The sequence below is a fragment of the Ambystoma mexicanum genome, chromosome 9, assembly GCF_040938575.1.
Source record: "Ambystoma mexicanum isolate Mex_15411 chromosome 9, UKY_AmexF1_1, whole genome shotgun sequence".
NCBI lineage: Eukaryota > Metazoa > Chordata > Amphibia > Caudata > Ambystomatidae > Ambystoma > Ambystoma mexicanum.
Window position 1 is genome coordinate 1126073707 of NC_090931.1, and position 144179 is coordinate 1126217885.

Genomic DNA, 144179 nt, shown 5'->3' on the forward strand with positions numbered 1-144179 from the left:
GAGTGGAGAATCGGGGGACCCAGCGGTCTCAGGAGAGAGGACCGTTAGAGGGAGAGCAGCAAGATAGGAGTCCACCTCCGAGGCCTCGTCCGAATTGGAGTATAGGGCTTTGTAAAAAGCGAAGAACTCTGAATTGATGGCCTGTGATGTGATGGCTAAGGAGCCATCCGGTCTAACAATCCCAGGAATATGTGGAGCACCTAGCTCATGACGGACGAGTCTAGCAAGGAAGCGGCCGGGGTGCTCGCCCTCTCCGTATCTCCTTGCCAGGCCGGGACTATCTAGGAATTTTTGTTCTCGTTCCGCCAAAGAACGAAAAACGTCCAGCTCCACTCTTATAGCTGCAAGGGTCGCAGGGGTTGAAGACAGCGAACACTGGGCCTCCAGAATCGATAGCTTGGTTTCGCTAACAGCGATATCCCTTCAAATTCTTCTAAGTATGCCACTCTCTTTGGACATTGCTATGCCCCTAATATATGCCTTGAAGGCCTCTCACAGGGTAGCCTGCGAGGACACTGAGTCCTTATTTATTTCAAAAAACTCCTCAATGGCTACCTCAAGCTCCGATCTGAACAGAGGGCCAAGGAGAGAATGAGGTTTCATCCTCCAGCGTCTGGTTTGGTCACAGTCCAGCCCCCAGCCCATGGTGATGGTCACCGGGGAATGGTCGGATAGGGTCCTAGGGAGGATCGTTAATTGTACCACATTTTTAAGCAGTACATCAGAGATTACCCACCTATCAATTCGAGAATAGGAATCATGGACTGAAGAGTAAAAGGAATAGATGCAGGACTCAGGGTAGAGTAGTCTCCATGCGTCCACAACCGCAAGTCGAGGAAGGGATGACAGTGTAGCATAGGCTGCCCTGGTGAGTTGGCGGGGCCTGGACCCAGATTTGTCAAGGTCTATATCAAAAATGGTGTTGAAGTCCCCACCCCAGAGGATAGGAACCAAAGGGAAACCATCCAGAAGGGATGCAAGGTGTGTGAAAAACTCCGGGTCATCTATGTTGGGGCCATAGATGTTCAGTAAAATCACCTCCCTATTCTGGAGTGTAGCATGGAGTAGAACATATCTACCCTGGGGGTCTATTTGTGAAGAAATAAGTGTAAATTTAAGACTCTTATGAATAATAGTCATAACCCCACGACTTTGAGTAGAGAAGTTGGTGAAGTATCTCTGGGGGCCCCAGGTTCTGGCAAATCTCATGCAATGTTCAGAACGCTCCTGTAAAAAAAGAATCTTGGACCCATGCCGTTCCGCTTGCAGCTATATCTGTCTCATTTTTTTTAAAATTGCCCAGCCCCCTCACATTCCAGCTCATGAAAGTTAGATTGTTCTCCGTCAAAGGAGCGGTAGCGTTCATATCACCAGGATGATAATGTCAAGTTGGCCGATGTAGCAGCCCTGTAGCCCCATTAATACTGCATTACCCTGCGGTCCACAGGAAGGTCAGCCTGGGAAATGTTCGTCGATAAACCTGGAGGCCTCACCCGGAATCGTGAAGAATGACACCTGATTGTTGTGCTCGACTCGCATCTTAGTGGGGTATAACATGGAGTATTTGACTCTGTGATCTCTAAGCCTTCTTTTTACAGCTAAGAAAGTCTTGCGCTCCTGCTGAACAGCCACCGAAAAGCCAGGGTATAGGTGTATCCTTGCTCGGTCCAGCAGAAGTTCACCATTGAGTCTTGCGGCTCTGAGGAGGGAATCCCAGTCTCGAAAGTTCAGGACACGAGCTATAATGGGTTGTGGAGGTGCACCCGACTTGGGTTTAGGCGTCAGGGCCCGGTGTGCCCGCTCTATAGGAAACTGCGGAGAGAGCTTCGGTGAATCTAGAAGCGACAGTAATGTGTGTTCCACAAAATCTTCCATCGGCTCTCTGATGCCACTCTCGGGGACCCCGATGATACAGAGGTTGTTACGCCTCGAGCGAGATTCCAAGTCCTCATTTTTCTTCTCCACCTCCAGGACGCGATTGGACAGAGCAGTGACCTCCGAGCGAAGGGGCCCCAGACCATCCTCTGCGGAGTTCACCCTGGTTTCAACCTCCAACACTCGACTGTCAGTCCTCTCAATGTGAGCCTTGATAGAGGAGATAGTGCCATTCATGTCGTCTAACTTCGAGTGGAGCGTGGTAAAACCCTCACGGATAAAGTCCATCATGTTCTGAGATTCCGAGGTAGCAAGGGATGAAGTAGTGGCAGGGGTCTGCTCGGAGACCTCCTCAGCAGAACTGACCGGAGTCTTCGTGAACATGTTCATGGAGCTCTGTTTTTTCCCAGTCCCTTTAGTCATTGTGACGGTGATGCAACGCAGGAGAGATGAGGGAGAGCTGATGGTACCCCCCGCCGCCACGGACGGGACCCACGAGGCACAGTCCCCAGGGGATCCAGGCAGGCGGCCTCGATGGCAAAGGTTGGCAGGATACAAGCCAAGCAGCACTGGGGAACCCGAAGTCAGGCGCCCTGTAAGGAGGAAGAGCGGGGCCAGGGCAATGCCTCGAGTGACGTAGAGTAACCGGCACGGGGCAGTGGGCCCGGATGATGTGGGCTATAGGGGATCACAGCCAGCGTAAGGGGCACCAGCCAGGGTAACCAGCAGGCCGTGGCCCGGCCACCAGGGGCCCGGGCCCCTCCAGGTGCAGACAAGAATCCAGTGCGGTCTGCACCGCGCTGAGAGGGCGCAGGAGGATGTCAGTGCGATCACTCCGTAGGGGGTTGCAGGGAGCACCCTGCGTGGTGAATGAGCTGAGCCAGGGCAGGAGCCGGGCCACAGCAAGTCCCTAGTCCCAGGGTGTCCTCTATTGGGTGCGGGCAGTTGGTGACCCCCACGGAGCAGCGCAGCAAATTGTCCTTATCTCTGCTTCGTGACGGCCAGGGGTTAGCAGCCCTCAGTGTGGGTGTTAGAGGATCCCCATCCCCCATGTACCTTGTGGCCGCCAAGGGTCTGGCAACCCAGTCCATGCCGCCAGGGGAGCGCGGCACCCGGCATCCGTTGGTGTGCCACAGCTCTACCCTGGGTGCTGAAGTTTCGTTGGCGGGGGGCCCAGCGAGGAGGACAGCCAGATGAAGGCCGATGTAGGAGTCGATGAGGGCCTGAGTAGGAGCCGTCCAGCGCGGGTGCCGGTTCAGCTTAGAGGGTCACAGCGGTTACAGTTCTGATATCTGCGGTGCTCTGCGCTGGGGTTGTACAGCCTAAACAACTGCGTGGTTCGCTCCCGGTCATCGCCGCAGAGGTGTTCCACCGCTCCCCGGGCCTCCACAGGGGTGGCGAAGTGTATCGGTTCCGGGGGCCTGGTCTGTCTGAATCTTCTCGAGTGCCGGATTTCGGCACGCAGATGCGCGGACGATGGGGGATGGTCGCGGCCGATCCCGATCACAGGGTTCCCGGTGCCGTTTTCATTCGGGATTTGGACCAGATGATCCCTGCTCCAGCAGCTTGCGAATCGCAGCAGCCTGGTACAAGTTGTAGATCATAGAGGCACAAGATTAGGATCGAGCGATCTGCCTGCCACGGAACTCACGTTTCAGGTGGCCATCTTGTTCGGTGCACAACAGTGCCCCCCACAAGGCTGGCTTTATTTGGCCTCCAAAGAAGAAAGTGAACTGGAAAGCCAACCAGGGGTTTTGACTAAAATGCAGCTATTGCCACCTGTGAGCCACAGCAGTCTGTACATCACTAGAATTACACAGGATAGTGTGCCGGCAAACAGTCAAGCCCACATCAGAGGCACCTAGATTATTTGGTCCTTTATGTGTTTTTGGATGAGGACTCATTAGTTAAATCTTGACTTAACCAGTTAGGAAGACAAGCAGCCATTTAGCAGCCTCTCATCAGGGGTACCATTTAGAACTTTCAGCCTCACAAGAACGTAGTCACCATTGGCCCATCCATGTACGTATCGTGGTGGTGTTCCTTTGTCCTGCCAGGGTCATATATTCTATATTCAAAAGGATACAAGAACCACCCCAATGATTATAGTATGCATAACCTAAACATATATACATCTCTTACAGAATATACATGGTACATGCGGCATGGAAAAGTGTTTGCAGCCGTTATTGATTTTTCAACGGTGTTTGACATGATAGTTAGAGAAATCCTCTGGAAAAAACATAGGGACTTGGGAATCCCACTGGGTTTTCTATCAATGGTCATTAAGCTCCTTGTTGACACTAGGATAAGAGTTAGACTTGATGGTACTGGTTGCCCAATGAATTGGATAGAAACCTGTCGAGGGGTTAAGCAAGGGTGCATCCTTGCTTCCACATTGTTTAATGTGTATATTGTTGATTTGGAAAAAGCACTGCATGTTAATGGCGTGTATTCTGTAAGGTATGGTACAATCGTCGTATGCTGGTTAGGCTACGCTTACAACATAGTGCTCGTGATTTATACACAGAAAAGCTTACACGATAAACTAAATGCCCGGGGTAGCTATACCTCCATTATTCACATGCAGGTTAATGTGGGCAAGATAAATAATTATTACATTTGCACAGAGTGCACGAACAAAGAACATAGATGCGCATTTGTCATGGAAGGCCTGTTGGGAACATTTGAGAGATTGGGAACAAACACAGATGGGGTGCTTAGTACGTACATTGATAACCATGGGGACTGTACTATTGCAACTATATTTAGTATTTATCTGGCCTAAATTAGACCCTTATTGTTGTTTGGGGTAAAAGTCTGGGGTGCCAAATTAGTCAAACACCTCTCGACTTTGGAAGGGAGTTTGGTAAAAATCATGTTGCGTTTGCCAAAATGTCTACCCATCGAATGTGCGCATCTAAAGTGTAACCTGTTGAGCATTGATATGCAGATTTCTATCAAATTGTCATTATTAGCCAAGAGAATATTTGACCTGAACACTGAAGCTCTTCTATACATGGTGTATGTGTCTTTTACAAATGCAAACAGGTCACTGTGTGATAGCGGTATCAAATGGATACATAAGAACTCTACACAAAGGATGATTGTTGCTGAGATTGAGATGACTATGTTGTATGTGAAGGTCATTGAAAGCAAATAATAGAGAGCAGCTATTAGAGAAACTCACGATTTAGAAAAATAGTAAAGAATATATTGCCCAATGGGTGGTAGGCACTGAGTTGCCAGGGTATATAAGCACATATTGGGAGGCGGGTATTTTGCAGCAGTATATGACGATTACATGTAATGCCATGCCCACATATTGTTTGTTTGTTTGTTTTTATTATTTATAATGCGCGAGTGTACCCGGAGGTATCAGGGCGCAGCCTTTACAAGAATATTCGAAGCTTGGTTACAGTACAAAGAATATACATAATACAGGAATAACTACACCAGTGTTATATACAAATCAGTGGTAGGCCTACAGGCCATTATATACAGGTAAGCAAGGCACACAAGCAGGTAAGCAGGAAGGCACATGTATGTATGAAATCACTGGGGCCCGCGAGGGAATACCGCAACACAAATGGCTCTGCAGGCAATGTGGAAGCAATGCAATAGGAACTACTAAATATCTGCTCACAGAATGCAAGAGCCTGGAGCTTTTTCCGGGAACTTATTTTATTAAATATAGGAATGATGTACATGCAATTAATATCACGTATGTATGTAGTGGTTTTATGAATGGGGATGATTTTAATCTTATGTATGGTGTAATATTTTATTGCAAATTATTTGAGTATTCAGAGGAATTGAAAGAATCAAATGAGAAGTATGTGATGTAATAATATGTGTCATAAACATTTGATGTGGATTTTATGAATTGACATTTGTTGTGATGATGTTGATCGGATACTGTGGTCTTCAGTCTAGTTAAGTAGCCACATACCGATGACCTGCACTTCGCTCAGCCATTAGAAAAATTCACATGCCTCCACTTCACTCTTTCATAAGAAGGAGTAAACAACGTTTTGAATCATGAGCTGATCTAAAGCTGTCCTCAACAGCACAGAGTACAGACACTGTGATTAGCCAAGAAACCTTCGTATTTAGGTTTCCAATGTATTGTCCCATTTATCATGGAAACCTCAAACTTAGACATTTCCTGGAATATTGGCATTTAACTCAATGCGTAATGCTCTTGCCATTTCAAACAATGCACATTCCATAATCCTGTGATTTTAGGCAGAGTTATATTAATGTAATCCATTCGCGAGTATGAACAGATGTATTGCCACCAACAGTTAATTCTGTGTATGCAATGCCTACAATGTAAGAACTGTATCATTGATGCATCCATGTTTCTCACCAGAAGGAATACAGACACAGCCGTTCTTAGATGTTGTCATTGCATACCACCATACTTCTCATCCGGATGGTATCTTCCTTACTCCAATAGAGAGATACGTGTATGTGAAATTGACCAAATAAAACGACCCAAAAGTGAGCAAGGTGAAAAAGTCTGTTTGTAAACCCTGATGACAACATTACACACAACCAATGATATTTCTGATTGAATGAGCAGTAACGTTACAACATCTGATCTTTTCAGCAAAGTCCCATGTTGCTTTTTGTTTTTTCAAATGAAGGCCATTTTGCTTTATTAGGCTCTCAAAAGTCTAGAAGTTGATAGTCCTGCAGCTTTGAGAAAGCCTGTGATGTTGACGGGTACCCCAGACTACCAACATACACCCCTATGGTTGTTTTCCTTAGAGATCTAGGCTGCGTGAAGCCTCATTTGAAAAGAGGGTATTACTTTGTATATGAATAAATCTGAATTCAATTCAGAGAAATTATAATTATTGGGCCTCATTACAAGGTCAGGCGGTGCGGCTAAAATTGTCAGTAATGCGGTGGTAACAGAGTTACCGTCACATTACCACCAGATTACTGCACTGCCCAACTATGGTTTTGTCAGTGGAGTTGAGGAAAAAACTCAAGCAACATGCTGTAGGTAATTCCACCACCTTACTGCCTAAATGCTGCCCTTTTGGAGTAATTACAACCAGTGGAATTACTGCCTGTGGTAATTACACTGAAATCTCTATGGAGTCCTGCAGACTCCATGAATGGGGATTATCACCACCATACCACCACTTGTAATCCGTTGGTAATTCTTCCAGACTAAGTTGCATTAACGAAATAACCATTTGGAGTTATTTCGGTGGATTTACAGCTGAGGTACCACCAAACTTATAATGAGGCCCATCGTTTCTTAAAAGTATGTCTGAAATGATTGTCAAAAACGTTATGACTTCCAGTGCTTATTTTGACATCCTATCTACATATTATCTCTTGTAGGGGTGATAGAAAATTACTTATACATACTTAAAAAACATTAGTACAGAGGTCCTAGTGTTGATGATGATCATTACATCCATGTCTGGGTCCCTGAATAAATTGAATGATGTGGAGAGCTAGTCTCAACTATTAGCCAATATAGCATGTGTCCCTGAGATAACGAAATGTCAATACGAACACTTCCCTCTAAATCGTATTGGGGAGAATGGTTAGATGGTTTGAAAAAATATTAAATTTTGAACATTTGCTTTCACCCATAGAACATACTTTCTACCCAGCCTTGATTAAACACGCTTAGGGCCTCATTACACGGATGGCGGTAGGGATTTACCGGTACCGGTAAAATACCGGTACCGGTAAATCCCTACCGCCTTACTACGAGGTCCCTTTGCGGGTTGGGGGATTTAACGCCTGCTTTTTGCAGGCGTTAAAATCCAACCCGCTAAGGGACCTCGGAGCTAATTACGGCACCGCAAAATTGCGGTGCCGTAATTAGCGCCTTCCCCATTCCCATAGAGCCCTCTGGGGCAGAAATGGGAATGGGGAAGGGCAATGGCGGAAGGGGGATTTACCGCCCCTCCAACCTTGGAATGGGGCGGTAAATCCCCTTTCCGCCAAGGCGGTGCCGGTATTTTACCGGCATGAGCCATGGCGCTAATAGCGCCATGGCTCACCGCCTACCATGTAATGAGGCCCTTACAGTCAATCGATAATACCGCTACTGATATAGTGAGCCTGTGTTACTTTGAAAAACATTGCAATACATGTAAAGAAAACATGTTTAGTACTTCCCTTTTTTAAGCACATGTTTAATGAATTTTGATAAAATATTATTTGATATCATATTTTTGCATGGTGTATGATGTGTGAGGAATTTTGTGTGCAACGTTGCATGCTTTTTTATATCATGTTGGAGCGAGAGAAAGAGGGTGAAGAAAAATTGATTCCGTGTCACCCTCATTCTGAGCCACCTCACCACGCACCAAAGATAGATAATTAAGTCACAACATGCATGCACTGAGGCTTGCGTGATCTGCACACGGCAGTCAAGCGCCTGGTAGAAATCTGTAATGGTGACCACCACCACATAAGCACAGTTGGTTTCAGCTGACCGCCTGCTCTTTACTTGCCCAGGAAAGTTGGCTACAGATTGCTGGAATCAAGGTAGTGTACAGGGAACTGAACACTGACGCTGATGTTCCAGTATGGGCAGGAGAAGTTCTCGCAGCACATTGGAACTCCTCTGAAACCTCATCAGGAGGGGCAGATGGCAAACAAAACAACACATAGGGCTTTTCCACCAAGTCACAATGAAAGTTGAATCATATATGCGCCAAAAACCCTTTCAGGACAGAACATTCCCAATCCAGGACATATGCGTATGCACTTTCAAGGTTGTGAGTTTTAAGTGATAAGTTCTGCGAAAGAACAATACATATCTGCAAACAGTTATATATTTTCAAAGAGGCTCGACATGCCACATACATTTGCCACACAATCAAAGAGTTTCTGTGGTGCACCGTGCGATAGTGACTGAAAGAAACAATAATATCTGGAATCCACTAATGATAAGCAGCCTGCATTATCTAATCTGGGCACCTGTGCTACAAAGAATCACAGTCAAGACACTGAAAGAGAAAATGGACCCTAAAACAAAGCGGAAACAGCTATAATCCTATCAACTACACCCTGTGGCAGTGTTCTGGCACCGTGTGTGTGGTTTCTGACCCTATCACAGAGCCAAGACAATGCAGTGTCAGGGGTCAACAAGCTGCTCTGATTCCCGAGTTTGCCTAGTTATATTTGAGGGAAATGGAAAGTCAGTTTTCAAGGGTAAATCAATTCCCTGATAATGATGATGCTGGAAAAAGAAAAAAGTGATGTAAAAAGATGATGGCTAATTAAAGCATATTTCATGTTAAGTTAACTTGAATTGGTTCACTTAAAAAAAATCAATACACACAATCAAATGCTAATTTTGAAGTGGAATTTCAGACAAGAACCCTTCACTGTCCAGTACAAAATTCTAAACTCCATTATAAACTCTCCATGATGTCAATTAGCACCATGGGTGGGGGAGCAGCTAATCAGGTTCTGCGAATCACAGGCTGAAACTGCCAATCTCAGCCCACATTCCATGGAACCTGGAGGCTGCTTCCCCCGTCTGAAGCACCGTCTTCCCGGCCACCTTCCCTTATGTATTTTTTTAAAGGCTCCCTATCCCCCGCTCCAATTACTTATTTTCATCGGCAGCGGCGGCCCCTCTGCCGCCTCCGCCCTTCTTCTGCCACTCCATGGCCACCATGGAAATGGAAGAGGGGTTCTATATGGAGACCCGCCTTAAAGATTCATGGTGGCCATTTTGCCACATTATTTTAATTCATAGAACAGGGCACTGCCCGGGTCCTGTTGAATTAAGGAAAATACTTTTTTTTAACTCCCCGGTTTTCCGGATTGGAATCCCGGGGTGCTAATAGTCTTAAAACCTTCTCCGGCGGGCTGGATTGTATCTTATCGACCCAGCAACCCTTGTTAACAGCCCTCCCTTTGCTCGGATCTTTAACTCAGGCCCAGGTCGAACCAGCTCCAAATTTGCAAAAAATCGTATTTGAAATTACGTATACCATACCATCATTGTGGGGAATTAAACATGTGTAACAATCTGAGAGCTTACTTCATTATTCTGATATGGAATTGAATGCATTTACAGGGAAAAGGCCAAATATTAGTTCACAGTACTCTTTGTACATTCTATAATGCTATGTCTATATAAAGGTATCTGTCACCATCCTAGGATTGTATTGCAATTGCACTTCCTACAAGTTGTTGTCTTGAGGCAATTAATTCGGGAATGAAACCCTTTTAAAATACTCCACATGTGTCAGAAAGGATAACTGGAGCACATAAAGTGGAACTATAACCAAAAAAGTGATGGATTGAAGGTTTTGAATTTATCTGAACAACTGGCACTGCTCTGGGCAACCTTCCACACCACCGTTTTTTAGCCGTATGCGCCATTGCAAAAGAGATCCAGCCATAGGCAAATCATTCAGGTACTGCCAACAATGTGAGCAGCTCATCCTGAAATGCTAGGTCAGGTACTCTCTGCACAGAAACACAAGCAACCCCTAACATGTTTTGGCCTTGTTGGGCCTCATCAGTGAGGTGTAGCTTGGTTCCCTATGGCGCTGCGAGCAAGTGACCCATGTCTGGGCATACCCACTCTCACATAGGGAGACAAACTATAACCAAAAATCTGTACAGCCATCACCTCTTTATTTTTCCTATAGTCACCCCGAGTGGGAAGGTTATGCCCAGGTGTGGGTCCCGTGCCTGCTGTGCTTAGTGACCCAAGCTACTCCTCACTGATGAGGCTCAGTGAGCTTGAAACATGTTTCGGGATTCTTATGATCTCATGCAGAAGGGATTTGACCAAGCAGTTCGGCTAGACTGCCCTTTTGGAGTGGGACCAAGCATGATTTCCATACAATCTTTTCCCTTGTGTAATGGCTTGCCAGTTGAAGAACAATGGTCTAGAGGGTTGCCCAGAGCAATGCCAGAGAGTAAGATTAATTCTAAACCTTACAGCCATCACTTTGTAGAGGAGCAGCTGAATGCCTCTACAGGAAGTCCTGCCCCCATCTTGCCTATATGTTGGAAGCCGGAAATTGCGACATGCGCAACACCAGCGATGGTGCCTATTCCACGTAGAGCCTTTGAGACTAGGTATCCGTTGAGAAGACATTATATGATGTACCCTCGCAGAGATGACAATCTCTTGGAGGAGCTTCCTGAAGGAATATGAAGAATAAGAAAAGAGGCTGGTGACGTCACAAGAAACGAGCATGATGCACTGGGAAGAATGGTCGAAGAAGAGAATGCAGAGACCTTATAGAATCTGATAATGAAGTAAAGAATAGAGTAAACTTTCATATGCGGAATGAAGATTGCACGTATGAAGAGCACTGCAGAAAATGCAAGTGTTTTATAACTGTACAGATGCAGCAACGCAAGTAGACTAAGTAATCATAAAGGCTGGCTATACGTAGTAAGTAGACTGCAGGCGGTGGTACCATTATATAGAATTCTGGACATCGGTGTCACATATTTAGTAAAGCTCAGACCTGTGAAGAAAGAAGGATCGGAGGGCTGTGTTGTAGTAAGAAAATAGCTGAAGATTGAGGAAAGGCCTGGAATAGTTGTCTGGCCTGGTGTCAAAGGATGAAGCGGCCAAGAACCGGTTATATATCCTTGAAGTGAACGTGAGAAGCTGAATCAGCCCTTGTTAAGGTGCAAGAAAGAACATCATAAGTGCCAAGTTTATTAATTCAAGACAATTAAATGCTGAAAACCAGGCCGAAATACGGTCTCCTGTCACATGAGGCAAGGATGAAAATACGAGTTGAGCGTACAGACGTGGACTGCGATTAAGAGTGTGCCAATACTCCTTTTATTCACAGGAGCAGTGATACTTTGCAACGACAAGTTCAAAAACAATCTGAATGGCAGAACGCATGAGCAATGAGAGATATAGGGCTAATTGTGTGGGGAGACACGGCCAAGTCCACCAACTGGCACCTAGGATACCAGCCTACGTGCTGCTAGTGAGCCGAATGTTCCAGGAGGGTACAAGCGTGCCAACTAATTGTAGAAGGCCATATAACAAAGGGTCTTACAGTTTGAGAGCCAATGGTGTACCGTGTATCTAATAACTAATGAAGATCACCTGCACTAGGGTTGGGCATAAGTTTTCCGCCTGACTGAAGAGACCCAATCACAACCCAATCCCTTAAATAAAGTATACTAAGATGTTCCCCTTAAACAAATCCCAACTCCCTGTAGGTTTTTCTTAGTTTGCCACATAGTATGACATCACTTAGGATGCAATTTTAGTACTTAAGTGGGTTTTTTATGCAAAATGTTTGAGAGCACGATTGAACGTCCATTGGTGTCTGTTGTAACTCCCTGTTTTAGACAATTGAAAATAAACAGTTGGAGGAGACATTTTGCCAAACCTGGAGACATTTTGCCAAACTTCCTGAGTCGGTCTTATTATTTGGTGTAATAGTTATTCTGCATCCCCATCCTTATATGATGTGTTACTGATTTAAAAGGGCCCATTTGTGGGCTCAACCTCTTTTGTTTTGCTGTAGTCACCCAGAGTGGGACGGGTATGCCTAGATATGGGTCCAATGCCTGCTGGGGCTAGAGACCCACGCTACTCCCCACTGATGAAGCCCAATGAGTCCAAAACATGTTTAGGGATGCTTGTGGTCTTGTAAAGAAGGGATGTGACCAAGCAGTTCAGGTTAGACTGACCCTTTTGGGGTGAGACCAAGTTTGATCTGTATTTGTTCTTTCCACTTTTGTAATGGCTTGGCAGGCAAAGAACAATGGTCTGGAGGGTTGCTCAGGGCAATGCCAGAGGTTAAGATTAATTCTAAACCTTCCAGCCATCACCTCTTTTGTTTTGCTATAGTCATCCTTAGTGTGACGGGTATGCCCACACGTGGGTCCCGTGCCATCTGGGCCTAGAGACCCAAGCTACAACACACTGATGAGGCTCAATGAGGCTGAAACATGTGTGGGGAAGCTTGTGGTCTCGTGCAAAATGGATGTGACCAAGCAGTTTGGGCTCGAATGCCCTTTTTGTGGGGGCGACCAAGCCTGATTTGCACATGGTCTTTCCCCTTTTGTAATGGCTTTGCAGGTGAAGAACACTGGTCTGGAGGGTTGCCCAGAGAAATTCCAGAGGTTAAGATGAAATCTAAACCTTCCAGCTATTACCTCTTTTGTTTTGTACATAAAGACGATGTGAATAAAACAAGATCACACACTGTGTTCAGCGGGGAGCAGGCATTCAAATTCAGAATTGCTTTAAAGTCACCATTTTGCCCACTGACACATCTCTCTACTCTCTAGGAGGGCTAGAGAGGTAGGAGGACTCTGGTAGGCTGGGGAAATGCAGTAGCAGATGAAACAGCTTAGGCAACAGCATTACAGGAACAGATTCAGGAAGTACTATTGATGATTGGGCAGATAGAAAGGAAGAGAGAAGGAGATTGAGAAGAATCTAAAGGAGCATGCAAATGTGCCTAGTGTGGCAGGCTACACCTATGTGTTGCTGGTGGTGGATGTGTTTAGCAGGTGGTTGGAAGCATACCCCCCGTACAAGGGATGACACCAATACAGATGCTAAAATATTGCTGAGAGAATGCATTCCAAGATGGGGAATCCTGGCTTTTACTGATAATGACAAAGGACCCCATGTTGCTAATGAATTGATTATTATATGTATATTGACCACAATTTGCACGCACCATATAAACTGCGATCGAGTGGCCGGGTGGAAAACAAAAATTGTTAATTAGAATTGAAACTCTGCAAGATATGGGCATATACACAGCTTTCCTGGGTGGATGCTTTATGTCTGGCCATGTTGTACATGAGAGCCAGCCGTAACTCCAACACTGGCCTATACCCACATAAGATTGTTGTTAGGGAGAATTCTCAGAAATGTGCTAATTCCTCTCTACCTTAGAGACCCCTAGCACCTTTGCTGGATTTTGAGGACTTTAATTTTTTACCTGGAGATAGTGAGACCCGTTTCCGCACTCTCTCATGTATTTTTCCTATGATGTGAACACTGTGTTTCTTTTTGTTGTGGAGTCTGACAAACTCCATAGGCATCATCTTTTACTTTGTGACACACAGCACCTTCAGTGCAGTGGCACAGGGAAGTCTTTCAGATTTGCCAAAGGTGTAACTACCTTTCTCTTGGATAACTAGTGTTTTCAAGAGCAGTAAAGTAAAATTGACTTTACCTACCTTTGTAATATTCTAGACCCATCTTACAATAGGGTGCTGGAGGGGTTATTTAGTATCCCATCTGTCTAGTTTCTCATGTAACATTTTAATGTTACCCTTTCCTTGATAAATGGCTGGTGGCAGTGGTTTACTTTTAACTACTGTGGTGTGCTTTTACCGTGCTCTGCGTTCGCAGCGCCAAACCAGGTCTGGTCCCTTGTTCATTTTGTCTTTGGCAGGATTCACGAGTGAAGCCTGCCTCTGGCTCCAGTATTTCTGGCAGGGGCAGGAAGTGAGGGAGGTGCACAAAACTTCATGTGCCTAATCCCCTTGGTTACAGGAATGCACCCAAAGGTGATTGGCCGGAAGGCTGTCAGGCAGGGACAGCCACCCTGCTGATTGACTGGCAGCTAGGCTGGAATAAATGAGAGAAACCTGCATAAAAGGTGAGGCTTTTTGGCTTGGAAGGCAGAGTCGACCACTGGATGAAGGAATCCAAAGAAGAAGGTGGAAGAGACGCCTGCTGCAACTCCTGGACCGTTGGTTTGCCCGGTGAAGCCCTGCTGCTGTGCTGAAGCTCCAAATTTGCTTCGACTAGAGAAGCCCTGCAAGGACAACTTCTCCCCTTGAGTTGGTGGGACCAATCAACTACAAAGTAAGCCCGTCTGGACATCCTCGCGAAGCTGTTTTTATTTCCACTGCTGCTGGAACCGAAGAGCCAGGGAGCGGAACACCAGATTGTGTGCATTGCTTTTAAGTTGGCCAAGAACTCCAGGAAGATCCTCTGGACTCCCAGGAAGCAGGACTGACCGAGCCTGAGCCACCTCAACAGAGTGCTGGACCCAGATGCAAGGAAAGCCCATCTCGACAGCCAAGAGTCTGCGGTGGTGCTATTTGCTGAGACGCGAGGAGCTGAAACCGCAAAGTGCCACTGAATAGAAGTTGGTACTTTTCTGTCACAGACCATGCTGTTGTGTTGAGTCCCCAGAAGTCCTCCCTCTTGTCCCCATGACTAAGGGCCTGGAACAACAGGATCTGCAGAGCCACACACAAACAGAAGCCAGTTGGAACCATTTCCTCTAACCACAGGTACTGTACAGTCTAAGAGAACTTACCTCTTGTTGTGGTAGCCTTACTTGACCTCAGTTTAGACTTGTCTTGGTTGCTTCTGTAGAGTTTCTAACAGCTTCTTTACCTCACAAGCCTAATCAGCTTGTGTGCCTTACGTTGATTTCTTCTGTTGTACAAAGATTTCTAAAACATTGTGGAAGACTTTTACCTACCTGTAAGAAGTGCCTCAGCTGACCTAGACTTTTGTCCAATTGACTTTGGCCTGGCCTGGCTCCCTGAATGACTCTTCTTCCCTCTGACTTGGTGTTTGGTCTTCCTTCCAGGAAGGGGTTAACTTACTTTGCATTGGGGGTTGCCAAAAGTACTTACCTGCTTCAGAATATTTGTGTGATCTCTTGTTGTGTTGTAATAACCTTTTTCTTTGACATACTCCTAAGTATTGCTCTAAATGCAACAGTGATATATTAGTGTTCACACTGTCCTAGCTATTTAAGTCACCTGAGGGTGTAGGAAGTGTCTGCGTGCCATCCCAAATGGGTATTTACTGATTTAGATAAACTAAGAGTGTGTATTTTGGAGTGTATTTGGGTGTTACTATTATATTGCCCCTTCAGAAGAAGGCTTACTCAAACTGACTGTTAAATAAATTAATAATGGTTTAATCAAGAAACCTTGTGTATAAGAGTTTATTTGAATACTTGTCACTGTGAATCTCTGTGTAACTCCCCTACTGCTCACTTTGACCCCTCTTGAGAAAAGCCTGTCTGCTCATCACACTACCAACCTGTGTAGTACATACTTATACCAAAGGTTGGGTTCCTATTGCCAGGAGGTCAAGGTTGTTATAGTGCACCCAAAGGGTACTGCTCCAAATCTTGCCTAACAATTGTAAAGGCTACGCCTTTACCTTTAACTCTTGATGTTAACATTTGATATTTTTCTGGTTGACTACTGTGTTGAGGTCTTGTCATTCAAAGGTACACAGGGCCCTGCCAGAACCCCTAGACAAGAAAATACATGACCTAATTTAAGGTGACCTGGCCTAAGTTAAAGAACACGCACAAAGGAAGTGCCTTAATCCATGCTTGAAGGGACCTGTCCCAGTGCATCTTATGTCCTGTACATCAGTCAAGTTCTTTATCATTCCCATCTGGAGCCATGCTTCAGATGTAAATAAATACCATTGACCTGATCCTCCTTTGAATCCCGAAGCTGACCCTTTGATACCACATGCAACATTAAAGGAACATTCATAGGGATCTGTATCCACTTTTAACTTGCAACGTCATACCAGATCATAATGTTTACCAACTAAGTTGACAATTCATCTGTGGGTAAAAGAATATTTGAAAAGCGAGAACTTAGATTGTCTTGTGTCTGTGGAATGTAATGGCTAAAGCTAACAAGGAGCCAGGCTGAGCAGTACTGGTGATGGTCTTCTTGTACTTTCCCCATTTTCAAGCCACTCTGGAAAATACCAGAGGATGAGCATTTTATTTCTCGTATCCCTTTGACCCCTTGTTTCATTAGTATACATGCCTTTATGTTCATTGCAAGGTATACCATGTACCCTGGGATATTCTCCTGATATTCTCCTGATAGTACATGTGACAAGTGGCCCCTGCAGTTAGGCTTACACTCAGACACCAACACCGGCTCTGACCATCCATTATCAGGCACCAGAGTACAGAGTGGGCAGATATCCGCTATCCGCCCCAACCCATGGGAGGAATGCATCTGCCCCAAGCACTTGCGTCTTTAGCAATCGGGAAATTGGATACATACACACTTAGTTCAAACACTTACTAAAAACCCTGGGAGATAGCGGAGTGTGCCAATAAGAAATGCCCCTTCAACCTTTTCTGTCAAAGCCTAGGTAGCCTAGGTAGGAGATCCATGGGGCATGACGTCTGCCAAGCCTTGAAATGTGCTGATCCTTCCAGGTCCTACATATGCCTTTGGTAGTCATTTAATTTCACCCAGAGTATTGAACAGGTGGGAGAACAGCACATCTTCTGTTAGTCTAACTTACACCCCCTCCCCTGCCTGCACCCCACCTACTCTGGAGCTTCTGTTTCCTGGTGCATAATCTAACATACCATTAGCTAGAGGCCTGTCCAGAAGCAAAAGGGGAGGTATGAACAGAAATTAGGTTGGACAAATCTTACTATCAAGGGTCATTTGTGTCAATGTTTGCCATATTAATGATCATTAAGACATGGTTTATGTGGCCAGAAGGAATTTGTACAGTCATGGATGTATTCACTGTTAGGCCTGCAGTCTGGATACGAGAGGAACATGAATGGATGGCAATGTGGTCTACAACCTGTCAGCCTCTTGGGAATGCACATACAACCTAAGTAATTGTTGGGTGTGGTCAAATGTACCCCAACACCACCAAAAAGTCCCTTCCCTTCTCGGTCGCCTTGCAATACCTGAAGCCTGGGGACCGCCTTCAACTGCTTATTTTATGGGACGACGTGAGAACCCTGTGTGGGGAACAACTCCGCTGAGCGGGAACTTTGCAGGGAGAATTCACCTTTGTGTATGCAATAAGACCACCAATACAGAGTACCTCAGGTGGGACATTATCCACTTTGCAATTACACTCTGATATATATAAATGAGACCCCATCTTCTACCAGAATATTACCCAATGTGTTGATTTGAAATGACTCGGGAGAAAAAAAAGCAGACCATGAAGGACTCAAAATGGCTTATATGCATCATCGTATGGAACTATTAACAAAACGAATGACCTGTTTGACCAGAGCTTGATGGACTTCCCAGTTTCAGTGGCAGCTGTCAAGCTAAAGGCAAGCATCTTTCTCCCTGGAAGTTTACCATTCCCATATCACCTGTTTTTCTTTTTTGTTTGTTGCTGTGCGGATAGAATGCATGTAAAACACTGACCCTGAACTGGATGTGCACTTGCAAAGCTGGAATATTGATCCCCTCTTTATACGTGCTTAACTGCTCATGATGCCACAAGTAGATCCAGATGGGAAGTGGATGGATATCCTCTGGTGATCAGCCCCAGTAGGTATGATATCCTCTTTTGTATATACATTCTCACCTAGGGACTGCTGGAACCCGAAAAGACACTTGTCAATATGTCCACTTTCCATGAGATATTCACCAATACCACTGCAGACGCAATGCAGGCCTTGCAGCGAGAGGTTAAGAGTTGATCAGCCGACTTGGTCCCGAACTGTAAGGCCTTGGTTTACATTCCAGCCTTCCAAGGAGGTGTGTGTTACTTGTTTACACGTTACTTTTTCAAGTAGATGGAATGTATAAAATAGAGACTGATGCTGTCCTTATTAAGGCCTAAAGTAACGTGGTTAGAGCAGTAGCTAAAGTAGGGGGTCAATGACCTGCTGCCTGACATCTGGGGCTGGATAAAACAACTACTGATGCTCCTCTTCTTCCGGTGGTATTAAGCATGGTGATAATAATACCATGCTGTGGTCTCACGGTAAAACAATTAGCATGATGTACAAAGACCAAAGCACCCTCCACTTCTTCTGATCTCCCAGAAATACCCCTTTCGAATACATCTCTTGGCTGTGAAATGGTACAGTAGCAATTGCTGCGGATGAGTAGCTTGTATAGCGAATCCCAGCCACCTAAGGAAAAGTGCAAATAGATCCTTGATGGCATCTAAGGGGGATTGTAGAAGGGTGAAGTGTTGAGCGGTAATATTACATCTTGTTTTCTATACAGCTTCCGTTTTGTCTATTTCTCTGTACCTGCTTATATCTCTTGCTCTTCATCTCTCTCTCTCTCTCTCTCTCTCTCTCTCTCTCCTTGACTCGCTGTTGTTCAAAGAGACAGATATTATTCTCTTGTTAGCCATCTGGGAAGATACAACCCCTTATCGGTTTAAGAACACATCCTTGTACTTTGTATGCCAACAAAATGTTGTACTGACTACCTTATATGTTAATGTCTGCATCTGTGTTTTATAACTGTCTTCTAATGATCTGCTGTGAGATGTCTCCCTGTAACTGGTTTCGAATCTGCAGGAAGAACCACGCTTGTCTACGCATGCCATTTGAAGTCTGCTTCCCTTATCAAACGTATCCCCATATTTGAGTGTCAGCTGATCCTGCATGCTTATTTCCAAAGGCTGGACATGCATCATGATCTAAGGAATGCTAGGGCAGAGGGGGTTTATCTCCCCTTTCCTGTCTTCTTGTGTATGAGTTTCCTACTAATCGTCTATATATGTATATATGTGAAAATGTGTGGGTTTGTGGCTTTGCGTATATGTTCTCTATACAATTCTGCACTGTTTCACCAATCTGCACCAGATTTTGCACAGTCACCTGTTAGGACCCTCCGTACATTACTGGCAACATAACATCCGGAAACCCCACCCCGTTCCCCCTCTTTCAGTAACAGTGCAAATTTGGGTGTGGATTTGTGGGTTTCTAGCTGTGCGTATGTTCCCTATACAATTCCACACCATTTCAACAATTTGTACCACATTTTGCACATTCATGTGTTGGATCCTCCAGACATTTCTGGATACATGTCAGTTGGACACCCTACCCCTTTCCCTGGTGTTCAGAAAACATCAACATTTGCTTGTGGGTTTGTGGCTTGGGGAAGCATTGTTCCTTATACAATTACACATTGTTTCACAAATCTGCACCAAATTTTGCACAGCTGCCTGTACCTATGAGGAAATGAAAGCCCAGGCAACGCTTGGTATATCAGCTAGTCTTGTATGAATAAATGTGACTGACAAACATTGTAGAACACTCTGGTATTTTAACTTGTGTCCTGTGTCTGATTAAATCTAGTGTGTGGACTCCTAACCGTTCAACTTTGCAGAGTCCAGGTCTGAAAAAGACAGAGTCCTGCAATCCTGACCTTGTCAGTGCATCATTGCCTGCAAAGTATTTCCATCTGGGAATTTGTCAGAAGGAATCAGCTCTAGTGCTAGTCACCCTAGCACCTCTGTTCTCAAAAAGGTTGCAGGGCATAGGGTCTACTGCAATCATTGTCACCAATTTGGCTTCATCTGCCATATCCGTGGATGCTTCTGACAATATTTCTTGCTGTGCTCAAATGGCTGGTGTATAATCATTGTTCACCTTCCACTATTATAGCTTTGCTTGCTGGAGGAACTACTTTTTTGTGGACTTAGCAACACTCCTGCTTCGAGGGGTGATAGTGCAGGGCAATGTCAGCATGTTGCTAAGTCTTGGCTGGGTGCTGGGGGCTGTTGTATGTATGTTGATCCCGTTTCGAAGCATGATGTTGATTCATATGGCAAGCAAGCATCGATAAAGGTCCCAGATATGTCCCTAGCTTCCCGTTTGACACTGTGTATTGGCATAGTGTACAGGTGGCTAGATGCAGCTGTTGACCCTAAACAAAATAATTTCACACAGCATATATGTGCTTTTGGTCCACAGTAGCATCAGCAGGTGTATTTGGCTTTTGGGCAGAGGCAGGAGTACCGGAAAGTTCATGCTCTGCAAGGTGAACAGGTCTCATATGTTTCACTGATTACTGTGATGGCCTGGTTGGTGTTATCATTTCCTGATGAAGATCTGCCCTACCCACCTGTCAATCATTGCTAATTGGTTGGTGGCGTCTTGTTTTTCTGCCATTTCTGCCTACTTAAGGATCCTTACAGCCTCTTTTATTTTGCAGTTGGTCAGCTGGCGCGTCGATGTACGTCACATGAAGTATGCCTCATCCATCTTCCTTTCCTTTCATAACTGTAGATCGCAGGGCCTCGCTCACCTGACTGCCCGAAGTGAAGGACAGATGAAGAAAAGAAAGTTCCTGTTTGTTCCCACTCAGACAAGGAGGACCTTGGACAAGAACGTATGCTTCTAAAACATCAGGTAAGCTCAGTTGAATATATGTTGTACCCCTCTCTCCCAACTGCCATCTCCACCCACACCACCCTTTGACACCTATGCCACCCACCAGTAACATCATGTACATTGTAGCTCAGCAACCTTACCCACGGCACCAGAGACCTCATCAGCATTCCATCATCCACCACCACTCGAAAACAAAGGCTCACCAACATTCAATCAGCAATCAACCACACATCACACATCGACAACCTCAGCATCAAACATGACTTGGATGCCATTTTGATCACAGGGACCTGAACTGCATCCATATGTCCCCCGCACCCTAGACATCTTCATCTACAATGGCTGCAGCATTTTACATAGAGGCCATACAAACAAGATGAGGAGGCCTTACCAAAATTCACAAGGACTCATGCCCATTCAGCCAACTGGACGTTGCCACCATCAGCTCTTTCGAATAAACCTCTCCTACCACTTCCAGCTCAACCCAACAGACACAGTCACTTTTCATCTCATCTACAGACAACCCAAGCCCAACACCTCCTTCATTGGAGACTTCACAGTCCCTAATGGATGCAAACAACATCTTCTTCAGTGACTTCAGCATCCCTGGCAACCAAGCAATCAACTCCATAAAGGATAATCTCCATTGCCTTCCCAACACTCCGAACCTTACACAGCACACTAAAGATCTAATGCACAGGAAAGGTAATAGCCTAAACCTCATCATCATAGCCTTGACCAGCCTCTGTCACAGCTCCCCATTTCTGCTTGATGGGTCATACCATCTGAAAATCCTGTTTGACTTTAGTCACACCACCCCAGTTGAGCACACACATCAGAAACCTAGCTAACAAGACTTTGGAACATTCAAAAACTTCCCAGTGGAAGCCTTCAGGAAAGACCTTGCCAACCTCCACCTCACATGGACTGCTATATATCAGACACACCAGAACTGTGTCTCACTTCTCCCTTCTCCAAGAACTCAACTACACCCTTGCAAACAACATTGACTGGAATATCCAGTGAAAGAATGCACCCACAAGTCTAGGCTTTTTGCTTCTGGTACACTCAAACACACAACATCAACAAAAGAACCATCATATATCAAAAAATGACTTGGTGACACTCCTGCAGCACATCAGACCTCGCCGTGTTCCTGGAACTCTGTGCTACATGAAGCTGACTGATCTTCACTACCGAGGTCAACTCAGGCTAACCAAAGGCAGCAGCACCCAAAATGCACCCACAACCTCATCCAAACTTCCTTCATGGCTCAGTGCTGCATGCCCCACAAACTCTCCCCTACCTCTATTGTGGCCTGATGTCTCTATTATGACTCCTGCAATGATCAACTCACCATTTACAATGTGCCTGAGCTTGGTTGCAAAGAGATTTCCCGGCATGCCAGCATCAGCATGTTCACTGTCCTTTCACTTCTGCTGCGCAACCACAATGGCCACCCTCTGCCGCACCACGTTGCTACCTTTTGTAACGGTCCTGCACAGCCCCTAGCCTCGTCCCATATCATTCTTGCCTGCACTATGGCAGATCACAGCTGCTCCAGTGATTGCCTCCCACCCTGCCATTATGCTAACCTGCGTGACTGCCCTGAAGCCTCACTGCCATCCACCTACTTGATTTTTGCCAGCATTGGACATATTTACATTTTCACCCTACCCTGCCATTGTGCCGCCCTGCCCCACTGCAATTAAGCCTCCCTACCCTCCTCCTTCTGTATTTTTGCCAGCATTGGACGTACCTCCATTTGCCCCTATCTTGCAATTGTGCCGCCCTGTGCCACCGTCCCAAAGCCGCTCTGCCCTCCGCCTTCACTGCTTTTGCATCCTCAAGCTCATAGTGCTGCGCCATTTAGTGCTCCTTGCCCATCTTGTGCGATACCCTCCACATCCACTCTAAATCACCCCTGCCCTCCTCTTACTCATTTCTTACCAGCACTTTACCCCGGGTAGTGTTGCCTCACCAGCAGAAACCTTCTGTTCCACCAATGACTCACAGGAACATACCTCTGAATGACTTAGTATCCTACTACGTATGCCACATCTCTCTTCTCATGCTAGCTATGACCCTGAAACCCATGATTCCAAAAATCCCCTCTTACATTAAGGATACCGCTGACTTTCTGAACAGAGTACACAACATTTCAATTGAAGCAAATGGCATTTTGGCTACCATTGACGTGTGCACTGTGTACACATCAATATCTCATGATCTGGGCCAGCAAGCGGTTGAATGGATACTTCTACGAGAGGAGAATGTAGGTGCCTCCAAAGAATTCATAATGATTATGTTGGAAACAATTGCACAAAACTCGTAATTTAAATTTGGTAAAACCTTTTACTTGCAAACCAGTGGAACAGCAATGAGGGCAATGATTGCCCCGGCATACGCCAACGTGCCTATGTTAAAATTCGAGGAGGATCACATCTTACACCACCCAGTATGGCAGAAGTATATTAAACATTGGGGCAGGTATATCGACGATATGTTCCTAATCTGGAATGACACACACACAATTTTGTCCTTATTTTCTACCTATCTGAACCGTATAGACACAAGAATTCAATTTACTTCAGAAGTTGGCAACCCAGCACTACATTTTTGCGATGTACATGTTATACCGAAGGTTCCCAACTTTGATACAAACATCTACCACAAACCAACTGATCGCTATAATCTTTTACACAGAATGAGTTTTCATCCACCATCCACTCTGAAAAGCCTACCTTACAGTCAATTGTTACGTGTGAAAAGAATCATTAACGCTTCGGACAATTTTGAACCGGAATTAGAGACAATGCTCAAACAATGTGAAGCAAGAGAATATCAAAAGGTTAGCTCTCAGAAGCAAGAACCAAGTTTAAGTTGAAAGAACGGAGCAGTCTTTTGTCACAGGTAGAACACAAGCAGGACAGCGAAGCACCACTAGTGTTTGTAAGTAAATGCAGTATCCAATCTGCAAAGATCAAAAGCACCATCTTAAAACATTGGCCATTGCTTTCATGTGATTCCAAGCTACAAAACCAGTTTGCCACAAGATCAATCTTTGCGTTTAAACAGAGTTACAATCTTAAAGATCTATTAGTGAAAACCCAACCAGACTCAGCAAAAAAAAACAAATAAGCAAACACCACGGGACATATCCTTGTCTCACATGCAACAACTGCAACAATGTAACTAAAGGCAACGTCATAACACATTCCAAAACGGGTGAAAAGATAAAATTGAAGGATTACGCAACATGCGATACTCAAAACTGTGTTTACGCAGTCAAATGTCCGTGTGGTCTGAGATATGTAGGACAAACATGTCGCAAAGCCAAAATCCGCTGGAACGAGCATAAATCAAACATAAGGACAGAAAACCAACATTCACCAGTGGCTAGGTATTTTCAAGCATGCAATCATCAGCTCACCCAAACAGGCTTTCAGATTTTGGAAGTAATTGTTGCCAAAAATGTAAGAATGAACCTGACAAAAAGATTTGAACAACGTGAAGACTTCTGGATCAACAAATTGGGCACTGTCGCCCCATCCGGTTTTAACGAGGAACTCGACCTGCACTGTTTTCTATAATCAATATAGTTTTGGTACCATCGTTGGACTATTCATGCACAGTCCTTGTTGAATTAAGAGTTACAACGACACTGGCAAGACATGGATAACAAATTGAATGTTCAAGTTTCTCTAGCATATATGGTGGAAATATATGTTACAGACTATGGGCCTCATTATAACAATTCCAAAATGCTTTTAACAGCGCCGCTAATGGTGGCGAAGCCGTTAAACGCTTCATGCAATATTACGAGGTTCCCTCGCGGGACCCGATGTGGACGTCTGGTTTTACCAGACGTCAAGAGCGGGTCCCGCGAGGGGACCATGGAGCTAACAACGGGCTGGTCATAATCGTCCCATTGTTAGCTCCCGCACCCATTCCCATTGAGCCCTATGGGGGCTCGAATGGGAATGGGGAAGGTCCGGGCCCGGGTTCCCTGAAGGAGGAATTACCGGGCCCTCCATCTCGGAATGGTCCAGTAATTCCCCATTCAGGGAACCCGGATCCAGGCCCGATTTTGTTAAGGGCATGGCTACCTCCAAAGTCGTAATGAGGCCCTATGTGTTTGGATTTTCTGTTGGAATGCATGCAATATCCACTGAAGAAGAATCATAATTCTGTTCATGAGTCAAATTACATAATGTATATGCAGAATGCAATCTTTTTTATATAACATGTTTCCTGCTCTTTGCTTTATTCTGAAGATTGCAACAATAGCAGGTACTAATAACAGGTGTGACTGAAGCGGCTTTTGATAAACAGCATTATTCAACAGGACCAGATAAATCACTACTCTATAGACAGATGTAACACCAAATTTCTAGGAAGATCAGGTAGTTTCAAGATTTAAATATGTAGTTGAATGGATTGGTGATATATTCACGAATATTTGTGTATAACGATTATACAGACAGATGCAAACCGGTATAAAACCAAACTTCTAGGAAAATTAGGTAGCACCAAGATTTAAACATGCATTTGAATAGATTGATTATATATCTAAGAATATGTGCGTATAACGATTATTCAGTTAGTTACATACATATTGAGTATCCACCTAGCAAACAACCAATACATGCGTCTTATCTTTGAATAACATGTATGACATCAGCTTTCATTAATACACATTAATGGTTCACAGCATTAATGCTTACATAATAAACATTATACATAAAGACACCACAACTCCCAAGATTCATTAGGATAACAGTGAGGAACCACACACGCAAGTGAGTTATGCGCGATCAATATATGTAACAACCGCGGGACCCAGCATCACGTTGTTAAGGCAACGAATGTGGCTGGGACGCAGGAGTTTGGTGAAAGCTGCACTGTTACAGATAGCGATAGAAAAAGTAAGTCCGACTGCATTTAAGCAGACATGAAAGCAAAAGCATAACTAGAATATTGTATACGCAAGATATATTTTTACCAAACCCGTTCTCTGACAGGGTATATTGCATCGAAATCGGCAAGCGACGCCGCATCGAGTCTTAAAAAAAAGGGAAAACGAGTCATGAATTGACATTTTGAAGTATCACCAGTCCCCGCTTCCGAGAGGTAAGCGTGCGCCGTTACTTTCAACACAGCTGCCATTTGTCGTTGATAGAAAATAATATGACAAATAATATTGAATTTGAGATAAAAGTGATTTCGGTACAAACAGGCCTTTTTAGTTTCAGTTGCTGAACGAACATCTAGTACTGTGGCAGCTATGCTCATACCTTATCAGATCTTGTACACTGACAAGCTTGCTTTCCAAAATAACGTGCGTCTGGCAGCAGATATATAGAAAAAAGAGCACACGGTGCACGCAAATGACAATGAATAAATAATACTCAAAGCACAGATATTGCATATATAGGTATGTGAACAGTTACGTAATATATAATAAGAATGGTTTAATTGTGATTTGACTTGTACATGGATTAGGAGTGTTTAAGAGGATTTACCAACCTTTGTCTTGTTAATATGTTTTTAGAGCCCGCCCTGAACATGGACATACCGTCTGAAATGCATCGGCTTGGGCCTCAGCTAAATGAACATTTAAAATTAAAATAAAAAAGTTGATTGAACACTCGGAACTCAGGCAATGACTATTATTTGATGAATCCTTTATAGGTTATAGAAAGAAGGGATAATTTATTTTTTATGATTTAAGATTGAATTTTGAAGTAGTGTTTACTACAATATAGGCGTCTCCAAGCTCGGCGGGTGTCTCGCTGAGCACACCTTACCTGCAACCTTTTTCAGTACCACTTTTGAGCCTCCTTCAAAACATGCTCTGAGAACCACCAACCTTCCTCCCTTAGACAGCCTCACACCTAAAATGGGCCTTTTTTCCCACCTGTGTGCTACATAGTCACACCTACAAGCACTCACCTAGCCTGCCACCCATGCCCTCTACCATATTAGCTATTGAATACACGATGCCCTCTCTACATGAACACTGTACCCAAGACACCAGCCATATGTCCTCACAGCCCTGTCTATGCACCTCTAGACTAACTAAGTTGCACTCTAAAACATCTCCACCCAATGCCCCTCTAGTCCACAACTCTCTCCCCATTTTGGTCACGGCAAGAACCAGTTGTATCTCGTCCCACATCTCACCGCCCCCTCCTCCTTCCCACTCACCTACACCGACACTAACCTTAAAACCACACCAATAATGGAGAAATGTCTGCACCTCAATTGGGCTCTCATCAATGCCAGATATCTATGTGCTTACGGCACTAACATCCATGACCTCATAGAGGATAACCACCTCGACTTCCATGTGCTAATGTCCCCTCAATAATGTCGCATTACAAACAATTTGCGGAAAAATTGCTGTTTTTTTGCAGAGACATTATTACATGGAACATGCGGGGGACACCCCTGTAACCCCCAAAACCTTTTTTTTTTTCAAGGGGAGCGGGGGACATCCCCAACTCCCTCTGTCCCTGTATATATGGTCACCTATATAATGTCGCCACAAACTTTTCCTGCCAACATTATGTACAGCGACCATATATATAGGGACATTATTACCTGATACTCTTCACCATTGCTGAAATCTGGCTGCATAGTGCTGCTGGACCCTCCATCACGCTTGCCATGACACAGCAATACACTATCCTTAGATCTGACAAAAAAGACAAACCAAGCGAAGGAGTTGCCCTCATTGCTAAATCCTCTTTGGTCTTTAGAGAGAATCTCACCCCTCAACATCCTGGTTGCAAACATCTTTTGGCTGCACTTATTTTCAGCTCGCAAACCACCATCAATCTTCTTATCATTTAGCTCCTACCCAACCACCAGAATAGTCCAGAGCTTGGAATCCCCCTACTTCTTTCTCCTCTTATTTAACCCAGCTACTAAATTCCTAGTGCTAGGGAACTTCAACCTCTGATATAACAATGCTTCAGACACTAAAGCCAATGACCTTACCAACTCACTCACTGAGATGCAGTTCTACCAACTTATCCATTCCCTGACCCATTCCAAAGTACGCACCCTGGATTGGATCCTCACACTAAACACATTAGTCACTGTCACTAGCATATGCCTGCGCCATTGTCTGATCACTCCCTCATTGAGTTCCAGTTATCTCATGCCCATGCGTCACCCATCCCCGCCACCACTCAGCACCCTACCTTCAGTAGCAACACCTGCATGCTCACCAAAGCCAGCCTTTCACCCACCCTCATCAGATACCTCTCTGAACCTCCCCCCAGCCAATGACACCCAAGCTCATACCGCCTGGATTTTCACTGCCCTTATTAGCACCATTGACCAACACACTCACTTAAACCTATGACCCCTAAACCAGGTACAAGACCCAATACATAGTTCTCAGACAATTTTGACACACTGCACCAACACAAACGTGTCCTGGAACACACTTGGAGGCAATGCCCTACAGCCTCCAACCTTGATGCCTACCCCGCAGCCTCTAAAACCTACAAAAGCATCATGGCTAAAGCTAATTCTTTCAATAGCAGGATTGCTGATGCAAGTTCTAGTGCATAATAACTATTCTCCATCCTCAAATAGTTAGAAAACTCTTCTCCCACAGCCTCTCCAGTCCACATTGACAAATCCTGGTGCTCAAACATCCATGCAGCCCTCTCCAACAAGATTGATACTATAGAAGCCAAATATTGAGGCTAGGATACACTAGCTCCAAACCAGCCTCAATGGCACCACATACACCAACTTTGCCGACGACATGCAAGTACGACTCTACTATGCACAGGACATTGCAACAATTAACCAGACATGCAGTGTCATCCAGAACTGGATGGTGGCCCACAAACTGTGTTTGAACGATGAGAAGACTGAGAAGCCGCTCTTTTTCCCTACTTAAGGAGCCCTACTTGGTTAAGCCCCACCCACCTGGTGCCTTCCTGGTTGCCGATCTTTTTCCCTACTTAAGCAGACCTCCAGCCTCTTTTCCTTTGCAGATATGGATCAGGTGCAAGTGGATCTAGGTCACCTGGCCTAAGCCCCACCCACCTGGTGCCTTCCTGGTTGACGCTCTTTTTCCCTACTTAAGTTGCCCACCATACTATTTTCGTTTGCAGATGGGGAGCACGTGCAAGAGGATCTAGATCACCTGGCTTAAGCTCCGCCCACCTGGTGACTTCCTGGTTGCCGCTCTCTTTCCCTACTTAAGGAGCCCTCCAGCCTCTTTTCCTTTGTAGATGGGTAGCAGGTGCAAGTGGATCTATGTCACCTGGCCTAAACCCGTCCACCCGGTACCTTCCTTGTTGCCACTCTTTTTAACTATCACCCGATCTACACCACTCCTTTCCTGGGCAAACCATGGGAAAATCTGGCCATCTCCCAGCTTAATCTTCACACTGAATCTGTTGGTTGTCTCCATGACCATCAGTCTGGCTTCACAGCAGCCAGAATCACTGAAACTTCTCTGCTGAACATCCATGAAGACCTGCTCTCTAACCTTGATTCTAATCTCCCCAGTGTCCTCATCTTACTCAATCTCTCTTCTGCCTTTGCCATGGTCAACCATGCCATCCTGCTCAAGCATCTCCGTGATGACCTGGGTATAACCAATTAGGCCCTGGTTTGGCTGACCTTGTTCCTCTGTGATCGATCCTCCCAGGTCCAACTTGGGTCCTTCCTTTACTCCATCTTGCTCTCTACCTGTGGTGTTCCCCAGAGGTCTAACCTTACTCCCTGGCTGTTCAACCAATACCTAGTACCTCTCGCCCACTGCATTGCCACTTTCTGCTCCAACTTTCAGTGCTATGTGGATGACACTCAGCTCGTTTTCAGGCTCCCCTCTGCCACCTCTTCTCTGTTACGCTCACCTGGCTCCCACAGGGGCGTCGGTTGGACCCGGACAGCTGCGGTCTCCACCCACGTGATGCGTAGTGCAGCGATGACTGACTGGATCTGCCCTCCTAATCTTGTCTGCTTAACCCGTAGAAATATTCTCCTGCAAGTGGAGAGATGGATTTAGCCACTTGTGGATTCAAGTGATGGTACCCCCACGGTCCTCCCCAACTAATCACCTCCAAAATGCCCGCACAGAAATCTCACCTTATATTCTTGAAAGATGAGCTCTCCATCCTGCGTGGATTTGCAGGGGTGCGTCGATTCCAGTTACTTCACTGGTTTGAAGGCTCTGGAGAGTTCCGGAGAGTATTGACTCTGAGGTTCCTGGTGAGGACCAGTAAGTATTAAGTTCATAGAGTTCAATATGTCCGATGTTCACTCTTATTCCCCCCTTCCTTTCTTGTCTTGCAGCTGGCTCGTGAAAAGATGCTCTTGTGGCAGCTGGTGGCGCTCAGGTAAGAGTCTGTATTACCCAGCGCTGTCCGGTAAATGTTGCACGTGGAAAACGTGTTGTTTTGTCTCTCTTTACAGATGCGGCACGTGAAAATATGGAGAGTCACAAAAGGATGCCTCCGGTGGTAAATCAGGTAAGTCTATGGTGGTAAGAATTATATTTGTTTGTTCCCTCGGCTCACCTTGTGGTTTTCTTTTGTCTCCTAGGTGCCGAAGTTAGGTGAAGAAATGATGGAGGCAGCGCCGACCCGAAGGATTCTGTGAAGACTGGTGAGTATGGCGCAGCGATGCAGCTGGAGGTGCGGTGCGTGCAGAAATGATGTTCTTTACAGGTCCGGAGACAAGATGGATCCAGAATCAGGTGTGGAATAGAAATAAGTTTGTTTTCTAAACTTGTCCCTTTCTTTCCTCTTTGTTTTCGGAGCTCCGGATTCGAGGCGGGCGTGGCAGAAGACTGGATGCAGGCTGCAGGCACGGTGAGCGTTACGCTGCTGGATGCAGAATAACGCGAATCGTGTGTTGCTGGTCGGGCGTGGTTTAAATAGCCTCAAAAGTAGTCCCACGTAAGAAGTCCCTAGAACCACACCTGAGTAAAAAATAGTCCCTGTAGAAAAATAGTCCCTTTCAGGCTTCATGTTGGATTGGAGTCATTTGCAGCATGGTCTGCCTGAGGTAAGCAATGACTAGGAGCCTGGCGCCTAAGGCACCAGAACTGAACCCAGATAGCCCCTAGCCGGGGCTGCTGAGGTTTTACTAAATGTCTAGATGCCTGCTCCCGGGGCTGATGGGCTTGGTCCGGATGCCTGGGGGTAGGCATCATGACATTCTACTTCTCTCAACTCTAACTGTCTGTCTGCTCTCCAGGAGTGGTGTGCCGCCAACAATCTCTGCCTTAATGATTTAAGATGGAGATTCTCCTCATTGGCACACCTGCACCCTCCTTTCCTGTCACTCTGTGGCCGGCCTCGCTTGGCCCTCTTCCTGCACCCACCTGTGAGGCTAAGAACCTCACATTTCTGACATCTATAAGAAGTCAAACTGCAAACTGCATCTCCTCATAGGGATATTTTTCCTTTCCTCTCCTTCCCCCAGAAGCTCACTGGCTCTAGAGCTCTGGTTCTCTCTTGGCTGGACTACTGCAACAGCCTCTTTCTAAATCTGCCTGCTTCTACTCTCCACCCTCTGCAACTCATCCAGAACAGGACTGCGAGATGTGTCCTTGGCCTCAAGCCCAGGGATCGTATCTCTCCAGCACTGTCATCTCTGCATTGGCTTCCAGTGGCTGTGAGGATTAAGTTCAAAACCCTCTGCATTGTCCACAAGGCCTTCAGGGGCCTGGGTCTTCAATAGCTCCAACTATCTCTTCGTAAATACCTTCCTCCTCGAGCTCTTCGCTCCTCCACCTCCAACTCCCTTAGGGTCAGTCGCTCCTCCAAGCAACGAGTTGATGGTAGATCTCTTACTTCGTCTGGTGCCTCCCTATGGAACAGCCTCCCTGCCACTCTGAAACTCGAGGAGAACCATCTCCAGTTCCGGAAGCACCTCATGAACTTCCTCTTTGCTTCTGCCTTCTCTCTTCCTCTCCCCTGCAGATTTCCTGTCTGATACTGCACTGGTCACCTGGCTACCCTCTGATTTCGGTCCCAGGTCCCTACCCGCCCAGTTTCACCCCTGCACTACATCCTGGCAACCCTTGCACTTGGGTCTGTTTCTGTAACCCTACAGTCTCCCTACCTGCATTTTTGGACACCTGCTGTATGCACTTACCCCTGCACCTGCCACCTGCTGGCCGTACTTCTTGTTATTGTTTTGATCTGATGTACAGCACTGCCCCCTCCCCTTTCCCCTGGAACTTTTCCCCTCCCCATCCCCTGCACTTGTGCAATCTCAATCTCACTTGGCCTAGTAAAGTCGTTGTCTCTGTCCTCCCTCTGTTCTCTTTTCCTTGCTTCTTTGCGCCTTGAAACACTTGTGTATAGGCACATTACAAATGCCATATCATATCTTTATTGTGAGCTCGGCTCATCGCCTGAGTGCCCTGGACCCTTCTTATTCCTCCTTCTCTATTGACGGAATCACCATCCAGGTCTCCAAGCATGTGAAGACACTGGGGGTTTATGTCAATGCCAAGCTGAATATGTCCCACCACAACAGCACACTAGCCTCCTCCACTGTCCCTGCCAAACTAATTTCCTTGAGTAGGAGATTTGTCTTGCCGCAAAATTGCCTGAACCTCGCTCAAGCTATTATTGGTAGTAAGCTTGATTACTGCATTGTTCTGTTTTTAGGAACCTCTTCTTAAAACCTCACAAAACTGCAACTACTGTAAAACAAGACTCTTAGATCATCCCTGAGCCTGAAACTCTCAGCCCACATTTCAGCATCAATAAGAGAGGATCACTTGCTTCCTATCAAAACACAAATTGAATTTAAAACTTTGACCATCTCTCACTGATGCCTGCACAGGAATGCCCCCTCCTACCTCATTACACACATTTCAGCAAAACCAGTTGAACGCTCCCTCTGCGCCTCTTACAGATGTGCCTTACACACACCCAGATTCAACCTCAAGTGAGCTAGGGACTCCTCTTTCTGGGTTACTGTGCTCAATCTGTGGAACACTGTTCCTGATGCATCATGGAAATGGCTAACATCAAGGGGATCAATGATGCCCTTGCTGCCTGGTTCTCCTCGACCACTCAGCAGTTTTTGACACAGTATTAAATTCTACATTCCCACCTGAGTATCAGGGAAGCAATACTCAGCTGGTTGGTTCAATCCTACCTTGCTAACTGCCACCAATTCACCCAAATGGATTGCTCCACATCACTAACTCTACCCATCACCTGTGGGGTCCCACAAGGATCTATGTTCTCCTCCTTTAACTTTAACTTCTACAATGAGCCATGCTGGACCATCCTGGCCCCACACAATATTCACATCCACCAATATGCAGATGACTTTCAGCTCCAGAGCCTCAAGATCTCCTCCATTGGGGACGTCAACAGGCTCAAGGCCTGCCTCTCATTGATCCAGACCTGGATATACAGTGCTTACCTGAGGCTCAACCTTTCGAAGACCAAATTCCAAATGCAGAACCAACAACACCTAGCACACTGGCTTCCAATCCTGACTCTATGTAATGAACCTCGAGGGCTTTACACCCCAGCTGACCAACTGTGCCAAGTCCATTTGGTTCTACACCAGCAGACACCTTTCCTTGAAGTAGCACATGGATTGGAAAACACACGTATCCTTTTACTGATTAACCCTCAAGTAGAAAATGACTCCCATGATCCCAGGAAACAACTTCCGATCTACTGTCCAATCCTTGGTCTTCTCTCATTTGCAAGGTGGCAATGCGCCCTAGAAGGGCCTTCTGGAGACTACCCTGGCACCACTGAGATGTGTCCTATCTGCTCCAGCTCAACTCATCAATGGATTCTACAAATACGAGGTCATCCCAACCCTCTTCAATCTGGACTGGCTCCCACTAGAAGCATGGATCCCCTTCAAATCCTGCTGCATCATGTACAAGACTGTCACCCTAAAGTTCCCAATTAACCTCACAGAGATGTTCAGCATCTCCAAAAAGCCACCAGAAGCCAGGACATATGCAGACTTGAACTCTACTGGTTCAGAAAGGAAATAACCAGAAGACAGGACTTCTCTCTATATGACCACAGACTCTGGAACCTAATACCATTCAACACCAGACACCCCATTTACGCCTACATTTCAGGAAGTAGATCAAGACCCTCACTGACACCGGGTCATAGACTAAATGGCATAAAGAGAGTGTAGACAGGATGCATGATTTGTGGAATATCTTCACTCCAAAATGCATATGGAGTTGTGCTGACAGATGTTGTTTTCAGAGTTTGCCAGATCCTCCATCAGTGACTCCCTCTCACTGCCTTACCTGTGGTTGCACTCAGAATCAATTTTCCTTAGTTATATCTCTCTGCCTTTTCTTGTGACAAGGTGAGATACATCTTAGAGATCATCACACCCTGCATATTCATCTCCACCACTACCACTGTCTTCATCAGATTCAGATTCATAAGCCAGACAAGTAGAAGGCATGGGGGAGGTGCATTGTGTGTGCCAGTCTGAGAAACATGCTACACCTCAAAGAGGGATGACTGATCATGGACCTGCTACTGCTGGCCTACTCCTGTGAGTTACAAGTTCAAACCCTCCTCAATGAGGACATCTTCTGAATAGAGTGAGTGAGCAGCTCCTCTGCCAACACCTGGACAGACCTCAGCATAATCTGAGCATGTGCCTTGGTCTTTTGCTGGGAAATATTCCCACTAGTGCCAGACTCATCATATGTTAGAGAGAGTGGTCCTTTTCACAAGCAGTAGTGACACGTCAGACACAGCCAAGTCAGTGATGACGATAGGAACACTGTTTCAAACAGTGTTTCAATGCCCCTGTATGTACATGTAGTGACAACTGAGGTGATACCTCTGGTTGATACCTGGTGTTCGACTATGCCGCCACCCATGTTTACTGCATTCCCAAGAATTGCAGCAGCAGATGTTACAGCTGTAAAGTCTGCAACATTACCATGGCTTCTTCTCCCCCTCCCAAGTTCGTCTGCTTATCTTGAGGACATCTTGTTTGTTGTTGATTATTGCCAAACAGACCCAGACATTGGGAGCCCAGTTTTCTAAAAATATTTGTAACATTGCAATGTGCACTCTTGAACAGGCCTCTACCACAAGCATCTTCAAACAGTTCCATCCACTCATGCCACCCAGAAGCAGTTCCGCTTTGGTCAAAGTCTGGGAATAAATTTGACATGAAATTCTTGTGCATGTGTGAGCTACTGAGCTCAACCAAGTCTTGCATGAGTGCTCAATTAATCAAGGTGCATGCCACGAAGACTATTGCCCTTCTCTCAAAGAGTGTTAATAAATGTGACGAGAAATTCCACCACTCACGTCAGCTCCTGTAGTCAACCAATTTGAGTATGCGCACACATTCTATATATTGTAGAAACCTTTACCCTTTGATCAGTGTATACTAATACATTTGAAAATAAATGCAGGATGCGTCTGTATGTCAGCTATTGCGCCCATCTAGGTAATCTGTGATCACATGTTCATTCAAGCCACCCCAATGCAAATACCTCCTATGTCAGCGCAGGTGGTGTGTTGCTTCACACACACTCTTATTCTGCCACTAATGCCTATTCTTGAGTGATCAGCATGACCTTGCAAACAACTTTTCCCAGCATACTTCAAAAGCTTTTTACCTTCACTCAAAGTGTACTGATACATATGACAATAATTAAATTGCTCATGTTTGTCAGCTATTATGCTCAACAATGTTGTGTGTGAGCATTTGGTCAATCGATCTGCCTGTCCTGTATGTTTGCCTTCACTCAACGTGTACTAGAGTTTGCAGCTACTGTGCTCAAACAAGTCATGTGTGAGTGTGTATTAAATTAAGCCATATGTCTCAAAGATGTTTCCCCTTTATACAGTGTACTAATATATTTGATAATAAAGCAAAGTGCTCCTACATATCAGCCATTGCACTCATCCAAGTTGTGGGTGTTAAAAATGGTCACCCCATCACAAATACCACCTCAGTCCAAGCGGTGGTGAGATTTATCACACACCTAATCTCCGTGCCGCTGTGATCAGGAACACAATGCAAACATTTTCTTTCCGAAAAGCCCCAAGTAGTTTCCCTTCACTTAAACATGTTGATATATTTAACAAGAAATCCAAGTGCACATATGTCAGCTTTTGTACTCAACCAAGTAATGCATACGTATGCTTTTAAACAAGCCACCAAAGTGCAAATTCCTTCATCCCCATGTCATGTCTCAACATGTATGAAATCAAGCTTAATCCTCCAATGTATTTTCCCCTTTGCTTGCTTCCCAGCAAGCCCCAAAGATTTTATCCTGTCACTCAAACATTGCTAATACATTAGACAAGAATTCAAGTGTTCATGCTTGATAGCTAGTGAGCTCAACCAAGTCATGTGTGAGAGCATGGTCAAAAAATCAATTCAACCCACAGACTTTTCCCGTTTGTTAAAAAATGTGCTAAAATATTTGATAATAAATTCAAGTACTTGTGTAGTCAGCCATTGTGCTCACCCAAGGAATGTCTTTGTTGTTCATTTGATTTGCTTGTTAGTTAACAGGAGGCCTCATCTTTGGACAGTTGACCTTGGGATTGGGGGACTCAATTGTGCGTTTCCTGCTTCGCCTTGGGTGCAGTGATTCCGGAATTATGGGTTGATCCCTTGGTGACATGGTATATTGCTGTTGTTGTGATGCTGTGTGATATTTGTTTCTTCTAGTGGTTAGACTTTGTACCATGATTGTTTGATTCTAAATTCATATGCAAGTAACTGATTTGTCTCTGTCATGTGTTTATGGACTGCAGTGTGCAGATGGCAGAATTGTCTGAGACCATGAATACAGTAATAAAGGCCTACAATTTCAAATAACATTCATCAATCTATATGCACATGTGTCTGTTAACATTTATATGCCTTAAATGTCATATAGGCCCGGTCGTTCCCAAATATGACCTGACTTTTTTATTTATTTTTATTTATTGTGATTAGCTCAACACAACCTTTCACCTTTAAACAGGTCAAATGAAAAACATAATTTACATCACATTCATAGTTATAAATAGAGTTCATCACTCCATAAAACCTATTTTTTTTTTACAAAAGTTAGCTTATCAAAAATTCAAATGGATAAAAAACATTACAATTGTTATATTAACAAAGGTTACAGTGAAGTAAACATTACAATTACATAAAAACGAAAGATGATCACTAATCACTCGTAAATGTTCAATTCAACAAGAAAACGTAATGCCACAAACCGCCAAGAATTAGACCCAGTCAGAAAAATATTTTGCCATACTATACTACTCGTTGAATCTCTAAACTCTTGAGTGAGATGCCCAAAATAAAATAAACTACGATTGAGCAGTACTTCTATCAACCGATGAAAAATAGATTCAACTATACACAAATCATTACAATTAGTTTCATAGTTTCTTACATAGCAATCATGCCATGGCCAAGTACTGGTCACACTACGGCTTGCATAATGTTGCTACACTAGCCAACTCTCCTAATACATGGCCAGTTGCTTACATCTACAATTTGCATACAATATTATGCTCCATTTATCTTGTCTTTTCAGACTGTGGTCTACTGAAGGGCCATTCAAACTACAGTGCTTCGAAGACATACACATATCATATAACATAACATGTGTGAGCATGTGCAACAACCAGCAACATCCCCTAAAGACCTTTCTATATTGCTCAAAGTGTGCCAATATATTTTACAAGAATTCACTTGTGCGTGTCAGCTATTGCACGCAAGACATCCTCCGCAAGCTTACGTTCAGTCAAGATGCCCCAGAACTCCTTCTCTGCCCAAGAAGGTGGTGAGCTGCATCACACTTCCAAGCACCCTGTCACCATTGCAACTGCCTGAGTGGCCAGCAAGACACTTCAAACAAACAACATTACCGAGCATGCCCAAAAGAGGTTTTCTCTTTCACCCAAAGTGTGATAACACATATGGCATAAAATTCAAGTGCCTATGTTTGCAGCTTTTGTGCTCAAACAAGTTATGTGTTGCTTGATTCAATCAATCAAATGACACACTCTCAAAGATGTTTCCACTTTGCTTAAAGTGCACTAATGCATTTGATAAGAAATGCAAATGCTTGTTTATGTCAGCTTTTGCACACAAGCAATTCATGTGTGAGGGTGCTTTTCATGGTGACGCATGCCCCAAAAAGTCCCCCCACCCACTGAAGGTGTACTAAAACATTTGATGAGAACTTTAAATACTTGTGTGTGTTAGATATTGCACTTTATAAAGTGGTGTATGAGCATTAATCAAACCCCATGCCGCACAGACTTTCTACTCTTCGCTGACAATTTGCTAATACATTTGGCATGAAGTTCTTGTGTCAACTATTGCATACAACCAAGTCATTCTTGAGTGAGCATTCAATCAAACCACCCCAACAAACATTTCTTCTATGGCATGGAAGGTGGCAAGGCCGTCAAACCACCAAAATTGTCACTGCCTTGTTTTGGACGAGATTCATGTGGGGTGACAACATATCCTTAATCATTGCACTAGTTTGTTTTTTGCACGACATTGATTGATATTTTAATTTTTGTGTACTGATGTTTTCTTTTTACTTGTGTAAGGTTTCTTGTGAACCAATTCAAAATATTGATCAGGAAGGCTACGAAAATAAAATGTGCCCCCAAGAAGACTTTTCCCTTTCGCTCAAATTGTGCTTGGAAATTTGACAAAATATAGAAATGCTCATGTATGTCAGCTATTGCACTCTACCAACACATGTGTGAGCTGCATTCAATAAAGCTTACTGCCCCAAAGACAAGGATCCTGCAGGTGTAAATGTGCTATAATACATTTGTTTAACCTCACACAATGCAAAACATAGACAGACATTCCATTTTGGCTGCTATAATGTCATTTCAGTTTGTTTTTTCAATGCCTGTGTACTGGTATGGTGTTCACCTTTCCACATATACAATTGTGTTTGTTTTCTTTTTGGGGTAAGGCTTCAATTTTATTTTAGCGTGATCTTGCTTATTTAATTTGTACATTTGAAAATGGACACAGCATGAAATATGTATGATAATTAGGCATCCAATTTTAATGAGCTTTTAGAAATGAAGGGTGCACCAGCCATGCGCTATCATTGCTTTATTTTTAGAGTGGTCTAGAATGTGGTAAGCAGGTGGGAATCCAGTGTCCACCTCTTTCACGGCTCATCCACACAGAAATAATGGGCCTCATTACGAGGTGGGAGGTAAGGGATTACTGGCACCGGTAAGGGCACGAGTGCCGGTAATCCCTTACCTTCCCACTACGAGTTCCCTTTGCGGGTCCTTCCTTAACACCTGGTTTTTGCAGGCGTTAAGGACGGGACCCGCAAAGAGATACCGGGGTCAATAACGGTACCGCAATTTGCGGTACCGTTATTGCCGCCTTCCCATTGAGCCCTATGGGGGCTCAAATGGGAATGGGGAATGGCCCTGGTGAATGGGGAATTAGCGGTCCCTCAAACCTCGGAATGGACCGGTAATTACTCCATTCACCAGGCCGGAGTCAGAAGGGTTTTTGAGGCAGCCATGGTGCTAATTGCACCATGGCTACCTCCAACATCGTAATGAGGCCGAATGTGTAGATATTTCACTTGAATTGACCATACCAATAGCCATTGTGGCACTAAGTTCATTGGCTGTTACAGGGGGCCATTTCACATAAAAATTAACAGATTGTTCACACAATGGTGTACATCATACCTTTCCTTGGCTGAGGTTTATGAAATTTGTAACTTAGGTCAGATAAATTGGTTCAATAGTCCTGAATTATTGGGCAATAATGCACAGAGGAGGGTGAAAGACAGATTTGCAGAGTTGTACTCTTCCACATTTAGGGTACCTCCCCAACAACCAGATCAAAGAAAAACAACAGACTAGGGGAAAAAGGCTCAGTGCACCCTTTTTCGAGGAGAGCAAGAGGTTTATTTTGTATACAAAAAGGAATGGGCGACAAGGTATTACAGATCCACTGCCACAGAGCTCTAAGAGTCCTTCAAAATAGCGGTTGCCCTATAAGCATACAACACGTCATTCATGACGTACTCGATATACAGTGTTCATCCCCCAGCCTCATTGTCTTCTACCTATATACATGCTAATAGTTAAACATTGCCCATCTTCCAATTGGTCGCATTGTCTTCTCCTCCATCTTCACCTCACGTGGATGACAACCTCTTCCATTTTGATGCACTACAAGCCAATTGGTTGAACTCACATGAACTTGGCAGATAAATTCAGCCTGCCCCTTGCAAATATAGAAATCCTTTTCTCATCCCAGACACACATGGGCCCCCACCATGCCTCCCCACTGTATGGGCATTACCCTTGGCTCTCCCTGGTACAAATAACATATCATGTTGTTCTCTGTTCCCCCTGTATCAATTCCCTTCCCAAGAGGTAGACCTAATAGCCCACTAACCTATCCAGTTTGCGAACGATTTAAGACCCAGTTACCCGCACATCTGGCAGTTCTGGGGGTTGCTAGTGCCCTAAGTCTTATTTCATGTTTTGCCAACCCAAGACCTCTGCCTTGACTCCCAGGAGTATGGCCTTCATACGGGACTGCAACCCTTCACCTATTCAGTTGCACATATTCCTGCCCAATTGTTCAAAGGACTAACTAAATACATTTATATGTGGCTGTACGTGTGTGTTCCTTGCCATGCCCAAGAATCAGAATGTGATAATAAAGCCAGAAACAATGCCTTGTTGTTCTGTGTCTCCAACACGGTCTGCAAGGATTCAGTCTTACTCATAGGCACAGCGTTAGTTCGTGTTATAGCTATCGTATACATGAAAAATATTGTATTTTACACTATCACAAAACAAATGGTTCGTTTCCCCCCTCTATTGCTTCCACTCCTGTCAATCACCTCTACTCGTAAAGCTCCTCCCCCCCGCAACATCGTTTACATATTTTCCAAGTTTGCATATGTTTTCCACAATCTAAAACGTTTGGGAGGGGCGAAAATCTGAACATGCATCCCAGCACACGAGAGAATCCTATGAGCTGACCAAACCCACCTTACGCTTCTATATTTTTGCTGAAAACATTGGCCAAACCAGAATTTTATAACACACATTTTTATTGATTAAATTAAAGCTGAATACATTGCCAAGTTATTCAGTTGTAACTAAATGTTATGGTAGCAATATTGCCAAATTGGTGCTGCTATTAGACTAAGGACAAACATTCCAGTGCTCAAATTTGCATGCTTTAGGTAATTCTGAACTGCTCTGCTTTCTGAACCACGTATTTGTTTTGCAATAGGAACACATTTTGTTTCTGATTTTAAACTTATGTTTTATTGATTTTAAATTGTATTATTTTATTTCAATTTGTGTGCATTTGATTACTGTCATAAAAAATGCCTTTATGGGTAAATGATTTTTATTTGAAATAAACTGAATTGTACGTAGATATTATAGACCAGCTGTCCTGAATTAGTTCATGGATACCACTCCTAAATGGTCAAGTGCCAAATAACAACATCCCACGATGTAAAGTACTGATCGGATATTGCGTTTTGATAGATCAAGATTGTATTATGGATGGGTTCAAGGTGATCGTGTTTGTCAGATACATCCATTAATGGCTCTTGCCCTCGCCTCAACCATTCATATCAGTGGTTACTGTTATACCGGTAACAAACCTAAATGCTTTCTTTACATTCATTTGGTAAGAACAGAGTACATAAAATTTGAATCCATGTTAAGCATTCATATCCAATTGTCAATTCCAGTTTTGCAATATTCACTTACTTCTTCCAGAGGAACTCTATATGCCCAATAAGAATATGTCTGTTATGACAGCTGGTGACATCAAGAGAGCACTAGAATAATGCAGCACCTAGCAGAGCCCAAAAAACCATTGAGCTGCCATTTGGAGTGCTCAAGGACAGATTAGGATAAATTCTGATGCATAGAGAAAAAGAGGGGGGCATAATCTTGACAAGTGATGAGGTTTGCCTGATAAACACAATGGGCCAGATTCACAGAAGCCTTTTATAATGGTGCAATCCCATTGGACCATGTTCTGTGAATCAGACCCAATCTGTTGTATGTTCTTTAATGTTGTCAGCAACTAATGTTTGCAATGTTAATTTCAATACTTCTTGAATTGATAATAATTCCCCAGATAGAAGGGTGTACAACAGCACACACAGTTGTATTTAATACATTATATGACGCAGTATGCATGCAGTATCTGGGTCAGCCAATGCATTTCGGATCAAATCCATCTTCAGGGCCTCCCCCTTTTATAAATGTAAACAAAGGACAAACACATCACCACAGAAACAATTCAAACAAAATAGAGGTTAGTGACTTAATTTCTCAACTTTGAAAACACTGCATGTACTTACATATATACATTCCATACCTATATACTGCGCACCCTTCATAATAAACTGTGTTTTCCGTGTGGTCATGCTGACCAAGCTGAAATGCACAGTTCTTTGTGAAACATATAAATGTTCTAATGAGTATTAGTTCATTTATGTACGTTAATTTATACCAAACTGTATTAAGTGATCATGTGGTTATTAAAATGTGTCCTTTAGGTTTCTTGTGACTTATGTTGTACCCTAGTGCAAAGTGGATTCACCACGCTGCTCCTTGAACCAATTAGAATACAAAGTGTAGATTTAACTAATAATTATTAGGAATCCATCAGTAGTGCCCACCCTTTTCATTTTTTCATCAGTCACAATGTGCTCATGGATGAGTAGCATGGAGATGAAGATGACAGTGGTGAATGGACTGATGCACGTAGGCAGGCGGACATTTCTGCACAACAAGGGGAAGACAGACACAATGACAATAAGGTAGATGGTGCCAGACAAAGAGAGGAAATCATTGATACTTCTGAAAATAAAAGTCATGTTGAAACCCACACTACCCCATCCGTAACAATTCAAAACATATCACATAAGGTACAACAAAGGCTTTATAAAAATACATATAACTCCAGCTGGAGGAGGAGCTGGGATCAGGAAGCATGAGTCACAGTTAGTGGGTGTGGCAATGAAAGAGTTGAAAAGTAAATGTCACCTACAAAGGACATATACGAGTAATATGTGCATGTCACTTTGAAGTGGGCATAAAATAGCCTCATATAAACAAGAACAATCAAGAACAAAAGTGCCCACTGAAAACACAAATTCTTCAAATCAAGACGTGCAGTGTTTGTGAAACAAGATGCAGAGAGTGATCAGAGTCCAAAAGGAAAATTCCTTGGTCGCAGTGTCTGAAATTGAATCCAGGAGACCAATGCTAAAAACACAAATTCCAATGGGGAGGGGGGTGAACGAAAAAACAGGGTCCAAATCCCCAGGTGCAGAGAAAATCCTAGGGGTACAACTCCAACCAGAATATATTTTCTATACCAGAGGGCGACAGGAACAAGGAAAAAAGTTAAACATGGAGGAAAAGCTCAAGGAAAATAATGGCTTTCCCTTCCTCTGCCGTTTTATCTTGATTGAATGGCGGGATGTTTTGTCCCACTATGGGTATATAAGAAGCACAGCAGAGAGGGAAGTGGTGGTTGGGGGGGGTGAGCAGTGGAGGTTGAAGCGTTATTCCTTTCCCTAACGGAAAACCTCAGCATGTGGGGCATTGACTGGCATATCAGCAACTCGGTGAAAGTGACATGGAATGTGGAGTGCTGCAGGTTGGCCTCAACAATCTGGTTGCTCAGGGAAAGGTTGGAGTGGCCAACACTGTGAATGGAAGTTGCAGTGCTGCAGGAGTCTTGGCCAAGGCTTGGTGGCTCACTCTTGGGCTGCCTTGGTGTCCTACTCTGTGTCTCTGCAACAGTGCATCGTCAAGGACCTTACAGCTCTGTGACAACACACTGACTGTTGCCTGGGTTGGAGCCGTGAAAACGTCCACCTGAGCAGGAGAAGCCTCCCTCTGTGCCTCCTCCAAATGTGCCTCCCTTGATATATTAATAACTTGTAGGTCCTGCTGCAGAAGCGTTGGTGACTGGGACATCTCCACTGGGACCTTCCTCGTTAAGATGCTGGTAGTTGCCACATACCTCCAAAGTGATCAACTCATACCTGCCTTGCCTACAGGGCTGAAAATCAGATTATGATGATATTGACTAAAGTGTTAGCCTGATGAGCAGCAAGGAGGGGTTGTAAGGGTTCAGGACCTTTACGTGAATCCCGTGTGAGAGATCCCTGTCACACTGGTGCAAGATCATTCTCAGTAGATGACTGGGGAAGTGACTGTTCCACCAAAGATGTGTAGTTATCACTGATCTCCACCACTGTTGGGATGTCCCCTGTTCTCAGTGGCTGGAGTAATAGGTTGCCGAAGTTAACATGTTTGGTTTCCATGGTGATGGTAGGGTCAAAGCGAGGATGTCAGGTAAAGGGCTGGGATTAGTTGGTAGTTTGAGAGCAGTTTGATACCAGCAGGTGGACCAGTTATCCTCTCCCTAGCAGAGGTACCAACTTAGCTCCCTGTGGTGCTTTTCCCTCCCTCTCCTCATCCTCCACTTCCATGGGGGATCCCACTGGTGTAGTTTAACAATCATGAACAGGGTAGTGTAGGGGACATCACACACGTGTTGGCCCCAAAGATATCACAGTATGTGTCATCACATGAAAATTTACCCAAATGATGGACCATTTTATTTTAAACAATCTAAATTGAAGAAATGAGACTAACGCATTATAGTAAAAATAGATTAATAGCAGGAACAAATAAATGTTACTGTGAGATAGGGTACAGTTGAAATGTTACATTCACAAATATGGTGGTCACACCCCATTCTGCTCTCAATGTTCGACTCATTGCTCCCTTTGGAAGTAAATAAGAATCACAGTAGAGTGACTGCACTGTGTCGTGCCTTTTTAACATAGTTGAAAACAATTATTGGGAGCTACAATGAGCTATCACACCATCAGACACCTGTAACCATTGCAAGTGTCAATTTATAGGGGCTTTACAGGGAGAAATACCATGGGATAGCAGGCAGGTTGTAATTCCCTTGAAATATTGATGGCCCAGTGTACAAGTTCCCTTTCGTGGCCATTCCTCTGAATCACATTGCTCCATCCAATTTGCATTGTGGGATGTTTCGACCCACTTTGGCTCTGCTATGCTGCATCACTTTGTTATGATGAGATCAGAAACAGCAAAATGGCCGCAAAACCCTTGTGCATGCCAAAACCTTTGAAAATCACATGTTGTCAGTGGTGGAACAGAGCTCTCACTCCTGAAATATGTCACTGGGCTCCACAACAATTGAAAGTGGAGTGCAGAAGGAACAAGCAGGGCTTTGCTAAATGAAACCCCAAAATCTTGCTTTAAATCCCTTTTTCTTTGGTGCTGAAACTGCAGAATGCTGGTACAGAAAACCCTCAAACATCCAAAATTATTGTGGGTGCTACAATTGACTTAGTTTAAGAAATCATTGTGAACTTACAAAGTCCTGAAAAGCTGAGAGCATAAAGAAATGTCCACAGCAAAAGTGGCCTGTCTGTGGATCTGTCAAACATCTGGGTGAAGTACACTGGGCCGCCTGAATGACAGCTGTCGGGAGCCTCCCTGATTAAACTTTAAACATGTATAAACTGATATCAAATGTTTGCAATCTAAGAGGCCTGTTACTGAGAGCAACCCATATTGTAATTATTTTGATCCCATGATTTAAAATCTTGAATGAGAATTTAGCTGTGATTTGATACAACAAGGTTGTTTTAAGCTAAGGAAACATTCAACAGAGTTAAAAATGATAATTAAAACTGGCTGAGGCCACCAAACTGGTATAACAGGTTTCTCAGAGAAGGAAGGTCTTTCCCCCCAGCAGGAAATCACACAAACGCTCTAATTATGGGGTTGGGAAAGAACCTGGTCTCCAGAGGCATGAGGAACAATGACCAGCTGCAACTAAGGAAATGCGAGGTGTGAGGACAGTCGTAAATGGCCTCTGCTAGGAGCAAACAGGGAGGAGACTGCTACTGGACTGCAGGGAGACAAAAAGAGGCAGACCAAAACATCCATCTGTGGCTGAACATTAACAAAGAACACATTTTAAAAAGACGGACAACTTACTGTTTAAAATTGTGAAAAATATAAAAGTAACAGATTTGTGAATCTAAATTTTGTCTGCACGTTTCAAGAGGCGGCAAAATCGTGTGACATGTTCTGGAAAGAAACGGCAAGAAATGTGATTTTACGCAAAATGTATTTCCGCTAGAAGTATGAAACTTTATAAACTTATGCCCACGTTAAACACGCACACTTGTAGACATTTTCTTAAAAATTGGACATTGTGTTCCGGATGAAAAGGGCAAAATTCTGTGAAAAGCAGAGACAAGATACCACAGCTATGGGGTTTTGAGGAGTAGGTGCTATGGAAAATATTTAATCTTTTTATGTGATTGTTATAGAGGTTGCACATGTGCAAATATGTACTGTGCCAAAAGTAGATTTTGTGTTCCAGGGGTTAGGGGTGGATTCTCAGCCTCATAAAATTGAACCATAAAGGTGACACTCTGTTTCTCTCTTCCTATCAAGGCGGAGAGTAGACTCTGACCCAATCACCTGTCAAAAGGGGCAAGCTTAGTCTAAACCGGCCCACACACCCCCTTTATCATAGCATAAATAGACACAGCTCACCACACAAAAGGACAGACAGATTCACTCACTATCCCGATGCTGGTGGAGCACCCTGCTGCTGAACTCTACATCTTCCTTGCTCCAGACTCCAGAAACTTGGCAAAGCAGAAACCCATTGCATAGCTGAACCATTTTTAGCTAGGCCTCAAATTCCAGAACCAGAACCCCACCAACCTAAGGGGAAGCATCATATACAGCCGAGCTGCGTTGTTACTGCTTGCCTGCTAATAAGAATAATTATCATCAGAAACAAGAAGGGCAGATCCAATCCAGTCCTGTGCCATGCTGTGACCAGATGGCCTTGCAGATCCAATCTAGTCCTGTGCCGTGCTGTGACCAGAGTGCCTTTCAGATCCGATCCAGTCCGATGTGCCCAGCCATCTGTCTTAAACCAAATCCAATCCCCTGACCAGAATCCTGACGGCTTGGTTCCGCTCCGCTGCACCCTATGACTGGCATCCGGTTCCCAGGAGAGACCTACCTTCCAGCCAAGGTACATTTAGGTGCTACAATGACTTGTTTTTCCCCTATATACGAGCAGGGGTCACATAGGCTCTCTTTAGACAGTACAATAATCATAACCATGCGGGGGCAGGGGTCTCAATACAGCCCGTGGTTCCCACCAAGCTCTACCTGCACCCACCTGTGACTAGAATCACACATAGTGCGAGCGTGCCCAGTTTTGATTCCCCCCCCTCTTTTTTGCCTCCATTTCAGAGCAAGCCAGCCATTTGGCTACTCAAGTGCAAAGACTGGTTCCAGACAAACTATTTCACATTTATTGGCACAACAGTGCTGACTGTCTGGCCCGACCTGTCCTGGGAGCCTGCCTCACAAGCGAGATTCATGACAAGGATTCAGTGGTGAGTCAGGTATATCTTTCCACCTCCACATATAATCTCAATAGCATGCGATTGCTCCATTGTTATTGCATTACTGTGCCCTTCACTCTATTTAATGTTTTTAACAGAACCACACACACGGTTCTCCTTGCACAACGCAGTTGTAGGTACTATTTAACCCAGCTATGTCCAGAAAGAACTAAGGTGTTGATACACAAGAATCTTGTATTTAGGATTCTTTTCCTGTGTTTAATTGTTTTACTACAGGGGCCACCTATTTGCCCTGATGAAGGGGGTTCTTGTAGAATAATACCTATCCAGCTGATGTATTTGGAGTTGGATACTTCCTCCACCGAAACATGTACCATATGCAAGGGGGACATTTGCACCAATAAGTACTTTTGGGGTCTATGAACTACCTATTGTCAGGCCTGTACTTGATACTAAAAATCTGATTACGGTCCCCCCGTCATGTTGGCACCTGTAATATGAGATGCTTTAGGCACCTGCAATATGAGATGCTTTATTGAATATAAGCTACCTTTGAACACAAGTTGATTTCCACATGTGCCATACATGGGTCATGACGTACACTTAGAATCATTTGTGTACCTCTCCTTTTCGGGCTATGCACTATACTTTATATTTAGCAAGCACTAAAAAAAGCCCGGACGGTGTATGGTTAGTAGTCTATGCCTACCCATGCACTGAAGCATAGTCTCTTTGATTTCACCATTTATTCATGCTATGCCACATGTTCAGTACTTCGTATTGATCTGTGTACTGAAGCAAAACTGTGATTTTTGATTTCATTATGTATTTATGTTAAGATTATTTGATTTGGTTACATGTAAATTGTCTATAAATGTTTTCTCTTCCATGTTTGAATGTTTTCAATTTTAATACAAACCACGTTTATTCACAACCATTGATATATGTGAGTGTTCTTGTTCATCCCTCTTCTTCTTTCTGGGCAATCTCATGGGCAATAAACTTAGAGATTTCACACATTAGTACCAACAATACCAGTATTCCCATTACTATGATATCGTTGTTTCATTCATTGACAAACAGTGGGAATAGACCTGGCCAGTAGCAGTACTATTTTTCCTTGATTTTTGTATTTCTTATGCCCGAGTCTGCTACGTGTCACGAAGGGCATACCGAAGCTCCCTGTTTACGTTACTATTAAGACAACCCGGGTTGTTTCCTTCGGATAGGTGACCACATTAGGGTATCAATTATTTGAGGGCCAGTTCAACAAATTCAATCTGGCCAGCACCCTCTTGAGCACGGCTCAAGGATACACTCCGAGCCAGTGCAAATTATCCTGGGCACTTTTTGCACTCTACCTATATGCACATAAAATCTCTTCCAGTGAAGGCAGGCACCCCCCACAGGTTGACCACTCAGCAAGCTACCTATATATAATGGCAGAAAGTGCCACTCTAAGATATACAGAGGAAGAGACACTAGACCTAATAGCAGGGCCATCTTTCTTTGACCCTCCGGGACGCAACATACCTGAACCATCAACAAGAACAGGAGATGATCTCCTGAAACTTAAAAAGAAGGTGTTCCGAACTGAACTTCACGGACACTACTTGAAGGAATACTTACGAGCAAGTATCATTCCTACAGGGCTAGTCGTCAGAAACGAACCTTGCTTGTTCCTTGAAGACAAGGAATACACAACACATTTTTGTTACATTGCAACTAAGTGGAGCAGGGACCTGATGGTCCTCACCATTACAACAGCACAGAGAATCAGTTTAGATTTACAAAAGATACTAGAAGACGAAGAGAGGAAATTTGCCAACAACTCTCTCATAACTGACGCTAAAAATCAAATAGAAGCTATTAACAAACAATTTGCCACTTTTAAAACAAATACTTTGACAAAAAAAACAAATAACTTACAGAAAGATAATCAGGAATTTAAAACCGAATTAATCTACCCCTATACGAAAGAAGAATACTGTAAAAAACCTAACCAGCCAGGGGGCACACAACCGGGGAGTCAGAAAGCAAAGAAAAGAGGAGTATCCTTTTCTGGATCAAGCAGCAGCTCATCCAGTGGAAACTCCAACCCAAACTACAACCCATATCAGTTCAATCAATTTGGCCAACCATTACCATACAATTATCCCCCACCACCGTTCCAGCCACCTTTTTTAGCATGAGGAGGGGGAGAATGGGGGCCCCCACCTTGGAACCCGGGCTTTCAAGGGCAACACAGACGCCCCAGGCGACGGAGAAGATAGACTCAGCGAATAACCAGGGTCTCCCAATTTTCCATCTAGCTAAGGTCCAACTCACCACGACACAAATTTCAGTCCTAACGAAGGGTTTATCTTTTGTGCCATCTGAAAATACAGATTGATACACTACTGAGATGGAGGTACACAGATTCTTACGAACCATCAGACTACGCGCTTTTTTTAATGCCCATGAAATCAGCGAAGATTTGAATGACACAGGATTACATCCCAAATCCACTTTCACTCCATCTGAAAACCAAGTACCCGCTGACCTTCTAACTTTTGAAAGATGTGTCCTGCGAGACCTCAGAAATTTCAGTAAGAAAAAGCATATCAACAGAGAACAGAACATCTCTCGGGCAGAAAGAGAAGCTCTGACTGAACTAGCGAACAACTCAGAGATAGTGATAAAACCCGCCGACAAAGGCGGCAGTATCGTTATAATGAACTCTGGTCAGTACTGCCGCATGGTAATGGACCTTCTCAATGACACCCAAAGCTATTGTGATGGTTTCTAATGTGTATTTCACCTTCCGACCTATTTCCAACATGGCCGCCACTTCTGCACCAGGAAATCGTCCACACCCCAGTCTAGTTGAAACTGATTCCAAGATGGCCGCCGCAGCAGTTACCATTGCAAGCGTACAGTTCAGGCTAGTTGTTAATTCCCAGGAAGCCTATCAACCTTCCACCATCACTTCCTGTTTACTCTCTTATAATCCAGCAACAACAGAAGGAAGATGCCTTGCTACTCTCTCAGGAGCCTGCACACGCTTCATAAATTCGCCTCGCTAGGATTACGAAGACTTTCTCTCCCAACCATTCTTGTCCTCTTTACTCACGTTCTTGTTTTCCATTCCTCCCTTTTATTTCAGAAGGCATTACGGAACCTTTAATTTTCATTTCCGGGATCGATTCTACTTCTAAGCACGCTTAGACCCTGAACCTCCTCCATACCTCCCTCTAGGGAGTCTCTAGGTACTAATCTATTTTCCATCTCTCCTCTTCGATCGCCCCCCGGCGATCGGACTTCCATTTTTAACTCCTCATCCTTCCTTTGTAGCAATACCCTGTTGGGAACCTCCAGACGCTCCTTATCCACTCATCCTGGCTCAAAAAGACCTGGAAGTGAAAGGGTAGAGTTTTCTCCTTGTCCATCCTACTCTTATAGGACTAGATACATCTACCCTAAATCTTGCGGGTCTTTTCTTTCCCTCATCATAGTGCCATCTTACCTTTGCAATCCGACGGAGATTCCTTACCTCTCCACACTCTTCATGTTTAACGCATGGTAAGCTCTAAGAACCTTCTATAGGAACCCCTCCTTTCCATACTATCAGGAATAACTGTGTTCATTTTACCCACTGTATTTAGCTCAGTTTCAAAGGCCACTCGTCTTAACAGCCAGAAGAATATCCAGATCAGCTTTCTCACCGGGTCTCCACAGGAAGACAACGCACACAAGCAGCTCTTCCAGGGTTTTATTCACCACAAGGGTTTCCCTCAGAGTTTCACGAAGGACAAGCTTTTGCAGGTCCTTTGAAGAGTTCTCAGGGGGATTTCTCTTACTCTTCGAAGGTTCATGCCAAATTCGAAGAAACACCAGGGTTTCTTCAGACACCTGTTCATCCTACACAATCCCAGGAAGGTGGTCTTTTGTTTCTTCCCAGTGTATTTCGGAACAAATTTGTTGTCTATGCAAAACAGTTAACAGCTATAAGCTTCTAAAAAAAGACCCCACGAAGGAACTGACCATTGAAATTGCCGCCATGGTGTCCTTCGCTCTTGAAAAAGATTGGATTTCGGAAAAAGAATCCAACTTTCTCGTTACCACAGGCGGTAGAACTCCTTGTCTGTATGCATTACCCAAGATCCACAAAAATCCAACCAACCCACGCAGAAGACCCATTGTGTCGGGATGTGGCTCGATTCTGGAACCACTATGTAAATTTGTGGACTTTTTCCTCAAACCTATTAGCATCACAACAGAATCCTACATTAGAGACACAATGCATACAATCCAAATGTTTGAAAATTTGGATTTTGACCCTCAAAAACATATCCTAATGACTTTAGATATCAAGTCACTCTACACGAGTATTCCACAACAAGCAGCAATTGATTGCGTACATGAATATCTCGTTGAAACCAACAGAGAAACAAAAGCCCCGCCTGAATTCATTATTGAAATAATGACTCTTGCCCTCTGCAAAAATTTCTTTGAATTTGACAAACAGTTTTATCTGCAAACCAAGGGGACGGCCATGGGGGCAACATTTGCCCCAAGTTTGGCCATTTTATTTATGGCCAAATTTGAAAACAAATTTATCTTTAACCCCGTCAATTTATGGAAAGATAACATCAAACAATGGCGGCGCTATATTGATGATGTTATTTGCCTATGGGAAGGATCAGGGGACACACTACAAAACTTCTTTGTCTGGCTGAACACCTGCAGTACAGTCATACAGTTCACAATGGAACACAGCAACATTATGATTCATTTCTTGGACTTAACAATAGGACATACCCAGGGTAAATTGACTTACAACACTTTCCGCAAACCGACTGATCACAACACCTTACTTCATTTCCAGAGCAATCACCCCAAGCACATTAAAGAGAATTTACCTATGGGCAATTCCTGTGGTTACGCAGAAATTGCACATCCCTAGAGGACTTTTACCATGACGCTGATTTACTCAGCAGGAGGTTACAAGAAAGAGGGTATCCCCGACAGTTGGTGTCCCGATCTTTGAAGAAGGCACGCTTCACCTGCCGGGACTCACTCCTCACCCCCAGAACCCGAGAGGAACCCCAGGACCAAATTACATGTGTGGTTACGCACGCACAACATGCTTTCCAAATTAAAAAAATCATCTACAAGTACTGGTCCATTGCAAGACTATGTCTTCCTGACCAACAAAAACCAAGATTCGCATACAAAAGAGCTCGGAATATTAAAGAACATCTGGTGCATTGTATCTATATTAAGAAAACACAACAAAGCAATTTATGGAATCTAAGACCACTAAAAGGGCACTATCCATGCGGGTCGTGTTCGGTCTGCCAGTTTACGTCCAAAACACAACAATTCCAAGTGGGACAAAAAACCTGGTTTCTTAACGATATTTCCAACTGCAAGACTAACTAAGTGGTGTATTGCATAGAATGTCCCTGCAAACTTCGGTACGTTGGGCAAACCATGCGCAGCGTAGGCACACGGATCTCGGAACATCGGTCACGGATCAGGTGCAAAAACCTCACATCCCCCTTGGTACAACATTACTAGGATAAAAAACACACCACACAAGACATTAGATGGTGGGTTCTTGAAAGAGTGCGGGATGGTCCCAATAATCAAGGATGACTGTTGAACCTAGAATGTAGATGGATTCATAGATTGGATTCGGTGCAACAGGGCCTCAATGAACAAGAAATCTTTCCATCTCAATAAGAGTCAGTAGCTCTCGGAACGTGCTCACTATAGATGTCATTCATCTCCGGTGAGTACGTTGGCCACCTCCATAAATCCAAGAGGTTTTCCGCCCTTTCTTGAGTTGCAGCCCTCAAGTGGGCTTCCATATTGCAACAAATTGGATCTAGCCCTTGGTAGGGATAAATTCGGTATCCAGCTTGCTAACCATCGAGTGTGAGGATCTCTCCTCCACTTCTTGAATATACTGTGATTTACTTCATGGGCCTTTTCCTTGTGACTACCACAATTCACCATAACTCCTTGTTGTGCCACAACACTTGTTTGTGGTTCTACACTAACATCGAGACCCATGCAGTTTATAGTCCTTTCCCTCCCGGCACTGACTCCCAATCGGGTGGATCCCAGGTCCGCTACGATTGGTCTGGCGCCGCACACCCACTGGCTCCATTTCGCGAATGGAAGCCCGGAGTTAAGGCGCCGCCACTCAGGCCGTAGTACAACACCGTTACGTGACACTTTACGGCCGGGGCACAAATTTAGTGTCCCCCTTACCTTCCCAGATTCGGCTCTCCCACAGGACTTCCAGGGCCTGCATGAATGGGGGACTCCGCCCCCACTGATGCAAAGTTTCTCATGCACTTGGTTCCGCATTCTCGTGGCAGCAACCAATCCGGCCCCTACACGTGGCACGCTCTCACTGGCTCTCAAACACACACACCCTCCTGAACGATATATGTCTTGGATACAGCCGCCGCTGATCAGCAGACACTCGCCACAGCACAGCGGACATGTGCTTTTTGAACACACTCTCCCGCTCTGACAGCACCACAAAGACAGTGCTTCACGGTATACATCCCAGGTAACAGTGCCATTCCAGTTTCCAGCCCAGTACTACCCATCTGCTTACTTTCGATCTGATGAGTTAGGGGCATGCCTTGCCCCACTAAATATCTTTTTGCCCTTTATATCAGGATGCACGGGATACCTTCGCTCAGCTTCTAGAACTCTTCTCCGGACATATTGACGGCTTGATTCCACTCCGCTGCACCCTATGACCGGCATCCGGTTCCCAGGAGCGACCTACCTTCCAGCCAAGGTACATTTAGGTGCTACAATTTGATTTGATTTGATTTGATTTGATTTGATTTATAAAGCGCAAAAAACCAGGCCCAGGGGAAACCGGGCGCATACTCTTAAACATGTTACAAAGAAAACAGTAGTTACAGTGAGTTACGAAAATATACAGGATATATACATGTACCGGAGGGTACCATTGACAGCGCATAATACAGGAGCAGAGCAATGAGAAAAAGTGTATACAGTCCTGAGCCCCAAAGGAGTCTGGACTGTGTCAAGGTCTCATGAGTCAATGATTTGTTTTTCCCCTATATACGAGCAGGGGTCACATAGGCTCTCTGTAGATGGTGCAATAATCATGACCCTGCGGGGGCAGGGGTCTCAATACAGCCCGTGGTTCCCACCAAGCTCTATCTGCACCCACCTGTGACTAGAATCACACATAGTGCAACCGTGCCCAGTTTTGATTCCCCCCCTATTTTTTGCCTCCATTTCAGAGCAAGCCAGCCATTTGGCTACTCAAGTGCAAAGACTGGTTCCAGCCAAACTTTTTCACATTTAGTGACACAACAGTGCTGACTGTCTGGCCCGACCTGTACTGGGAGCCTGCCTCACAAGCGAGATTCATGACAAGGTTTCAGTGGTGAGTCAGGTATATCTTTCCACCACCATATATAATCTCAATAGCATGCGATTGCTCCCTTGTTATTGCATTACTGTGCCCTTCACTCTATTTAATGTTTTTAACAGAACCGCACACACGGTTCTCCTTGCACAACACAGTTGTAGGTACTATTTAACCCAGCTATGTCCAGAAAGAACTAAGGTGTTGATACACAAGAATCTTGTATTTATGATTCTTTTCCTGTGTATAATTTTTTTTACTTCAGGGGCCAGCCTATTTGCCCTGATGAAGGCGGTTCTTGTAGAATACTACCTATCCGGCTGATGTATTTGGAGTTGGATACTTCCTCCGCCGAAACGTGTACCATAGGCAAGGGGGACATTTGCGCCAATAAGTACTTTTGGGGTCTATGAACTACCTATTGTCAGGCCTGTACTTGATACTAAGAATCTGATTACGATCCCCCGTCACGTTGGCACCTGTAATATGAGATGCTTTAGGCACCTGCAATATGAGATGCTTTATTGAATATAAGCTACCTTTGAACACAAGTTGATTTCCACATGTGCCATACATGGGTCATGACGTACACTTAGAATCATTTGTGTACCTCTCCTTTTCGGGCTACGCACTATACTTTTTATTTAGCAAGCACTAAAAAAGCCCGGACGGTGTATGGTTAGTACTCTGTACCTACCCATGCACTGAAGCATAGTCTCTTTGATTTCACCATTTATTCATGCTATGCCACATGTTCAGTACTTCGAATTGATCTGTGTACTGAAGCAAAACTGTGATTTTGTATTTCATTATTTATTTATGTTAAGATTATTTGATTTGGTTTACATGTAAATTGTCTATAAATATTTTCTCTTCCATGTTTGAATGTTTTGAATTGTAATACATCCACGTTTATTCACAACCATTGTTGTATGTGAGTTTTCTTGTTCATCCCTCTTCTTCTTTCTGGACAATCTCATGGGCAATAAACTTAGAGATTTCATACATTAGTACCAACAATACCAGGATACCCATTACTATGATATAGTTGTTTCATTCATTGACAAACAGTGGGAATAGACCTGGCAGTAGCAGTACTATTTTTCCTTGATTTTTCAGAATCCTGACGGTTCCATTTAAAAACATATCCAGTGAGTATCTATAGGAAGAATTGTGTCACTGGCATAAGTATTTTCTCATCTGAAGAAGGCGAGTTTCCTCCACAGGATCTGATCATGTAGCTGCGTTCATGTGTGGTATTTGTTTTGTTCATAGTCATCCCTAGTGTAAGAAATCCTTTTTGTCATTTTAAAAGCACAATCCTGTTTTCTCTTCTTGCGCCTATCTCGAAAAAACAACCTCTACTAAAACGCCTATAGCTCCTTCAGTTTCTGTGCTAGAAACATAATTCTAACTTCTGCGTGTAGCTAACATGCACAGCTTTAAATTGCACCTACCCACCAGATCTATACATTTCTCCCGTTATCGGCAGTGAAATGTTTGCCGCATATTTCCGTTTTGGAAAATTCTTACATGAGTAAAACAGCTTTTGATTGCTTCCGACTTGAATTTTAAGATTTCAAATTGTTTCTTGGTATTAAACCATTGCTTGTGTTTGTGTGCAACTATCCAAAGTGGCTCCCACAAGAATTTATAACAATTTCAGCAATTCTGACCATATTTAGTGTTTTTGCCGGGTTCATTCTAAGGATACCTTTAAAAGCCATTCTGACAGCTTGACAGTCAATTCTGTTTTCTCTTGTGTTTGAAAGTGGGAAAGGGGGAAAGTGGGATTGATATTCTGATGAATTCTGCCTTTCCTGAATACCTGCTCTCTCCTCCTATCTCTTTACATCCCTATTGGGGGGTTGAGGGGTGTGCAGGGGGAACCTTTAACCACAGTGTTATCCTACCTGAAACCACACATAAGTATTATTTTCTGTGCTGAATTGTTTGCTCACTGTTACTCCTTGTGTATTAAAGAGATTATTCCGTGTTACCTCACCCCATTTGGTGAGCGTGGTGTACCTATTAAAACCTATTGTGATAACATTTTAAATACATAAATCTTTTCCTGTGCAAATCAGCCTGATTCCTGGTTCAGTGTGACCGTGGGGGGAGGTGGGGGTGTTGTTTCTGGAGAAGGGCGTGATATGGGTGGTATATCGTTCAGAACTTTTAGACAAAAATAAATAAGGATTTCAGTTGTGCACTACATGCTAGGCGTTGACTTGGGTGTGTGCAGGATTGAAATCGCTTACAGCTTGGGGGCTTGCCACGAGATCCTGAATTAGACATACCACTTGTGACAGTCTAACACAGCATGCTAACTAACGGGGTACATACACCCTGTTGGGCTACCATACTGTGCTAAACTGTAAAAACTCCCTTCAATAGAAATACTCAAAGGAGTTGGGCCTGTTTTGCAAAAGTAAAGTAACCCTGAGATAAGTCAGAAGGAAATTAATATTTCCGGAATGGCGACCCCAGTGATAGGGGCCCCTAGGGGTCCCTTACATCTGTGGAAACAAGGCGAGTCACCACACACAATAGATATGCCAGACACGAGGTTGTATTCCCAAAGCTAGGGTTTATTGCAAAGCAAATAGTCTCAGTTGGCCAACACGGTCTCATGCCCCGCGATGTGTATCTCTAGACCTCGAGGGAGGCAAGAGGGGGAATTATGTATATCAGTTACATATATACAAAATGCATATCATACAATCAGCTATGACATGTTTAACACCTCCCTTTATTGGGTTTCTTTGAACTCGGTGTGATGATGGACACTTTCGACAATTCAGACACATTCAAATATCTACTCTAGTAACAATATGCAATTTGCAAGTGCGGAGGCATCTTTCCGTTGTTGATCATAACACAGTGCTCTGTTCTTGGAAGCGAGCTACATTCGGGGGAAGAGTCACATTCCAGACCCTGCTATCTATGAGGTACTATTCGTGTCCTGGGAGCCGACACGCTCTACAGGTCTCAGTAAAGGGGGGCTGTAAGAAGAGCATAATTCAAGCCTTTAGCTGCTTTATTCTAACATATTCTACCATGTAAAGAGACTGGCTGGCAGCTGCGAAATGATTAAGTGCCCTGCAGCTCTGCTTCAAGGCTACATTCGGGAGGGAGCCGGGCATTCCTTTCTGGCGCTGCCTACGTTGTGTTTCAACGAACTCTTGTTATCCTCGCGGCCCTGCGGCCTTGTCCTTTCACGTGCAGACAACAATGTTTTGCAGTTGAGCAGTGTAAGCAGAAAATGTGCTGTGAAGAAATAAAAACAGAAAGCAATGAGCAATGGTTAGAAAACAAAATGGCGATCCTTGTTACATCAAAATGGTCGTTCATTGGCAAACTCGGAAACCTATATGTCTGTCATATCGTGCATGAGACGGTTGGCCCACGGCCACCAAAATACGTTTGCCATCAAATAAATGAGGTATCCATTTTTCTAGACTGACCCCAGTGGAAATCAATATTGCAAAAGAACACCTACTACACAAATTGTTTGTTAGAGGTGAATGGGTAGAACAGGATGAGAATGGTTGACTGCTGGAAATCAAACAACAAGTCACTGCCATAGAATTAGATACATGGCAGGACCAGGGTCCATTACACAAGGCGCTTAGTGAATTGTATATGGCCCCAAAAGTAAAAGAAGAGCAATGTAAAATTGCCAAAATAGTGGATTACCTGTACCTACACATTGGAGTAATACAGGAAAAAAATGCCGAAAGCCTACATCTTGCAAAGAGGCAAGTACAATTCCTAGAGAAAACCCAAACTGATCTGGAATCTGCAGAGCAAAGGCTACAAAAGAGCCAAGAAGCAAAGAGAGAGACCAGACAGTACCTGACACAAGTAAAGGAAGATCTGGATCTCCTGCAGCAAGAGAAGGCAGAGCAAGATACCAAAATACTGACACTGCAAAAAGAGTGTCAAGAAAGGTTGGATTCTCTACAACAGAGCCAACAAAAGCTGGAGCAGCAATTAAATTATAATAGAGCCTGTACATGGCAAATGGTTGCCCTATAAAATCAGATTGATGAACTAAAGGAGGAAAATAATAAATTAATAGTGAAGGATCTCCACACTCAAACAGATTTTGATGAGGAGCGCCAGAAATTATATGCCATTAGGAAACAAAGGGTTGGCCTGGCTGAGCAGAGGGGAACTCTATGTCAAGAGAGGGGGGCCGTGGGCCAGGAAGTCAGCCATTTTAAAAACCAAGCTAGAAGAAAATCAGCTGGCCCTTCAGTGACTGGGTGAACTCAAAATGGACTATGAAAAGCTGTTAGAGCATTCCAGGAGGGTGGAAGATGCTCTGACAAAGAATAATCAGGCCAGTAAGGACCAAACTCAGGAGGTGAGTCTCCTGCAGCAAAAATTGACCCAATACTCCCAATGCAGACAGGAAGCACAGAGAGACAATGATGCTCTCAGTGAAAAAAATGACAGGCTCCATAGACAGATGGCCATGCAGGAACAACTCATAGAGACCAGTAAGGCTTTAATAGAGGAACAAAAGGGTCAGATTATTGCATGCCATCAGGGAGTAGGGGCTGAGAGAGATGAGGTCATATGGGAGAGGGAAACCCCTGAGCATAACCTCAGGAACCCTGGCACCAGAGACTTTAATCCCTTCAATTCCATGGACTCTACCACCCCCATGTCCACTGGCTCTCATGAACCAAGGGCCACGGGGATGGTAGACTTCAACACAAGGGGAAATATGGGGCTAATAGGTCAGCACCTCACAGAAATTGATGGACGGGCATCTCTGTTCAGGTTCCCAAGTGCTAGGGCCATCTTCTCTGATTAGGGAGACTCCAGTGAGGGGAGAATCAGAGAAATGGACCCTCAGAAATATAACCTACCAAGAGATCAGGCAGTAAAATTTGGTGGGGAATCCTATGAGATTAGGCCCACTAAGAGCATACTAAAAACCTCTTCCCAGCCAGGACAGTGGGGGTGGTGGGGGGTACTCAACCAATCCTGGGAGCAAGGAAGAGTCAGCAGACTTTTCTGAGTTCCACAGGTCCCAAGAGACTAGGCCCCCACATGTTGCCAGCCATTCCCAAGCTTGCAGAATCCGGGAGAGTCTAGAAGATCAGACAGCCACCTCATGTAGCAGTGCCTCTGAGTCAGAGGACGAGTGGACCAGGGTGACCAGAACTAAAAAGGCTAACAAAGTTAAGAGGGCTTTACTCTAGGATCCCCTGAAGCAAATAAAAGCTATTAGGAGCGTCATCACACCCTACCACAAAAATGCCAAATATTCGGTTTGGGAGCATCTTGAATTATTTGAGCAGATGATGGAGACTTTCCACCTGAAGGACAGCCAAAGCTGTATTCAGTACGTAAAGTGGAGATTTTCCCCTGAGTACTCCAGCTTCTTTGCGGGGCTGGAGGAACAGAACCATTCCAGATGGTCCTCCTATAGGGCGGCCATCCTGAAACATTTTTCTATTCATAGGAACCCTAAAGAGGCCCGCAAGGCAGCTTACAACCTACAATGTAGGAAGACCAGGCCCCACAAGAATTTGTTCAGGAATTGAAACGCGCTTTTGCGCAGACCACTAGAAGGGTGTGCACTGACAGTAAGGAATTTGTGAACACCTTCTTTCAGGCGCTCCCTAAATACATTATGACCCAGCTAGTGAGGGACTTCCATGAGAAAAGATCACTAGACTGGGTCATTGAACAAGCAACGCACATCTATGAAGTACAGAAGCCATTGGAAAGTAAAAATTAGCAAAAGCCCCAAACCAACCGACACCCCTGCTGCTGCTAAGGTGGCGGAGGTGAAGGTTTCCCCCATTCTAGATCTGGAGATGGGGGGGGCCTAAAAACCTTCCCACGCAGAATCCGACCAACCCCAAACCCAGAAGGCCCTCGGGCCAGTCCCAAACGGGGAGCCAGGGAGGTGACCCCACAAATGGGACCCCGGACTACATCAGCCCACGCTTGATTTGGTTTACATGTAAATTGTCTATAAATATTTTCTCTTCCATGTTTGAATGTTTTGAATTGTAATACATCCACGTTTATTCACAACCATTGTTGTATGTGAGTTTTCTTGTTCATCCCTCTTCTTCTTTCTGGACAATCTCATGGGCAATAAACTTAGAGATTTCATACATTAGTACCAACAATACCAGGATACCCATTACTATGATATAGTTGTTTCATTCATTGACAAACAGTGGGAATAGACCTGGCAGTAGCAGTACTATTTTTCCTTGATTTTTCAGAATCCTGACGGTTCCATTTAAAAACATATCCAGTGAGTATCTATAGGAAGAATTGTGTCACTGGCATAAGTATTTTCTCATCTGAAGAAGGCGAGTTTCCTCCACAGGATCTGATCATGTAGCTGCGTTCATGTGTGGTATTTGTTTTGTTCATAGTCATCCCTAGTGTAAGAAATCCTTTTTGTCATTTTAAAAGCACAATCCTGTTTTCTCTTCTTGCGCCTATCTCGAAAAAACAACCTCTACTAAAACGCCTATAGCTCCTTCAGTTTCTGTGCTAGAAACATAATTCTAACTTCTGCGTGTAGCTAACATGCACAGCTTTAAATTGCACCTACCCACCAGATCTATACATTTCTCCCGTTATCGGCAGTGAAATGTTTGCCGCATATTTCCGTTTTGGAAAATTCTTACATGAGTAAAACAGCTTTTGATTGCTTCCGACTTGAATTTTAAGATTTCAAATTGTTTCTTGGTATTAAACCATTGCTTGTGTTTGTGTGCAACTATCCAAAGTGGCTCCCACAAGAATTTATAACAATTTCAGCAATTCTGACCATATTTAGTGTTTTTGCCGGGTTCATTCTAAGGATACCTTTAAAAGCCATTCTGACAGCTTGACAGTCAATTCTGTTTTCTCTTGTGTTTGAAAGTGGGAAAGGGGGAAAGTGGGATTGATATTCTGATGAATTCTGCCTTTCCTGAATACCTGCTCTCTCCTCCTATCTCTTTACATCCCTATTGGGGGGTTGAGGGGTGTGCAGGGGGAACCTTTAACCACAGTGTTATCCTACCTGAAACCACACATAAGTATTATTTTCTGTGCTGAATTGTTTGCTCACTGTTACTCCTTGTGTATTAAAGAGATTATTCCGTGTTACCTCACCCCATTTGGTGAGCGTGGTGTACCTATTAAAACCTATTGTGATAACATTTTAAATACATAAATCTTTTCCTGTGCAAATCAGCCTGATTCCTGGTTCAGTGTGACCGTGGGGGGAGGTGGGGGTGTTGTTTCTGGAGAAGGGCGTGATATGGGTGGTATATCGTTCAGAACTTTTAGACAAAAATAAATAAGGATTTCAGTTGTGCACTACATGCTAGGCGTTGACTTGGGTGTGTGCAGGATTGAAATCGCTTACAGCTTGGGGGCTTGCCACGAGATCCTGAATTAGACATACCACTTGTGACAGTCTAACACAGCATGCTAACTAACGGGGTACATACACCCTGTTGGGCTACCATACTGTGCTAAACTGTAAAAACTCCCTTCAATAGAAATACTCAAAGGAGTTGGGCCTGTTTTGCAAAAGTAAAGTAACCCTGAGATAAGTCAGAAGGAAATTAATATTTCCGGAATGGCGACCCCAGTGATAGGGGCCCCTAGGGGTCCCTTACATCTGTGGAAACAAGGCGAGTCACCACACACAATAGATATGCCAGACACGAGGTTGTATTCCCAAAGCTAGGGTTTATTGCAAAGCAAATAGTCTCAGTTGGCCAACACGGTCTCATGCCCCGCGATGTGTATCTCTAGACCTCGAGGGAGGCAAGAGGGGGAATTATGTATATCAGTTACATATATACAAAATGCATATCATACAATCAGCTATGACATGTTTAACACCTCCCTTTATTGGGTTTCTTTGAACTCGGTGTGATGATGGACACTTTCGACAATTCAGACACATTCAAATATCTACTCTAGTAACAATATGCAATTTGCAAGTGCGGAGGCATCTTTCCGTTGTTGATCATAACACAGTGCTCTGTTCTTGGAAGCGAGCTACATTCGGGGGAAGAGTCACATTCCAGACCCTGCTATCTATGAGGTACTATTCGTGTCCTGGGAGCCGACACGCTCTACAGGTCTCAGTAAAGGGGGGCTGTAAGAAGAGCATAATTCAAGCCTTTAGCTGCTTTATTCTAACATATTCTACCATGTAAAGAGACTGGCTGGCAGCTGCGAAATGATTAAGTGCCCTGCAGCTCTGCTTCAAGGCTACATTCGGGAGGGAGCCGGGCATTCCTTTCTGGCGCTGCCTACGTTGTGTTTCAACGAACTCTTGTTATCCTCGCGGCCCTGCGGCCTTGTCCTTTCACGTGCAGACAACAATGTTTTGCAGTTGAGCAGTGTAAGCAGAAAATGTGCTGTGAAGAAATAAAAACAGAAAGCAATGAGCAATGGTTAGAAAACAAAATGGCGATCCTTGTTACATCAAAATGGTCGTTCATTGGCAAACTCGGAAACCTATATGTCTGTCATATCGTGCATGAGACGGTTGGCCCACGGCCACCAAAATACGTTTGCCATCAAATAAATGAGGTATCCATTTTTCTAGACTGACCCCAGTGGAAATCAATATTGCAAAAGAACACCTACTACACAAATTGTTTGTTAGAGGTGAATGGGTAGAACAGGATGAGAATGGTTGACTGCTGGAAATCAAACAACAAGTCACTGCCATAGAATTAGATACATGGCAGGACCAGGGTCCATTACACAAGGCGCTTAGTGAATTGTATATGGCCCCAAAAGTAAAAGAAGAGCAATGTAAAATTGCCAAAATAGTGGATTACCTGTACCTACACATTGGAGTAATACAGGAAAAAAATGCCGAAAGCCTACATCTTGCAAAGAGGCAAGTACAATTCCTAGAGAAAACCCAAACTGATCTGGAATCTGCAGAGCAAAGGCTACAAAAGAGCCAAGAAGCAAAGAGAGAGACCAGACAGTACCTGACACAAGTAAAGGAAGATCTGGATCTCCTGCAGCAAGAGAAGGCAGAGCAAGATACCAAAATACTGACACTGCAAAAAGAGTGTCAAGAAAGGTTGGATTCTCTACAACAGAGCCAACAAAAGCTGGAGCAGCAATTAAATTATAATAGAGCCTGTACATGGCAAATGGTTGCCCTATAAAATCAGATTGATGAACTAAAGGAGGAAAATAATAAATTAATAGTGAAGGATCTCCACACTCAAACAGATTTTGATGAGGAGCGCCAGAAATTATATGCCATTAGGAAACAAAGGGTTGGCCTGGCTGAGCAGAGGGGAACTCTATGTCAAGAGAGGGGGGCCGTGGGCCAGGAAGTCAGCCATTTTAAAAACCAAGCTAGAAGAAAATCAGCTGGCCCTTCAGTGACTGGGTGAACTCAAAATGGACTATGAAAAGCTGTTAGAGCATTCCAGGAGGGTGGAAGATGCTCTGACAAAGAATAATCAGGCCAGTAAGGACCAAACTCAGGAGGTGAGTCTCCTGCAGCAAAAATTGACCCAATACTCCCAATGCAGACAGGAAGCACAGAGAGACAATGATGCTCTCAGTGAAAAAAATGACAGGCTCCATAGACAGATGGCCATGCAGGAACAACTCATAGAGACCAGTAAGGCTTTAATAGAGGAACAAAAGGGTCAGATTATTGCATGCCATCAGGGAGTAGGGGCTGAGAGAGATGAGGTCATATGGGAGAGGGAAACCCCTGAGCATAACCTCAGGAACCCTGGCACCAGAGACTTTAATCCCTTCAATTCCATGGACTCTACCACCCCCATGTCCACTGGCTCTCATGAACCAAGGGCCACGGGGATGGTAGACTTCAACACAAGGGGAAATATGGGGCTAATAGGTCAGCACCTCACAGAAATTGATGGACGGGCATCTCTGTTCAGGTTCCCAAGTGCTAGGGCCATCTTCTCTGATTAGGGAGACTCCAGTGAGGGGAGAATCAGAGAAATGGACCCTCAGAAATATAACCTACCAAGAGATCAGGCAGTAAAATTTGGTGGGGAATCCTATGAGATTAGGCCCACTAAGAGCATACTAAAAACCTCTTCCCAGCCAGGACAGTGGGGGTGGTGGGGGGTACTCAACCAATCCTGGGAGCAAGGAAGAGTCAGCAGACTTTTCTGAGTTCCACAGGTCCCAAGAGACTAGGCCCCCACATGTTGCCAACCATTCCCAAGCTTGCAGAATCCGGGAGAGTCTAGAAGATCAGACAGCCACCTCATGTAGCAGTGCCTCTGAGTCAGAGGACGAGTGGACCAGGGTGACCAGAACTAAAAAGGCTAACAAAGTTAAGAGGGCTTTACTCTAGGATCCCCTGAAGCAAATAAAAGCTATTAGGAGCGTCATCACACCCTACCACAAAAATGCCAAATATTCGGTTTGGGAGCATCTTGAATTATTTGAGCAGATGATGGAGACTTTCCACCTGAAGGACAGCCAAAGCTGTATTCAGTACGTAAAGTGGAGATTTTCCCCTGAGTACTCCAGCTTCTTTGCGGGGCTGGAGGAACAGAACCATTCCAGATGGTCCTCCTATAGGGCGGCCATCCTGAAACATTTTTCTATTCATAGGAACCCTAAAGAGGCCCGCAAGGCAGCTTACAACCTACAATGTAGGAAGACCAGGCCCCACAAGAATTTGTTCAGGAATTGAAACGCGCTTTTGCGCAGACCACTAGAAGGGTGTGCACTGACAGTAAGGAATTTGTGAACACCTTCTTTCAGGCGCTCCCTAAATACATTATGACCCAGCTAGTGAGGGACTTCCATGAGAAAAGATCACTAGACTGGGTCATTGAACAAGCAACGCACATCTATGAAGTACAGAAGCCATTGGAAAGTAAAAATTAGCAAAAGCCCCAAACCAACCGACACCCCTGCTGCTGCTAAGGTGGCGGAGGTGAAGGTTTCCCCCATTCTAGATCTGGAGATGGGGGGGGGCCTAAAAACCTTCCCACGCAGAATCCGACCAACCCCAAACCCAGAAGGCCCTCGGGCCAGTCCCAAACGGGGAGCCAGGGAGGTGACCCCACAAATGGGACCCCGGACTACATCAGCCCACGCTACAAGGGAAATAGACCCATCCTGGGCTATGTGTGGACTCCTCCAGCCCAAGGGGGGGATCCAACCAGACAGCTGGAAACCCAGGAAACTTCCCTTCTCGCTTTCCCCAGGAGGGCAGTAATCCCCCAAATGCCAGACCAAATTTCTTTCCCCGGTACCCGCCAAACTTCAACCCCCAAAACAACCCTTCTTGCTTTCCTCACTTTCCTGAGCCCAGCAGCCCAATCCGGGAGAGGGGAGGCCAAGGGTGGAGGGGTACCCAAACTATCCTAACCAGGGGTATTATGCGAGAAGGTATAGTTACACTTCCCGGGATCAACCCAGGGTAGAACAGAGGACCCCGTACCAGCCAGAGCGGGTGTCCCAACTGGAGCACCAGGTCTAGAACATGGCACAGTATCTGGGTTGCATGCTGATGACTCAACAGAACCCTCAGATGAGCATGGCGGCTCAGAACTCCTCAAATCCTGGGTCTGGTGCTCCAGAACAATGATGGGGGTGAACCCTGACAAACCACCGGTTCCCAGGGAGGAGGCATATGGGAAAGGGGGGGGGTGTAAAGCCTTAAAGGAAACTTCTTTCCCCACTTGTGGAAAACTCCTGGAAACCAAGGAACCAGAACTAAAATCTCCTGCCCCCGAAAGTCTGCAACCCAAGGAGCGGACCGTGGGGAGGAGAAAGAAAGAGCCCAAAAAGGCCCATTTTGTGGAGGAGGTGCAAATCTTCCAGTTTGAAGGAGAGGGGTCCTCAGAGGATTCTGGGAAAAGGATCTTCTCCCTCTGTGATGGTGGAACTCCTCCCAAAGAAAAATGGGTCCCAAAAGATCCAAATCCAGACTGGGTAGATGTGGGGACCGAGTTAAAACCGCCCATCATAAAACCCCAAAATGACCAGCATGAAAATCCCCTGGTTCAAACCCATTCTGGGGACTGCCTCCAAAAAGGGGGAGACAGCCCAGAATCAAACCAGGGGAGCCCAAAACTTCCCCCATATCCAGCTGTCACCTTTTTCTTACAGGTTCCCAAGATCCCAAACAAAATCCTGCCCAAATCACCTCTCTGTCAGTATCCAAAGCAAGGAAATTAACCCACCAGTTGGCCAAAAATGTGCATTATCTTTGCCCCCTTGAGGAAAAGAGGGAAGATTTTATGCCCCGGTCCAAATACAGGAGCACTGTATAATTTTGGCACTGGCGGACACTGGATCCCAAGCCACCCTTCTGTCAAAAAGGGCCTTTGATCAGCTAAATTCGAGAAGGGGGGAGAAATACCAAATCCCTCTCACCCCTCTTCCTGGACAACTTCAGAACTTCGATGGAAAGGAAATTCCTGTCGAGGGGACTGCAGATTTAGACATTAAAATTGGGCGACGCAAGGTGAAGCACCTGGTCATAGTTGTGATTCCAGAGGGCGCACCATGTTTACTAGGGAATTACATCCTACGTAGATTGTCTCCCCTCATGGATTGTGTAAACAAGGTCCTCTGGACCCAGACTAACCGACCAATAAAATTAAAACAGAGTGTCAACCATGTTAGTTTAAATGGCACATGCCACATGGTTGAACAAAAACCTGACCAAATTGAATTTCACTTCCAGAATAACCAAATCCCATACGTGACAGTAATTGCAGTAGGACAACAAACTGGTGATGGAGAGTCCTCTCTATTTCTGAAAATACACTTTCCTTCCAGTCTAAGGTGGCATTCCACAATGGAAGGAAACACTCTGACATTCTATACAAATTCACAATCAGATAATCTCATTCCTATACTCCAAAAAGATGAGAAATCAGCTCAAAGCTTGGATGATATTCAGAAAAATGGAGAGCAGTTGTTCCTCCCTGTTTAGTTAAATGAGGGGAAGGACTAAGTTCTCATCTGAGTATGTGTGAACAACGTTAAGAGCTTCATCAGCGAGGCCATGTTCCGCAAACTCCCAAAAGATCCAGCCATTCCCACATTTAAACAGTTAGACAAATGGGAAGTGGACCTGGAAACACCCAATTCCAAACATCTCCTGCCTAGCAGGTGTATGCTCAAAATTTCCATAGGCAACAAGAGCATAGTCCATAATTGTTGGGTCATGTAAGATGTCCCTGCTGCATTTTATTTATGCAGTGACATTCTCAATCTCTTTGCCATTAGTTTGGACTTAATAAACTTCAAAGCTTGGTCCCGATTAGCGGGTAATTCCATGGACTTTGATGACCCAGAAAAAGCATTTCGGTCAGCTCAACTGCTGCCATATGCAGTTGAAATTCAGATTGGAGAGGAAGTCACCATCCCAGAATGGACCCGACAATTCTCACTGGAAGTAAAAATTAAAAGAGAACAGAAACTGACATATCCTGACACCTATGCTCATCTTAATGCTCATTTCCAACACCAAAGGTTGGGGGTAAACCCAACACCACTAGTCAACATAGAACACAACACCATTCCAATAGAGGTGGATAACAGTGACCTAAAGAGTATCACTGTGGGTGCAGGCACCATTATTGGAATGGTGGTTGATGACCAACATTTTTCCATAGATTTAGGTAACAAACTGTTATGACCAATCCCCAAGGACTGTTTTGACAGTGATAACGATGATGGCACAACACCAGACAGGATCTTCACCTGGCATGGGCGGAATTTCCTGGTGTACTCTTCCTGCCCTTATGATAAGGAAGATGCGACCTGTGACTTCAGGAGGGTTGAGGTGATCTTTCAAGTCCACAAGGTCTGCCTTCCCCACCTGAAGCCATTAGTCCAAATCAGCAATTTGACCAGGGACTTCTCCACACAGCTGGATGAGGTCACTGAGATAGTCAAACCAGAAGTCTTTCCAGGCTTCAGGCAGATGATTGAAGAGAGAGTCTACCTAGCTGATGCCTTCAAGACTCTGGAGCATATTCAAAAATTGAAACAAGTTTTCTTAGATTTTCAAGATCTCTTTGCGGTGGACTCATATGACTGTGGTCGCACCAAAATCCACACAACAACAATTCCAATGGACCCTGGCATGACTCTAGTGTTTGTGAAGCAATATTGCTTGCCTCTCGCATCAATGGAGTCCCTTACTGAAATAATTAAGAACCTTGAGTCCCGTGGGATCATTTGTCCAGTCCACAGCACCTTCAATAATCCGGTGCTGGGGATATTGAAACCTAACGGCCAGTCGAGACTCTGTGCTGACCACAACAAACTTGTCCATACTTCCCGATGGCCTCTTCCCTACATTGACCATGGGCTAGCCCAGATCCAGGGGTCAAAGGTATTCACTGCCATTGACCTGACCAATTGGTACCGGACTGTACCTGTCAGTAGGGAGGACCAAGACAAGCTGGCCTTTACCTTTGGGGGGCAGCAGTACACGTGGACCCGGACTCCCTTCGGATATATTAACTCCGGCAATGAATTTAACATCTTTCTACGTAAGGCCATGCCCGAACTGGGTGAAAGGGGTAACCTGGCCTATGTAGATGATGTTCTAGTCAAAAGCTCAACTGTGGAGGAACACATAGCGGAGGTCCGTTATGTCCTGACACAGTTGAGGGCTGCCGGAGCCAAACTCTCTTTCCAAAAGGCAGAGTGGTGCAGAACCCATGTCAATTTCTTGGGGCGTGAGATAACTCTGCAGGGTCTCTGTCCCCAGGAAAAGAAAGTAGAAGCCTTCCAGAAAATAAAGGAGCCGACAACTCTGCGGGAACTAAGGAGCCTCCTTGGACTAACATATTGCAGCAGAAAGTTCATTGAGGATTACACCGAGATTACAAGACCCCTGATCCATCTTTTGAAGAGGGGGTCAAGTGGGAGTGGGGTCCAGAACAAGCCGAGACAGTAAGACAACTCAAAAGAAGCCTCTCACAAGCACCTTGCTTAGCTTACCCTGTCAAAAACAAGGAGTTCTTCTTGGAGGCAGGGTTCTCAAATACATGCTTGACTGCAGTATTATATCAAAAGCATGACAAAGTCAATAAAGTAATCTCCTATGCGAGTAAGACTTTATCCTCTGTGGAGGAAAAATTCAACAATTGTAAGAAGGCACTCCTGGCAACGGTGTGTGCATTGAAGAATTACCGCCGGTTTATACAGGGGGAACACATCATAGTGGAGACTCCATACCAACCTTTGCAATATCTTCAAAGTGACAGAATCTGTGCCAGAAATGTGAGTAATTCCCGAATTACTTCTTGGATCTGTCAATGCAAGGCTTTCTTGTAGAGGTCAGATATAGCCAAAACAAGAAGAGTACCCTCGCGCAAGGTCTGGCTGACTTGCATGATTGTGCCAGAGAAAACTGTCTCGAGGACGAAAGTCTTAAAATCAAGGACAACATGGAGGCCTACCATAATTCCCCACACAAAGTCTATGAAGCAGACCAGTGTGAGGGAAGGTCCACTGTCTATGTGGATGGGCGCTCCTACCATGTTGCCAACAACAGGGAAAAGGAACTTGTGGCCTGCGTAGGGAATGCATGGGTAAATAATGCCCCAGAACCCTCTGCTGGGTACAAAATCGGTCCCTGATGTAGTCAAGTGGCAGAGCTGATGGCCGTGTATCAAGCCATCCTCACTGCTGTCCAACACCAACTCCACAAACTGGTCATAATGACTGATTCAGATTATGTACGGAATGGGTTCGTGGAGCACCTGGTTAACTGGAAAACCAGAGGCATGCTATGTGCTAATAATAAACCTTTAAAACATGGAAAATTAATACAATATTGATGATTTGGTCACCTCGAATGGGATGACCATCTACTGGAAAAAGATCAAGGGTCATTCTAAAGTAGAGGGACCAGACAAAACTGGAAATTACCTAGCTGATCAGCTGGCCATAACCAGTGCCATCCAAGGGGATCTACTTGAGATCGAGTCCCTGTTGGGGGAAATCCAGGTCACTGCTATAACTAGGTCCCAAACAAATGCTCAAAATGAACTCTCAACTGCACAATGGAGTAAGGAGACTCCAGATGCTGATTTGATTATGGCTCAAAAAGGGGATCCAATAATTGGTAAGTTTTATCAACACATTGAGGACCCTGAGAACTTTACCCTGACAGTTACCGATTACATTGGGAAAGAGGACCTCAGAGTGCTGAAATGTCCAAGAAATGTTCGTAATCCAAGCTGGTTTGTTGGTGAGGAGATCCCTAGCTGGCCATGACCAGTGGGTGGTCCCTCCCTCATTCCGAAACCTGATGCTAAGTCACGCCCATGATGTGGCCACAGCTGGTCATCGGGGGTTTCATATGACACTAGAAATCTCGCGAGAGGTTGCATACTGGCCACACATGGGGCAGGACCTCGACCAATACTCAAAGGGGTGTCTTGTGTCTGCACAATTTCAGCCAACATCATTCACACACTGTGCTCCCCTCCAAAAGAGGGGGATGACACTGCATTGGTCAGATTTGCAAGTTGATTTTATCGGGCCCATAATTTGCTCCTCTAGGTGGAACAAGTACATGTTGATCGTAACATGCTTATTCACTAAATGGGTGGAATGTCTCCCAGCCCCAAATTGCAAGGCAGAAACAGCAGCTGCCCTGATGATCAATCACATCTTCTTGTGTTTTGGACTACCCCAAAGGATTTAGTCAGACCGAGGTAGCCACTACACTAGCGAAGTGATGACAAAGATGTGGCAGATACTTGGGGTCAAAAGGAAACTACACATTGCCTACTGGCATCCTCAAGTGGTGGAGTTGAGAGATACAACAAGACTATTGTGAGTATATTAAAAATGTTTGTGGCAGATTCTGGGCCAAGTTGGGACATTCGATTACCCCTTGTCCTGATGGCCATCAGATCTGTTTCTTCTGCATCAAAAATGTCTCCTTTTGAGCTGATGACTGGACGAAGGATGGTGCTACCACAGGATCTGCTCTACAGAACCCAAGAGCAGACCTCGATAAAAGCTTCCACAGCTCATGAGTATGTTGAGAATCTGAGAAAACACCTTCAACATGCTTTTGCCTATGCTCAGCGGAATCTAGAAAGATCTGCAGACAGTATGAAGACCCACAATGATCTTAAGACAACAAAAAATAATACCAAGTAGGAGCCCGGGTCTACTTGTACAATTTCCAAAAGAACCAAGCAAAACAGCGCAAATTCCTCCCAACTTGGTGGGGTCCTTTTGAAATTGTAGACAGAATCTCACCAGTCGCCTACATAATCCGCATCCCCAAGGGCAGTTTGGCAGAAGGGGAAGACAAGTGGGTCCACATTAGCCAGCTGAAGAGTTGCCATCCCAGGCATACTTTGCGGCAAATAGAGGAGCCAACCGGAAACCCAGAGGGGGAAATTCCAGATACCTTGAAGAATCCACCTGTTAAAACCATTAGTAAATACAAGCTGGGAATATTGTAAATTGCATTTAATGTATGCATCTGCCCCACTACACGAGTAGTAGTGTGGAAATGTCCATAACGATGCTCTGTTCTGTCTCATAGCATTGGAACCAAGAATGTCTAATCACCAAGGATTACCACTCGGGGACCGGGAGGAAAGACCCAGGGAGCCCAGAATGGCACGCAAGACTCCCAACCACAACCGGCGAGGAGAGTATGTCTATCCAGCAATGATGGGAGAAACAGCTGAATTTCTCCACCTGGACCAAAAAAAAAGAATATCCCAATCTCCCAACTTCCCCTTGACGGGCGGTCAAACTTAAGTTGGAAGGGGGGGCTCTGTGGGATGTTTTGACCCACTTTGGCTCTGTTATGCTGCATCACTTTGTTATGTTGAGATCAGAAACAGCAAAATGGCGGGAAAACCCTTGTGCGCACCAACACCTTTGAAAATCGTACCATGCAACGCATAAAAAGATAACTGCTCAATCTGCCACACGTGTTATCAGTGGTGGAACAGAGCTCTCGCTCCTGAAATATGTCACTGGGCTCCAGAACAATTGAAAGTGGAGTGCAGGAGGAAAAAGCAAGGCTTTGCTAAATGAAACCCCAAAATTGTGCTTTATATCCCTTTTTCTTTGTTGCTGAAACTGCAGAATGCTGGTACAGAACACCCTCAAACATCCCAAATTTTTGCTGGGTGCTACATTTCACTTAGTTTAAAAAATCATTGTGAACTTACAAAGCCCTGAAAAGCTGAGAGCATAAAGAAATGTCCACAGCAAAAGTGGCCTGTCTGCGGATCTGTCAAAAATCTGGGTGCAGTACCCTGTGCCGCCTGAATGACAGCTGTCAGGAGCCTGCCTAATTAAACTTTAAACATGTATAAAATGAAATCAAATGTTTGAAATCTAAGAGGCCTGTTACTGAGAGTAACCCATATTGTCATTGTTTTGATCCCATGGTTTAAAATCTTGAATGAGAATTTAGCTGTGATTTGATACAACAAGCTAAGGAAAAATTCAACAGAGTTAACAATTAAAATTAAAACTGTCTGAGGCTACCAAACTGGAATAACAGGTTTCTCACAGAAGGAAGGGCTTTCCCCCAGTAGGTAATCACACAAAAGCTCTAATTATGGGGTTGGGAAAGAACGTGGTCTCCAGAGGCTTGAGGAACAATGACCAGCTGCAACTAAAGAAATGTGAGGTGTGAGGACAGTCGTAAATGGCCTCTGCCAGGAGCAAACAGGGAGGAGACTGCTACTGGACTGCAAGGAGACAAAAAGAGGCGGACCCAAACAACCATCTGTTACTGAACATTAACAAAGAACACATTTTAAAAAGATGGCTAAATTACTGTTTAAAATTGTGAAAAATATAAAAAGTAACAGATTTGTGAATCTAAATTTTGGCTGCACGTTTCAAGAGGCGGTAAAATCGTGTGACATGTTCTGGAAAGAAACGGCAAAAAATGTGTTTTTATGCAAAATTTATTTCCGCTAGAAGTATGAAACTTTATAACCTTATGCCCATGTTAAACACGCACACTTGTAGAAATGTGCTTAAAAATTGGACATTGTGTTCCGGATGTAAAGGGCAACATTCTGTGAAAAGCAGAGACAAGATCCCACAGCTACAGGGTTTTGAGGAGTAGCTGCTATGGAAAATATGTAATCTGTATATGTGATTGTTATATAGGTTGCACATGTTGAAATATGTATTGTGCCAAAAGTAGATTTTGTGTTCCAGGGGCTAGGGGTGGATTCTCAGCCTCATAAAATTGCACTATAAAGGTGACACTCTGTTTCTCTCCTCCTATCAAGGTAGAGAGTAGACTCTAACCCAATCACCTGTCAAAAGGGGCAAGCTTAGGCTAAACCGGCCCACAGACCTCTGTTATCATAGCATACATAGACACAGCTCAACACACAAAAGGACAGACAGATTAATTCACTATCCCGATGCTGGCGGAGCACTCTGTTGCTGAACTGTACATCTTCCTTGCTCCAGACTCCAGAAACTTGGCAAAGCAGAAACCCATTGCATAGCTGAACCATTTTCAGCTGGGCCTCAAATTCTAGAACCAGAACCCCACCAACCTAACGGGAAGCATCGTATACAGCCGAGCTGCACTGTTACTGCTTGCCTGCTGAAAACAATAATTATCATCAGAACCAAGAAGGGCAGATCCAATCCAGTCCTGTGCTGTTCTGTGACCAGAGGGCCTTGCAGATCCAATCCAGTCCTGTGCCGTGCTGTGAGCAGAGTGCCTTGCAGATCTGATCCAGTCTGAAGTCCGAAGTGCCCAGCCATCTGTCTTAAACCAGATCCAATCCCCTGACCAGAATCCTGACGATTCCATTTAAAAACATATGCAGTGAGTATCTATAGGAAGAATTGTGTCACTGGCATATGTATTTTGCATAGTCAATCCCTATCTTAAACCCATCCTATCTTTTATTCAGAACCTGTATTGTTAGGAGTATTTTGGAATTGTCTGAACTCTCTATCCAAACCAGCTTATCCTTCCTCCACAATTATCACTGTTAAAATTATCTCTGCGCTGATCTTTACTCATCTGAAAAAGGCGAGTTTCCTCCACAGGCAGTCATTCTGATCACGGGGCTGTGTTCCTGTGTGGTATTCATTTTGTTCATCCCTAGTGTAAGAAATCCTTTTTGTCATTTTAAAAGCGCATTCCTGTTTTCCCTTCTTGTGTCTCGAAAAAACAACCTCTACTAAAACGCTTATATCTCCTTCAGTTCTTGTGCTAGAAACAAAATTTCAACTTCTGCTTGTAGCTAACATCCACTTTAAATCGCACCTAAAACCACATTACAAATCCATACGATTCTCCCGTTATCTCGAATATCGCGCAGTGAAAAGTTTGCCGCAAATTTTCGTTTTAGAAAATTCTTACACGTGTAAAACAGCTTTTGATTGCTTTTGACTTGAATTTTAAGATTTCAAATTGTTTCTTGGTATGAAACCATTGCTTGTGTTTGTGTGCAACTATCCTAAGTGGCTCCCATATGAATTTATAACAATTTCAGCAATTTTGACCATATCTAGTGTTTTTGCCCAGTCCATTCTAAGGATAACTTTAAAAGCCATTCTGACAGCTTGACAGTCAATTCCATTTTCTCTTGTGTTTGAAAGGGGGAAAGTGGGATTGTCTGTTGAATTCTGCCTTTCCTGAATACCTGCTCCCTCCTCCTATCTCTTTATATCCCTATTGGGGTGTTGAGGGGTGTGCTGGTGGAATCTTTAACCACAGTGCTATCCTATCTGAAACCACACACAAGTATTATTTTCTGTGCTGAATTGTTTGCTCACTGTTACTCCTTGTGTATTAAAGAGATTATTCTGTGTTACCTCACCCCATTGGTGAGCGTGGTGTACCTATTAAAACCTATTGTTATAACATTTTAAATACATAAATAAATTGTTACCTTTGCAAACCAGCCTGATTCCCGGTTCAGTGTGACCGTGGGGTTCCAGGAGAAGGGCGTGATATGAGTGGTATATCGTTCAGAATATAGAACTTTTAGACAAAAATAAATAAGGATTTCAGTTATGCACTACATGCTAGGTATTGACCTGGGTGTGCGCCGGATTGAAATCACAGCATTCACCTTGGCATATGCTGTCACCATACCCATTTGGAAGTACTTGGCCTGCCCCTTTCCCTCCCATTAGTTGATCTGGTAATTTTATTTCTTCAAGACATGCTTCCTGTTTTTCTGCATCATGCTAATTGCACTGAGGGGACCACAGACGTGTGCACGTACGTGAACTGCAGGATTCTCTGTGCAGTGTTTGCACGATGCAATGCAAACAATGTACAGAAACCCCAGGTGGTCCCAGGTTCCCACTCATTTTTTGCATTTGGTAGTGTTAATATGTTAAAATGCCCCCCTCCCTACCTTGCATGCACCATGGCAGGATGCAGTTAACATAGATTCCTATGGAATCCTCCAGATTTTAGCATGCATTCGTTTTTGGCAGGCAGAGAAGGTGGGAGAGACAGAAAAGGTAATTTCATTCTGTGCTCCTGCTCCACCTGGCAACATTATGAAAATTCCCCCTAGACTTAAATCATGTGTAAAGCGTATTTCTACGCATGATCTTTCACTCAGGGGATTTGCAAAATTACCTTAATGGTTTTAAAGTTTGTACGGGAGAATGACTCATTTCAAAGTATTTTTTTGAATGACCAATGTCCCCATGTCAGTCCGTAGGTAGGTGGTTTTCTTTACAGGAAAGAATATGGCAATTATACAGCAAGACCCTGATACATGGATTATGGAGTTTTGTACCATGTATTAACACCCAAGGCGGGGGGTGCAGCCAATCAGGTTCCCAATTCCAGTGGAATTGTTTTATCACAGCCCACGTTCCCCAGAACCCACTGGCAGCCTCCACTACCCCACAGTGCCATTTTCCCCCTAAAGACCACCTGCCCGTCTGTTTCTTTTTTTAAAAACTATTTCTCAATCCTCCTCCCCTGCTCCACTTACCTCTCGCTTTTCCAGGGCGCCATGTTAATGGTAGGCGGGGCTCCTTGTGGAGCCCCCCCTTTCCATTACCATGGCACCCATCTTATCAAAGAAAGTTCATTCATTGAATGGTACACGCATAGCGTCCGTTGAATGAATGAAAATCCTTTTTTCTAAACGCCCTGGATTACCGCCGGGCCATTACCCCTGTTCCATCTCTTGGCCAGGGTGATAACATCATATTATTTATTAACTTCATAGCCACCGTAGTACCCTAGATCCATTGAATATCCAATTAACAATTGATTATTAGATTGAAAAGTAATTGAAGGGAATATTTTATACATGTTAAAATAGGTGTTGTTGGTGAATAAAGGAGAGCAGCCCCTTTAAGGAAAGAAGAGCATGCTGTGGCAGGACGGATTGGGAGGAGGTAAGAAAGGGAGGGACGAGAGGGAATTACCAGTTTGGAATTGGAGCAATAAAGGGAAGGTTGAACTATGCCTGGCTCCCGTGTCTCCATGTATGCGTGTTGTCGGTGAATTGAAAGGCCAGCGTTAGAGGCCAACAACTGAACGATGAGGCCGCCGTACTCAAGGCGTGCTGCAGAGTGGGCCAGGTGCCCAGCAGTGAAGGAAAGAAGCAGACTACATTGCCTGCAGCAGAGGTGGGTTTGGTACCCTGCAATTAGGAGGAGAGCCGCAACAGCAGCATGCTCAGCAAGCATTCCAGAGCAGAGCAGACACCCAACACAACATACCGGGTGCCCTGTTGCCATGACGGAGACCCGCTACCCGACCAAGCAAGGAAGCTGTGTCATAGCAGAGTAAGCCGCGTACCAGAAGCAACACACTGGAAGAACCCAGAAGGGAGGAGGAGCCTATCCTACCCACACCAATGGCGCAACACCGCAAAATTGAGATACCATGACTGACCAGGCGCAAGCAGTCACCGATGCAGGGGCACTGCCCACAGCCAAACCAGGCCCCACATATCACGCCAGCCTCATGAGACGCCCCAACCCATTTACCCTCAACCCACATCACGACCAAGGACAAAGATGGGAAGAATGGACTGAAGAATTTGAGGACTTCGTAGGTGCCATAGGAACCCAAGACCATCCCAACAAAATTAACATATTCACGAATGTAGTGGGAAGAGAGATAAAGAACATCATAAGGACAATTTCGGCACAGGAAAGGATAACATACCAACGCCTCCTTGCAGCTATCAATAGCAAAGTAGTGGTGACCCCCAACAGAGACTGCAAGCACTACGCCTTAAACCAGTGTGCCCAGCTAGATCATGAATCCATTGGTGAGTTCGTCATCCACCTACAAAGGAACATTTTGAAATGTGACTTTGCCAACTTTAATGACGATGAAGCAATACGGCTACGGATAATCGAAGGATGCATCTCATCATTATTCAGAAAACACCTTCTGAAAAAAATGCTCTCTCTCCAAGAAATCCTCGACTAAGCAAGAGTATATGAACGAGTAGATGTCCAAGCCACGGCCATCGAGAATGTAAAAAAGGGGGACACTATACCAGCTCTAACACCGTACCCAAGATACCCATACCCTACAGGCAGACAAACATTCGGAGGTCCACAACAACGGCCTCAGAGTGACAAACAATGCTACTGATGCAGCTTTGAGTACCTCCCACAGAGGGCCGTGCCCTGCAGTTGGCCAAAGCTACATGCGCTGCGGCCAAGAAAACCACTTCCAGGCCATGTGAAAGGAAAAACTCCCAGAAGCAGGATCATTTTGACAACCACCACCACAAAGCCCCGTATGACAAGTGAAACAGTCAAGAGAACCATATGACCGGCGACCGCTTGGAAGAGGAATGACTTACCCGACAGTGCCCAACCCTCGCCCAGACACCGTCAGGGCACTTGAGAGCCTCCACATTCAACCCGACCGGAAGACACACAAACTGTACTACTACCAACACCTCTTAGAACAGCAAACCGATGCCACCAATGATGCGTATGCGAGAGGGCACAGAACAACCCGAGAGCCAGAAGGAAACATAACTGCCGCATCAGCGGACTATGACCCCTATAATAACTCGCCACCAGGAAAACTGATGGCAGTTGACCAGTACCCACTATATCTACAAGACGTCTATGAGAGGGTATACGTCAGACTCCTCAGTGCAGCAGTGAACAGCACGCCAGCTCCCAGAGTGACGGTGCAGATGGGAGAAACACAAAACCAGTTTGACAGGGGCCACGGTCAACGTGATGAATGAGAAGCTGCACCACACCATAGCAAACCTAAACCCCCTACTCCAATTACGTACGCTCATCTTCCAATGGGGCGCATCACTCCCATTATCATTCAAAGATGAGTTCCTCTGCAACCTATCCCATAGAGGGCTCACTGTACCAACGACCATACACGTCATATAGAGCCCATCAGTGGGGCGATGCCTCCTCAGCTACTGGACGGCCAGAGCACTGGCACTCATCGACCTCCAATATGATCCAACAGAAGTAATAAAGGGTTACCCACCGGATAGAAGGAAGTTGCAATCGATAACCCTTTGACCCATCGACATGGGGACCCTTAAAACCCACTTCCCCAAACTATTCGAAGGGGTAGGGATTCTCAAGGACTCAGTCATCAAGCTATACATCAACCCCACAATAACTCCTGTCCCCCAACATCCACACAAAGTCAGATTCCACCTCCAGGCACAGGTGGCCAAGGAACTTCAACTACTTCTACAGAATGACATCATCGAGAAGGTTGATGGACCCACAAACTGGGTATCCCCCCTCGTTGTCGTCCCCAAAGACAACGGGCGACTGCGCCTGTGCGTCGACATGCGCATCCCCAACACAGCCACATATAGAAGGAGAGGCACCTGGGACCCAGCTTGGAAGACATGCTTGTCCGACTAAACCAGGCCACCCACTTTTCCAGATTGGATCTAAACCAGGCCTTCCAACAGTTTGTCATAGGTCCAGCCTCCCGACCGATAACCACCTTAGCCACCCACAAAGGGCTATTCTGATATAAACGCCTCAAATTCGGAATATCCTCGGTGGCCGAGATCTTCCAAGAGTCCATAAGGAAAATGATATTACCAGAAGTGAACGCCTTAAACTACAGCGACGACATCCTTGTCTTTGGAAAATCCCAGGAACAACACGACAAAGCGCTCCTCATCATATGCAAAATACTACACAACGCCGGCCTAACACTCAACGGACACAAGTGTGATGTCAATAAAACCAGCCTGCGATTCTTTGGGCACATCTTTTCAGACAAGGGCATCACAGCAGACCTGGAAGAGATCAAAGCCATCACCAATATCCATGTCCCCACGAACATTGCTGAACTGAGATCATTCCTAAGGATGGCTGGGTACTGCCCCCGAAAACCTCCCGAACTATGCCTCCACCACTGACCCCCTCAGGGCCCTAGTAAAAAGGGCTCACCTTTCACATGGAATAGGCTATGCCAAGCAGCCTTCTGGGCCATCAAAGAAAGCTTGGCTAACCACCAACAACTAGCCTACTTCAACCCAAGATGGGACACCATCATCACCATTGACGTTAGCCCAGTGGGCCTTGGCGCCATCCTGGCCCAAACCAAACCAGAAGACAACACCCGACATGCAGTCATCGCATATGCCAGCAGGGCCCTGTCCCCCACTAAGAAAGCCTACTCACAGGCAGAACGGGAGAGCTTGGCAGCCGTATGGGCCTGTGAAAAGGTCCATCACTTTGCCATTGTCAGAGGATTCACACTGGTCACCGACCACCAAGCACTACTGTCCCTATTTGGGAACCCCAAGACAAAGATGCCCCCCTGGATTGAGAGGTGGGGTATAAGACTCCAAGAATATGACTACACCATCATACACAAATAGGGAGGGGATGCTAACCCGGCCAACTACTTGCCACGGCACCCTACGGCCACCACCGACAACTCACTGGTCTGTGACCACCTAGGCTTCCATCACCAGAAGATCACACTGCTATGGCCTCAAGCCAATGGTATGGCGGAATGATTTATGGCCACCATAAAACTGACAAGACAAAAGGCCTTCCTAGATCAAATGACACACCCGCAGGCGACATGTCGCATGCTCAGGAGCTACAGAAACACTCTGCACAATGCGACGGGCCAAACGCCAGCCGAATTTATGATAAGGTACAAACCCTGAACCTGCATACCCCAATGGGAGGACTACACTCCGGAGCAGGATGCAGCCATAACGGAACGAGACGCAGAAAAGAAAAGACGAGCGAAAGAATGGGCCAGCAAGAAGAGGAAAGCAAAGGAGCAACAACTCGAAGTAGGACAGACCGTTCTCGTAAGGCAAAGGAAACACAAGAAAACCAACACCTGCTACAGCCCAGAACCATGAGTGATCACAACCATTAAGGGCCCCATGGTGACTGCTACAGAAGATCAAGGAAACGTAACACGAAATGCGTCATTCTTCAGGAAACTGTATTTAGAGGACCCAGAACTGCCGGACGCATCGTCAGAAGAGCCAGAGCCCGAAGAGTGCGAGAGCCCGCCGAATGAGACAGCCGATGAGACATGAGAATCCCTGGGCCGACCTCATCGAGCAAATGTAGAGCCTGAACTTCTGTGTTAAGCAGGAGGGAGATGTTGGGGTTGAATAAAGGACAGCGGCCCCTTTAAGGAAAGGAGAGCACGCCGGGGCAGGAGGGAGCGGGAGGAGGGTGGAATGGGAGGGACAAGAAGGGAGTTACCAGTCTGGAGTTGGAGCAATAACGGGAAGGTTGAACCTATGCCTGGCTCCTGTGTCTTCATGTATGCGTGTTGTCGGTGAATTGAAAGGCCAGCGTTAGAGACCAACAATAGGACACTAATTTGAACATGCATTCCCTTCGCCTGTGTCTCACCAGGTACAGGAGCAGATAGCTGTAAAAAATGTCCCACACTCTTCCCTTCCATTCCCCTAAGCTCTGAATCATCTCCTGTACATACTGGCGGCAGTGGTGTTAACATTCAGAGTGGTGTGTGGGATGCTCCGTCTGTGATATGTATGGACATATGACCCCGGATCATTCTAAAATATGCCTTTGTACTACCACACGCAAGGTGCAAATGTGGACCGGACAAATGTTCTGTAATGACATGCACAATGTATATCCTTGTGTGGCACATTATTGGTCTAGCCTATGGCATATGAAAACACAATGTCAATTGTCTTAGTGACCCACCAAGAAAACACATTCCAGTGCATGTCTAGGGACTCCATCAGCTCCCTGCTTTCAATATTCCATGTACCCAGTTCAAAGGGAGCCCTACCTTCACACTAGGGCTATGCTGTCAAACACCCAGTAACATTCCCTCCACAGGCCATATCACGCACTGTATGCAGGAAATCAAGAGCATAATGGCACAGAGGTGTGTGCAATTTTTCACACAATTCAGAATGTAGCCCACTCTGACATGGGGAACAACAAAACATACTTGTTTTGTCTTGGAAGCATTATGTGTTAACTGTTATGTACTTACCTATTTCTCCAGTTTCTATGCCACTAACTCCTTTGATAGCGCATATGTATATATATGTATATAGATTATGATTATCAGGGCTTGTCCGTCCACCGCCCACACCTACAGGGTGATATTAGAGAATTAACTGTAGTTAGCCACAACATCTTCTAGACTACTGTTCTTGGAGGCTGAGTGCCAGCTTCACTGGATAGATACAGGACTCTGAGCTCATCAACAGAGAATGTAGGCCTCTGTGCTATGACCATTGTCCTGGTGGATGTCCAATAGTGTGGGGGTGGAGTAAGGAAGGAGTGCAGTGGTCTAGCAATGGGCAGGCCATAGGATCATTCTGCAGGAGTAGGTACTTGATGTTTCTGGGGGATTTTGGAGATGGTAGGACAAGGCATGGGAGTGGAATCAGGGCAGTAGGGAGGCCTCATGGATGTCTTAAGGCAACTGGAACTGGTTAATCCGGTGAAGAACTGGATTTGTGTTTGAAAAGACCAGCAACGGGATGAGTGTCCCTCTAGACCTTCAGGATGTTTGCAGGCTTCCTGGGGTTCTTTTCTGCTTTTCTACAGATGAGTTGAACGGGTCAGGCTTTTCTCTATGTATGCTCGCCATAATGTGAAGGCGGTGTGTTGTTGTAAACAACTGATAATTAATTTTCGGATGGACAGTGTTTAAAGGCGGATTCCTGCACACAAAATCACCATTCGATTTCCCCACAGAATGTACATGCATTTTCAGTACTGCACGTACAAACTCTTAATTGCATGGACGGTTATGTAAATCTGCTGGATATCCAGCATGCTATAGCAGAAACAGACATACAGTGTACAGAGGAGGCTTTGCCGCTGCACTAAAAATGTCAATGTTATATGTCATTGGATTAACTCTGCAGCAATCTTGCTACCCTAGCTTTTATACATTTTCTGACCGTGAGCTGCATTGTGTGCATTGCGGACACATGGATTTTATGACAATGCTTCTTGCACAACAGGTAATTTTGAATTAACTTTATAATATGCCAATTTCTTTACTCAACACACCAGATGGAATGCATATATTTGGATACATGTGTTTATGACAAATGTATGGACGATTTTCATTTTAGCATGCGTTTTTTTGTCTCGTATTACACGACCATGTAGATTCTATTGAGCTTGCATTAGTTACCTAAAGTAACTATCACACACATATTAAAAGGTGCATATTTTCATTTTCACATGTTGTATGAGTCATTCTTAAGACAGACCCACCGGAGGGGAAAAAGGAAGTTCATGGGAATAGAACCATAGAATCAATCAATGGAATAAGCTGCGCACTGTGAGGGAGCAAAATATGGGGACAGATCAGGTCAAGGAATCATAGAGATATATTCAATCAATCTTTAATAAACACTTATACAATTGCCATACAATTAAAAACAGCTTAAAAACATATAATTGATACTAAACATATCTAGTTAAAGTGCATATTATTTTACTAAACATCCTAGGATGTAAGCAAAAGTGCAATGTGCCTAACTTAGTTCAAAAGTGCATAAATTCCGTAGACAGTAAAGAGCCTCAATTGAACCCCAAATTGTATTTAGGCAGGGGGATATATTATAACTAATCTCTGTATATATGTAAGAGTTGGTTAGTGAGGCTTAAAGAGTTATGTAGGACACCAAAGTCACGCAGATCAACAATAAACAATATTTTCTGCGAGATGAAAAGGGTTGTACCTTAGTCCAGCCCAACATTTCTTTATAGAGAACAAACAGCAACCTGTGCTTGTCTCCAATCTGACCAAAATAGTCAACAACCGGTACCTAGTACAGCTCCCAAACGTATCGTGGGCTGTACTGGTATCTGAACATAGGTAGTTTCGACGATCAAATAACAATGTCTAAGCTGTCTATCTCTCTGTCGTAGCAGGAGAGAGAAGGCTTGACAATCGTCTTCCTCAGGACCGGGCAGATTAGGTGATAAATTCTAAAATCTAAACATACAGATTCTCTACATTTAAATAATCAAGAACCGTCTGGGGCCACCTAGTACAAACAATAACTTTCTAGGGCCACATAGTACAGATAGTGTCTTTTGAATTTATTCCATATATCCAATCTTCTTCAGTTAGTTCTTCCTTAATGCACCCAGATGTTCAATAAATTCCCTTTTGTTGATGTTCGGAAGTAAGGGTTGCATTGAAGATGGATATATAAAAGACCAAGGGAGAGAAAAGAAAAAGGGAAAAGCAAATGTAAGGCAACACATAAATCAAAAAGTGTGTATACAAAAATTTATTTTGATTAAAACATTCCTTGACCCGATCTATCAACCCCACATGTCGCATCCTCCATGCGGTTGAATAATCCTAGGTTCCTTAGTAATAATCCAGGATATGCCCCATACACTGTATGTAAATCAGACAAGGGGAACCCAATTAAATTAGTAAAAAGTAACAGGGGGGCTTGTAGTCCCTATGTCAAATCCATGAATATACCAAAGAAATTTGTGTAATCCAACATGGCATGGGAGAGGGAAACCAGAGTCAATATGAGAATCCACTATCATCCCGGTGGCAATAAAGCTAAAATGCAGAGTGAGAGACTTCCCGGCAGTCCCATACATGTATAAATACCATTTCCATACCTTTAAAGGGAGAAATTCCCATTGGGTGTATTTCGAAAAAATAGCCATCAGGGTAGAGAGAAGAAATAAAATTTCTCTTGATGACACTCCCCTGGGATCTTGTCCAGGTGCACAGAAGTTCAGGCTAAGTGGGGAGAAAACATCCCATCAACCGGTAATCCTGTGCAGATCTGATCCTGCATAGAAGTAAGGAAAAGAGATGAGCATGGAATAAAATGGGGAGGAGTTATAGAAGGGAGCCATGAGAAAATCACATGCGCTCAAACATATCATTCCTTCCTAAAAATGGGCCCTCAGTGTCAACGGCATTAGTAATAGACATGATAAGTGCAATAGATACAATGCTGGAAAAGCCTCTAAATCTCATTCTCCTCAGGTAGTACAAATCTACTCTAGGAGATATTTCTGGACGTTGGATACTCCACTCAAGCAGTATGTCTCCTGTAGCTCCAGAAGTCATTATATAACGGGAAAGCCAGGAGGCAAGACGAGAGAAAAAGAGGAACAATTAGCAGCGGCTATAGAGGTACCTTCGTTTTTTGACAATATAGATGCCACCCTGGGCACGGGCGATAATTCCAGTATCACCAGTGAAACCATTTTAAAACTCAGAAAGAAAAAATTCCGCACGGAGATGCATAGTCACCTTCTCACGGAATATTTAAAAAAGAACATTATTCCACAGGGTTTAGTTGTCCGGCTAGAACCCTGTCTTTTTGTCGATGATGTAGATTACAAACAGGCATTCGCAGGTGTGGCAATTAAATGCAGTCGAGATTTAATGCTCCTTACCATTAATACAGCACTCAAGAAGAGTGCGTTAATTGCGGAGGAGATTGATAGAACTGAATCGGCATTTGCCTTGGATGCCTCGGTTTCGAATATAAAAGAAAAATTGGAACTTATTGAAAAACAAACCAAGGAGTTTATCAAGATAACCACAAATAAAAAAATGGATAAACTAAAAAAAGATATATTGGCCTTCACCAAGGAAGGTACATTCCCTTATCTTAATGCTGACTACAAAGGACCAGGATACTGGTCCAATTCTGATCCTCAAATGGGCCCTATATCCCACAATAAAAGGGTTACTTTCTCGGACACGTCATCTGACGGTAGCCAGTCTTACCCCAATCGGGGTAGACTTAACAGAAGTAACAGAAGGAACAGAGGACAGCGTAGAGGTAGAGGTGGCAGACAGTATTGGCAATTTCCCCAATATGGTCCTCCGCCTCCTTTTGCCCAATATGGCCAGAATACTCCCTTTCCCACCCCAAACCTTCCTTTTCCTCCTCCCGATCTAGGACCACCACCGTTAGACAATCAATTCCACACCAGGAGACGGACCTACAGGAGATAATACCCAAGTCATCGGTTTACAATATCTCCCATAGGCCTTTGAGTCCTCTTGAAATTTCAATACTAGAAAGAGGGTTCTCTTTTGTGCCTATGCAAAATCCATCCAAAATGAATACAGAGATTGAACTGCGTAGCCTGTTCCGTAAAATTAGATTGAGAGACTTTTTTGGCAACAATGATAAAGGACACATTGATGAAGACTCCACTACTCCATTTAGGAATAAGTCCACTTTTACGCCTAGTCTCAGTATGGTAACAGATGAAACGGCTATCTTTGAAAAAGCTGTCCTCAGGGATTTCAATTTATTATACAAACGAAATACTGAGCATCTACACACGCCCAGCTTTAATTTCTCTCACAAGGAATGGGAATGCCTGAGAAAACTTAAAGAAGATTCGTCTATTGTGATTAAGCAAGCAGATAAGGGGGGCGGCATCGTTGTTCTCGATGCCGCCCAGTACGATTCGGAAGTGATGCGCCAACTCAATAATCCTTTGGTGTATCATAAACTGAGTGGAGATCCCACTGAAGGAATTAGCAAAGAAATCAATGGCATTTGTACTACAGCACGTGAGGCTAACATTATTAGCGAAAAGGAATTTTTATTTCTTACAGACAAGGGAACTAGAGTCCCTTTATTCTACATACTACCTAAAATACATAAAGACCCTTTTAATCCCCCGGGGCGCCCTATAGTTTCACTCTGCAGCTCCATACTAGAACCACTGGGACAATTTCTCGACTATTTTTTGAAACCCCTGGCATCTCATAGTGCGACTTATGTAGCAGATACTACAGATGCCATTAAACATCTTGAAAATTTACCTTTCAATCCAGAACATGAAATGTTAATTACTTTAGATGTAGAGTCACTGTACTCTAATATACCACAAGATGAATCTTTGACTGTTATCAAACAATTTTTGGACACCCGCACTGACTCTCAATATATACCAAGTGAATTTTTGATCCAACTGCTGGAATTGGCACTCACTAAAAATTATTTTAGATTCAAGAATTCCTATTATGTACAGGTGAAGGGTACAGCAATGGGGGCATCTTTTGCCCCCAACTATGCTATCCTCTACATGTGGCAATTCGAGAAATCACTTATTTTACATGAGTCCAATCCATTTTTTACAGCTATACGTCTATATAAAAGATACATAGATGACATTATCATGATTTGGGATACCACTAAAGGGGATTATACCACCTTTCTACCCTGGATTAATTCCCTTAATCCACATCTTAAATTTACTATGACTTCCAGCAACACCTCGCTCCCCTTTCTGGACTTAACAGTCAATACTGATGGTGAGCACATTTTTCTGGACTTATTCCGTAAAGCTACAGACCGCAATTCCATCTTGCGGTTTGATAGCTTTCATCCGAAAGCACTCAGAGAAAGTATCCCCTATGGGCAATTTCTAAGAGCAAGACGAAATTGTACTAAAGTAAGTGATTATTCTACTCAGGCTGATATCATCACTACCAGATTAAAAGCTAGAGGATATCCGGATCATTTACTCAGACAGGCTCGTAAGAGAGCTAGATATCAACATCGAGATATATTACTTACCAAACAGAATAAGCCAGACATTACTAATCAACGCATAGTCTGCGTAACTACTTTTAATTCATATCATAAGGATATCAAAAAGATGATTTATAAACATTGGCATCTTCTACAACTTAATAATCCAGAATTGGAACGACCTTTGTTTGCCTTCAAAAAAGGAAAAAACCTTAAAAACTGGTTGTCACAGGCAGATCGAGCTAAACCTATCTCCCGACAACCGACATTAACTACACAATGGGGTTTTCAACCCATTATGGGACATTTCCCGTGTGGGTTTTGCAATGCTTGCAAGTCTACTACAGCATGCTCTAAAATATGCCTTAATGATAAAGTCTGGTCCCTTAAACAACACACGACATGTAACTCCTCTAATGTGATCTATGTTATAGTCTGCCCTTGCAATAAATCTTACATAGGTAAGACAGCAAGACCTGTTAAAACGAGAATTCGGAGCATAAATCAAGAATCCGGACGAACACCCACAATGCTCCACTAGTGGCTCACTTCTTAGAATTGAATCACAACTTTGATGACTTCAAGTGGTGGGCATTGGAACGAGTTGTGGGCACTGATCGTCTCAATACTGCTACAAGATTGGCACAGAGGGAACAGTGGTGGATGTATCAGACCGACAGCTACCACAGTGGACTTAACCATCAAGAAGAATGGCTCCAGTGTGTAACTTGAGTACTATGGTTCATTTGTTCACCATCAATTATAATTCAATGGCTTTCTTCCCCCCCCCCTCTTTTTGTACTGTCTTCATCTGTACTTAGAGGATGGTTTTCCACCATTCGATAGTGGGGTAGCTATGGATGGACATATATCATTCACACGCATCAGATAGTGATGCTGTAACAATTTAGAGAATTTTATCAATTGGTTTATCAATTGGTTTATCTGCTGTTTCTCTATTATCTTTTTGTGTCTAGCACTATGGCTGATCATTTGATGGCTTTTTTCTAATAATGGCACGCTATTGAAGGTGCATGCTTCATATCATTACTCTTGTTTGTGCTGCCCCTGTGGAGGGGATTAACTAATGAAGCACCGTTGCATGACTCTTTGTGGTGGGCAATATGCCTAATTAGAGAGATCACTTTAGCTTTACTATCGCTTCCGTTCCCTTTTTCAGTCTATTACTTATTTCCTTCGTTTCTTTTACTTCCCGGCATAGTTTCCGGTGATCTGGGGGCCTCGCTGCAATATTGGTATGATAATTGAGGTCTCTGCTATTAGACGGCGTAAATATGCGCTTTTGCCCCTTTAAATCCACTAGACTAAAGGAAACTAAGTCACATGACAATTCGCGTCAGTCACGCGACATGTTGAGGCGTTATTTCACCTAGCTAAGAGTCCTCCCTGAATTCGGAAGCAGCTGCTTTGAGCTGCTTTTCGTTACGGCGACTATACTACACACGGAACCAGCGGTAGCAGCTATTTTTAGCTGCGCTTTGCTACGGCGGCCATTCGTGAATCCTCCTTGAATTTGGAAGCAGCTGCTCTGAGCTGCGCTTCGTTACGGCGATTATTCTGCACACGGAACCAGCGGTAGCAGCTATTTCGAGCTGCGTTTTGTTACGGCGGTCACCCTGCACACGGAATCAGCGTGAGCAGCTGTTTTGAGCTACGTTTCGGTACGGCAGCCATCCTGCACACGGAACCGGCGTTACTTTGAGGAATCTGGCTCCATAACGGCGACAGCTCTGCGACCGCTCGTATTACGTCGTATATGCCGACACGGTAAGATCGCTTCTATTTGGTCTGTATTTCTTTTCCTGTCGCTGCTTATGCGCCGAATTTATCGGATTCTGATGCCTGTTCCTTAGTATTAACCAATGTAGGAAGAGATAAGGGAAGGGGCTAGACTCCATTGTGGGTGCCCTTTCTCTCTTTTCCTCCCCCTTTTTTTCATTTTCTAATTTCTTTCCGTTTCTTTTTCTCTCGTCTTGCCTCCTGGCTTTCCCGTTATATAATGACTTCTGGAGCTACAGGAGACATACTGCTTGAGTGGAGTATCCAGCGTCCAGAAATATCTCCTAGAGTAGATTTGTACTACCTGAGGAGAATGAGATTTAGAGGCTTTTCCAGCATTGTATCTATTGCACTTATCATGTCTATTACTAATGCCGTTGAGACTGAGGGCCCATTTTTAGGAAGGAATGATATGTTCTCATGGCTCCCTTCTATAACTCCTCCCCATTTTATTCCATGCTCATCTCTTTTCCTTACTTCTATGCAGGATCGGATCTGCACAGGATTACCGGTTGATGGGATGTTTTCTCCCCACTTAGCCTGAACTTCTGTGCACCTGGACAAGATCCCAGGGGAGTGTCATCAAGAGAAATTTTATTTCTTCTCTCTACCCTGATGGCTATTTTTTCGAAATACACCCAATGGGAATTTCTCCCTTTAAAGGTATGGAAATGGTATTTATACATGTATGGGACTGCCGGGAAGTCTCTCACTCTGCATTTTAGCTTTATTGCCACCGGGATGATAGTGGATTCTCATATTGACTCTGGTTTCCCTCTCCCATGCCATGTTGGATTACACAAATTTCTTTGGTATATTCATGGCTTTGACATAGGGACTACAAGCCCCCCTGTTACTTTTTACTAATTTAATTGGGTTCCCCTTGTCTGATTTACATACAGTGTATGGGGCATATCCTGGATTATTACTAAGGAACCTAGGATTATTCAACCGCATGGAGGATGCGACATGTGGGGTTGATAGATCGGGTCAAGGAATGTTTTAATCAAAATAAATTTTTGTATACACACTTTTTGATTTATGTGTTGCCTTACATTTGCACAATTGCTTTTCCCTTTTTTCTTTTCTCTCCCTTGGTCTTTTATATATCCATCTTCAATGCAACCCTTACTTCCGAACATCAACAAAAGGGAATTTATTGAACATCTGGGTGCATTAAGGAAGAACTAACTGAAGAAGATTGGATATATGGAATAAATTCAAAAGACACTATCTGTACTATGTGGCCCTAGAAAGTTATTGTTTGTACTAGGTGGCCCCAGACGGTTCTTGATTATTTAAATGTAGAGAATCTGTATGTTTAGATTTTAGAATTTATCACCTAATCTGCCCGGTCCTGAGGAAGACGATTGTCAAGCCTTCTCTCTCCTGCTACAACAGAGAGATAGACAGCTTAGACATTGTTATTTGATCGTCGAAACTACCTATGTTCAGATACCAGTACAGCCCACGATACGTTTGGGAGCTGTACTAGGTACCGGTTGTTGACTATTTTGGTCAGATTGGAGACAAGCACAGGTTGCTGTTTGTTCTCTATAAAGAAATGTTGGGCTGGACTAAGGTACAACCCTTTTCATCTCGCAGAAAATATTGTTTATTGTTGATCTGCGTGACTTTGGTGTCCTACATAACTCTTTAAGCCTCACTAACCAACTCTTACATATATACAGAGATTAGTTATAATATATCCCCCTGGCTAAATACAATTTGGGGTTCAATTGAGGCTCTTTACTGTCTACGGAATTTATGCACTTTTGAACTAAGTTAGGCACATTGCACTTTTGCTTACATCCTAGGATGTTTAGTAAAATAATATGCACTTTAACTAGATATGTTTAGTATCAATTATATGTTTTTAAGCTGTTTTTAATTGTATGGCAATTGTATAAGTGTTTATTAAAGATTGATTGAATATATCTCTATGATTCCTTGACCTGATCTGTCCCCATATTTTGCTCCCTCACAGTGCGCAGCTTATTCCATTGATTGATTCTATGGTTCTATTCCCATGAACTTCCTTTTTCCCCTCCGGTGGGTCTGTCTTATTTTGGTTCTCCCCTGGGTTCATGGTGTTGGGGACGCCTATTTTTGATTATATGGTATGAGTCATTCTTTGCATACAACTGTAAAACGTTCCCTTATATTCGCTTTACCAAATTACAAAAAAATCCAAATTATTAATGGTAAAAGGTTACATTTTGAAAGAAAGGAAAGAAAACCTGTTAAACTGTAAATAAAGTATGAAATGCTTGAGTCTCATGAAATATCTTCTGTGGAGCAGTATCTTCATCTCGTTCACTGAGCTCACAAAAATAACTTATAGTATCACCAAGAGAGACCTTTACGAATAAATACATGCAATTGAAACACTGAATGGTAAACAATATGCCTGCCCTTAACAAGGAGAGAACGATGGAGCTGTTCTGCCTCCTGAACCAAAACAACTCATTAGTCTACTATCTGTCTAAATGCAGACGGAGTAGTCTACTATCTGTCCATATGCATACGGATTAGTCTACTAACTGTCTATATGCAGACAGATTAGTCTACTATCTGTCTAAATGCAGACGGAGTAGTCTACTATCTGTCCATATGCATACGGATTAGTCTACTAACTGTCTATATGCAGACAGATTAGTCTACTATCTGTCTATATGTAGACAGACGATGGAACCCCCCATTAGCACAAGCAAGACCCAGTCAGAGACAAACCTTCTAAGCACCTACCATGGAACAATTTAACTCCATTCCACAAAACAGGAATTTGTACCTAAGAAATCCCAAATCCCAAATCTTCCTCTGTACCTTTTTAAAGAATTTACTGGACACCGATTTGCCAAAAAAGTCGCTTATCATAAGCAAAGTGGTTGAACTTGAGGTAAGATAGGAGCCCTAATGTACATCCCGAGGCATGCCTGAGTATTACACAGATTGTCAGATGGTTCATTGAGTGCATCAAACACACTGACTATGTGGTGCGGTATCAACCCATTTAATCCTATTGAATTTGGCTGAGACTGAGTCAACCAACGGTTAGGACAGTTTTTCTGAAGTTCAACTAAGGGCTTAGTAAAACCATTCAACTGAGGCAGTACAAGACTCCACTCTTAGTATAAGGCTGTACCACCTGAGTTCATGGTAGCGTAGACAAAGCAGCCAGGCTTATCTTGGGAGGGAGAGACATCTTAAGAATCACTACAAATGAAATAGTAATACACATTTTCCAAAGAAACACTGAAACACTATGTATTGTAAAAAATAAATGGTTTATTTAAATACAAGTAGGCCCCGATAAATACTGGGGGAAATAAGTACTAATAAATGGTTTATTTAAATACAAGTAGACCCAGATAAATCTTGGCAGAAATAAGTACTATCACATTATATAACCACAATTATAAAAACACAACACTATGCTCGAAGGAACACAGACAAAAGCAGGAGTTCTAGGGAAGTCAAAAACAATAATTACCTTTTAGATTACTTTCAGTAATACCAGGGCAGTAGACCCTATCAGTTTTACCATGACGCTCAGCAAGAAATCACGTAGTATTATCAACTGGACAATATACTTTTCGGATCTATTGAGATACAGATTCAAGAAACAGTGTAAACCTATAACTCTGATTCCGGATAACACAGTTATTCTAGGGGAGTTGGAACCTGGGGTGTAATATTCAATTACAGTTGCTTTTCAGTTCACAGACTAAAGGAAGCAATAACTCTGACTTATTTTTGGATAACACAGTTATACTCAAGGTTAGTAAAGCCTATGCACCTTTTTACAGGAGGTATAAGCAACGTAAAGGCAGGTGTAAACCTAAAACTCTTTTAGTGTCTGTCTAAAACAGATCAGGGGAAGCAAAATGCAGCGTTACACTTTATGAGTGATTCTAGTTAGGTAAAATCTAATGCAGACTTATTCTGGACAGGCTAACAGCAAGTCAGGGGAAGCAAGACCCAGTCAAGGTACACTCATACAATTATCCTACCAGGAATAATGAAGTAAAACCAACAGCACTACCTTTGGGGAAGAGGCACAATCAATTCACAGGTAAGTAACTTAACCTTATATATACTTTTCAGAATAGTGCAATACACATTCAAGGTCAGTAAGATCTTTTGTAACTGTTCACTCTCAGAGGTACAGTTACCAACCAACTTGTTTACAAGTGAGGGACTTTTAAACACTTATTCTCTTTTCTAGGCAAAAGGCCCACTCCTTTAAAAGTCTTTCCCTTATTCTTGGAGCATGAGTGTTCTCAGTGGCAGAAGGGGGGTCACTAGGGTCTAGTGTCCAACAGGCAGTGTAAGGATAAGTTCTTAAGTAGCTAAAATCAGAGTTCTTAAGGAAGACTGTTCAAACAGGTGATTATTTTACTTTAGAGTTAATTGAGGGTCCAGGGACTTCACAGAAGAAACTCTAGGGGGATCCCAGCAGGGGCCTGGGTGCACTGGATGAGAGGACTCCCAATAACAGAAAACACCCCAAAACTACACAGGAATCACAAGAGACTTAAGGTAAGTAAATACCCAAGCTAGCACAGTACCTCAGCACAGAAGAAGATTTTTGCAGCAGGAGGACATCAGGATCTGAAGCCAAAAACCCACTCTGTGGAATCCTTTCTGTGGTGACTGAAAACAGGATCTTGGAAAGGATTTTGCAGGAGGGATCAATGGCGAAGGCTGTAGGCAAGGTTTTCTTTGTGGCTGGATGCGCCTCTGTAGATTTGGAGCCTTTTCAGGAGCACAGAGGAAGACAGAATATCACCAGTCACATCCTCATCGTTACAAAGGTCCAGACTTTTTGAACTGGAATCGTGCCTCTGGTGATCCAGCAGGATGCCCACGAAGTTTGAATTCGATACTTGCAGAAACCAGGAGCCAGTGGAGAGATTTTAGGGCTGGAGAGATAGGGTCCCTGGGCTTGAGACCAAGGATAGGTCTTGCAGCTATATATGCAAACTTCATGGCTGGTTACAACTGCAGCTCATCCCAAGCTTGTTGATATGTCATCCTTCTTTTTGGACTAAAGATTTTGCACAAATGACATGTATGTACTTGTGGAGTACGGTAAAACAGTTCTAATACTGGGGTTTTTGCAGAAAAAAATTGCAGAGAAAACTAATCGAGATTTTATTTTTTTTATTTTTGGGGGTCGCTGAATCCCTCTTTCCTCCACCTGTTTTTTGCTGTTCCCGACCCCCCAAAACTTTATAACCTGCACTCCCAAAAAAAAGTCAACGTGTTTTTTTCAGCAATAATATTTTGCCAAAACACCCGTCAAAAAAACTACTGTTGATGATACAACATTGTGCCAGTAAAACCCAAAAGGGGCTTCAACTGGGCTGGAAGCAACACACAGCCCTAACACCATCAGAAGCCCTCCTTCCCTCTGTAAAGGCTAGTAGGGGGTGGTCTGTACTTCTGCTCTCTATATGGTAGAGGGGAGGCACAGAGGACCCCAGCCTAGATTCTCTATTCGGTAGCTATGGTCGAGCAATCAAGGCCTAGCTTCTCAGGAGGTGATGCAGGCTGGTTCTTAAGTACAGTGTAGTCCCCAAGCCCCCACAAAGGAATGTCCACACACTGTATTGGTTAGAACACAGTCTTTATATAATCAATATTCAAGGTTATGTACACTTATCATGATAACTCACTTTGTACTTAGGAAAATCAACAATGGCAAATATATACAATTCTACAGTGGTACCACCCTTTGTATTAGATCTTATTAAAGTGCATCATCAATACTGTAACAATGTCACACAGATCAATAGAGTGAAACCAGCAATAGAGAGAGGAGAGAAAATAAGATGGTTGAGCAATAGGCAGAATACTGGCCCCTACCACTAGACACAGTTCTGTGTGGAGATCCCCCCACCCGGGCAACCTGTAAAATAAAGATATAGCACAAGCCCAGTCCATATATTGTTCTGCAAGTCTTATTCCCTCCTATAATGTTTTTACCCCCCCAATGTACCTGGTGGAGTCGAGTTCTTCGAAGAGGCGTCGACGGATCCTTCTTGAGCGACCCCCTTTCAAGCGGGAGTCACGGATCGTCGAGAGGCGTCGAGAAGCGTCGAGGAATTTGGCGTTCGGCGGCGGGGAATCGACGGCCCTTCTTGAATGCCTTCCCTTTCAAGCAGGAGACACGGGGCGTCGAACGTCCGTCGAGGAACTCGGCGTTCGGCGTCGGAGAATCGACGGCCCTTCTTGAATGCCTTCCCTTTCAAGCGGGAGACACGGGGCGTCGAACGTCCGACAACAAACAGGGTAGAACGGCGTCGATGAGGTGGCAGCTTCGATCCAAGCGGTGCTCGTCGACGACGGAGCGTTGGCGTCCTGCAAGGCAGAGGCGTGCGGGGCACCTCGATGACAATTGTTCTGGACTGCAAAGATTATGAAGATGGGGGCCCAGCAAGGGCGTCGAGTCGTTCGAGTCTTTGTGGTCTTCGGGTGGCGGGAAACCCACCGGCAGGTTTCTCGTCGGCGCGTTGGTCGTCCTCGACTTTCTCCGGCAGGATAAAGCGGTCGACGGTGCGGACGAGGGAGTCCTTCAATTCAAATGTTCTTAGGCAAGGAGCGGACGGGTCCGGTCGTCGGCGGCACGGCGTCAAGTGGTTCCCACGGCTGGGCAACACAACTTCGACGGGCCTCCAGTGGTTACACAGACCTGCGGACCCTGGTCAACGGCAATGGACTTCGACGGCGGCAATGTCCGGGTGCTTCACTTCGATCTCCTCGGCGGTCCCGTCTCGGGTCGGTAGCCTTTCGAGGGTCTGACTTCCAGGGCGCTTCGGCGAAGATGTAGCGGTGCTCGATGATCCCTCGGAGCACGGGAATAGGGCTCCTTACCAGGTCCTCTCTCCTGTCAGTCCTCAACGAATTCGGCAGCTTTCAGATCGATCGAAGCAAGTGCAACAGCAAGTCTTCTTCTTCCAGCTGGGCGTCGAGGATCAGCAGTTCCAGTTACTCTTAGAGTGGAGACTCAGCTTCTGAACGCTTCTGAACAATTACCAGTGGTGAGAGGTCCCCAGATATACTATTCTGTCTCTCATCCACACTGCTGGCACACACTCAGCAGCCAATCATACAGAAGGGCATTCATGCAGTCAGTCAGCCAATCAGGCACACAGTGCATTCTGGCCACACTCCTCCCTTTCAGACACTCACAACAAGGAATGTGGATTGGGGCAAGTACCCAGCCATTCAACACTACACACTGCATTCAGGCCAGTTTCGGGCAGGGCTATCTCAGTCTTTGTCTCTCATGCCAGAAACCAGACAACCACAACAAGGAGTGTATATTGGTCACACACTCCATTCACCCAGGTCCCACCCACAGGAGGTACCCACAACATACATTCACTGGGAAGGCTCCAGTCAGTCTAGCTGGGCCTTCACAACAACATCATATATGGAACTTCCACCCAACAGCCAGTCAGGGGAAGGGACAGAGTCAGGGCTTCCCAGGACTTTGGGAAAACAAGGTAACAGGCAATAGAAAGCAAGAGGCCACAGGGGCCATCTTGTTTCCTATCAGGAATCAACTGATCCCAATGGCAGGGCCTGGGAATCCCAAAATGGAGGACACCCAGAGCACCTGTCAAATTCAGCATGGAACTGCCACCAGCCCATACCCTGCTCTGTGGGCCACCCACAGGTGCCCAAAAACATACACTAGGGGCACAGGGTTGTACCCCTACCCATGGGTGCCATAAGGGTATCCCATGGGTCTGTTCACCAAACCAAAAGAGAGAGCTGCACTGCCAGGAGTCCCACATGGACTCCTGGGCAGAAAACACGACAGAACACACGATAAAAAGCAGTAAAGGACAAGGATTCAGAGGCCCTGTCCCTCTGACGCATTTCCAGCATCACAGTCGCCCCCCCCAGACCGAGGTGGAGGGTGTCTAATCTCCCACGGGATAGACACCCTCATCCAGACGGTCAACATACCTTCTGGAAAGGCCATCTGCATTATCGTGACTCTTCCCTGGTCTGTGCTCTATGGTGAAGTCTAGCCCTTGCAGGCTAATGGACCACCTGAGCAATTTCGGATTCTCACCCTTCATCTGCATAAGCCACTTCAAGGGCTTATGATCTGTTTGGACCTTGAAGGTAGACCCCGTAAGGTAGGGCCTAAAACGCCTAAGGCTCCAAACTATGCTAAAACACTCCTTTTCAGGAGTAGCCCACCTAAGTTCTCTACCCTTGAGTTGTCTACTGATGAATATGATAGGATGTTCTCTCCCTTTGTCATCTAACTGGGACAAGACAGCTCCAATTCCGGTGTCGCAGGCATCAGTCTGGACGATAAAGGGTCGGCTGTAGTCAGGCGCACACAACACAGGTGCCCTACACAGACTTTCTTTCAAGCCATCAAAGGCCCTCTGACAGTCTTCGGTCCAATTAACCTTCCTAGGCTGTTTGGGTGAAGTTAGAGCTGTCAGGGGTGCAGCTATGGTTCCATAGTCTGCCATGAAATTGCGATAGTACCCAGTGAGGCCCAAAAAGGCTCTCACCTGGGTTTGAGTAGTGGGAGTCTCCCAGTTCTGTACATCCTGTACTTTACTGGAGAGAGGTTGGATTTAACCCCCTCCTACCTCATGACCAAGATAGGTAACTTTCCCCTGCGCTATCTGGCACTTGGTGCCCTTGATAGTGAGGTTAGCCCTTTTCAAGGCCTGCAACACCTTATCCAGATGTGTCAAAGGCTCTTCCCAGGTGAAACTGTAGACGGCAATGTCGTCTAAGTAAGCCACACAAAAGGCTTCCAGCCCACTGAGCGCATGGTTGACCAATCTCTGGAAGGTGGCAGGGGCATTCTTCAACCCAAAAGGCATGACCCTAAACTGGTAGAGTCCCTCAGGTGTTGAGAAGGCCGTCTTTTCCTTGGCATGGTCCGTCAGAGCTATTTGCCAATAGCCTGAGGTAAGGTCAAAGGTGCTCACAAATTTGGTAGCACCTATGGTGTCCACGAGCGCATCAGCCCTGGGCAATGGGTGCGCGTCAGTTTTGGTGACGGCATTGACTCCTCGGTAGTCCACACAGAACCTCCAATCCTTGGTACCCGCCTGGGAACTTGCCTTGGGGACAAGGACCACTGGACTGGACCAGGCACTGGTTGAAGGTTCAATAACACCCAGATCCAACATCTTGGCGTCCTCAGCCTGGATGTGGTTCTTGACGGTATCTGACATACGGTAGCACCTGCTTTTGACAGGCACACTGTCACCAGTGTCAATTTCATGCCTACACCACGGTGTAAGGCCTGGCGTCAGTGAAAACAGAGAGGCATACTGTTGGAGCAAAGCCCTGCAGGCCATCTGTTGCTCTGTTGTCAAATCCGGAGAGAGATGTACTCCCTCCACTGAGCCATCCTGAGGGTTGCTATGCAGCAAATCAGGAAGGGGCTCACTCTCATCCTCTTCTTGCCCTGAAGCTAGCAAGAGACATGAGACTCCTGCTCGCCGGTGGAAAGGCTTGAGCCTGTTGACATGGAATACCTGAGGGGCTACCCCAGAGGCTCCCATGTCAACCAGATAATTGACTTCGCCCATCTTGGAGATGATCCTGAAGGGTCCAGACAACTTGTCTGCCAAAGCTCTAGGCTTGGTAGGCTCCATCACAAGGATTTCCTGTCCCGGAGTCCAATCCACTTGCAAGGCTTTAAGGTCATGCCAGTACTTATTCAATTCCTGGCTGGCCTTGAGATTTGCTGTTGCCTGACCCATCATCTGTGCCATCCTCCGTCTGAGGCCTAACACATAGTCCCCCACTTGCTTGGCGGGACCTGGAGGGGTGGCTTCCAAGCCTTCTCTGATCAAGGCGAGGTGCCCCCTCACGGGATGTCCAAAGAGTAACGCAAAGGGGCTGAAACCAACACCCTCTTGAGGTACCTCTCTGTAAGCAAACAGCAGGCATGGCAGGAGGAGATCCCATTTCCTCCTTAGGGGTTCTTCCAAAGCCCCTAGCATGCCCTTGAGTTTTATTAAATCTCTCAACCAGACCATTGGTCTGGGGGTGGTAAGAGGTGGAGAACTTGTAGGTTACCCCGCACTCTTTCCACATGGTTTTCATGTAACTAGACATGAAGTTGGATCCTCTGTCAGAGACAACCTCCTTGGGGAATTCAACACGGGTGAAAATGCCCAGGAGAGCCCTGGCAACCACCTTGGCAGTAACAGTCCGAAGGGGTATTGCCTCAGGGTACCTGGTGGCATGATCTACCAAGACCAGGATGAACCGATGTCCACCTGAAGTGGGAGGGTCAAGGGGACTGACGATGTCGATGCCCACCCTCTCAAATGGTGTGCCAACCACTGGCAATGGCTGCAGTGGGGCAATGACACTGCCTCCAGTCTTTCCAGACAACTGACAAGTTGGGCAGGTCCTGCAGTGGGACTCCACCTCTACTCCCATCCGTGGCCAGAAGAAATGGGCAGAGAGCCTCTGCTCCGTCTTCTTGGTCCCAAGATGAACAGCCAAGGGCACCTCATGCGCCAACTGCAGTAGGAAGGGCCTGTAAACCTGGGGTACCACCAACCTCTTGAGGGCACCAGGTTCAGGCTTAGTGGGCTCACTAACAAGGAGCTCACCCTCCCAATAAATCCAGAATGTCCTAGGCCCTTCTCCTTGTGCCTGGGACAGGGCCTGTTTCCTCAGTCCCTCGAGAGAGTGGCACTCTCTCTGTCCCTTACAGAAGTCTGCCCGGGAGGGTCCCCCTTCAGCTAACAAGCATTGAAGGTCAAGATGATCCTCTGGGTTGAGAACCTCTCCCACAGGAGAGTCTTCTGTCTCTTCTCCCACAGGAGTTGAGTTTGGGTTTTCCACTGGACCCAGCCCGTCCGGAGCATGGATCCCAATGGGTGCTGTCGGAACAGCAGGAAGAGAAGGTGTTCCCTCCACAGAGGTGGCCTTCTCGGTCTTCCTTCTTCTTGCCTTAGGCCTCGCCTTTGGCTCGGGTACCTGACTCACAGCCAGACCCGGTGTCACCTGTGACCTAGTGACTGCAGCAGCAGTCATGGGAAGACCGTCCGAGATCAACCCCAACTCTACTAGATCATTTCCTAACAGAATGTTAGCAGGGACATTGTCCTGAACCAGGACAGGAAGCTTTGCTGTCTTGTCTCCAATCATGAGTGTGACTAAGGCTACAGGCGATAATTTGGGAGGCCCACCAGCTAACCTGGTGGTTCTCAGAGGAGCACCTACATAGTCCTCTGGCTTGAGCAGGGTCCTGTCCACCACTGTCATGCTTGCCCCAGTGTCTCTCAAACCAGTAGAAGGCTGGCCATTCAAGAGGACACTTCTCAAAAACCTACGGGTGTTCTGTGGGATAGTCGCCAGTACTTCTGCATACTGGTCCCAGGCCCCAAGGGACACTAAGGAAATCTCTACCGGAGCACCAAATGTGATCCCGGTAGAGGAGGGGAGGACAGTGGCCTCCACCTCAGACACGGGGTAACGGTAGGTCAGGCTGACAGCCTGTACTCCAAGTGCCTTACCTTTACACTTGGAGTCACCCCTTCTGTGATCCAGAGCCCCACAGTCCCAACAAGTGACAGGAGTGCGGGGTACAGTACTGGAACCACTGGGAGCCTGCTTTGCAGCAGGTGGACCACAACTCTTATTCCCACCCACAGATGACTTATCCCCACTAGATTTTTGGGTCTTGGGAGAGGAAGGTTTAGGTTTACCCGACTGTGACTGCTTGTGGGACTCCTCAGCTTTCTGAGAGGCCCCCTTTTCTTTGTCCTTGTCCTTCCCACTGGAGTCCTTAGGGGACACCCGGTGGGAGACCCACTTGTCAGCCAACCTAGCCAGCTTAAAGGGGTCCAAAATGTTCTGGTCAGCCACATACTGACGCAGCTCTGGTGAACAGGCTTCAGAAAAATGCTCAAAAAACAAGAGGTGGGACAATTCAACAAAAGTCTTAACCTTGTATCCATCAATCCACCCCATCATGTTCATGTGCGCAGCACTCACCCAGTCAACCCAAGACACATTCTCTCTTTTCTTAAAATCCCTGAACCTTTTAAGGTATTGGGTAGGTGTCTTGCCAAACTTGGCAATCAAAGCAGACTTCATACACTCATACTGACCCCTTTATTCCACACTCAGCTTCAGAATACAGTCATATCCAGTTTGAGGCACTCTGCTTAACAAACACTTAGCCCAATCTCTTTTATCAACTTCATGAATCGAACAAGCCATTTCAAACGCTTCAATCCATTGGAGGATATCTGAACCCTCCACAAATACACCAACCAAATCTTTCATAAACTTGGTGGCTGGGGACCTGACACTCTCACTGGTTTTAGCTGAAGTCTCCACTCTAGCTTTCTCTAGCTGGATTCTCTGACATTCAGTGTCCTGGCTCTTGAGTTCAAGGTCCTTATTTCTGAGTCCAAGATCCCTATTCTTGAGCTCCACTTGTTGAGCCAACTCCTCTTTCTTAAGTTCAACATATATTTCCAACTTGCGGTATTCAAAGGCCAATTTCATCTTTAATAACTCAAGCTCCAAGGAATTGCTGGGGTTTGGAACAGAGGCAGCAGGAATGGCGGTATTCCCAGAAACAGATTCAGCAGAAACCCCAGGGGCAGAGCCCTCATTGGTTGCATTCCCCCCCTCATCAAGAGTTTCACCATCAGTCTGGTAGTCCACCAGGGCAGCTATCAGCTCAGCCCTAGACTTATCCACAAAGTCTAACTCCCTGGCTTCACAAGCACTCTGGAGAGCCTCCAAGCTCATCCGAGTCAATTTGCCATTTGCAATAGACTCCATTGTTTGTAATGCAGTTATCTTGTACACAACTAAACCTTAATTTAATAAAGTGCAGATATTTTGTAAGTGGCACGGTTATACACTGATTCTTAAAACCATAAGCATCCCACCGCTGCCACCAGTGTAAAGACTGGTAGGGAGTGGTCTGTACTTCTGCTCTCTATATGGTAGAGGGGAGGCACAGAGGACCCCAGCCTAGATTCTCTATTCGGTAGCTATGGTCGAGCAATCAAGGCCTAGCTTCTCAGGAGGTGATGCAGGCTGGTTCTTAAGTACAGTGTAGTCCCAAAGCCCCCACAAAGGAATGTCCACACACTGTATTGGTTAGAACACAGTCTTTATATAATCAATATTCAAGGTTATGTATACTTATCATGATAACTCACTTTGTACTAAGGAAAATCAACAATGGCAAATATATACAATTCTACAGTGGTACCACCCTTTGTATTAGATCTCATTAAAGTGCATCAACAATACTGTAACAATGTCACATAGATCAATAGAGTGAAACCAGCAATAGAGAGAGGAGAGAAAATAAGATGGTTGAGCAATAGGCAGAATACTGGTCCCTACCACTAGACACAGTTCTGTGTGGAGATCCCCCCCACCTGGGCAACCTGTAAAATAAAGATATAGCACAAGCCCAGTCCATATATTGTCCTGCAAGTCTTATTCCCTCCTATAATGTTTTTACCCCCCCAATGTACCTGGTGGAGTCGAGTTCTTCGAAGAGGCGTCGACGGATCCTTCTTGAGCGACCCCCTTTCAAGCGGGAGTCACGGATCCTCGAGAGGCGTCGAGAAGCGTCGAGGAACTTGGCGTTCGGCGGCGGGGAATCGACGGACCTTCTTGAATGTCTTCCCTTTCAATCGGGAGACACGGGGCGTCGAACGTCTGTCGAGGAACTCGGCGTCGGGGAATCGACGGCCCTTCTTGAATGCCTTCCCTTTCAAGCGGGAGACACGGGGCGTCGAACGTCCGACAACAAACAGGATAGAACGGCGTCGATGAGGCGGCAGCTTCGATCCAAGCGGTGCGCTTCGACGACGGAGCGTTGGCGTCCTGCAAGGCAGAGGCGTGCGGGGCACCTCGATGACAATTGTTCTGAACTGCAAAGATTGTGAAGACGGGGGCCCAGCAAGGGCGTTGAGTCGTTCGAGTCTTTGTGGTCTTTGGGTGGCGGGAAACCCACCGGCAGGTTTCTCGTCGGCGCGTTGGTCGTCCTCGACTTTCTCCGGCAGGATAAAGCGGTCGACGGTGCGGACGAGGGAGTCCTTCGATTCAAATGTTCTTAGGCAAGTAGCAGACGGCTCCGGTCGTCGGCGGCACGGCGTCAAGTGGTTCCCACGGCTGGGTAACACAACTTCGACGGGCCTCCAGCGGTTACACAGACCTGCGGACCCTGGTCGACGGCATTGGACTTCGACGGCGGTGATGTCCGAGTGCTTCACTTCGATCTCCTCAGCGGTCCCGTCTCGGGTCGGCAGCCTTTCGAGGGTCTGACTTCCAGGGTGCTTCCGCGAAGATGTAGCGGTGCTCGATGATCCCTCGGAGCACGGGAAGAGGGCGCCTTACCAGGTCCTCTCTCGGGTCAGTCCTCGACGAATTCGGCAGCTTTCAGATCGGTCGAAGCAAGTGCAACAGCAAGTCTTCTTCTCCCAGCTGGGCGTCGAGGATCAGCAGTTCCAGTTACTCTTAGAGTGGAGACTCAGCTTCTGAACGCTTCTGAACAATTACCAGTGGTGAGTGGTCCCCAGATATACTATTCTGTCTCTCATCCACACTGCTGCCACACACTCAGCAGCCAATCATACAGAAGGGCATTCATGCAGTCAGTCAGCCAATCAGGCACACAGTGCATTCTGGCCACACTCCTCCCTTTCAGACACTCACAACAAGGAATGTGGATTGGGACAAGTACCCAGCCATTCAACACTACACTCTGCATTCAGGCCAGTTTCGAGCAGGGCTGTCTCAGTCTTTGTCTCTCATGCCAGAAACCAGACAACCACAACAAGGAGTGTATATTGGTCACACACTCCATTCACCCAGGTCCCACCCACAGGAGGTACCCACAACATACAGTCACTGGGAAGGCTCCAGTCAGTCTAGCTGGGCCTTCACAACCACATCATGTATGGAACTTCCACCCAACAGCCAGTCTGGGGAAGGGACAGAGTCAGGGCTTCCCAGGACTTTGGGAAAACAATGTAACAGGCAATAGAAAGCAAGAGGCCACAGGGGCCATCGTGTTTCCTATCAGGAATCAACTGATCACAATGGCAGGGCCTGGGTATCCCAAAATGGAGGACACCCAGAGCACCTGTCAAATTCAGCATGGAGCTGCCACCAGCCCATACCCTGCTCTGTGGGCCACCCACAGGTGCCCGAAAACATACACTAGGGGCACAGGGTTGTACCCCTACCCATGGGTGCCATAAGGGTATCCCATGGGTCTGTTCACCAAACCAAAAGAGAGAGCTGCACTGCCAGGAGTCCCACATGGACTCCTGGGCAGAAAATACGACATAACACACGATAAAAAGCAGTAAAGGACAAGGATTCAGAGGCCCTGTCCCTCTGATGCATTTCCAGCATCACACCCTCTTCCTCAGGCTGCCTGCAGAGGGCAGGGGACCCAAATGAAGCATCCAAGTTTGATCTAAGGAATACAATATCCTTCTCTATTTAATGTTGTGTTCCCTGTTAGCCCCTATTTGCAACAGCTTGCAACAAATTGCCTTGTGTAGAGCACACAAACAATATTCAAATCAAACCCCAGCACAAAACTCCATTAAAATAACTAATTTCATACACCTGCATTCTTCTCAGCTGCTGTTATCCACCTGCGCAAGCACATGCAATGAATGAACTTATTAGCACACGTGCCACAAATATACTTGAAGAAACATGGCTCAAACCCTACCAGACACCTATTATTCATAAAATGCTTCCCCTAACCTATCTCATCCATCACAGAGACCACCCACACAAACAAGGTTGTGGCATTACCATCATAAATAAAGACACTCACACATAGTAATCCCACCCCCATACACAGCCTTTGAAGAACTCTCTATCATTTGGTCACTTCCATCACACCCACAACACACCTTTATCCCCCTGTTTTATGGCCTTCCTACACATAATCCCAACTTCCACACTGACTGGACAGACTTCACTACTAACAACCACACCAACCCCTGCAACAACATCTACCTTGGCGACTTCAACCCCGGTAGTTCCCTCCCAGACACCATTCCCATACTAAAGACTATCCTCCTTCCAGTCACCTTTTATGACCTCAAACAACTCATCACCTATCTCATACACATTGCTGGTAACACCCTGGAAATTCTGATCGCAAGCAAAAATCATGTCTCTGTGGATAATCGACTCTGGGTATCGTGGTATGACCACTTTGCTATCCCCTTCATCCTCACACTACCATACAAAATCCCACCACCTGCCACACATCCCACTCTCCCCCAACCAGACAAACCAAACAAATTACAGATATAGCCTTAGCATGGCTAATACCACTCCCCTCCCCACATGCACAGCCTTCCATCCTACTCCACCAATACAACACCATCATCACACAGGCACTTGACAGAATTGCACCCCTCAAATTACAAAACCCCAAAACAACCACCACAAAACATGGTTCTGTAGGATAAACAGGTTGAATTTTAGACAAGAGGAAATTTAAGGGACAACTAAGACTCCTGTTGAAAGTGTATGCCAGTGCGCAATTATTTGCTAATTTTATTTATTTTAACTTTTATAGCAGCGCACCAAACCCTCAGGTATCAGGGAGCTAGCGACAGCAAGTGCGAATGACAATCTTCAAGCGGCAAGGATAAGCATATGGTTACAGCAAGTAAATAGTAAATTAACACATTTATCAGACAAAGCCACACCCCATGTGGCATGGGGCTACATCAGGTATCCATAAACACAAAAGTCAAATCAGGTAGGTACATAGTCTGGCAGAGCCATGCCTCATGTTGCAGGGGGCTACATCAGGTATCCATAAGCACAAAAAGTCTAATCCGGTAGGTCCATAGTCTGGCAGAGCCACGCCTTGAGTTGAAGGGTGCTCCATCAGGTATGCTTTGCACAGTAGTCAAATCAAGACAGTGGGCAAGATACATAGACAGCAATAAGCTGCAGAAGGCGTCAGGTTAAATGCAATCATAATGAGCAAGCCAATGGATCCTAGCCAAGTAGTTACCAGGCAGGCTACATGTACAACTCTAGGTGAGATTGAAAAGTAAGGTATCGGGCAGTGTACCTATAGATCAAAAGGCACAAATGCATCAAATCAAGTAGACGGGATAGTGTTGCATATGCAGTAATATTAAATGCAAATGGTTAAAGGGTTGGGAGGACAAGCAACATGTTGTGCATGTTTGAGTGAGCAACGTTAAAAGGTGCAGCAGTGCTTTGAAAGCCTGATTTGCTTGATGGAGGATTTCCCTCAGGAAAGGTGTGGAATTCAAGTAGGGCCGTAGTAAAGAAGTGTGTGACAGGGCATGGTGAAATGAATGGCAGTGCACCGATGCACTGAGAGGTGGGTGGGATGCTTGATGAAGGTGGGACAAGAAGATAGAAGGGGGAATGAGGCAGCGGAAAGGGGTTGGGCCCTAATTTACCGAGGTGGAAACAAAGTGTTTGTATCTATTAGCAGTTTTAGAGGTGACTGCTGGTCCCTCTTTCGTGCAGCAACCTAATCTTATTTGGTTTGTAAGGGTAGCATTGACTTTAGTTTGTCTTTTCAAATTTAGTTCTAACCCAGCGCCTCACCACACCGGCACACCTCAATTTTGTTTTTTACTATCCACACTGCACTCAAAATAGGACAAATCTCACCCCTCCTCAAAAAACCATTTCTCGACCCCATGCTGCTGGAAAACTACCACCCAATACTATCCTACCATACCTCACCAGAATTATGGACTGCTTTGTAACTACCATCTGCAACAGCACATCACCACAAACAACCTACTTAACCCTGTCCAATCTGTCTTTCGGCCTGGACACAGCACTGAGACCTCTACCTTACACATTCTCGATGACCTCCACAGCATCACAAAGGACACATAGCACTACTCGTGCTTCTCAACCTCTCTGCAGCCTTCAACACTATTGTGCACACCATTCTGCTAGACATCCTAGCACACAGGATGAATTCCCCTGACACTGTACTAAACTGGTTGACCTCCTTTCTTAGTGACAGAACACACTTTGTCTCTATGCCCCCTTATCAATCAGACCACACCCCTGTTAAGTATGGGGTCCCACAAGGTTCCTTCCTATCTCTACCCCTCTTCAACCTCTATGTTCAACCCCCTATCTCCACTCCTCTTCAACCTATATGTTGAATCCCTTGGAAATACCCTTAGCAAACAAAATGTACATTTCCACCAATATGCAGATGACACACAAACATACTTCCAAATGTCATCTCCTTCCCAACTCCATACCCTTAAAACATATCTCTCCACACCATCACCAACTGGATGGTCACCCACTTCCTCAAACTCAACTCTTCCAAAACAGAATACCTCCTCATCTGGTCCGCAAGGCACATACCCAACCTCACCGCCTGGATCCAAGAACTCGCTATTGACAACCCACACATAACCCTCTACTCCCAAATCCCTTGGCTTCACCACCGACCCCCACCTTTCCTTCACACACCACATAGCAGCAGTTATCAAAACATTCAATCTGCAACTACACCTCCTACACACAATCAGACATACCCTTCCTCCTGATGACCTCTGCAAAAGACAGTGCAAGCACTAGCTCTCTCTAAGCTGGACTATCGTAATGCTCTCCTCAATGGACTCGCCAAATCCCTTGCGCCCGCCCCACAATACATGCAAAATGCAGCAGCCTGACTCATCCTCCACCCACCCAAACATGCACACATCGCTCCAGATTTTGCCCAGCTCCAGTGGCTCCCCATATCCCAGAGAAGTGCCTTCAAAGGACTCTGCATTGAATTAAAAGCCATCAAACTCGAAACTCCATCTTACCGTAATGACAAACTCAAACGCCTCACCCACACAAACAGCAGACAAACCAGCCAACACCTTCTACACATTGCACTCTGCAAACTCACATGCACACAAAGACAAGCATTTACCCACTGGGCACCCAGAACATGGAGCACCCTACCTCTCCACAAACTAACTGCATCTTGCATCACCACTTTCAGAAAGAGCCTCAAAACATGCCTCCTTCTTCGCACATATCCCTGCCCTCCTCCACTGCTACCACTTCTCTATCCTAATCTTCCTATCCTTTCCTAAAAACATTTTGTAACTTCTTTTTTCAACTCCCACCTTTTTAATATTTGAACCATGTTAGGCGCTCCAAGAACCTCTGGGTAGGGTCAGCGCTAAACAGAAAATTCAAATAAATAAATAAGGTTTATATTTTAGGACATGATAGCTCGAGCATGGCCTACAGCAGAGGTGAGGGTTTCTGTCAAAGTAGTGCATAAAGGGTGTGTCCAATGCCCTTTCTTGAAAGTCCTTTTTTAATAAAAATGTATATTTTCTAAAACAAAATGTTCCCTTTAATTGGTTCTTGAAAACACGTGGGTGCTTATCTTTGGTCGCCTTCAATGTCTTCACATTAGTCCATGAAAAAGAAAAGTCTACACATATAAGTGGCAGATTTTCAGTCCATGTGCGTTAAAGATACAGGCCCTCATTACGACCCTGGCGGAGGTCCATGGTGCAATTTGCACCATGGACCATGGCGCAGAGCTGCCAACTCCGCCATGGGTGTTGGCGGACTTACCGCCCCATTCCGACCTTGGCGGGGCGGTAAGTCCCCAATCCCCATTTACCCTTCCCCATTCCCATTTTTGCCCCAAAGGGTATAATGGGAGTGGGGAAGGCGTTAATTACGCCACCGTAGAATACGGTGGCGTAATTAACGAGGGGACCCGTAGCGCCATGGATTTTTCCGCCCGGAAAATCCGGGCGTAAAAATCACCATGGCGCTACGGAAGGTCCTAATCTGGCGGAGAGGTACGCCATGCATTACGCTGGCGTAAACCCCTCTCCGCCAGGGTCGTAATGAGGGCCACAGACATGTTCTGAAAAACCAGTGAATTTGCATTCCGCCATCCCATTTCATTACCTCCATCTCGTGTTCTTGATAACACGCTTTCCCGCCAGGAATTAGTGCTGCATGCAATCAGTGCTTAATGCTGGTTGACAGATGCCGCCATAAAGTTGCTTCTAATTAGACGATATCAATTCAAAACCCTCTTCTTCATAAAATGTAGATCGCTTCGGGAGAGCAAATATGGTTCTTTTAATCATTATGTCCTGGATGTTTGGCTAAAAGCCAATTTCAAAGAGTACCGTGCCGTAAAAATGTTAATTTAGAAAGAGGAATAATAAACCAGACACTTGCATAAACAAAAGGTGACAAAAGCTGGGCGTCTGGGGTTTCTCCACCACATAATGTGTCTATATAATGAACGTTTAAGTAACAAGTCAATACTTTTGACAGTAGTGCGACATGAGCATCAGTGAATAGATTAAGGACTGAGTTTTTTTTTTGTCTGTTTATCTCTTAGTACCGATGATGTTTTGAACTTAGCCATATGGGAATGACATAGAGCAGCTTTAATGCATAGGCCATTTAGAGGCAGTGGTAAAACATTGCAGTAATGCATGTTCCACTATGTGTACTGCTCTGCCAATTTACAAGGTTGCAGGGAAACAGGAGGAACACCCTCCAGTGCATTCCTCCAGAAATATGAAGGAGTTATTGCAGTTCAGCTGTAATTTCTCCAAACCCACTCTTAATATGACACATTAACCATCAAAATGAGGGGTAGGAACGGTAAATGAGTGTGGCCGAATTACCTGAGGTAATTCTACCAAGCTCCTTATATTGTTGATACACTTCACAGGAAGGCAAAGGAACGAGTGGACACGTGCAGTAAACCACTCTACTAATCAATTGATCATATTGAACGAGGGTCTAGCACAAGTGCGTTTTAATGATCTGCCAGTGGAATGGCGCCAGAGTTAGTTGATTACGTATATAACAATAGTGTACGTTTAATAGCCAGACTGTGTTGTCAATAGTGCACCGTTTACTGTTAAACTCAATATATATACAAGTTGACAATCAAGTTAAAAAAAGAACAGTGAAATCAGGGTTGATGGACAAAGCAATGATAGAATGGAACAACTCCAATCTTGGAGAGAAGAAAAATGAGCAAAACCAGTTATGACAACACAGAGGCATGCCAAAGAAAGCACGTGTGCAGAAAAGAAGCAATGATAACAGGGAAACCGTGCCCCCACCAAACACGGTATCATGCATGCATCAACAATTTAAAAGTCCCTCTTCACAAAAGCATGTATCAGATGAGGCATACCATCATGAAAACCTCAGCTCTGACAAGGACTACAACAATTCCCAAATTAAAGACGAAACCCACAAAATATCCACGCAAAGGAAAGCAGCAAAATGTCGATGGCTACGCACCATAACAGTAATTCATATAGCACCTACCCGTCCCTGAACCCTTTTGGAGGTACTCACAGTAAGGTCGTGTGCAGGTGGCCCCACAAATTAGAACACTACAATTACAAGACACAACACAACTAAAAGTTGCTCGTCATAAAGGCTCACTGACATTTAGCAAGCAGACACCACACATTGGACTGCAAATAAAGGCACGACAATATATGCTGTTTCCACAGGAAAACGAAGTATCTCTAAAACTTGGATGGTCAAAAGAGTGCACAACGAACGACATTCCAGCGTGTACACAGAGCCTGTGAAACCCTGCAGTAAATTAATAGTGGCAAGTCAAAAAGAATCTTTGTCAAACAGGACACACACAGCCAGTATCCGCAGGAGCTCCAGCTCTCCCAATCAACATGTTGAAACATCCAACCCATCGGATTCGCTACATCCCTAATTTCGATTGGCTCTCCTGGAGAGCAACCTGGGTGGCACAAATACGATACATCATGCAGAAAACGGATGAAGCTTCAAAAGTTACCCATCCTGGGCACAGCAACACTACATGCTGAACTGGGCAATACATCATTCAATGCAAATACCAATGCTGGCATATTCTGTACTAGATGAGCATACAGGTAATGGCTGTGCAGATTATCCGCGCTGCCAGATAATGAAACTGAACCCTCACAGAAGCTGCACTATCCATTGGGGAAGGTGGGCAAGACCATCGCCATGACAGCGAATATTCTGCATCACGCCCATGCAATCTACAGCTACACTAACCAAACCCTTATATACAAAACTGAAGCATGCCTCTAGTTTGACCCATGCGCAGGGAAAGGGGGTGTGCACAGGAAGTCTGTGACCATTGCCATCATCACACTGCCAATGGAAACACAAAGGTAGCAATCACATAGGAACAGTCACGTGAACAGCACAAAATGAGGCACTGACATAATACACATACTACCATACCCTGCAACGAATCTCATTATCCATGAGGACAAGCCCACGGCACACAAACACGGATGACAGGGGAGACGATTTGCAAAGGGCTCACACCCAGGTGAGTGGAACCACTACATCCAAACAACAGATGACTGTCTGTCATAATGACACAAGCACCCAAATACTTCAGAATAACCTACATTTCCACAGAGGAAGTTAAATAAAAGGTGGGTGAAAGGAGTAGAAAAGAACAGCTCTCCATATGAGTTTTCTGGTACCCCACCAGTAATTGCTGTGTGGTGCCGGCAAACTGGCCCTACCGTCTCTGCCACCCAATATCCCCCTTATTACTGGGATATTACGGATGGCAGAGACAAAGGTAAGTTCCCATATTACTGGTGCCAGTGATTCAGGGATTTATTTGCCATAGCTGCCTGATCTACCAGCAGGTCAGGCCTGCCAGGAGATCTGTGGCCTCCACTGGCAAAAATACTGACATTTTCTCTGGACCACCAAAGTCATAATGTGGGCCCATATGGTCATCCTACAAAAGAAAATCAACCCTTTATCAAACATCTCAATCATTGCAGAAAAGTACATGAAAGTTTATGTCCATTGTATAAAGTCTTTTAACATTACACAAGCTGCATTTAAATCAAACATCCAATAGGGAGCATCACAAAAATCGAACTTATTTTAGTAACTCCTGATTTATGCCACATTTTCCACCAGAACATTTTATGGTTCTTTTTGTAAACGTTGGATTTCCACAAAGTGAGGCATCTTTAAATATGAGTTAGGTCTCACCAACTGCAATAACAGAAGAACTCCACATACTAATTGCATATTAATAATTGGAGGGGAGTTATTACAACTTCCACAATTTTAGCCATTATAAGTGTCATCTCAAGTGCATCGGGTGCAGATGCCTGGCATCCAAAACAACCGACACACCCAGCCTCTCTAGGTGAATCCAGTTGTGTAAACTCCTGAACAACAAAGTGTGATATTATCTCCATACGTCTGGGTAACCCAACACCCAACTAAATTGACTTTGCTTCTCAAAACACCCATAGGTAGAGACAAATAACTGCCAGAGCCCCAAAGAAGGTAAGCAAACATGTTATTTGTATTCTTCATTTACATCACACGAAAACAATGGAGGCATACCAGAAACATATATTAAACGGGTGGAATGATCATCTGTACTCCTACTCTTTTATACCAAAGGTATAAACTACATTTCTCCCACATCTCACATACTAATTTCATATCTACATTTTTTTAGACAGTACTTTGCTAATTTTGCCAATAATTCTAACCCCCGGTAGGCATATCTGTCTTTAGCTCACCTGATATTCCAACTATCAAACAGTGTCCACTGACAACCTGGTGAAATTGGAGAAACCTAAGACTTTGGGCCTCATTCTGAGGTTGGTGGTAACCCATAACACTGTTACCGCCATCTGATATCCCATTGCCACTGGGATATCACAAGTGGCAGCGGCAATGGTTACTCCCCATTTCCATCTCATTGGCTTTAAAATTGAGCTCCACATAAACATTTTAAGAGGCTCAACCAGATGCCTAAATGATGATTCCATGTTGGAATGTTGTCAATAAAACTAGCATGCCATGCATACATAAAGGTGCTTTGGATATTCGGCTACCCATCTTAATGTTTGGAATTTCCTTGTGACACCAAATTGTTGCTGCTTGAGGTTCAAGGGACAAGCAACCCTGCCTAGCGCCTCTAGGTTGACAAAACACATCCTCAAGTACTCAATTTACAAGCACCACAGAGTACCTGTGAAATGTTGCCAGGGCTCTCCTTGGCATTTTCACCAGAGTTGGATACCCTAAGGAGGTTGTCTCTGACAGAGGATCCAAGTTCATGTCGAGTGTAAGCGATATTCAATCAACACTACAGCTAAGTCAATGCCTAGTCTGGGATGCTGAGGAAAACCCTTATTGATGTATTTTTATGTCCAGTTCAGTACTCTGGATGACAACCCTTGTATAACACCCCCCTCTTAGAATCCCCCTGACCCCACTGAGCCAAGAAGTAGGTTTGTTTTGCAAATTTAAAAGGTTTATTTGGGCAATTCAACAATATATATCTATCACAATTTATAAATAAATTGATAACTGATATCACACTTCAGAATATGACCGTGATCAACAATGGATAATGTTACAGGGGTACACTGATTTGGTTACTTGGGAGTAGTGTAGAGGATGAGGTAGCTGAAAATGCTTGATGGTTTCAATGAAATGCAAGGTGGAATAAAATGCAGTACAGAAATAACTTGTTATGATTTTAGCAAAAGGTAATATGATCACTTTTTCTTTTGACAATTCACTCCCCCCCTATGCAATACAAGAAATGGAAGGAGAACACACAGTCTTCAAGAATCCCAACAAATCACACTTTATAATTCAATACACAGTTCCAGTTCCCCCAGCAAGCTTAGAGAAAACAGGGATGAGTTTTAAACACAGGCAAATTACTTTAATGTGGTTTGCAAGGAAGTGAAAAGGTGCTAAAATTGCTTTTAATTCCCTCTAGAGGTTCAGGGTGAGTGAGAGATGCGTGTTGGTATTAGTTCAGGCTCACTTTAGCAATGCTCTGGGAGTTATTACCAGCTTGCAAATGGATTTTAACAAAGAAAAGAATGGAGCTGCTATTTTGACAAGTGGAGAAATTGAGCCAAATCGCAAATCGCAGTAAATTTCGCGAGTGCATAAATCGCGATTGCGGAAAAAGTCTAGGGAGTAGGAAGTCGGTTCTAGGTTCGTTGGAAAGCCTAGATTCTAAGCTTTCAGATGAAAGTTAAATCTCGTTCCGGAGATACGGATGATTTAATAAAGGTAGATTTTCGGATTTAAAGTAAAACTCAAAATGACAGGTGACAGCTTGCAGCTGCAGAATTGACAGGTGATAGTTGTGCAGCTTTAAAAATGACAGATGACACGATTGCTAGGAGGCTGTTCTGATTAGGTTGAAATAGCTTGAATTAGATTATTTTAACTAAGAGATTGGGTTCTGCACAGTTCTGGCGGATACTCACTCCTAATTTTGAAATGAATGGGCCTCGTCACGGATCTGGTCAACTGGACTGGACTTCGGTTCTCTCTGCTCGGTGGGTCAATCAGGCACCGGTTCTGCTCACAGCGGTCTGGGTCTCTCTGGATCTCTGGTCTGGTCTCTGGCAATTGTTCTTGGCAAAGAATTCAAACAGCTCGCCCGGCTGTGTAATAGTTTGCAAATGATTTTAAGGATGCTGAGGCCTGCTGAGAAGAGTTCTCAGTTTGTGGGTTTAGGCCCTTGCTTTAAGTTCTGAAGTAAAGTTCTGGTCTTTGTAGATTGATGGATGTGAAGTCTGGAGTCTCCCGGCAGAGCGTCCCGCAGAAAATGGAATTCAATCTCTACCTGTCCCAGCAGTCTCTTTTTATGTGTTTTAAAAAGTGGGTGGAGAGGCTAGCATCCCTAAGCCTGCCCCGCTCTTGATTTGATAGGTCAATAGATTCTTTGGTCCCTGATTTGGGAAGGGATAGTGTGTCAGAGTGATGTCATTTTTATGACCTGCAGAAATGACACTCCCCTGGTCAATGTGCACACAAATCTATTCCTGATCCAAATACATATTTCCCAGGTACACAGTTGTTTGACATCACATACACACATCATATATTACTAAAGATAGTCCCTGTCCCGACTCTGGCGTTTCTAGGAGCTTGCATTAAAAAATGGCAACTTATTTTTGATTTTAGTGGGTTTTGCAACATTGGTTTTTCATCAAAAATTATACAAAGGTACATTTCCCTTCCACATATATCCCAGTAACTTTCCATGTCTCTAGCTTAAACACATTGGGCCTCATTACGACCCTGGCGGAGTGGGTTTACGCCAGCGTTATTCGCGGCGGACCCGTCCGCCCTACTACGAGTTTCCGTAGCGCCATGGAGCGTTTTCCGCCTGGTTTTTCCGGGCGGAGAAATCCATGGCGCTACGGGACCTTGTCGTTAATTACGCCACCGTATTTTGAGGTGGCGTAATTAACGCCTTCCCCACTCCCATTATACCCTATGGGGCAAAAATGGGAATGGGGAAGGGTAAAATGGGGAATGGGGATTTACCGCCCCGCCAAGGTCGGAATGGGGCGGAAAATCCGCCAACCCCCATGGCGCTATCGGCAGCTTTCCGCCGTGCTCCATGGTGCATTTTGCACCGCGATTTCCGCCAGGGTCGTAATGAGGGCCATTGTCTACAATAATCATAATTAGCAGGGTTTTGCCCCAGAACACGGTACAAATTGGAGTTTGGACTCAAATCGTGAGGGCATTTTTCAAACTAAGACTCTCAAAGTTGTACATTCCTGTCATTTGGTTACAATAAGTTATCACTATTTCTATAAAATATATATTTGTTGCAATTCAACTCCCCAAAGTGTTTGGGTCTGCCTCCAGAAGTCTGGGTGGGTCAGTGATCACATGTCTCTCCTTGCTGGCAGAGGGCTGTTGACAGGAAACACTCAACATTAACATACCCCATTTAACAGAAAGAGCCTTTTGTGTGGGCTCCAGCAGGCTGCCTGGAAGTCTCTCCTCAATCAATCAACAGGGTCATGTGATATCCTTCCTCCTGGTGTGGGAATCTCTGAGGTGTTAAGGTTTCCCAGCCTCTTGGCCTCTGGGAACAGCAAGTGGCTAAGATATTCAATTAACCAACAATCTTTGAAGTCCCTACCCCTCTTGCAACTCCTAAATACAGTTTCCCTGTCAGAGTTTAGACCGCTAGAGCCACATTGGGGAATTTCTCGGTACTGCATCCATTTTTGAGTTGTCTTGAATTACCTGATAGTATAGGACCCTTGCTTACCATTGTTTTAATGGCATCCTTACAGTAGAGTGGTGATGTGGAACCCCCCACAAGAAGGTTGTATCTTTGGAGTGGTCTCGTGCCAACTGTGCAGTTCTCCTATTCTGGCGTGAATGTGGGCGGCGATAGCTCATCCCACATCCACCCAGTCTATTGATTTAGTTTGTTCTGGGATAGAATAATGGGCGGCGACAGCTCATCCCAAATCTACCCAGTCTATTGATTCAACATGGGTCAAAACCCATGACAAATCCCCCCGCCCGACTGCGCTTTGATTAAAGTCGAGGGGAAGTCAGGTGCAAAGGAGGTTTTGAGCCCTTGCGCTGGTATGTCCCCATTATCTTCTTCTAATTCTGTGGATGGCACAGTTCAACATCTTTTCCTCCACCCATTAGGATCGATCGGTTCTCCTCACCAGTCCTGATGGGAATATTGGGCGGTACCCCGGGCCCCTTGGGTCTCTGCTCCCGGTCCCAGGATCGTCCTCCTTGGCCTGTCTCCAGGTTTTCTTTCTCCTAGGATGACAAAGGAAAGCGGCAATACCTATTCGTAGACATTTCTTCCCCACCATTGATATAGTGGGGTGGCATACACATTTTATAGTCAAAACATTTGCGTTCTTATTTTAACAAAAAACAAGATACACTTATAAGACATTTTTTTTCCAAATCATAATATTTTAGAGACTATGTGTGGGATATTTTAGGGTTGGAATTGAATTACTCTGGAGCGGTCCCCTCTGGTATTGCAGAGGACTCCTCCAGTTGTTGCAGAGTGTGCCTGGGATGGCAACACTTTAGCTGATTTATATGGACCCACTTATCTTCACCCTCTGCCAAACTGCCTTTGGGGATGCAGATCTTATAGGCAACAGGGGAGATCTTGTCTATAATTTCAAACGGTCCCTTCCATGTAGGCAAGAATTCTCGCTGTTTGGCCTGGTTCCTTTGTAAATTGTATAGATAGACCCGATCACCCACCTTATATTCCTTTCGGGTAGTTTTTAAATCATAGTGGGTCTTCATGCTCTCGGCTGATCTTTCTAGATTCCGCTGAGCATAGGCAAAAGCATGCTGAAGATGTTTCCTTAAATTCTCCACATACTCATGAGTTTTGGAGGCATTTATCAACGTTTGCTCTTGGGTTCTGTAGAGCAAATGCTGGGGAAGCACCATCTTGCGTCCAGTCATCAACTCAAATGGTGACATTTTAGTTGCAGATGAAGGGGTAGATCTGATGGCCATTAGGACCAGAGGTAATCGGATATCCCAACTTGGCCCAGAATCTGCCACAAACTTTTTTAAGATGCTCACAATGGTTCGGTTATATCTCTCCACTGCTCCAGAAGAAGCTGGCCTGTAAGCAATGTGTAGCTTCCTTTTAACCCCCAGTTTCTCCCACATCTTTGTCATTACTTCACTGGTGAAGTGGCTACCTCTGTCTGACTGAATCCTTTGAGGTAGACCAAAACGGGAAAAGATATGGTTAATCATCAGGGCAGCTGCTGTTTCTGCCTTGCAGTTTGGGGCCGGGAGACATTCCACCCACTTGGTAAACAAGCATGTAACGGTCAACATGTACTTGTTTCCTCTAGACGAGTGAATTACAGGGCCTACAAAGTCGTTTTGCAAATCTGACCGTGGCAGTGTCATCCCCCTCTTTTGGAGAGGCGCACGGTGTGTGAGGGATGATGGCTGAAATTGTGCACACACAAGACACCCCTTCAAGTATTGGTCGAGGTCCTGCCCCATGTGTGGCCAGTATGCAACCTCTCTGTAGATTTCCAGTGTTGTGTGAAACCCCCTATGACCGGCGGTGGCCGCATCATGGGCGTGACTTAACATCAGGTTTCGGAATGAGGTAGGGACCACCCACTGATCATGGCCAGCTTGGGATTTCCTTACCAACAAACCGTCTTGGATTCGGAACCTTTTTGGACATTTCATCAACACTCTTAGGTCCTCTTTCCCAATGTAATCGGTATCCGTCAGGGGAAAGTTCTCAGGGTCCTCAATGTGTTGGTAAAACTTACCAATTATTGGATCCCCCTTCTGAGCTGTAATTAAATCAGCATCAGGGGTCTCCTTACTTCATTGTGCAGTTGAAAGATCATTGTGAGCATTTGTCTGCGACCTAGTGATAGCAGTGACCTGGATTTCCCCCAATAGGGACTCTATTTCGATTAGATCCTCTTGGATGGCCCCAGTTTTGGCCAGCTGATCAGCTAAGTCATTTCCAGTTTTGTCTGGTCCCTCTACTTTGGAATAACCCTTGAACTTTTTCCAGTAGATGGTCATCCCATTCAATGTGACCAGATCATCAATGTTTTGAATTAACTTCCCATTTTTCAAGGGTTTGTTATTAGCACATAACATGCCTCTGGTTTTCCAATTAACCAGGTGCTCCACGAACCTGTTCCGTACATAATCCGAATCTGTGATTATGACCAGTTTGTGGAGTTGATGTTGGACAGCAGTGAGGATGGCCTGCTGCACAGCCATTAATTCTGCCACCTGACTACTTCGGGGACCAATTTTGTATCAAGCGGAGGGTTCTGGTGACTCATTCACCCATGCATTCCCTACGCCAGCCACCAGTTCTTTCTCCCCGTTGTCGTCAACATGGTAAGAGCATCGATCCACATAGACAGTGGGCATTCCCTCACACTTGTCTTCTTCAAAGACTTTGTGTGGGGAATTAAGGTATGCCTCCATGTTGTCCTTGATCTTTAGACTTTTGTCCAAGAGACAGTTTTCTCTGGCACAATCATGCAAGTCAGCCAGACCTTGCGCGAGGGGACTCTTCTAGTTTTGGCCATATCTGACCTCTACGGGAAAGCCTTGCATTGACAGAATCCAGGAAGTAATTCGGGAATTACTCACATTTCCGGCCCGGATTCTGTCACTTTGGAGGTATTGCAGAGGCTGGTGTGGAGTCTCCACTATGATGTGTTCCCCCTGGATAAACGGGCGGTAATTCTTCAATGCCCACACCGTTGCCAGGAGTGCCTTCTCACAATCGTTGAATTTTTCCTCCACAGAGGATAAAGTTTTGCTCACATAGTAGATTACTTTATTGACCTTGTCATGCTTTTGGTATAATACTGCCGTCAAGCACGTATTAGAGAACCCTGGCTCCAGGAAGAACTCCTTGTTTCTGACAGGGTAAGCTAGGCAAGGGGCTTGTGAGAGGCTTCTCTTGAGTTGTCTTACTGCCTCAGATTGTTCTGGACCTCATTCCCACTTGACCCCCCCTTCAAGAGATGAATCAGGGGTCTAGTGATCTCTGCGTAGCCTTCAATGAACTTTCTGCTGTAATTAGTCAGTCCAAGGAGGCTCCTTAGTTCCCACAGAGTTGTGGGGTCTTTCAGTTTCTGAACTGCTTCCACTTTCTTTTCCTGGGGACAGAGACCCTGAGGAGTAATCTCATGCCCCAAGAAATTAACACGGGTTCTACCCCACTGTGCTTTCTGAAAGGAAAGTTATGCTCTGGCGGCCCTCAACTGTGTCAGAACATAACGGATCTCCGCTATGTGTTCCTCCACAGATGAACTTTTGATGAGGACATCATCTACATAAGCCAGGTCATCCCTCGCACCCAGGTCGGGCATGGCCTTATGTAGGAAAATGTTGAATTCATTGCCGGAGTTGAGGTATCCGAAGGGAGTCTGGGTCCAGGTGTACTGCTGGCCCCCAAAGGTAAAAGCCAGTTTGTATTGGTCCTCCCTACTGATATTGGTCCTCCCTACTGACAGGCATGGTCCAGTATCCACTGGTCAGGTCTATTGCAGTGAATACTTGTGACCCTTAAATCTGGGCCAGCCCTTGGTCAATGTAGGGCAGAGGCCATCGGGAGGTATGGACCCGTTTGTTGAGCTCCCTAAGGTCGGTGCAGAGTCTCCACTGGCCGTTTGGCTTCAATATTCCCAGCACCGGATTATTGAAGGTGCTGTCTATTGAACAAATTATTCCCCGGGACTCAAGGTCCTTAATTATTTCATTAAGGGACTCCATGGATGCGAGAGGCAAGCGATATTGCTTCACAAACACTGGAGTCATGCCAGGGTACGTGGGAATTGTTGTTGTGTGGATGTCGGTGCGACCAAAGTCATATGAGTCTACCGCAAAGAGATCTTGGAAATCCAAGAAAACTTGTTTCAACTTTTGCTTCTGTTCCAGAGTCACACAGGCATCAGCTAGGTTGACTCTCTCTTCCACCATCTGCCTGAAGCCTGGAAAGACTTCTGGTTTGGCTATCTCAGCGGCCTCCTCCAGCTGGGTGGAGAAGTCCCTGGTCAGAGTGCTGATTTGGACTGGAGGCTTCAGGTGGGAAAGGCAGCCCTCATGGACCTGGAAAATCACCTCATCCCTCCTGAAGTCACAAGTCACATCTTTTTTACCATAAGGGCAAGAAGTGTACACCAGGAAGTTCCCTCCATGCCGGGTGAAAATCCTGTCTGGTGTTGTATTGTCCTCACTGTCACTGTCAAAACAGTCCTTGGGGATTGGTCCTAACAGTTCATTTCCTAGATCAATGGAAAAATGTCGGTCATCAACCGCCATTCCAATAATGGTGCCTGCTGCTAGAGTATAACTCTTTAAGTCGCTGTTATCCACCTCTATTGGAATGGTGTCATGTTCTATGTTGACTAATGGTGTTGGGTTTACCCCCAACCCTTGCTGTTGGAGAGAAGCATTTAGATGTATATAAGCATCAGGGTTTTTCAATTTTTGTCCTCTTTTAACTTTCACTTCCAGGGAGAATTGTCGGGTCCTTTCTGGGATGGTGACTTCCTCTTACATCTGAATTTCAACTGCATTAGGTAGCAATTGAGCTGACCTAAATGCTTTTTCTTGATCATCAAAGCCCATGGGATTATCCGCTAATCGGGACCAAGCTTTGAAGTTTATTAGGTCCAAACTAATGGCAAAGCGATTGAGAATTTCACTGCCTAAGTAAAAGGCGGCAGTGACGTCTCGCACGACCCAACAATTATGGACTATGCTCTTGTTGCCAATGGAGATTTTGAGCATACACCTGCTTGGCAGGAGATGTTTGGAATTGTGTGTTTCCAGATCCATTTCCCATGTGTCTATCAGTTTGAATGTGGCAATGGCTGGATCTTTTGGGAGTTGGCGGAACATGGCTTTGCTGATGAAGCTCTTACCATTGTTCACACACACTCGAGTGAGAACAGAGTCCTTCCCATCATTTAACTGAACGGGGATGACAACTGCTCTCCAATTTGCTGAATATTAGCCAGGATCTGAGCTGATTTCACAACTTTCTGGACAATAGCAGTGGGAGTTTCTGATTGTGGATTAGTAAAGAATTTCAGGGTGTTTACTTCCAGAGTGGAATACCACCTTAAACTGGAAGGAAGGTTGATTTTCAGAAATAGAGAGGACCCCCCATCACCAGTCTGTTGTCCTACTGCTATTACTGTCACGTCTGGAATTTGGTTGTTCTGGAAGTGAAATTCTACTTGGTCAGATTTTTGTTCAACCATGTGGCAGGTGCCATTTAAACTAACATGGTTGACACTCTGTTTTAATTTTATTGGTCAGCTAGTCTGAGTCCAGAGGACCTTGTTTACGCAATCTATTAGGGGTGACAACCTTCTCAGGAGGTCATTCCCTAGTAAACAAGGGGTGTCCTCTGGAGTCACTACTAAGACCAGGTGTTTCACCTTGTGTCACCCAATTTTGATGTCCAAATCTGCAGTCCCCTCGACAGGAATTTCCTTCCCATAAAAGTTCTGCAGTTGTCCAGGAAGAGAGGTGAGAGGAATACGGTAATTCTCCCCCCTTCCTGCATTTAGTTCCTCAAAGGCCCTTTTGGACAGAAGGGTAGCTTGGGATCCAGTGTCCACCAGTGCCAAAATTGTACCCTGCCCCTGTACTTGTACCGGGGCATAGTATCTTCCCTCCTTCTCAAGGGGGCACAGATAATGCACATTTTTGGACAACTGGTGGGCTAACTTTCTGGTTTTGGACATTGCTAGCGAAGAGATTTGGGCAGAATTCTGTGGAGAGCCTTGGGAATCTGAAAGAAAAAGTTGGCAACTGGAGATCAGAGCCATCGTGGGTCCCCCTGGTTATGGTTCTGGGCCGCCCCCCCTTTTTGGAGGCAGTCACCATGATGGGTTTGAACCAGGGGATTTTGGTATTGTCGGTTCTGGGATGAGATGATGGGCGGCGGTAGCTCAGTCTCCACATCTCCCCAGTCTGAATTGACATCCCTCAGGACCCAATTTTCCTTGGGAGGAGTTCCCCAATCTCTGAAGGAGAAGATCCTTTTCCCAGGATCTTCTGAGGATCCCTCTCCCTCAAATTGGAAGACCTGTACCTCCTCCACAAAGTGGGTCTGTTTGGGTCCTTTGTTTCTCCTACCCCGCTCTGCTCCTTGGGAGGCAGGCTTTCAGGGGCAGGAGATTTTGTTTCCAGTTCCTGGTTTTCCAGGGGCTGTTTACAAGTTGGGAAGGAAGCTTCCTCCAAGGCTTTACACCCCCCTTCCCCTTGTGCCTCCTCCCTGGGAACCGGTGAATTATCGGGGTGCTGCCCCCGTCATTGTTCTGGAGCACCAGGTCCAGAGTTTGGGGCATTCTGCGGTGGCATGCTCATCTGAGGGTTCTGTTGAGCCCTCAGTATGTGACCCAGATCTCGTGCCATATTTTGGACCTGGCGCTCAAGTTGTGAAACACGCTCAGTCTGATACGGGGCTCTATTTTCTCCCCTGGGCTGATCCCAGGAAGGGTAGCTATCCCTTCTCTGGTAATACCCCCGATTGGGAAGATTTGGGCACCCCTCCACCCTTGGCCTCCCCTCTCCCGGATTAGGTTGTCTGGGCTCAGGGAATTGGGGAAAGAAGGATGGATGATTTTGGGGCTGGAAGTTGGGTGGATACCTGGGGAAAATGTTCTGCCCAGGATTTGGTGAATTTCTGCCCTCCTGGGGGAAGTTAGGAGGGAAGTTGGTGCTTGGCTGGATCCCCCCCCTTGGGCTGGAGGAGTCCACACATAACCCAGGATTGGTCGGTTTCCCTTGTAGCGGGGACTTACATAGTCAGAGGAGCGGGGGACCCCATTTGTGGGACTACCTCCTCGACTCCCTGTCTGTGACTGGCCCGAGGGCCTTCTGGGCTGTGAATTATTTGGTGCAGGCAGGTTTTTAGGCCCCCCATCTCCAAATCTAAAACGGGGGCAACCTTTACCTCTGCTACCTTGGCAGCAGCAGGGGTGCTGTTGGTTTTGGGGTTTTTCGGCGCGTTATTTTTATTTTCGATGGGCTTCTGCAGCTCATAGATCCGGGTAGCCTGTTCAATGACCCAGTCTAAAGATCTTTTCTCATGAAAATCTCTCACGAGCTGGGTCATTATGTATTTGGGTAAGGCATGGAAAAACGTATTGATAAATTCTCTGCTATCCGTGCGCACCCTTCTGGTGGTCTGTGCAAAAGCTCGCTTTAATTCTTGCACAAACTCTTGTGGGGCCTGATCCTCCCCACATTGCAAATTGTAGGCTGCCTTGTGAGCCTCTTGAGGATTTCTGTGCACAGAAAAATGTTTCAAGATGGCCGGCCTGTATGTGGAGCACCTTGAATGGTTTTGATCCTCCAGCCCCGCAAAGAAACTGGAGTATTCTGGTGAGAAGGTCCACTTTACGTACTGGATGCAGCTACTGCTGTCCTTCAAATGGAAAGTCTCCATCATTTGCTCACAGAGCTCCAAGTGTTCCCAAACAGAATACTTGGCGTTCTTATGATAAGGCGTGATGACACTCCTTATTGCCTTTATTTGTTTCAATGGGTCCTTAAGCAAGGCCCTTTTTGTCTTATTGGCCTTTTTGGTCGGGTAACCCTGGTCCATTCATCCTCTGACTCAGAAGCACTGCTCCCAGAGGTGCCCGTCTGATCTTCCAGGTTTTCCTGGATTCTGCGAGCCTGGGAATGGCTGGCAGAATGTGGGGACCTGGTCTCCTGTGTCCTGTAATGCTCAGAGGAGTCTTCAGACCCCTCCTTGCTGCCAGGATTTGATGGGTACCCCCCCACTGACCTAACTGGGCAGAGGTTTTCAGGATGCCCTTAATGGGCCTACTCTCCTGGGGTTCCCCACTAAATTGCACTGTGCTTGGGTGCCCATACCCGGATGCCCGCCCCTCCATTCCTGGGTGGTACTGGCCTATGAGCCCCATACTTTTAGCTGGATAGTAATCTGCCATCCCTGTGGCCCCGTGCTCATGTGCGCCAGGGAACATGGGACGGCAGAGTCCAGGGACAGGTAGAGGTGAAGGCCTCTGGCACTAGGGCTCCTGAGGTTATGCTCAGGAGTTTCTCTTTCCCAGCGAACCTCATCTCTATCCGCCCCTGTTCCCTGTTGCAATGCAAGAGCATGCGCTTTCAGTTCCTCAGTTAAGGCCTTACTAGACTCTATCAGTCTCTCCTGCGTCGCTACCTGTTGCTGGAGTCTATCATTGTGCTGACAGAGAGCCTCATTTTCTCTCTGTGCCTCCTGATTGGTCCTGGAGTACTGGGCCAGTCTCTTCTGCAGCAGGGTTACCTCCTCAGTCCCATACCTACTGGCATGCTCCTTTCTTGCCAGAGCCTCCTCCACCCTCCTGGTGTGATCTAGCAAGCCCTGATGCTCTTTTTGGAGGTCACCCAGCCCCTGGAGGGCCACGTGATTTTCTTCAATTTTTCTTTTTAAATGGCAGACTTCCTGGCCTAAGGTATCCCTTTCCTGAACAAGAGCCTGCATTTGTGATGCCAGGTTGTCCCTCTGCCTTTGAAAGGCACCAGCTTTCTGGCGTTCTTCATCAAACTCTGCCTGGGTGTCCAGGTCTTTCAAAATCAATGTATTGCTTTCCTCTTTCTCTCTGTCTAGTTGGATTTGCAGGGTGGCTACCTGCTCTGTGCATGCCCTGTTGAAATTGATCTGTTGCTCCAGCTTTTTCTGGCTCTGCAGTAAGGAGTCCAAACTGTCTTGGTGCTCCTTCTGCAAAGCCAGAATTCTGGTATCCTGGTCTGTCTTTTCCTGTTGCAGTATATCCATGTCCTCTTTTATTTTACTCATATACTGCCTACTATCATTTTCTGACTCCTGGCTCCTCTGCAGCCTCTGCTCAGAAGAGAACAGGTCAGATTGGGCTTTTTCTAATGCCATCTGTTGCCTATTTGCCAGATCTTGGCCTTCCGCACATTTGTCCTGCATGGCTCCCATATATAGATACAAATATGCCGCTATCCTGGCAATCTTATTGTGTTCATCTTTGGCCTTAGAAGCCATATATAATTCACTCAGGGCCACATGTAATGGACCCTTATCTCTCCATTTATCTGACCCTGTTTCAGTGACCTGTTGCGCGATTGCCTGCAACCAGACCGTTTGGTCCTAATGAGTCCACTCACCTCTCACAAATAGCTTATGTAAGAAGTGCTCTCTGGCTATTTTCATATCTACCAAGGTCGTCATTCTGGAATTTGAGTTCCTTCTTGACTTACAGAAGTTTGTATTTTTTTTTGCAAAACAGACCGTTTCCTTAGAGCGTTCCTTTGAGGGATGCTTCCACATTGTAAAACAGCGTGGTGATCTAACCGGATATGTGTATCTGGTCATTTGGCACACTGTATGAATCTGCACAAGTGGTAAGTCTAACCCAGAATATCCCGGCTCCGAGCCCCCACTTTTGTAAGCGATATTCAATCAACACTACAGCTAAGTCAATGCCTAGTCTGGGATGCTGAGGAAAACCCTTATTGATGTATTTTTATGTCCAGTTCAGTACTCTGGATGACAACCCTTGTATAACACCCCCCTCTTAGAATCCCCCCTACCCCACATAGCCAAGAAGTAGGTTTGTTTTGCAAATTTAAAAGGTTTATTTGGGCAATTCAACAATATATATCTATCACACTTTATAAATAAATTGATAACTGATATCACACTTCAGAATATGACCGTGATCAACAATGGATAATGTTACAGGGGTACACTGATTTGGTTACTTGGGAGTAGTGTAGAGGATGAGGTAGCTGAAAATGCTTGATGGTTTCAATGAAATGCAAGGTGGAATAAAATGCAGTACAGAAATAACTTGTTATGATTTTAGCAAAAGGTAATATGATCACTTTTTATTTTGACAATTCACTCCCCCCCTATGCAATATAAGAAATGGAAGGAGAACACACAGTCTTCAAGAATCCCAACAAATCACACTTTATAATGCAATACACAGTTCCAGTTCCCCCGGCAAGCTTAGAGAAAACGGGGAAGAGTTTTAAACACAGGCGAATTACTTTAATGTGGTTTGCAAGGAAGTGAAAAGGTGCTAAAATTGCTTTTAATTCCCTCTAGAGGTTCAGGGTGAGTGAGAGATGCTTGTTGGTATTAGTTCAGACTCACTTTAGCAATGCTCTAGGAGTTATTACCAGGTTGCAAACAGATTTTAACAAAGGAAAGAATGGAGCTGCTATTTTGACAAGTGGAGAAATTGAGCCAAATCGCAAATCACGGTAAATTTCGCGAGTGCGTAAATCCCGATTGCGGAAAAAGTATAAGCTTTCAGATGAAAGTTAAATCTCGTTCCTAGCACAAACGGTTCCGGAGATAATGATGATTTAATAAAGGTAGATTTTCGGATTTAAAGTAAAACTCAAAATGACAGGTGACAGCTTGCAGCTGCAGAATTGACAGGTGACAGTTGTGCAGCTTTAAAAATGACAGATGACACGATTTCTAGGAGGCTGTTCTAATTACGTTAAAATAGCTTGAATTAGAATATTTTAGCTAAGAGATTGGGTTCTGCACAGTTCTGGCGGATACTCACTCCTAATTTTGAAATGAATGGGCCTCGTCACGGATCTGGTCAACTGGACTGGACTTCGGTTCTCTCTGCTCGGCGGGTCAATCAGGCACCGGTTCTGCTCACAGCGGTCTGGGACTCTCTGGATCTCTGGTCTGGTCTCCGGCAATTGTTCTTGGCAAAGAATTCAAACAGCTCGCCTTTCAGCTATTCCACATCAACAGGTTCAAGCCTTTCCATAGGCCAGCAGAAGTCTCATGTGTCTTGCTGGCTTCAGAGCAAGAATAGGATGAGAGTGATTCCCTTCCTGACTTGCTGCACAGCAACCCTCAGAATGGCTCAGTGGAGGGAGTGCATCTCTCTCTGGATCTGACATCATAGCAGCAGAGGGCCTGCAGGGCTTTGCTCGGGCAGTATTCCCCTCTGTTCCCACTGACCCCAGGCCTCACTCCATGGTCCAGGCATGGAATTGACACTGGTGACAGCGTACCTGTCAAAATCAGATGCTACAGGATGTCAGACACTGTATAGAATCACATCCAGGCTAAGGTGCCAAGATGTTGGATCTGGGTGTTATTAATCCCTCATCCAGTGCCTGGTCCAATCCAGTGGTCCTTGTCCCCAAAGCAAGTTCCCAGGCAGGTACCAAAGATTAGAGGTTTTGTGTGGACAACCGAGTAGTCAATGTCATCACCAACACTGACGCTCCCCCATTGCCCAGTTCTCATGAGCTTGTGGACACCATAGGTGCTGCCAAATTTGTAAGCACCTTTGACCTTACCTCAAGCTATTGGCAAATAGCTCTGACGGACCATGCCAAGGAAAAGGCTGCATTTTCAACACCTGAGGGACTCTACCAGTTTAGAGTCATGCCTTTTGGGTTGAAAAATGCACCTGCCAACTTCCAAAGATTAGTCAACCATGCGCTCAGTGGGCTGGAGGCCTTTTGTGTGGCCTACTTAGACGACATTGCTGTCTACAGTTCCCCCTGGAAATAGCATTTGACTAATTTGGATAAGGTGTTGCAGGCCCTGAAAAGGGCTAAACCCACTATCAAGGCCACCAAGTGTCAGATAGCTCAGGGGAAGGTCACGTATCTTGGTCATGAGATAGGAGGGGGTTGAAACCAACCTCTCCCCAGTAAAGTACAGGATGTACATGACAGGAAGACTCCCACTACTCTAACACAGGTGAGAGCTTTTTTGGGCCTCACTGGGTATTACCACAACTTCATGGTGGACTATGGAACCATAGCTGTTCCCTTGACAGCTCTGACTTCGCCCAAACAAAAGAGGAAGTTTAATTGGACAGAAGACGGTCAGAGGGCCTTTATTGGCTTGAAGGGAAGTCTGTGTAGGGCACATGTGTTGTGTGCGCCTGACTACAGAAAATCCTTTATCATTCAGACTGATGCCTGCAACACCAGAATTGGAGCGGGCTCGTCACAGTTAGATGACAAAGGGAGGGAACATCCTATCATATTCATCAGTAGACAACTCAAGGGTAGAGAACTTAGGTGGGCTACTGTTGAAAAGGAATGTTTTAGTATAGTTTGGAGCCTTAGGCATTTTAGGCCCTTCCTTATGGGGTCTACCTTCAAGGTCCAAACAGACCATAAGCCCCTGAAAAGGCTTATGCAGATGAAGGGTGAAATTCTGAAACTGCTCAGGTGGTCCATTAGCCTGCAAGGGCTAGACTTCACCATTGAGCATGGGCCAAGGAAGAGTCATGATAATGCAGATGGCTTTTCCAGAATGTGTGTTGACCGTCTGGATGAGGGTGTCAATCTCATGGGTGATTAGACCACCCCAACCTCAGTCTGGGGGGACGACTGTGATTCTGGAAATTCATTGGAGGGACAGGGCCTCCATGTCCTTGCCCTGTAGTTATTCTATCATGTGTGTTCTGTTATTTTTCTGCACAGGAGTCCATGTGGAACTCCTGGCAGTGCAGCTCTTCCTCTTTTTGGTTTGATGAACAGGCCCTTGGGATACCCTTATGGCACCGATGGGTGGGGGTACAACCCTGTAGCCCTAGTGTATATTTTTGGGCACCTCTCTGTGGTCCACAAAGCAGGGTATGGGCTGGTGGCAGCTCCATGCTGAATTTGACAGGTGCACTGAGTATCCTCCATTTTGCGATACCATGCCCTGCCATTGTAATCATTTGATCACTGATAATAGACAAGATGGCCCATGTGGGCTCTTGCTTTCTAATGCCTGTTACCTTGTTTTCCCAAAGTTCTAGGAAGCCCTTACTCTGTCCCTTCCCCTGACTGGCTGTTGGGTGGAAGTTCCATATATGGTATTGTGGGGAAGTCGAGGCCAGACTGGCTGGAGCCTTCCCAGTGACTGTATGTTGTGGTTAGAACCTTTGGGTGGGACCTGGGTGAATGAAGTGTGTGACCAATATGTATTTCATGATATGGGTGTCTGGTTTCTGGTATGTGACACAAAGACTGAGAAAGCCCTGCCGAAACTGGTATGAATGCAGTGTGGAGTGCTGAATGGCTGGGTGCTTGTTCCAATACACATTCCTTGTTGTGAGTGTCTGGAGGGAGGAGAATGGCCTTAATGCATTGATTGGTTGCCTGTCTACATGAATGCCCTTCTGAATGATTGGTTACCTGAGTGTGACCCAGCAGAGTGAATGTGAGACCAAACAGTATATCTGACGACCCCTCACTGATGGAAATTGTTGAGAAGCTGAAATTGAAACTTGATGCTTATTCTCAAAGTTGAGCCGGGAGGTTAACTGCTGTTCTCTTCGACGCAATCTGAAAGCTGCTGTGCCTTCAAGGAACTGACCCAAGAGAGGAGCTGGCTTGGAGACCTGTCCCTGAGCTACGAGTGACCATCGTGCACCTACTAAACTTCAGCAAAAAGCCCTGGAAGGCAGCCTTCGAAAGACTGTCGACCGGAGACGGGATCGCTGAGGAATCTCGAAGTAAGCACCCAGACATCGAGGCCATCAAAGTCCATTGCCGTTGGCTAGGGTTTGGAGTATTGCTGTAACCGTTGGAGGCCCGTTGAAGTCATGTTGCCCAGAAGCAGTGACAGCTTGACACTGCGCCGCCAATGACCGGAGCCGCAACGCTCCTTTGCCTAAGAACACTTTGAATCAAGGACTCCTGTACTCATCACTGTCGACCGCTTTGTCCCGGCAGAGAAAGTGAAGGTCGCCGACGTACCGAGGAGAATTCGCTCGGGGGTTTCCCGCCACCCGACGACCACAAAGACGGCGATGACCCGACACCCTTGCTGGGCCAAGGTCCTTCATTTACTCTTTGCGTCAACCAACTATCATTGTCGAGGTGCACCGCATGCCTCCTCTTTGCAGGGCGTCCACGACCGATCGTCGTCGAGCACCGCCGGGACTGAAGCTGCTGCCTCGATGCCTTTGTTCCCCCTTTTCTTCATGGGATCTCGGCGATCCGTGGATCCTGCCTTAAAGGGTGTTCACTCAAGAAGGATCTGTAGACGATCCAATATCAAACTCTGCTAAACCAGGTACATTGGGGTAGTAGAACATTTTTAGAGGGGAATAAGACTCTGCTGAACAATATATGGACTGGGCTTGTTTATTATATTATTTACAGGTTGACCAGGTAGTTGGATCCTTACACAGAACTGTGCCTAATGGTAGGGGCCCAGTATTCTGCCAATTGCTTAACTAGCTCATTTTCCTCCCCCAGTCTATTGTTGGTTCACTTTATTAATTGATTTGTATGCCATTTTGAAACTGTCTACAGTTGAAGCATTTTTATGGAATCAAAGAAGTAATTGTGGTACCACATAGACCCTGAATATATTTATCATTTTAGAATTTCCGGAGCACAAAATGTGTTATTGTATGTGTACATAATCAAAGCCTTATTTATATAAAGAACTGTGTTTTCACTAACATAGCATGTGGACATTCCTTTGTGTGTGCTTGAGGACTACTTCGTACGTAAGAACCAGCCTGCATCATCGCCTGAGAGCTTAAGCCTTGGTTGCTCGTCCATGTTACCATATAGAGAATCTTAGCTGGGGTGCTCTATGTCTCTGCTCTGCCATATAGAGAGCAGGTTTCCCGATACCCGCTCCAGTCTTTGCACCCAGGAAAAGGCCCCAAGAAGAAGAGAAGTGGGAAATAAGAGACATGTTGGATATGGCAATGCGAGAACACAAAGCATGAGAAGTTAATTTAAATTTAGAGACAGCTAATTTGAGGAATATTCAAGACGAAACCACAGTGCAGAGCAGTGTGGGGAAAAGAAAATCGGGTCAGGAGGGTGAAAGGGATGCTATTGGAAGGAGCACTTAGACAGCCAGGTCCCAGAGATAGGGCACAATATAGTGGCAGGGAAGGACTTAGAGAAGAGTTAACTATAAAAGGACTGTAGGAAATGGAGAAAACAAACTGGAAAATGAAGAGTGGGAAATATAACCTATTGTCAAGGGTGCTCAGACTGCCAGATTCCACAGTGTTTGTCTGAGTGTGAGCGGCAGTGAAGGACTAAAAGAATAGGTAAATATGATAGGACCATGTGAAAAGGATGTTGATTGATAGAAAGAAGAAACGGATAAACATTACTAGAGGGAATCAACACCAACCTCAAATTGAGAGGAAGAGGAGAGAGCCCCAGGGTGAAAAGGGGAAAAGTGAGCCAAAGAAGGGAAAAAGTAAACACTTAAAAAGGGACTGCTATTATCCCAAGCTGTAATAATTGGTTCAGAATTTCGACAGATTAATCAGTGGCTCAGTGAGGCTAAGAAAATCCACACGATTATTCAGGATCCTACACAATCTATTATTGTCAGGACTTAAAGCCTTAAAGGAAGAAATACTGAATGAACAATTTATGGACAATCTCAGTGAAAATTATAATGACTGCTTTTCCCTGCAGTTTCAGGTCCAAGCCAATCAAGGTCTGGTGGAAAAACTAATCAAGAAAGAGCCAATGAAGATATCTGAACACTATATCGCCTGTTGTTCTACAGACTAAATGAAACAAATGAATTTGAAAACATGCAGAAATGTGATTAGAGTCAAAGACAGGCAACCAAGATTTCTGAAAAAAGGACAGTGGGAATTTCACATCCGAGACTGAAACTTGGAAAGAGTTGGTAAAGCCCTTTTCAGTTTATTCCAAAACCAGAACTGGGGCCCTGATAGAAAGGAGGGAGAGATGTGACAAGGTCACATTTGGTGGAAGTAGAACCCAGAATGGTGGTCGCAAAGGGACATTTGGTGTTAGGCTTGAGGAACAAAGATTTGACTATAAAATATGGAGAAAGAAAACTTTCCATGAGGTGGTAAAATCTTATCTGGAATCCCAGGTTCAATAGTGAAGGCAGTAGCTGGGGTCAGTATGGAGCACTTTGACAAAGGAAGCAGAGCCAGTGCAAGAGGAGGACAAGTTGAGACACTGGAGAATTTGGCCAGTGGTGGACAGCCAGTCAGAACAGATAAGGCTGTGGTCCTGTGTTCATAGACTTGTAGCTACGAACTCAACCCCTAAAATGTACTTAATTAAGAGTCAAGACAAGTAAAATGATTGTAAAACAAAGATAGGTGGGAGCTATAGACCACAACTTGGCAGAACAATGGAAGCCAATAATCCAAATAAAAGGAAGGCTTGCTATTTGAAGAAGAGATGTAGATACAGGGAAAATAAGTTCTACCAATACTATCCTTCTTCGGGATACCTAAATACTTTGCTGAGCACCCAATCACCATAAGGCAATTGGTGAGCAGGTGCAAGTGGATCTAGGTCATGTGACCTAAGCCCCACCCAACTGTCAATCACTGCTAATCTGTTGGTGTCTACTTGTTTTGCTGCCTTTTCCCGCTACTTGAGCAGCCCTCCAGCCTCCTTTCCTTTGCAGTTGTTCAGCAGGTGCAAATGGATCTAGGTCATGTGGCCTAAGCTCCACCCAGAGCAATGCCAGTGGTTAAGATTAATTCTAAACCTTCCAGCCATCACCTCTTTGTTTTTGCTATGTCACCCTGAGTGGGACGGGTATGCCCAGACGTGGGTCCCGTGCCTGCTGGGCCTAGAGGCCCAAGCTACTCCTCACTGATGAGGCCCAACAAGGCCGACACATGTTTGGGGATCCTTGTGGTCTTGTGCAGAAGGGATGTGACCTAGCAGTTTGGGCTGGACTGCCCCTTTTGGGGTGGGGCCAAGTCTGATTTACATTTGGTCTTTCCCCTTCTGTAAAGACTTGGCAAACGAAGAACGATGGTCTGGAGGGTTGCCCAGAGCAATGCCATTGGTTAAGATTAATTCTAAACCTTCCAGCCATCACCTCTTTGTTTTTGCTATGTCACCCTGAGTGGGACGGGTATGCCCAGATGTGTGTCCCGTGCCTGCTGGGCCTAGAGACCCAAGCTACTCCTCACTGATGAGGCCCATCAAGGCCGAAACATGTTTGGGGATGCTTGTGGTCTTGTGCAGAAGGGATGTGACCTAGTAGTTCGGGCTGGACTGCCTCTTTTGGGGTGGGGCCAATTCTGATTTGCATATGGTCTTTCCCCTTCTGTAATGGCTTGGCAGGCGAAGAACAATGGTCTGGAGGGTTGCCCAGAGCAATGCCAGTGGTTAAGATTAATTCTAAACCTTCCAGCCATCACATCTTTGTTTTTGCTATGTCACCCCGAGTGGGACAGGTATGCCCAGACGTGGGTCCCGTGCCTGCTGGGCCTAGAGACCCAAGCTACTCCTCACTGATGAGGCCCAACACGGCCGAAACATGTTTGGGGGTGCTTTTGGTCTTGTGCAGAAGAGATGTGACCAAGCAGTTCGGGCTGGACTGCCCCTTTGGGGTGGGGCCAAGTCTGATTTGGATATGGTCTTTCCCCTTTTGTAATGGCTTGGCAGGCGAAGAACGATGGTCTGGAGGGTTGCCCAGAGCAATGCAAGTGGTTAAGATTAATTCTAAACCTTCCAGCCATCACCTCTTTGTTTTTGCTATGTCACCCCGAGTGGGACGGGTATGCCCAGATGTGTGTCCCGTGCCTGCTGGGCCTAGAGACCCAAGCTACTCCTCATTGATGAGGCCCATCAAGGCCGAAACATGTTTGGGGATGCATGTGGTCTTGTGCAGAAGGGATGTGACCTAGTAGTTCGGGCTGTACTGCCCCTTTTGGGGTGGGGCCAAGTCTGATTTGCATATGGTCTTTCCCCTTCTGTAATGGCTTGGGAGGCGAAGAACGATGGTCTAGAGGGTTGCCCAGAGCAATGCCAGTGGTTAAGAATAATTCTAAACCTTGCAGCCATCACCTCTTTGTTTTTGCTATGTCACCCGAGTGGGACGGGTATGCCCAGACGTCGGTTACATGCCTGCTGGGCCTAGCGACCCAAGCTACTCCTCACTGATGAGGCCCAACAAGGCCAAAACATGTTTGGGGATGCTTGTGGTGTCGTGCAGAAGGGATGTGACTTAGCAGTTTGGGCTGTACTGCCCCTTTTGGGGTGGGTCCAAGTCTGATTTGCATATGGTCTTTCCCCTTCTGTAATGGCTTGGCAGGCGACGAACGATGGTCTGGAGGGTTGCCCAGAGCAATGCCAGTGGTTAAGATTAATTCTAAACCTTCCAGCCATCACCTCTTTGTTTTTGCTATGTCACCCCGAGTGGGACGGGTATGCCCAGAGGTGGGTTCCATGCCTGCTGGGCCTAGAGACCCAAGCTACTCCTCACTGATGAGGTCCAACAAGGCCAAACCATGTTTGGGGATGCTTGTGGTCTCGTGCAGAAGGGATGTGACCTAGCAGTTCGGGCTGGACTGCCGCTTTTGGGGTGGGGCCAAATCTGATTTGCATATTTACCTTCCCCTTCTGAAATGGCTTGGCAGTCAAAGAACGATGGTCTGGAGGGTTGCCCAGAGCATGGCAATGGTTAAGATTAATTCTAAACCTTCCAGCCATCACCTCTTTGTTTTTGCTATGTCACCCCGAGTGGGAAGGTATGCCCAGACGTGGGTCCCGTGCCTGCTGGGCCTAGAGACCCAAGCTACTCCTCACTGATGAGGCCCAACACGGCCGAAACATGTTTGGGGATGCTTGTGGTCTCGTGCAGAAGGGATGTGACCAAGCAGTTCGGGCTGGACTGCCCCTTTGGGGTGGGGCCAAGTCTGATTTGGATATGGTCTTTCCCCTTTTGTAATGGCTTGGCAGGCGAAGAACGATGGTCTGGAGGGTTGCCCAGAGCAATGCCAGTAGTTAAGATTAATTCTAAACCTTCCAGCCATCACCTCTTTGTTTTTGCTATGTCACCCCGAGTGGGACGGGTATGCCCAGATGTGTGTCCCGTGCCTGCTGGGCCTAGAGACCCAAGCTACTCCTCACTGATGAGGCCCATCAAGGCCGAAACATGTTTGGGGATGCTTGTGGTCTTGTGCAGAAGGGATGTGACCTAGTAGTTCGGGCTGGACTGCCCCTTTTGGGGTGGGGCCAAGTCTGATTTGCATATGGTCTTTCCCCTTCTGTAATGGCTTGGGAGGCGAAGAACGATGGTCTAGAGGGTTGCCCAGAGCAATGCCAGTGGTTAAGAATAATTCTAAACCTTGCAGCCATCACCTCTTTGTTTTTGCTATGTCACCCGAGTGGGACGGGTATGCCCAGACGTCGGTTACATGCCTGCTGGGCCTAGCGACCCAAGTTACTCCTCACTGATGAGGCCCAACAAGGCTGAAACATGTTTGGGGATGTTTGTGGTCTCGTGCAGAAGGGATGTGACCTAGCAGTTTGGGCTGGACTGCCCCTTTTGGGGTGGGGCAAAGTCTGATTTGCATATGGTCTTTCCCCTTCTGTAATGGCTTGGCAGGTGAAGAACGATGGCCTGGGGGGTGCCCAGAGCAATGCCAGTGGTTAAGATTAACTCTAAACCTTCCAGCCGTCACCTCTTTGTTTTTGCTATGTCACCCCGAGTGGGACAGGTATGCCCAGATGTGGGTTCTATGCCTGCTGGGCCTAGAGACCCAAGCTACTCCTCACTGATGAGGCCCAACAAGGCCAAAACATGTTTGGGGATGCTTGTGGTGTCGTGCAGAAGGGATGTGACCTAGCAGTTCGGGCTGGACTGCCCCTTTTGGGGTGGGGCCAAGTCTGATTTGCATATGGTCTTTCCCCTTCCGTAATGGCTTGGCAGGCGAAGAACGATGGTCTGGAGGGTTGCCCAGAGCAATGCCAGTGGTTAACATTAATTCTAAACCTTCCACCCATCACCTCTTTGTTTTTGCTATGTCACCCCGAGTGAGACGGGTATGCCCAGACATGGGTCCCGTGCCTGCTGGGCCCATAGACCCGAGCTACTCCACACTGATGAGGCCCAACAAGGCCGAAACATGTTTGAGGATGCTTGTGGTCACGTGCAGAAAGGATGTGACTTAGCAGTTTGGGCTGTACTGCCCCTTTTGGGGTGGGGCCAAGTCTGATTTGCATATGGTCTTTCCCCTTCTGTAATGGCTTGGCAGGCGAAGAACGATGGTCTGGAGGGTTGCCCAGAGCAATGCCAGTGGTTAAGATTAATTCTAAACCTTCCAGCCATCACCTCTTTGTTTTTGCTATGTCACCCCGAGTGGGACGGGTATGCCCAGAGGTGGGTTCCATGCCTGCTGGGCCTAGAGACGCAAGCTACTCCTCACTGATGAGGCCCAACAAGGCCAAAACATGTTTGGGGATGCTTGTGGTCTCGTGCAGAAGGGATGTGACCTAGCAGTTCGGGCTGGACTGCCACTTTTGGGGTGGGGCCAAATCTGATTTGCATATGGTCCTTCCCCTTCTGAAATGGTTTGGCAGTCAAAGAACGATGGTCTGGAGGGTTGCCCAGAGCATGGCAATGGTTAAGATTAATTCTAAACCTTCCAGCCATCACCTCTTTGTTTTTGCTATGTCACCCCGAGTGGGACGGTATGCCCAGATGTGGGTCCCGTGCCTGCTGGGTCTAGAGACCCAAGCTACTCCTCACTGTTGAGGCCCAACAAGGCCGAAACATGTTTTGGGATGCTTGAGGTCTCGTGCAGGAGGCATGTGACCTAGCAGTTCGGGCTGGACTGCCCCTTTTTGGGGTGGGGCCAAGTCTGATTTGCATATGGTGTTTCCCCTTCTGTAATGGCTTGGCAGGCTAAGAACGATGGTCTGGAGGGTTGCCCAGAGCAATGCCAGTGGTTAAGATTAATTCTAAACCTTCCAGCCATCACCTCTTTGCTTTTGCTAAGCTCCACCCACCTTCTTATCCTTGCCTCTTCCTTTCTGTTTGGACCTGGTCAGACTGGGAGGCCCTAGGACCAGAACCCCTGCCCCTCTTAATATCAGGTAAGCTCCCTTGAATATGTGTTTCACTCCTCTCTCCGAACACACCATTCCTCCCATGAACTCTCTATCTCGGCCCAAGAACTTCTGTTAGATTTTGAACAGGGATCACAAGACTTATTGACTTTCATCACCAGATTTAATCAGATGGCTGCCGAAACTGCCTTGCCTGAAGACGCCCTCATCACACTATTTTGTAGAGGTCTTACCGAGGAACTCAAGGATGAGGTTTCACATGTTCCTCTGCCTAGTATTTTCACCGAAATGGTGGCTTTAGTCATGCAGCTCGACTATAGATTACAGGAGTGTCCCCAGGAAAAGAGGAGAGGCAGGAGCGCATGTCCCTTTCCTGAGTTCACAAACCCATCCAGTAAGAACACAGTCTTGGATGAACTGATGCAGTTAGGGACAGCCCAAGCTCCCTTATCTTCTGAAGAACGTCTCCATAGGCGGACCCTTGGCCTTTGTATGTACTGCAGGTCCAAGGAGCATCAAGTTCAAAACTGTCAGATCCCTCCCCCTCGACGGCAGGGAAACGCCAATGCCCGGTCATAGGGGGAACTAAAATCACTGAGAGCCGTGACCCCCCCATGGTGGTGTTGTTTGTGCAATTGAATGGAATAACCACCTACTAGGCAACATCCCAGCTCTGATCGATAGTAGAGCTGAGGGAAACTACATTGATGACAAATGAGCCAGTTGCAACAGGGTTGCCTGTTCTACCAAATCTATTTCCTTCCCCGTCGAATTGGTAGACGATAGTCCTTTGACCTCAAGACCCAATCAGGAGACTCTCCCGGTGCAAATGGTCATATTAAGCCATGAAGAGGAAATTGTTTTGGACATAATAAAAGCGGCTCACTATCCCATCATTCTGGGTCTTCCCAGGCTAAAGACGCACAATCCTCATATCAATTGGACAGCTGGCACCTTCTTTCTGGGTTCTGTATTTGCATTTTGCACTGTCTTGCTCATGGGGCTGTGGGTTTACACACACCTTCCACTATAAAAACCCACGTCTCTGAAGCTACCATCTTGAACCAGATTCAGGAACTTCTGGAACCCTACCAGCCTCATCAAATTGTCTTTTCCCATACCAAGTATTCAGAACTCCCACCACAGGATGATTGCTCCATTAACCTAATTCCAGACTAACCAATACCCTTCAACATATGTCTATCCTGTCGGCTAAGGAGAAGGAAGTTCTGAAGGAGTATGTGCTAAATAATTTATACAATGGCCTTATTACAGAATATAGCTCTCCTGCCGGAGCTTCGCTCTTCTTTATTCTGAAGAAGGATACACCCGAACTCTGTCCATGTATCGATTTCAGAATAAAATCACGAAACCGGACAGATTCCCCATGCCTCTGATTCCCGACATCCTTGAGGCCGTCAGAGGTTCCATCATATATACAAAGTTGGAGTTGCATGGTGCTTACCATCTTATACGAAAAAAACCTGGAGGTTAATGGAATACGGCTTTCCGCACCCCGTTTGGGCATTACACATATCACGTAATGCCCTTCAGGTTGGCTAATGCACCAGCCGTCTTCCAGTGGCTTATGGACCATCTATTTGCCGATATTTTGCTACATTATGTGATCATCTATATCGATGATATTTTGGTTTTCCCACATTCCCAGGAAGAACACACACGACATGCTCTGGAAGCTTTAAACCGGCTGCAACGCAATCATTTATTTTGTAAACTCAAAAAATGCGACTTTGATCGTTCCCAAGTCTCATATCTACGGTATATCCTTTCTGAAGGCGGGGTAGCCATGGATCCCGCAAAGGTATCAGCAGTGATGGAATGGCCAGCACCAAAATCAGTCATGTACATCCAGCGATTTCTTGGATTTGCTAATTTCTACAGGCGGTTTATCCCCGCTTTCTCCGTAGCCATCCTTCCTTTCACCTCACTCCTTAAGAAAGGGGTACCTTTTGTTAGGTCCTCCAATGCTCAACATGCCTTTGAAGTACTGAAAAGGAGGTTCACCATGGCACCAGTTCTGATCTCACCTGATCAAGGAAAGAAGTTCGTAGTGGAATCGGACACTTCACATCAAGCACTCAGAGCTGTTTTGCTACAAGAAAACAATCAAGGCATTGAATGTCCTGTGGCCTATCTATCCAAGACACTCTCCCCTTTAGAGTTAAATTATACGGTTCTTGAAAAGGAACTACTGGCTATCAAACGCGCATTTGAGGAATGGAGACACCTTCTCCTGGGGGCTCAGCAGCCAGTCAAAGTGCGCACAGATCATGATAATCTGCAGCCCTTGCAAGATACCCATACAAGGAATAGCAGACAGGCACCCTGGGCTCATTTATTTCCCCTTACGATGTTGTGTTCACTTTTTTTCCGGGAAGAGTCAATATACGGGCTGATGCGTTGTCCCGTAAGGAACCTGTCCAATGCTCCCAATTTGAAACGGAACCCCTGTTTGCAAAGGCTATTTTCATACATGTGGTTACTAACTTTCTTCAAATGGTCAGACAGGAGTCTTGGAACCTTGAGTCAGAATGTCCACTCCTTCTCACCGTCATCACCTTATTAAGAAGAATGGTCATTTTTTCAAGGATAACAGACTGTACATTCCTTCTGATACCCTTCAAAATGAAATTTTGCGACTATGCCATGATACTGTCAGGGCAGGCCATAGAGGCGTTTGTTACACTATCAAGCTCCTTCAGAGAAATGTTTGGAGGCCTACCGTACGCGCTGATGTTCGCAATTATGTGGCCTCCTGCATGGTGTGCCTTCAATCTAAACGCCCACATGCTGCCCCGTTGGGTCAACTATTCAGGATGACAATTCCGGATAGACCTTGGCAGATAATTTCTTCTGATTTTATCATTGACTTAACTCCGTCCCAAGGTAAAACTGCTGTGATGGAGATGATTGACTCTTTCACGAAGATGGCCCATGTTGTGCCTTTACGTGGAGTTCTCTCTGCGGCCGGGATGGCATGGAAGTTCATAGAACAAATTTTTTCCCTTCATGGTCTCCCTGATACCATGATTTTTGACAGGGGTTCACAATATACCTCCAAGTACTTGAGGAAGCTTTGCCCTATTCTTCAGATTGACCGTTCTCTGAGTTTCGTCCATAAACAGTCAAACTGAGCGCCTCAATCAGACCTTGGAAGGGTTTCTGTGGTGCTATGTTTGTGCCGCATAAGACAATTGGTCAGACCTCCTGCCTCTGGCCAAATTTGCCTATAATAACGCCTCTCATGCATCCATCAGCATGAGTCCTTTTTTTGTTCTTCTGGTTTTTACCCTGGTCGTTTCTCGTCGGCTACGCCCTCAGCCACTGTGTTTCCTGACATTGATAGTTTGGTACATGTCATCCAGAAGGGTCATCGGCGGGCCAGGATCTCTTTGCAGACTGCACAGGACTGGGCCAAACGTTTTGCTGATTGTCACCGGACCCAGACCCCAGCGTAGTGGTCGGTGATATGGTTTGGCTCACTTTCCTGGTATCTTCCTAGACACCTGGTTCCTTCCAAATTGTCTCCATGCTATTTTGGTCCCTTTGGTGTCCTGGCATTGTGTGGCTCGGCAGCCTTTCGGTTGCAACTTCCTCCTTCTTGGGCAAGGATCCATTCAGTTTTCCACGTGTCTCAGCTTAAACTGGACCATACTGATAATTTTTCTTGGGGTTTTAGGCCCCAGCCTCTTCCGGTGCCTACATCTGCTTGTCCTGAATTCGAGGTGTCCGGGACTTGTGATTCTCCTTATTTCAGGGGCACCTTGCAGTAATGAATGGATTGGAAGGGTTATTCCCCTACAGATCGCTCTTGGGAACCGGTGTCAGCTGTCCATGTTCCTCGTTTGGTCTGCTGTTTTCATCTTCTGCATCCTGTCAAACCCTGTACGTCCACCCTTCGGAGGGAGCATACTGTTATGGCTTGTGGGCGCAGGTGGTCCATGTGGCAACGATAGAGACACATTGGACTATATATTTATTGGTTCTTCCAAGATGGCGCTTTTGGGACCCTGCAGCATTCCAGTCTCCAGCCTTACTTCACCCGGGCTGACTCCTCCTCTGTTGCCAAGGAACGCTTATCAGGCTAAAGCAACAGAGCTGCATCGCATTGCTACGCTCCCCAAGGCTTTGTGTCATGAGTTAATTTGTAATCTGCCATACTCTTGCTCTCTATCCGTTCTGTTAGAGTCCGCCATGATCAGCCATCAGTCCGGCTCCCATGACTGCATTTATTCTTACACATACATGCCCACCGTTTCACCAGTACAAGTACTTAATAAGAGAGGTTGAGATCATTTAGGGATAGTCCCGTTTCCTGATCTCATAGTTCACACATATTTTCCATATCACCTGCAGTCCTATTCAGGTTCCATGGCAGACGCCATTTCGTCTCCATGACAACCAACCTTGCGCTCCGAAAACCCGGAAGTCTGCGAATGCTTGGCTGAACACAGAACACTGTCACGGCTAGCGGCCCTTTCTAATGCTGGTAGGAAGACACAGGTAGATCTTGTGTGTGCGTAAAACACTGTAGGTTCAGGGAATCATTCTGTTACCTTGTCTCTCCTTTTCTCACTTGAAAAGTGCTACCTGATCCCTCCGGTTTCTCTTCACTGCATCAGACGGCTACAGTCAACACTTATAGTTCCATCTGTAGCAACAATTCGTGTAAAGAGGATTCCTACTGTCCTTGTTGTCATACATAGGTTCACCATGCTCAAAAATACTATCATTGGGGGTCATTCCGAGGTTGGTGCTAAGGGAACAACGATGCCAGTAAAGGAATACCGGCATCGATTACTGCTACGGGCTATTCTGACCAGCCCGACCGCTATTAGTGGCATCGTAAAGTATGGTGCCGTTAATAGCTGTCTCGGTACGGGCATGTGACCCACCATGCCGGCAATAGCGGCATGCTGTAAACTGGAGTAGATCACAAGTGAAGCGGACATGCAAATAACGGCCTCATGAAGGAGGAAAAAGTGGTTAGCGGCATGCCGTAAATACTGGCATCGTCGACCTACCGTAAAATGCCTTGAGCAGTGTTCCCAACTGCCACAGGTGCACACAACCAGCACAGGTGGAGGCAATGGAGTCTGGCTCAGTACAAAAGGAACACACACTACACCCCCTCCCACACCAAGATGATTCCAATAGTAGTAGCATTACTGGGGCTGGAGGACATGCTTGCATTGCCACAACATCAGCAACAACAAAAACAGCCAGCACCACAGAGGAGACGCAGGAGGAGAAGGAGGGTGAGACAGGCCCAGCATACCCCACCAGTGCAGCCACCGTTACCACGCCAGCAGCCCCAATACCTCGCTCCAGAGCCAGTCCTTTCAACCTAACCCCTGAGCAGATCCACACCCTGTACCCTCTGGACCGGGACACCATCACCACCATTGTGGACCTGATACACGACAACATAGTGAGCCTAATTGAAATACGCACCACCATCCCCCCTGTACTGAAGGTAGTGTCTGTGCTAAACTTCCTTGCCACAGGCACCTACCAGCACACAGTGGGGCACATGCATGGCATATCACAACCCTTATTTTCTCGGATTCTGAACCAAGTGCTGGATGCCCTCCTCAAGCACACACAGGACTACATATCCCTACCACGGACTCCCCATGAGATATTTGATACAAAAGTGGCCTTCCATGCACTGGCAGGCATGCCAAATTGTGTAGGTGCCCTCGACTGCACCCACGTGGAGTTGGTGGTGCCGCATGGAGGTGGTGTACCGCCACCGCAAGCAATGCCACTCCATCAATGTGCAGATGGTATGCAACGCCAGCAAGATCATCACACATTGTTGTGCCCGATATCCCGGATCAACTCATGACTCTATGGTCCTGCAGAACTCCACACTACCACGCTTCATGGAGCGACATGCTGGACGACGTGCCTGGCTGCTTGGTAAGTTGCAGGACTGGCACATGGCATTGAAATGGGTGGAGGGATGCACACACTACCATGCTGTCAATGTTGATGTGACTGCACGATGTGCACATCACCGAACACTGTGCCCTAAACCATCACAAACGGTACATGACACCCAAATCCAATATGACTGAAGTAAGGCTGACACCTATCACTACATGATTAACAGGAAACCACCCCACATCCCACAACACATGCACCACTCATCAGCGGCCGTCACCCTCCGTAACGCCATCCAGCACCTTGCATCAAATTGAACCTACTAGGGAATCGACTGTCTGTCACAGGGCCGGCACACCCAC